The sequence below is a fragment of the Artemia sp. Qi Xiang Cuo genome, chromosome 15 (assembly GCF_049724085.1).
Source record: "Artemia sp. Qi Xiang Cuo chromosome 15, ASM4972408v1, whole genome shotgun sequence".
NCBI classification, from domain to species: domain Eukaryota; kingdom Metazoa; phylum Arthropoda; class Branchiopoda; order Anostraca; family Artemiidae; genus Artemia; species Artemia sp. Qi Xiang Cuo.
In genome coordinates this window covers 30,667,523-30,811,701 of record NC_142808.1, presented here as the reverse complement: position 1 = coordinate 30,811,701, position 144,179 = coordinate 30,667,523, and the positions used below count along the sequence as shown (strand labels likewise).

The 144,179-nt window shown below is 35.4% G+C and overlaps 2 protein-coding genes across 5 annotated transcripts in view; one reads left to right on the top strand and one right to left on the bottom strand.

Annotated features, from left to right (window-relative positions):
- The window catches only part of Zir (dedicator of cytokinesis), a 233,248-nt gene extending 190,170 nt beyond the window's left edge, over positions 1–43,078 (top strand). For both annotated transcript variants that reach the window (XM_089101690.1, XM_089101688.1), the window contains 7 exons: positions 5,464–5,635; positions 10,032–10,212; positions 12,960–13,105; positions 14,291–14,417; positions 21,627–21,753; positions 38,198–38,407; positions 42,661–43,078. In XM_089101690.1, the coding sequence (XP_088957816.1) occupies positions 5,464–5,635; positions 10,032–10,212; positions 12,960–13,105; positions 14,291–14,417; positions 21,627–21,753; positions 38,198–38,407; positions 42,661–42,673 (976 nt within the window). In that variant the 3' untranslated portion in view covers positions 42,674–43,078. The remainder of the gene's footprint in view (positions 1–5,463; positions 5,636–10,031; positions 10,213–12,959; positions 13,106–14,290; positions 14,418–21,626; positions 21,754–38,197; positions 38,408–42,660) is intronic.
- A 9,277-nt stretch (positions 43,079–52,355) lies between these two features.
- LOC148943543 (uncharacterized) lies at positions 52,356–132,593 on the bottom strand. 3 transcript variants are annotated; one of them, XM_089101519.1, is made up of 5 exons: positions 132,467–132,591; positions 96,708–96,824; positions 68,849–69,033; positions 63,160–63,261; positions 52,356–58,383 (listed from the first exon to the last, which is right to left on the bottom strand). In XM_089101519.1, exons 1-4 carry the CDS (start codon positions 132,503–132,505, stop codon positions 63,258–63,260), a joined length of 345 nt encoding a protein of 114 aa, XP_088957645.1. In that variant the 5' UTR covers positions 132,506–132,591; the 3' UTR covers positions 52,356–58,383; positions 63,160–63,257. The 3 variants fall into 3 exon arrangements, with proteins under 3 accessions (XP_088957645.1, XP_088957644.1, XP_088957643.1); XM_089101518.1 differs by lacking the exon at positions 63,160–63,261 and having other exon boundaries at positions 132,463–132,593; XM_089101517.1 differs by lacking the exon at positions 63,160–63,261.
- Positions 132,594–144,179: the final 11,586 nt, after the last annotated feature.

The window sequence follows — 144,179 nt, the reverse complement described above, 5'->3', positions numbered from 1 at the left end:
ATTTTAAACTGATTACGTGTCAAAGCTGCTCTAGGATACTATTTTCATTTGCAAGTTTATGGAAGTCGGAGTCTTCTATTCAACATCAACCGCTAAACCATTTTGGTTATCTGTACAACCACGATCGTCATCATGGACTTGACTTCCTACTCGTAATTTCATTTAAAATGAACCCCTAAATAGCTCTCTATGATGTTCCAGTGCCCTGCTAGAAGTGAAAAAACGAAAAAAAGAGGATTCATCAATAGCCAGGGGGCTATAAGTTTATTCAGTAGGATTTCGGCCATGGCAGTTCCAATGGTCTTCTTTTTGTTTCGATCCGATGCCATGTTTAGAGGTTTCATGCTATTTCTTGCAATTCCCGTAAACAAATTTCGACATAACATTTTCCTATTAAGACTAATCGAGATACAAATAGCAATTATTTTTCACTGGCCATTTTTGTAACGCGTTTTTGAATTTCCGGTTACTATAGGCCGTGGCTAATCCTTTACTAGGTTGCAACTGCTGCTGCAACCATGAATTGTTGCATTTTTATCCATAATACTATTTTTTCTGACATAGCTCTTAACCCAGGAAAGAGCTAATAACTATTTAAACTAGGAATTTAGTATAATGTAATGACGTTATATAGATAGTAATATGTAAAGGATTCCAAAAAGTGCATTTTTTGAGAAAAATTGCATCTTAATTCAATCTAATTACTTTCGAGTCTTAAAAGAAACAAGAATTTTTAATTTCCAATGAAAAAGTCCCCTTCCAATTTTTTATGATCAGCCGTATCACAGGCAGTGCAATAGCGTGGCTTAAGCAAAGAGCGATGTGAGCACAATGTATTGTTTTTTGTTTTTTGTTTTGTTTTTTCACCAGGACACTGTATGAAATGAGTTGTCGTACAAACTTTGAAAAGGGACTATTCGATTGGAAATTGAGATCCTAGTGCCCTCTCTAATAGTCGAAAGTGATTGGAGGGCAACCAGCCCCCCCCCCCCACGCCCATCATTTCCCCAGATACAGCCAATCCAAATTTTGAGATGCCCATTTTGTTCAGCGTAGTTGAAAGGTCCAGTTATTATGTCTTTGAGAATGACACCCCCCCCCAGGCCCTCAGGATAATGGTTGTAAGTTATGCCCCGGGGGTATACAATGTTTTTATGGAAAGAGTGGTTGCATAAACTTCGGAGGGGCTCATTGGAAATTGAAATTTCTAGTTCCCTTTTAAGAGTCAAAAGTAATGGAGGGCAATTATCCCCCCCCCCGGCCATGATTTCCCCAAACACATCCAATAAAAATTTTGAGATTGTATTTTTTTTCAGCGTAGTGGAAAGGTCCAGTAATTACGTCTTTGAGGCTGACATCCCCCAGAGTCCAGGGGCAAGGGTTGTAAGTTATGCACCGTGGCCATATAAGGTTTTTTATGGAAAGGGTAGTCGCATAAACTTTAAAAGGGGCTAAGTGGATTGGTAATAAGAAGTTTTAATGCCCTTTTTAAGATTTAGAAGGATCATAGAGTGGATTCCCCCACCTCCCACCTCGTATTTTCCCGAAATAAATATGATAAAAATTTTGAGATGGTCATTTGTTGTCGTAGAAACCTCAGAAAAGACTCATTTGATTGGAAATTGAAAGGGCTAGTGCACTTTTTATTTGTTAAAAGTGATTGGAGGGTAACAAGTCCCCCCCCCAGACCCATCACTTCCCAAAACACATCTAGTAAAAATTTTGAAATGGCCATTTTGTTCAGCGTAATTTAAAGGTCTAAAAGACTGCTGACTGAACAAGATTCAACTGACACAAATTGTTGACTATTGACAAGATAGTGCAAAAGCTGTTTGCTTTCTCGCATCATTACAAATGATAATTTCACGAAAGAGAATGGTATCCTAACTTACCATGCGGGTAAGCGAAACGGATATTTACTTATCCTAATAACTGAATGATTGTGTGATAATACTAAACGATCGGAATGCGAAAGAATGTCGATACTTATGTCAATATAATTAAATAGGAAACAGTAAAATTTTCACAGGAGAAAAATAGATTACTGAGAAAATGTTTAACTTATTCATTATTCAAAAGCGTAATATAACTCTAATGAAAATTCACAAACGAAACAAAAATGTTACGTTTTTTGAAACTAGCGTAGATAGTAACCTTTTACTTACAACGTACCAAAAATGGTACGAAAGTAATCTTGGTGGTAACTACTAATACTACTACTAACAATTCACCGCAGCACCAAGCCACCTGAAGCCAACACAGCTACGCACACTCCTCCTCTATCCCAATCTATTCAAAGCCTCCCTCTGTACATCCTCCCAGGAAGTTTTCATTTCCTTTAAATCTTTCTTTATGACATTCTCCCACCCCACCTGCTATCCGTTTAGTCCTAGACCGTGGGCCGAAAACAATAATCTTTGGCAATTTGTAATCCTTCATCTGCAGAACGTGCCCTAGCCATCTCAACATTTCTCCCATTACAGCCCTAGAAAGCGGGATTGAACCACACTTTTCGTACAGCCTGCTGTTTGAAATACGGTCTGTCAGCCGGGTACCCAAAACAACCCGTAGGCAATTTCTCTGGAAAACATCGAGCAAATCTTCATCCGTTTTTCGAAGTGCCCATGCTTCAGAGCCATATTTGACCACTGTCATTACTATAGCTTCCAGTATTCTAATCTTAGTTTGCAGACTTATCTTCCTATTCTTCCGATCTTGTTTTAACTGTGAAAAAACACTCTGAGCCTTGGCTATTCTACTTTTAACATCTTCACTGCTCCCACCATCTTTACTAGCAAGAATTATGTGGGTGATAGATCATATGAAAATAAAAAGAATGTAAGGAAAGTAGAGAAAGCGGTGAATTAAGGAGGTCTGAATTGGAGGCCATGAATAGAATAGCTTATGATCTCGAAAATGCAGTTAGATAATAGTAAATACTGTATTTACATGTTCAGAACTGAGAGGCTATAGTCAATCTCGGTTAAAGATAAAGATGGAAATAGTGATTGTCCTAGTTAAAGAATGGAATTAGTGATAAGTAATAAGAAGAGAGTTAAAGCGAGATGGGCCGGACATTTTGAGAATTTGTTAAACCGTGATAAATTTACAGGAAATAATATAGAAAATAATGAAAGAGTTTGAGACACTTTGGAAGTGAAGGGAGATTTATTTTGCGAAGAAGAATTAGAGAGAGAGTACTAATAGGACTAAAAGATAATAAGGTTTCATGTGCTGATAATTTGGTAAATGAGATTTTTTTTTCAGAATGGGGGTTGTGGAGTTAGAGATAACAACTAAAGATTATTTAATTTTTGAAAAGGGGAAATTGCTTAGCCATTCTAGGAAAACTTTAATCAAAACCCTCTATAAGGAAGGTGATAGAATGAGTATGGTAATTGTAGAGGCATTAACTTGGTTTCTGTAGGAATCAAATTAATTAGTATGATATGATGATACTTTTTAAAATTAGAGATGCTATAGATAAAAGTTTAAGAGAAGAGCAGTGGGGTTTAAGGAAGTGGGATAGTAACTGGTTTCATATTGAATCAAGAGTTAAGCAGGATCGTGTTCTATCCCCAGTTATATTGATTATTTTGGTGGACTTTATCCTAAGGAACACGGCGTAGGCTATGGGAGATTATGGAATCAAATGTGAAAGTAAAACTTTCTTAGACTTAGATTATGCTGATGACTTGAATTTCCTAGGTGAAAACGTTATAAAATTGAATGGGGTCTTGTAGGTTAAGTAGAATAGCCAAGGTCCAGGGTATTTTTTCACAATTGAACCAAAGTTTGGAAAAATAGGCATATAAATCTGCGAACCATGGTTAGAATATTGGAAGCTACAGCGATAACAGTGGTCAAGTATCGTTCTGAAACGAGGGGCTCCGAAAAATGGTGGAGGATTTATTTTATGCTTTCCAGATGAATTATCTGCGGTTTGTTTAAGATACCCGTCTGACCGAGCGTATTTCCAAACAGTAAGCTCTGCGAAAAATCTGGTCGTATAATGAGAGAAAGTTAAAGATAACCAGGACACGCTTTGCGGATGAAGGATGACAGATTTCCAAATATCGTCCTTTTCGGCCAACCATCTGGGGCTAAACGAAAAGCGGGTCGTCCCCGAATTGGGTGGGATGAGGTCGTAAGGAAGGATTGAAGATAATTTGAAACTTTGGGAGTCTGTGAAGTTGAGGCTTTGAATAGGGTGGGATGGAAGAGTGTGTAAAGTCGTATTGGCGTCAGGTGGCTTGTTTTTGGAGTCAGTTATTACTGGTAATAGTAGTAGTATTTATTCGGATTTGATGCAAAATATATGTAGACGAAGGCTCTGCCTTGTTCAACACTGATTGGTTGGTGGTATAGTTTACTTTGATTTGCTGTACCATTATTGGTCCAGAGCTGAATGTGGGAAATCAAAATTCACCCACTTGAATTAGATCGGGTCTTATTTTACTGCAATGATTTTACCGTCCTATGTCTACCATTCATTCTGGGCCTTTATCATGTTTCCGAAGGGATTGCTCATCATTAAGTTGTACAGCACTTACAGTACCCAAAGCTCCATTTGAGCGATTCCAAAGCTATATGTTCATCGTTCTTTATTGTTCGAGCACTGGAAATATCCAATGCGGTTTGTTCTGTCAATTTGAATTCCCGCCTCTTCTCATCTTTCAATTTCGATCTTTCTTTGGGCTTTGATAAAATTTTGAACTACAAGAAGACTAAAAATATCAATTTAAACTACTTGGCTGATTAATTGGTTTGAAACTGGTTGAAAATGAACTGAACTTGACTCCACATTTTGTGCTGTTAACATAGCAAACTTAGCTATTAACTTGTTCAAGGGTTTTTACTCATCAATTGTGTAAGTAATAAGACCCCGAGGCCAGGTTCTCCAAAGATTTTGAAGATTTTTTCGTACTCTTTGTGTGATTTGTCTGTTTTTTATTTTCTGTTTGAACGAATCAGGATTAGGCGAAAATTTGCGGAAACTGGTTTTGCCAGAATATCTTAGAGAGCGTTTTTAGACAATTTTTTAACACAGATCTCGAAATTATATTTGATCAAATTCTTCGTGTGACATGGTTAAAAAGACCTGTTGAGGATTTTGCACCATTCATTGATATTGAATGTTTTGAGGGTACTTCTTAATTATTCAGAACAAACTCAAGAATTTTGATCTGTAGATCTGTAAAAACTGGTTTCATATTTCATAGCCGCAAGACTTATTTAGTTTGACAGAATGTATTGGATTTATATAATTTGGGCTAAATATTTGCACATTAGGGGTGGGGGTAATGTATTTGGATGTTGTTATAAAAAAAATGCTCTGCTTGTTTGAGAAATACTTTTACTACGAAAACGCGTAAGACATTCTAGATTTTATGTTGTTTAAAAGTAGCTTAAACAAAAGAATAAGTGAAACAATTCATTCGGTAATTCTATTCCTGTTTTCAGTAAATTAATGGAAGCTTTTACGAGAATAGAGCAGCAACAAGGCCGTCGAGTTTTTGGGTCTTATTTTCGAGTTGGATTCTATGGTATCAAGTTCGGTGATTTGGATGGAGAAGAATATATTTACAAAGAGCCTACGTTGACGAAACTCCCGGAAATCTCTCACCGATTAGAAGTAAATTTTTTACGAACATTGACTTCTTTCTAATTTTTCTTCTTAACATATTATAGGTGGATATAGCCGTTTTACTGTTGGTTGATTCGACCATACTATGATAGATTCATGGAAAGGGCTGGGGTTGTAGTAACAAGCTTCATAATAATAACATGCTTTTTTATACCGAATAAGACAATACAAAACAGTATTCTAAATTACTCATCGCCATTTCACACATTAAAAATAATCATCTCTTCCCTTTCCAAAAATCAACTTCACTGGAAAAAAGAAATCTTGAATTGCTCTCATTTCTTTATCAATTCCTTAATATATCTATAAACCGCAAAGAGTGTCCTTTTTAGAGTTGTTTGCAGGATCCCCGAAAACACCATAGTTTCACCCTAAACAAAATTACTTCTTAAACGAAGAAATTGCTGGCACCCTGCTAGAATATGTGCTACATCATCCACTCCTGACTTATATCTGGGGTAGGAATAATTGTGTTTGAGGCCAGTATTTTTCTATCAAACGTTTTATTTCTATTTTTCAAATGTTGACAATTTGGTCGAATACGAAGCTAGGTCCCTATCATCTCGGACAGTAAACCTAATTTAAATAATACTCAAAACTAAAAACCTCTTTAACCTAGGCATAAAACTTCGACGTTCTAGAATTCCTTACTGCCTGGCTCCAGATCTGGATTTCCTGATCTGTTATTCTACTCCTAAGCTGAGACATAAGCGATCCATCCTTATCTGGTGGTCCTAGTCCCTCATTTCCAAAAGAAGAATGTCCCGCTCCATCCAATAAAGCTTTTGTTGTGTACGGCCATGATCTTTTCCTTTTTGAAAGTAGCATCTCCAATTAAGCGGCATTTGCTGATTTATCTTTCGGCAGGCTACCAGCGTTTAGCCAGTACAGTATCATTTGCGCTAGTCTACTTCATCTAAGCAAAAATACACCATGTCTCCTATTATAGCCTGACTAAGCGTTACTATATGGGCACCATTGATTATTACTGTACTGCTTGGTCATAACCCCAGCGATCAGCGCCATAATGAATTTTAGGACGGACTTCAGAATTAAAAACACACCTATACATATTTAAATCTTTTTTACTTTAAATGTTTGAATTGCGCAGAATTGATGATTAAACCATTTTCTCTCTTAATTATTTCTTTTACGTGCTCTTTCCAACAACCTTTACCTGATAATATTGCTCCAAAATATTCAAATGTTTCATTTTGGATGCATAATAATGGATGCTCCATATTATGGACGCATCTGAAAACCATTTCTTTATTTTTAATAGTAAACACCAGTTTCTTTTTAGCTAAAGAATCTTCAAGTATACTCAACAGAATCTTGGGCTCCTCTAGCATCATCAACAAAACAACAGCTATAAATTAGGATTTCCGGGTGTGACTTTTGGGATCCATTCCTTCCTAAAATGATCAACCATATCTTTAATATACAGTGTAAACAACCATTACGAAATAAGGTTACCCTGTTTTACCCTCTTTCTGATTTCAAACGGCGATGATAGGCTTTTCCTTGCGATCGTTACTATACCTATTGTCTTCCCATACATATCAGCCAATATCTTGACGAAAAGCCTTTGCAGGCCTACCTTCAGGAATTCTATTTATGAGAAACTCAGGCCTACTAAGAATCTATCAATGTTCTTCAAAATCTGTCAAGTTTCTATCAAGTATCAAGCCTCTCAAGTATCAAGTCGCTATCAAGTATTAAATCAAACTCTATCAAGAATCTATCAATGTTCTTCAAAATCTGCCAAGTTTCTATCAAGTATCAAGTCGCTATTAAGTATTAAATCAAACTCTATCAAGAATCTATCAAAAGTTCTTTATAAATATAAAGGTGCTACGTACAGTCTACCCTTCCCTTTGCATATTTTTCATTATTTTTTTTATTTTATTTGTTTTGTTCTTTACAAACGGGTTACAATAAATAAATAAACATCTCATTTAAAAGACACTATCCAATGCATTATTGCATGCTGGACAAAAAGCTCGAAAAAAAAAACACTCGAAGAAAAAAAATTATATATAATAACTATTTTCCTTTTATTTCCTTTTATTTTCTTGGACCCTAACAAAACCCAACCAAAAAAAGAATAAATATCTTCTCTCGCTTCACTCTTCCACCCCTTCAATAAACAAAATAAAAAGCAAAAGCTGGGAACTCAAGAATCATCTACACAAACAACCCAACACACCTCACAACATTCACAAAAAAAACAACATTCAGCCAAGTATTCTCTACACACAACCACTAAAATCTTACATATTGAGAAAAAAAACTAACCCTGAGGGAATTTCGAAATTCAACCAGATCTGTCCCCGGGAAGGGGAGGTAAAAGGTCCAAGTCCTCAAGGACTCGGACCCTATCTTTAGCACTATAACCTTATCGAAACCCTGCCTATTTCTCCTTCCAAAACAAGTATTTTACTAACCAATCAAAGATGTTTTCCAGAACGGTGGCAATCTTCTCCAGATCAGGGCAAGTTAAAGATTTTAAGGAAAGTCGGCACAAATAAGTTAAAATTGTTTTTAAAGTTTTTGATGGGTCCCTCAATACCTGGCACAGTTTATGCCTTCCAAAAGTTTCCTTCTGGTAGAAAGTGTTGATTATCGTCTAAAACGCGCTTCATTTTACGCGAAAAAGTATACTATGCTGTGAAGACTGTACGTCTGAAAACGCAGTCCCGCTATCTCTGATAAGGCTCGAAATAAAAGGTTCAAATAAAGAAGGTCTGAAAAACGTGATAAATATATAATTTCTTGGGTATAGACCAGTTTTTAAACTCTCTCACCCCTCCCCCTTCATGTAAATTACGTCCCACCTTTTAATCTATGCACTAGAAAGAATATGTGATTTATGGTTCAAATGATCGATGGATTCCGAGTAGGGGCAAGAACCCCGTGGAATATTAAAAATATATAAAAAATAACACATCTTGAAATATTTGTTCTAGAAACAGTTCTAGAGAATAGGAAAATTGTAAAACCTTTTGGAGACTTGCTCCTCTGGTTGCCCTTGGTATTTACTATATTTCACTTAAAGAAAAGGCACATGGTCCTTTGTTCTATTTATACATGCCCAACACACTTCAATGCAATAGTGGATGCTTTCTACCATTTTTTAGCAGTTGGGGCCAATTTTATTAGTCCTGTTGATTTTATAATTTGGTTTCTCTTCTAGTTCAGAAAAACGTAAACCGTATAATTCTGAATGAGAGTAGGTCAAAGTTTTGCTGTGAATGAATGTCTGATATTTGTATGAGTGATGAAGACCTGAGACCTGAGCGGAGCAAGGCCACATTCGAGAGGATGCGACCTGACGAGCTAAACAAGCGAAGGGAGAGGATAAAAAGTCAACGAAGTGGGTTATTTGCGAAAAAGAAACCTGGCAAAGCACGATCTTTTCTTTCATTACCCGAGTGATATGAGTGAAGAAAGACGACCTGGAAAAAAACATAAAAAAACCAAGTTTAAGTCAAATTTCCAAACTTTCGAAAACACTTCTAAGTTCCCTGAAAGAAAAGTAGAAGTGTTGCACATAATTTGTTAAGTTACTAGTAATTTTTTTTTTTTTTGCTAGATTTTATCGGTGAACGAAATTTGGGTGAAAGGGTGAACTTCACCCACCTCTACCCCCCGTACTGCAAACAGCTGTTGGATAAATAGGGTACGAAAGAGTCAGACGCTGAGGAAAGGGATAAAAATTCCTTTCATAAGGTTTTCTTTAAAAAATATTAAAATCAAAACCTGTTATATACTAAATTCATACGATTTTGGCTAGGGTAGGGATTTCGTGAAGTTTTAAAAGGGATTTTGGCAAGGTTGTTGTTGGTCCAAAAACGCAAGCTGTCGTGAAATTGCTAGGAAAGAAAAAAAAATCACTAAGCATGCAAAAAATGCAAGAGACTCGTTTTCATTTGGACTTTTCCTTTAAAGTCATCACACGATTATGAGCTGTTGGCATGATTTGCCATAGAGAGCTTTGATAGTAGATTTTGAAGCTATTCTAAACGTAAATTTTTCGCCTTTTGAAAGTAACACAAGCGGATAAAAATCGGAAATTCAAGGAAAAGTCTAGATAGACGGTAAAGATGAAACTTGTGCAAAAATAACCAAAATTGTTACCATTACAAACAAAAAACTTTTAGCCGAAAATTCAATCCCTAAACCTAGACATAAATATCTATGTTTGGCAATCATGGATCAAAGTATTGTTTAGAGCTTAATCTCACCTGTGGCTATTTATCTTGTCAATAAAACTTCCAGGTGGTCTTGGTGTTTATTCTCAAAAAGTGTTAGTACTACCCACGGAAACAAAGATGTTTCTTTATTGTGTCTAATGTCTATTTTTTCTTCTTTTGTTTTTCAGTCGTTTTACAGCGAACGATTTGGTAATGAAAATGTTGTCATAATTAAAGACTCCAACGTTGTTGAAACTGCTAAGTTAGATTCAAGTAAAGCTTATCTACAAATTACTTATGTTGAGCCCTACTTTGAAATCCATGAACTTCGACACAGAGTTACCGTTTTTGAAAAGAATTGTGGACTAAGTAAGTAACAATATTTGTTTTTACTCTATTTAACAACCATTAGTACATTAATATATTTTAATATATGAAATTTATATTTATTTGCTTTAATAATTTTAATTTTTTATTTTTACTGTATTTAACAACCATTAATACATTAATATATTTTAATATATCAAATTTATATTTATATGCTGTAGTGATATATATATATTATTTTTGATATGAATTTAGTATATTTTATGTATTAAATATTTAACTTATATCGTACTACTGTATTTAATATTCAACTACAAAATATTTGTTTACATAAGTAATTAAAAAATAAATAACATAAAGACTAGTTAGTTTACCAGACAACTACCGTTACCCCATAATCTCTTCTCTCAAACCTGTTGTCAATGTACCCTCAACGTGTGAGTGTTTGAGCCTTCTTAAGACAGGACAAATGGATTTCGTTTGAAAAATTAAATATTGAAAAGGGGATCGGGAGCTTAGGATTCAACCTCTCACCTAAATATGCCACCTTTCTAACCTCTATTCCTGACTAAATTTCTAACGCTGATCAAGTCCAACTTGCCATGTTTCATTCATTTTTAGGTTTTTTGTTTGTTTTTTTTATTTAAAAAAATACAATTGTGTATTGTTTACACAGGGATACCACTGGTGGCAAGAAACGATTGTCTAAGTTCTGGAAAAAATCCCTCCCACATAACAATAATTAAAAACTCTTTTTCGCTTATGGGATGATTATATATAAGGTGGTTAGGGTTGACAAATCATTTTCAAGCTTTTTGAATGCATTGAAATCAAAGTAATTGCCAGAAGCTGGACTAAAATATAATTACCAGCTTTGGCTGGCAAGAGTTATACCTCGTGAACAGTTTTTGTAAAAAAATTAAAAAAACTAAAAATGCTGATGTCAAATGCATTCATCAGCTCTTCAAGAAGTATTGAACAGCGTTAAAAAGGATAGTTTAGTTCGAAGTTTCATTTTCTTGCGATGGGACAGCTTTCTAATATCGTAACTAAGAACAGAGTAAAGAGAAACCACCCAATTTCTTCAGCTATGAAAGGACTGTTAAAGCTTAGGAGGCGCTTGTGACACCATTTGAAATTCATAACCACAAGAAAGTAAAATAGCAAACTTAAACAAAACCAAAGGCAGAAATATCATGTGAGAGAACATGGTATTGCTTTCTGACGCATGGGAAAATTCTCCTTTTTAACCGTGAATTATATTTAAGATTCTAAGAAAACATTTTGGGATGGGCTAGGGAATCGTTGCACATCTTGAGCACTTTTGTCAGATCGTACCCCAACTTCAGCTTGAAGATACTGTCTGCTATTTGTCGTACTTGAACGAATCTTTACACTTGAAAGCGTAAAGTGGGTCGAAGAAACGGAAGCAGAAGGACTTCAGAGAGTCCTCTTTGACACATGCTTCAAAACTCTTCTTCAGATCTTACTCTTTAGGGTCTGGCCTACAGATAAGCAAAAAAAATCCCCCTTTATGGCCCCAGGTAAGAATCATGTGCAGCTTTCCAACTTCTCAAGTTATCTATTTTTCCAACCAGTTGTCAAAACTCTGTAAAAACCACGGAGGCTGGACCCTACCACTCTCTGGCGATAACTACTAATAAACACCGAATAGAGAATACGCAAGTAGCCTAGCTGACGTCAGGAGTCTCAAACAACTTTTACCATATAGAAACCAAAAGACGTAAAAGTGTGGCGCATACTAGTGGCGCCGCGTCACGCAAGGAACAACTTGTTGCTGGATGGAGAGGAATGTACGTTTACAAATGAAAGTCGGCATGTATTTCTGTAGCACTAATACAGTGATGTATTCTATGAAAACAACCTCGTAGTGTATCATTAAGCGTGATTTAAAATTACCTACACAATACATAGCATGACTACAGTTATGAAATATACTAATTATATGAATGAGAGGAATATTTTCAACCTCAGCTGACCAGTTATGGACTGGCGGATATTCAGATTTTTTTAATATATTCTAGCCTCAAAGTATAATAAATATCATCAATCATGGGCTATACTAAATATATTCAAAGTAGTGGAGTGTCTTTTCAAATACAGGTCATTACCGTATTATCTAACAGACTAGATAATTGTAGCTAAGAATGCGTGAACAAAAGACTCACTTAGTCTTTGCAGAGTTATGCTGATTATCGTGATCAGCAGAAAACTCACAAATCTTGAATAAATTGTTAAGTATTAGCAGGATAAGTGGCCATTGCAGCCAGTCCATCAGCATCGCATTAAAAGAACAAATAAGGTTAATTTTTTTTTTAAGTTTTTTAATTTTGTTTTTCACTAATATGTTGACAAACATGATGCCTTTCCATACTCATAGATTAAAAAAAAAGATAAGTCATTTATGAAAAAGGGGATTTTCCGGAAATTGGATATTATTAAATAAAACAGATTCTGGAAATGGAATATCCCGCTATATTTCTCAACGGCCAACATTATTAAAAGAAAAAAGAAGACTTAAAAACTACAAAATTTCAAGTGCCTCGTAGCTTTCTTTAATAAAATCAGGCTCAAAACCATTCAGACATGTTCTTATAACGTTACATCGTTGGTTAATAACTAAAATTAAATATATAGTCAGATTGTCCAGTTTTTCTTCTTTTTTTGTTTTTTTTCTGTGTTTATCTCTGTCCGCCGGAATTCAATTCTCAGAACATGCTCCTTTTCTTGTATGTATTTCCAAGCTGAGAATAGAATTTTATTTGCAGAACGATTTATGTATGCTACTCCATTCACACCAGACGGACGACCTCACGGGGAGCTTCATGAGCAGTACAAAAGGAAAACAATTCTTACAACTAGTCATCATTTTCCATACATCAAAACACGCATCCAAGTGGTAGATAGAAAGCAGGTAAATGAGCCTCAATTTAGTGATTTGCTGGCAAAATATGTGCTGACCTAAAGATTTATTTGAAAAGTTTATAAAAATAACTGAAGTAGAGGGGAAACTACTAATGGCAGAAACTTGCTAATGAGCTTTTTTGGGTTTTGCTTTTTATTATTTGAATTTCCTTTTTTAAAAATATAGAGTATTTGAGAAAATACCGAAAATTTTAAAAGAATGTCAAGTACTCCAGGAAATTTTTGGTTTTTCTGTTTGAAGTCATTCCAAACGCAGCTTTTTTTACTTTATGGCCGAAAAATTACGTTTAAATATTAATATTATTCTATATTAATATAGATTACAGATTAATAAAAATATTAATTTTCTAGACCGCTAATAGGCTATGTAACAGTTTTTGAAAAGTGTTGTAAAGGAGGAACAAAAACTATTAAAAATATTGACAATTCTCTCAAAGCAGCAACACTGTTTTCCATAAATAATAAATCTTGTCGAAAAAAGCCAGTTTAATTTTTTTTTTATCATTCTCGACATTTTTATGTTATTTTTTAACAGTTTAAATGCTGAAATTTTACCATCAAATGCAAGTCATGAAAATAATATTTTGAAATAAAGGTAACGCCAGTCTTTCTAACAGATGGCACCGTTTAGGGGAGAAACAGGGGCAGTTGCAGAAAGAAAGTTATCATCTGCATGTTGTTCGTGTCAATATGACGGTTTTAAGACACTGTTGCGCGAGTCTGTTGCCCCACACTTTTTTCTGTGTTTATTTTGTATGTCCCATAACGTAAGTTACTGCCTAACCTTTTACTACTGCTGGTATTTAGGTCTGTGTTTCTCACCCTAGTAATAGACAAAGAATTCCTGTCAGTTTTATAAAATTATCTAAGCCTGGTTAAAAGATAATTTTCCATGATTTGTAATTTCTACTTTAGAGTTTGAAATCACATTTTGACATCGAAATTAGTTTATGAAGAACAGACATTTTAAACGAAAAAACAAAAAATAATAAGTTACATAGAAGGGAAAGTGTAGTAAATAATCATATGCAGTAGCCACTTGTATTTGCCTTCTTGTATAAGAAGTCTTAACTAATTGAAAATAAAAATCTATTTGGATTTAAGCGGCATTATAGCCAATATTTGAATTTTATTCAAACGTTAAACTTTTATTTGTTTTATTGTTTATTTTTAGGTTGTTCTAACTCCAATTGAAGTAGCGATTGAAGACATTCAGAAACGAACCGCTGAGTTATCTTTAGTTGTGCATCAAGAGCCTCCAGACCACAAAATACTTCAAATGGTCCTACAAGGCTGTATCGGTAAGTTGTTTAGACTGGTAATAATTCTATGTCTGAGACAAAAAAAAGAGTATTTGTCACTTATTAGGTTAAATCTGGTACCGGAACAATATTCAAACTAGGCTAAGGGTAAAAAACTTAGGAGTGAAGCAAGTTTTACAATTAACTTATCTCGATAAAAAAAATCGTAATATATGCTAAAATGTTCAGGATTTATGTCGACTTTATTTTATAATTTGATTTAAGCAACGAAAACTGCCCTTAACTATGATATGCGGTGCCTTGTCTCACCTATGATAATAATTGGTTCTGAACCTGAAGGAAAAGGGGTCATAAAAGAATGCTTTACATCACAAAAAGTCTCAAGCTTTTCTTTTTTGGCTATTCCTCCTGTGCTTCGGGACTACAAAAGGACTTCCTTCGAAATTTTTTTTACAAGCTTGAAAACTCTTCAAGTAAGGGGCACTAGGAAAAGATTGGCCCAAGCTCAGTGGCATTTTCTAGCCGGCATTTTACTCCTCTGCGTTTATGTTTTTCTATTGCGTTTTACTTTACAATTTATTCCGGTCTTTCGACATTTATTAAATCTGGAAGAATCCATGCATTTAAAACCAAGAATGTTGATGTATTCTATCTGATGCCCGAAAAAAGATTGTTGCTTATCTGCTAAGATTTTTACTTCAGGAAAATGTGTATCAGAACATGCTGCCAGTCATTAAATCTTCATTTAGTCTGAGGTTTCAGTAATACGTGTATTAAAGTAATGTCCCATCCCAATAAATTCTTAGTTGTAATCCAACTGTATGAGCTGTAATTCTTGCCTGAGTTTCAACCAATCACAGTGAAGATGGATGCGGCTGTCTCTTGCCTCCGAACGTTTTAAGTCACTAAATTACGTTTAGAAAAATAAACAATTATCAATCAATTTTGTAAGTACGAATATATTGTGCTTTAGTGATTCTTGATGCAACGGACAAAGTGGTTGGATGGATCCAAAAATCTGACGATGGTGCCAACTGGGGGCTTTTGAAACGAATTCGCTCCGATAGCTTGCCGGCATTTCGTACCTCGATTGTGCATCAAATAACCTGCTACTAACCTTGCTAAATTACCCTTTAACCATCATCCATGTGATCCGACTCTAGGCGCTTTGATGGTTTAAATACGTCCAGTCAATATCCCCAGCCCGACCACCTAAAATAGCCTTTGAAGGAAGAAAAGATGCCTCTCAGGAAATCGTTTTGCAGTACTTCTGAAAACTCTGAGGAACAAAGAGCCATAACGAAAATACTGCCATAATTTTATCGAAGAAGGAGCCCTGAATCAGCCAACCCGGCCTAGGTAAAGTAATTAAATATGTATGAAAACGCATTTGATGCTGTTTTTCGGACGTATGTTGAATCTAGCGTATTTGTAACCCAGGCTTAATTTGGAATTGTAATGAAACTACTTACCTTAGACCTTAGATCCTCCAGAGCCAGGAATGGCTCATAGGGCGTCCATGAAGCCTCGCCAGACATCTCGGAACTGAGCTGCAGCCGTGACATCCTCCCACTGTGGTTGAATAGACAGCTCCGCACTTCTCAGGTCCCGGTCGTACTGCCGTCGTAGGGTGTGTCTCTGTCGACCTCTTTCCGCCTCCCCTCGGGGCGCCACTCATACATTTTTTTTGGGAGTTGCTCCTCTGGCATACGAAGGATGTGACCAAGTACGTCCATCTCTTACGCATCAAGAGGTCAGTTACTAATGGCTGACCGGTTCGCCAACGGACTTCTATGTTGGTGACCTTTTCCTGTCACGATATGTTCAGGATTCTTCTAAGGCACATGTTCTCTAAGGCTAGGACACGTTTCTCCAGTTGGACGTTTAATTTCCAACATTCGCTAGCATAGAAGAGGATGGACAGCACATTGCTATTTAGGAGTCTGAGCTTTAAGCGCAGAGAGCATTTACTACTGCGCCAAACTGGTTTCAATTTATTAAAAGTCGATGTCGCCTGTCCAATTCTCCTCTTAATTTCATTAGCTATTTCACCATCATTTTCAATCCAGCTCCCAAGATACTTAAATTCTTTGACCTGGTCAATTGCTTTACCTGCATTTAGTATCAGCGGCCAGTCAGATGTGGCCATGCTCTTTGTCTTACTGACATTCACTGCAAGTCCCACTTTCTCGGCCTTTTCATCTATGGCGTCGAGTAGCAGCTGCAGTCGCTGTTTTGCTTCTTCGAGAAGAACAACGTCATCTGCAAAGTCCAGAATCTAGTTGAATCTAGTCAAAATGAAAATCTAATTAGTTTGAACTTATGTAACTAGTAGGATCAGCTAAATTAAATAGTCTAATAAAATGAAAATGATTTAATAATCCTAATTTTCGAATTTGAAAAAATAGAATAGGTAGATCAGATAAAATATAACAGATGTCCGATACATTCTGATGAGCGTCAACTTCCCGGACATCATACTAGATGTGGGATAAGAAATTGACGTAAAATTCCAAAATTGTAGTTAAGAGAAATACTATTTTAAAAATACCAATTTAAAATTGGGCCTATTGAAGTTTATTGTTTAAACGGTACCACTTCACTACTAGTCAGAGCGCCAGATTCTCTATCTCGCTTATTTCGATTAGTACCCATGCCGGAAGGTACAAAAATGTTAAGGGTGGATCCCAGGGTAGTCGGCCATGCTGAAAACGAATATCATAGGGCGCATGTTCGCCGTTGGGAAGTTTCTGAGATATAGACCAAAAACACCAAATTTGGCCTATAATGGGGTTCGACGATTCTATTTTTTTTTTTTTTTTTTTACAGATAAGATTGGTCAAATCCAGCGTATTCTTACATCAGTCGAAAGAAGAGATTTGGGGCTACACGAATATTATTTTTTTTTTGTAAAAAAAAAAAAAATAAATAATAGTACACTTTTTACTGCAGTTCTAAAAAAAATCAGATTTTTGTCAACAAATTTTAACAGAAAAACTAAAAAATCGACATTTTTTCAAGATAAAGTAATTTTTTTATATTAAAAAAGAAAGCCTGTTTAATTCCAAACACATTGAGCTAAGAAAGAAAGATTAAATTATTGTGTCTGAGGGGTCTGAAACTTTTTTAGAGAGTGTACCTGATAATAGGAATTTTGTTTAGTAACCTGCTATCTAGCGGGAAGTATTTTTTTTTTTTCATCACATGACAGCAGGTAGAATTAATCATTCCTGGACAGATGACGTGTTTTACATGCCTTTCCTTCATGAAGCACCAAACAACCATGCAACAGTCGAAACATCTACTCCGAAGCACAAGAAGACTTATCCCGTCTGGACCAGCTGGGTAGTGCCTTTGAATTATTCAGGACTTCATTGGCAAACAATGCTGACGCTCGAACTGCACTTCAGGAGGCAAGCGATACCCTGATCACTTTAGCTCCTATAATGAATGCCTTCGACAACCTGTGAAATACGGCACCCACGTTTGCCTTTTGGCGCCAGATCTTGGAAACACTTGAAATAGCGATGCAATTCATTCATGCTGAACGAGACTGTGACTGGGAGTCTCATTTGACTACAACTGCTTAGATGTTGTCATACTTGGCGGCGGCTGACCATCCTCAGTACACAAGATGATTCACACAGTACCTATCAGACATGCAAAGTTTACCACAAACCTTTCCTGATGTACACAGGAAGTTCATGAAAGGATACTTCGCAGCAAAGAGAACGCTCACCATGTTCACAGCCACCTGGTCCGATCAATTACTGGAATGTACAGTGAACAAGGATGCAAAGACGACGGCCGGAGTAATAGGAGAACAAATGGATGAAAGACAGACTGAAGCTTGGATTCTTACCTTACCGATTTCATTTGCAATCAGCAATTGTATACTTCAAGTAGTTAATGTATCAACAGATATGTTGAAATATCATAAAGACAATTAGTCGAAGACGGCACGTTTACAACTTTCATCAGATCGAGTTCGAGACATTTTCACTACATGTGGCAATCCGTTCAGCAGAACGGACTTCGACCTAATGAATATTGTGACGTCAAAAGTTGTGGACGATGAGAAGATTGTTTGTGATATTACTTGCGTAGCCGCAAGAGGAAAAGAGGTGGTTGGGGACTTTCTGTGCAACAGGAAATAAGAAGTGAAAAAGGTTGCACTCCAAACTTTCCCTTCAGAGAGAAAAACTCAGAAAGTGAAGGGTGTCCCTAGAACCAATCTCCTGAGCTCTGAAGTAACAGCCTTAAAGAGAATCATTACTGCTCAGTTGAGCTACGGCGAAGAAAAGGAGAAAGCAGTTGCAAAAGATACTCACAAAAGAGATTCTTTCTTTCCCTCCATCCATTTTTGAACATCTTCCTCAACAATCAACCAAGACATCCCTTGGCCGGAAAATGAGGATGGGGAACAAATCTGTGCTGTTGAACTGGCTAAGAAAAAAAGGAGGACTTGCAGCTTGGCCGGCGACTTTGAAATCCAAAGAAACAACATCAGCTACAGTACACATCATTGACTTAATGTCCAAGATAAGGTCATATTGGCCTTCCAGGTTTGAAACAGTCAAATCCTTTGCGGAGAGATTGCTTCTATCGTTGCTGAATGATCTTCCAGTGGGTATTCCTGAAGTCCACATTGTCGCAGATCGGTACGATGGGCTGTTTGGGAAGCTCACGGACACGGAGAGTCGATCCCCTTGAAATCAGCAAGCAGGCTCCAACGAGGGAAAGGGAAAAACCTCCAGATTTCCGCTCTTAGCACAATTGAAGAATGGGATGCCGTACTTGCAAGCTCAGCGTCTAAAAGCCGGCTCCTCGAAATTTCTTATGAAACCTGGGAGCAGATGGGTGATCAGCTTCCGAACGCACTCAACCTTTTTCTCTCAGGTGGGTTCAAGGACTTATTACGAGGAATGCTTGTCCTCCAGCCACGAAGATACTGACCAAGGCCTTATGACACATGCCAAGTACGCTAGCCGTTACGCTTGTAGCATCGTTGTGCATGCCAACGACACAAACGTGGCAGAAGCCTGTGTTTATTTTTTTTTAAAAGCTTCAAGCTGAGGGACTGAACGAACTTTTCTCGAAGTTCCCGACTTACATTATCCCAGTACACGAGCTTGTGGATGGAGTGCACTTGTCCAAAGAGGAGCAGGTTATGTTACCGTTTGTGCACTGTCTCTCAGGGTGTGACACAACGAACTTTTTATTCGGCGTCGGGAAAGCTTCTTTCTTAAACACCGTGGCGTCTCCAACTTTTGCCTCAAAAATGGTGTCTGTGACGGAGCGGATCAATGATGCAGAAGGGAAGCTTTCAGTCGACGCGTTTAGAGAAGTTTCCGACCTTGCAAAATCCCTGGTCATTGAAATGTACGGTAAACAGGCCGGATTCAATTCACTGGCCAGTGTAATGGCTTGCATTTGGTGCCAGAAACAAGATGTGAGGACTGCCACCTTCGAGCCATGCATACGAAGAGCCATATTCACTACATGGAAAATCTAGTCGTAAGTACAGGCTCGGCCAAGCATTCCAGATCCACTCCTCCATGGATGGAAGATGGCTGAAGGGGGAGTAGATGCGGTCGTCTCAATCTGTAAAGAAGCATCAAGCTTACTGCAGATGCAAAAGTGGAAGATATAGGAAGGACTAACTGCTCAAAAATGAAAGGATGCTGCAGCTTATGCTCCTGCCGTGGAATGAGTTGGGCATGCAGGGAGTCTGACCTTGCCCCATCTGAATTATCGGAAGAAGAAAATGAGGAATATTTTTGAAAGCTTTATTTGATGCCTTTTACTTTTAATTACAACAGGTCCCTAATCAGTTACTTACGGGCAGGCCGAGTAAGACAGTTCCAGTGGGCCGACTGAATCCATCTATGAAGTAGAATTATTTCATGTAGTAAATAGCTCAGTCGTATCAGTGGCAAATCAGGTCCCAAAAAGGTAATTGCAGGCCCCTTAGTACACCAGGAAACATATTCGTCCATTCCAAAATAAACACTTTTTTTAGTCAACATTTTTTTTAAACCTATTTTTATTTTTAAGTAAAAGTTAAAAATTTTAAACAGTTAGAAAGTTTGAAGTATTCCTACCCTTTGAAGAAAAAATAAACTATGTCCATTTTCACGATATGGCTAGTGATCATTTCAGTGACACTACAAAAAAAATTCGCAGACCTTTTAATAATAATAATAATTTATATTTTTTTTAGCTCAAATTGTAGGGAATTGAATGAACTTTCTTTTCTAATATGAAATAAAAAGTTCGTTAGCTTGAAGAAATTTCGAGTTCTTAGCCTTTCTTTGAGATATTAGTCGAATTTTACAGCACTTATTTTGAAACTGCAGTAAATAGAGAAAAAATTGTGTTTTTTTTTCTATTTAAAAATAATATTCTTGTAGATGTTGATCTCCTCTTTCGACTGATATAATACAACGTCAGATTCCTCAGCACTATTACTCGAAAAAAATCCTGAATCGTCATACATAGTTATAGGCTAAATTCGGTTTATTTGGCCTATATCTCAGAAACGCCCAAACGACGGACATGCGCCTTACAATGTTCGTTTTCAGTATGGTCTACTACGATAAGATCCGCCCTCAGTATTTGTGTACCTTCCGGGGTGGATGGGTGCACGATACAGAATCTGGCGCCCTGACTATACGGTGTTTTTGAGAAGGACCAGTTTGCATTGATTGTAAGTATTGTTTATTTCAGAGTGTTTTTTCTGTAAATCATATTAGAGTCACTTTCATATTGCATTATTTGTGTAATACATATAATCAAGAGATAACCTAGATTCTTCTCGTTCAGGACTCAGTAAAACTTTTGCCAAATCGCAACTATCGTAGTTTACCCCTTGCTAGTCGGGTTTTCGAAATCAGCAAGCTATGAGCACTAGATCTGGTCAGTCGAGAGAATTTGAATATACCGTGACCGATATACGTAGTACCAGTTCGATACACATCCAGTCAGACCGATAGCTTCTGAGAAAGAAGGTGACGCAGCTAAAGTGGGGTCAATAGGATCGCCCTTAAAAAACGTGGGTACTAAGGAATCATAATATTCTGCGGTAAAGATTTGCATTTTTAAAATGTTTTCCAGAAAATTTTAGTTGGCTAGCTTTAATTCGCCTAAAAATTTACACAATTATCTGAAAAGAGGCTTTAAATAGCAGCTGTGCCAAAAGGTAAAGCTATGGAAGCTGTATAAACCCCCAATATATATTGATTTCAGGCACTACAGTGAATCAAGGACCTATGGAAGTAGCACATGTTTTCTTGGGTGATTGTTTTGATGGAAATCGATCACCAACTAAACACCAGACAAAACTTCGTCTCTGCTTTAAGGAGTTTACAAGAAAGTAAGTTTTTGCTCATACACCCAGCATTATTAAATATTTGGTTCCTAGTATCCTTATCATACGTAAATAGTTTGGGGAAAGTGAGCATTTTATGAGTGTTCAAGGGCATAAAGCTCTTCAGAAAAGTGGTTATAATAGGATACATATAGATCATTATTTAAAACAGATGGGAAGCACCGTCAAGAAAAATAAAACTCATAAAATCCTTAAAACCATGACAATAGTAAAGTCCTAGAGCTATCTAATGCTAGAAGAAGCATTTTTTTTTCCCAGGTGCATAAACAGAATGATTTACCATTCTAGTCCTTGCTAAGTGAGTAATTCGCCTAGTATCACATTCACCTGCAGATATGATAAGGAGCTGGCAGAGGAGCCTGTTGGCCGATCGGGAAAAACACTGATAGTACGACAAGAAATGCTTGCTTCGCATCATGTTTCAATTCCCTGTTTTATGACATCATATTATATCATATTATCATCTTACATCATATCACATGACATCTTCAGATTAGTGAATGGTTGGAAATTACGAATACTTTCCAGCCATATAAAGTGACACTTTGATCTAGTTTGCATTACCTGGTAGAAAATTCGCTCCCTTTTCAACGTCCGACTAAACATTCCAAGTTATGTTGTCATCCATGCCGGAGTGTTTCAGTCAAAATGCCCAGCCATGCTAAATAATACAAATAACATTTCTATTTTTGTAAAGCTGACCGTAAGGGCCAGTAATACATTATTAGACCGTAAAGGATTAACCGTAAGGAGAAAGGTTGCTGGGGAGCGTACACAACTTTTTGGGGCGCATAGGCCACCTTGAGTGGACGGTGGAGCAACTTTGAAATAGTGGACGGTAACTCTCATTTGATTTAACATGTCGTCACATTCAATCTTGGATGATGCCAGATATTCCACTCAAATAAATAATACAAATTCCACTGTATTTATTCAGTTTTGAATTTTATGCCAATTAATAGTATATTTCCCCTTGATTTTTCTGTATATTAATTTAAAAAAAACTTTCCGAAAAAGAAGTTTTTCAAAGAAAAGCAAAGGCCAAATTAAACTTAAGAAGATATAAAACCTATAATGACTGAAACTCAAAACGACCAGAAATTATTATTAAAGAATAAATGAAACCTAAAACAAACCAAATTAAATAAACAATCATAGCAAAAAAATTCTTTACTTTATTTCCTTAAAGTAAAGAACTTCCCTGAAGTGATGATGCTAGGGATATTTTGAAAATATTTTAGTTTTAAAGAAATGAACTTCCCTGAAGTAATGATGCTAGGGCTGTTTTGAAAATATTTTAGTTTTAAAGATGGTATTTTAATATGAGTACTTTTATATCCGTTTTTTCTTCATTTGTTTTGCTAAGGACGGCCCTTGGATATAGTGTCGAAATATTCATTTAAAGTTACTTTCCACTGTCTTATATAAAAAAAATCCCTAATTCAAGCAAATTTATGGTCCTATGTCAATTTTAAATTCTTGGTCAGCCTTCTTAAGACCAAAGGCGGGTGTGCCTTGTTTGCCTCTCATTACTGGCAATCTAACGGTCTTATGTAAATTTTTGAATTCTTGATCAGCATGCCTTTCCAAAAACTAACCTGACATATATGTGTCAAGTATGAGAGTCATGCATACTCCTGCCATTTATCCATGCCCCTGCCAGTTAAACATTTGCCTCTCAATTACTTGGACTATCTGTCTTGGCTTTTCTCTGTCTTCAATTACCCAGCGTCTTGATGCAACCTAAACAACCTATTGCAAAATACTTGATAACTTCAATTCAAAATCAACGGATGTTGATTTTGAATTCAAATCAAATCAATTCAAATAAAGGGGGCATGGAGGGAGCGCCAGGGGCCAGCTCCCAAGAGTTTTGGAATAAAATATCGTTGACAAGTTTTTTTTTTTGGGGGGGGGGAGGTTGGGCCATGGAGGGAGGACCAGGGTCAGCTCCCATGATTTCTTACTAATTAGTTTTTTGGGAGGATCGTGCCATTGCGGGCCAGGGGTCAGCTCCCATAAGTTTTGGAATAAAATATCGTTAATAATTTTTCGCTTTGGGGGGGGAGTATGTTCAAGCCATGGAGGGCCTGGGGTGAACTGCTATGATTTTGGAATAAAATATCGTCAATAGGCTGTTTCTTTTTTTGGGGGGGGGGGAGTCAGGTCAGGGGTCAGCTCCTTTAAGCTTTGGAATAAAATATCGCTAATAAGTTACTTTCATTGGAGGTGAGGGTCGGGCCTGTCTGATTTTTGAACTATTTTAAAAACCCTCGGATAAAAACTTTATTTGCCCCCAGGGCACAACTTACAACACTTGCCCCGGGGCTCTTGGGGGTTGTTTCGACTCTGGAGTTTTTGTTATATTATTTTAACAAAATGGCTATCTAAAAAATACGATTGGATAGATTAGGAGAAAAGAGGGCAAGGGGGGGGGCTAGTTGCCCTCCAGTCCCTTTTGACTCTTAAAAAGTGAACTTTCAATTTCCAATAGAATGATCCCCCTGCAAAGTTTATACGACCTCCCCTTCGATGAAAACCTTGTATGCCCGCGGGGAATAATTTACAACACTTGCCCCGGGGCTCTTGGGGGTTGTGTAAACCCAGAGTTTTTGTGTGTTTTGGGCAAAATAAGTATCTCAAAAATTCGACCGGACGCATTTGGGAAAACAGGGTTGGGGGGGGGGGGGTCTTGTTGCCATCCGATTACTGTTGAATCTTAAAAAGGGAACTAAAGCTTTCAGTCTCTAATCATTTGGGTCCCCTTCGAAGTTGAAATGACCACCTTTTCCATAAAAGCCTTATATGTCTCCAGGGCATAAGTTACAACCCTTCCCCTGGGCTCTGGGGGATCATATTGATCCCGAAGTCTTTGTTATCTGATCGTTGTACTATTTCGAACAAAATGACTATCTCAAAATTTTGACCAAAAGTATTTGGGGAACGAGGGCGTGTGTTGTGTTGACCCTGGAGTTTTCGTTACTTCATCTTTGAACTATTTTGAACAAAGGGCTATCTCAGAATTTTGATCGGATGCATTTGGGAAAAAGGGCCTTGGGGGGGGGGGGGTGATTACCCTTCAATCACTTTTGACTCATAAAAGGCACTAGAAATTCTGATTTTCAATCGGATGAGCCCCATCTAAAGTTTATACGATCATCTCGTCCATAAAAACTATATATGCCCCCAGGGCATAACTTACAACACTTGTCCCTGGGCTCTGGGGGGTTTTGTCGACCCTGGAGTTTTTGTTATCTGATCTGTGAACTTTTTTAACAAAATGGCTATCTCAACATTTTTATCAGGTATATTTGGCGAAAAGGACGAGGGGGGGGGTAGTTGTCCTCTGATCACTTTTGACTCTTAAAAAGGGGACTAGAACTTCCAATTTCCAACTGAATGAGTCCTCTCTGAAGTTTACACAACCACCCCTTCCATAGGATGTGCCTCTAAGGAAAATAAGTAAATAAATTAGAAATTATTGGAGCCTTATGGTCTTTACTATAGGCAACGCTATAGCGTTGCCTCTGATAGCTAGTGTAAGTGCACAGGTATTGTAAGACGATAAAAAAAAACCATGCAAGGACTATAGGAAAAGTACTAGGGTGCCCCACCCGGCACCCTAGTACCAGTTTCAAACTCTAATCTTTCCTCACTCATGCCATGCCCCCCCCCCCCCCTTCCCGACAAAAAGAAATCTGAAAAGTTCAACTCGATTCCAAGGCTTGAGACAAAACAGGGTTGACGAACCAAAATTCCGTATAATATTCATCATCGTTTTATTCAGGTAAGGTTTGGTGGTCTTTTTAAAAACAGAACATTTTGTGTGCTAATTTACGTATAGGTTCTAAGGCGATAAAGAAACTTCTTTTTTTTTCTTAAAAATTGTTTTGTAGGGTTCTGTTTTCTGTTACGAAACGTCGAATTGCTAGGCTGGTTTTTTATTCGTAGTACCCAAATTTTTAGTTGGCGAGACCTTTAGAAATCAAGCTGGAAACGAACAAAAATCACTACAAACAAGAGTTTGGGTATCGCCTCCTTCTCTCACTGTAAAAGTCTAAAACCTATGCGTCACTGGCGCTATACTGAAAACTAATTTTAATACAAATATTTTCTTTTGTACTTAATATTAAAAATAAACATTAAAATTATAGTAAAATTTTGAACTGATGAGCTTTCAGCAGTTAATATCATTATACATCAAATGTTCAGTTAAATTTATTAGTTCTTTCTAAAATTGGGTACTGCCCCCTTCCTTAACTGTAACAGCCAAAAGTCTACTGCGTCATTGCCGCTTCACTGAAAACGAACTATATTACAAATATTTTCTTTTCCAGTTCCTACAGCATTGAAAATAAAAATAAGATTACAGTGAAGAACTGATGAATTTTTCCACAATTAAGATCATTATATATCAAATATTCAATTTAATATTGTTTATACTTTCCAAGACTGTTCAAGACACATATAGTTTTCAGTAAAGCGCCAATGACGCAGTAGGTTTTACACTTTTACAGTGAGAGAAGGAGGCGATACCCAAACTCTTGTTTGCAGTGATTTTGTTCGTTTCAAGCTTGATTTGTATATTCAATTTTCGTTTTAAGATTTATTTATTCATTTACATTAATATATATTGTATGTTTGTTTGCATTGATTGTTTATTTAATTTCTGCTCGTTTCGAGTTTCATTTATGCTTCAATGACAAAGTTTTTTTTTGTTTGTTTTTTCGTTTTAAATTTGATTTTCGTGTTCAATCTAAGCATTACTCGCTTTAAGATCTATTTATTCAATTATATTTTACTTGTTGTATGTTTTTTGCTATGATTGTTTATTTAATTTCTTTTCGTTTTGTGTTTCATTTATTTTTAATAGTAATTTCTAGTCGTTTTGAGTTTGAATTTTAACCGGTATTTGTATCTGCTGATCTTAAGTTTAAAATTGCCTTTACTTTTCTTTGAAAAACTTATTTTTCAGAATGTTTTTTTAATTAATTTTTGTTCGTTTTTGATTGCAAAAAGTTTCAAGTTTTTAAAAATTCCTTATTTCAAAATCATTTTTTTTTTAATCAAATGTTCATCAAAGTATCAAAACTGGTATCAAAGTAACAATGTCATAGTGAAAAAATAGGCTTGTGTCAACCTCGAACTTTTTATTATCTGATCTTTGAACTATATTTAACAGAATGGCTATCTCAAAGTTTTTATCAGATGTGTTTGGGGAAAAAAGGGCGTTGGGGGGGGGGCTAATTGCCCATCGATCTCTTTTGACTCTTAAAAAATGAACCAAGAACTTTCAATTTTCAATCAAATGAGCCCTCTCTGAAGTTTATACGAGCATCCCTTCTATAAGAGCATATATACCCCCAGGCACTTACAGCATATATACCTGCCAGGCACTTACAGAGCCCAGGGACAGGCACTGTAAGTGCCTGTCCCTGTGCTCTGGGGGGTTTTCTCGACCCCGGAGTTGTAATATCTGATGTTTGAACTATTTTTAACAAAATGGTCACGTCAAATTTTTTATTAGATGGGTTTGGGGAAGAAAAGGGCGTGGAGGGGGGAGGGGCTAGTTGCCCTCCCATCTTTTTTTACTCTGAGAAAATGAACTAATACTTTTAATTTTCATTCAAATGAGCCCTCTCTAAACTTTATATGAGCATCTCTTACATAAGGCCCATATACGGCCCCAAGACATATCTTACAATGCCTGACTAGTCCAGTAAATCCACGGAAAAAATCGACAATCTGGGACAAAATGGTAATATAAATGATTTTTACACTGTTTTATTGAGAAAAAAAATTCTGCACAACACACCAAAAGTCCCCAAGAATCTCCTTGGTGGAACATGGGCAAAAACGGGGGGGGAAGGGGAAAATCCAGTGGAAAACTCGAAAATCTACAATCGGTAGTTTTTGATGCTGAGAATGGCATTCTTGATGCTCTTGGGTCCAAGAAGTTTGAATATGCGTTTTTTATTGCTGTGGAATAAGTCGTTCCCCATTTTCCCACTTACAGGGGGAAAAGAGGGGGTAAATAAAGATTCTATACAACAGTCTGCAAGACTGTTTCTGGGGTTTACAAGTGCGAGATGAATGAATATGTTACTTTGATTTCGCTGTCATTAGCCTTTCCCCCCGTTTCCCAGTTACTATGTAAAAAAGGGGGGGAATCAAGATATCCTCTAAAGAGAAAAGATAGTCAGACGGCTCTACAGAATTTGGAGAGGAGACAAAAGTCTGTCAACTCGGTTTTAAAATCCTCTAACACCGCTTTGAAGAAAGTTTAATATTCTATATTATTATCCCTGGTGCTTCTCTTTTCCTCTTTGCTGGAGATTCACTACGTACTGGTAGGTTCAATCGGTCAAGCAATAATGCAGGCTTGCCGTCCCCAATCTTTGCTTGCTCCTTTGCAAGTATACCTTGAAGTCGAGCAACACCAGCAATCTGGTTCACGTTTTCTCATCGACCAGCTGAACAGGCTAAGTTTTTCTACTTCTTACTCTGAAGTGTTTATATTCGAGCGTTCTGCCGCAGTAACTCATGGTACAGAATGTCCAGGGATAGTTGCCCTCTGAAATGCCCCCATATCAGACTGATCTGCAAGTTATGCCCCCAGGACGTAACTAGCAACTCCTGTTCATGGGCCTGGGGGGTTATGTCAACACCGGAGTTTTGTTATCTGACATTTGAAAATTTTTTAACTTAATGGCTATCTCAAAATTTTTATCGGATTTTTATGGATTTATTTTCGGATTTAAAATTTTATCTGACCTTTGAACTATTTTTAACAAAATGGTTATCTCAAAATTTTTATCGGATGCATTTGGGGGAAAGAGGAGTGGGAGGATAGTTGCCCTCTGCTCTCTTTTTATTCTTAAAAACTGGACTAAAACTTTCAATTTTCAATCAAATGAGCCCTCTCTGAAGTTTATACGAGCATTCCTTCCATAAAAGAAAATATTCCATCCGAAAATAAATCCATAAAATCCATAAATCCATAAAAATCTGATAACAATTTTGAGATAGCCATTAAGTTAAAAAAAATTCAAATGTCAGATAACAAAACTCCGGTATCGACACAACCCCCCAGGCCCAGGAGCAGGCGTTGCAAGTTATGCCCTGGGGGCATAACTTGCAGATCAGTCTGATATGGGGGCATTTCAGAGGACAACTATCCCCCCACACCTCTTTTCCCCCAAATGCATCCGATATAAAAGCCGAGATAATTATTTCGTTAAAAATAGTTCAAAGATCAGATAACAAAAGCTCCGTTGTCGACACAACCCTCCAGGGCCCGGGGTCTAGTCCAATAAACCTACGAAACTCTGGTTGCAATATAAAAGATTTTTACACCATCTTGTAGACAAAAAAAATTCTGTACAACATCTCAAAAGTCCCCAAAAATCCCCTTAGTGGAATAGGGTAAAAAACAAGGGGAAAGAGGGGAAAATGAAAAAATTCAGGGGCAGATTTATTGTGTGCTCGAATTTCACGCCTGCTCTTTTTCTGCGCGGAGAAATCGAAAAAAAAGCTATATTGTTTTATCACTTGACTTGGTTCGATTTCCCTCTTTAGCGGGGAAGGGGGAAAACAGTATCCTCGAGTTGTGCGATACGGCTGGTCAAAATGTTGCCCCCAAGTTTTTGTGACTCGACGATTTAAAAAAACATGCCATTAGATTCGTATCTTACTTTCCTGCAGTGTTTTCACCGTAGGGGAGACAATGCATCGGACCTTCGGAGTATGTGGGCGGATTTACTTCGACTGTATAATAGAAACATAAAACAAAACTAAATGTAAAAAATGAAACAAATCGAGTAACTTCGGTAATCAAAGCAAAAGATAAACGCGGTTTTGATTGAACTAAAAAGGATAAGATCAAGGATTTGTAATAAACATCGTCTTCTTCATCGTTATCAACAAAAACGTCTCTATTAGAACACGCAATCCCTTGGCAGTCTTTGCAATCAAGTGTGCAAAACAATCCATTTTGTTAGCAACTACAGCGTGAGCTATCACAGTTGGATCGCGTGCAGCTGCAACGAATCACATTTAGCAGGTGAGACAGAGTAGGTCCGATGTCATTCATGATCGGAGTGAGGCGTCCGTCACGTAATCGCCAACCTCAGTTTTTTGGGTCGAGGTCTGACGCAGTATTACGCCATTCCATTACCTGATAGAAGACTCAATAAGAAAGAAATTTCACAGCCGATTGAGTTGGTGGAAGTCTCTCTGGGTTCACAAAATTTCATGTCTTTGAGCTGTTCAGTTTTTTAAGAAAAACCCTGTACCTAGCTTTGCTATGAGCCTTCTCTGAAGTCTTTACGAGCATTCCTTCCATAAGAACCATATATTCCCCCAGGACATACCTTACAACGCCTGCCCTCGGGCCCTGGGGGGTTGTGTCGACCCCAGAGTTTTCGCTATACGATCTTTGAACTATTTTTTCAAAATGGTTATCTCATAGTTCTTATCGGATGGGTTTGAGGAAAGTAAGGCGTGGAGGGGGGGGGGGGGTAGTTGCCCTCTGACGTCTTTTGACTCTTAAAAAGTGAACTACAATTTTCTTGGGGGGGGGTGTCGACACTGGAGTTTTTGCTCTTTGATTTTTGAAGTATTTTTAACAAAATGGCTATCTCAAAATTTTTATCGGATGCGTTTGGGGAAAAAAGGGCACGGGGGGGGGCTGTTTACCCTTCGATCTGTTTTGACTCTTAAAAAGTGAACTAGAACTTTCAATGTCCAATCAAATGAGCCCTCTATGTAGTTTATACGAGCATCCTTTCCATAAGAACCGTATATGCCCCCGGGGCATAACTTACACCGCCTGCCCCCGGGCCTTGGGGGGTTGTGTTGACACCAGAGTTTTGTTGTATGACCTTTTAACTATTTTTAACAAAATCGTTATTTCAAAACTTTTGTTGGATGCATTTGAGAAAAGAAGGGCATGGGGGTTGGGCTAATTGCCCTCCGATCACTTTGGACTCTAAAAGGGGCACTAGAAGTATACAACTCTCGATTTCCAATCGAATGACTCTTTGAAGTTTATGCGACAACTCCTTCCATATGAAGTGCCTCTGGAAAAAAATACATTAAATAAATAAATAGTAATAAAACATTGGAGCCGTGCGGCCTTTACTATAGGCCGTGCGGCCTTTAGCGTTGCCTCTGATTTGTTGGAAAACCCTGGAACATCATTTGAGACAAGACCAATACGGGCAGTTAAAGGAAAGTTCATTGATAAATTATCTGAAATAATAATAATCCAGAAGGATGAAAAAAGATAGTTTACCCCTGCAATATCTAAATTATTCTTTGGCGTAGTTTATAACCAACGACCATGACGTCATTCATCCCCTTGTACACAAAAAAGAGGTCTTTCATTTAAAAATTGCTTATTTATTGAAGGCACTATTTGTAGCACTTTCACTTTAAATGATCCATTAAACGTCTTGCTAAGATATTCTGGTAGCCCATTAGCCATGGTAGGAAAAAGGAGACAATCAGTGCCAAAAAGTGAACATCCTTGCGGTTCAATGTGGAAAATTGTAATCCTCTTACAGAAGACTTTCGACCATGGTGATTCCAATAAAATACTTTTCCTTCTGATCAGATGGCATTTATGAGGTGTTTCAGGTGTTTAATCACCATAAATTTGATTTCGCAATAAATTTTTGTTTTTAATATTAACGCGAAATAATAGTTACCGTTTCTGAATCAGTGTCTGGTGGCAATTTTTGTTCATTGGGTAGCTTTTAACAAACTTATTTTCAACTTTTAGTTACTATGGGCTATGGGTCGCCTCATAGCTATTCCTTCGTTGTTTGTTGGTGTGCTTGTATACATATTGATTTAACTGTTACGTAATTCCTCCGTAAGTCTTCAATATTAAGCATATCGAAATTCGAAAACGCAAAATACCAAAAATATTTCCGTTAGGCCACTTATGGAAATCCAGTATTTAATTTAAGCTGTTTGGAATACGTTTTTTTTTTATTCTATTGAGTAAAATCCAGAATATTCATGAGACGTGGTTCGTCAGACATATCCTTTATTCGACGTGAGGTTTCAATTAAATATGATTAGATCATTATTAAACGCTATAAAAAAATCTTTTATTTGAGGATTAAAAAATTGAAAAAAAGGAAAATAAAAGAAAGTCTTAAAAAAGACACAAGACAAAGAAACAATGTAAGAAGAAAAAAATTGACAAAAATCAGGTCGTCAATATTAGGGCTCCTGGTGGCGTCAGTGTCAGTGTCAGCAATGGCTGCAGCTTCTTTTGTTATAACAAAATAAGTGCAAATATACAATTGGGTGTCAACAATATATACATACAGTAGCATATAACTCCTAAAAATAGGGTCAGACCAAATCTGGGTTGCAGAGGTAGCTAGCAACCTAGTAAGAGAGGATCTTGTCTAATACTAAGAAATACAAAAGCCCATAACTCCTAAAAAATAGTGTCAGATTAAAACAAGAAGTTTACTATTAAAACCGCCTTGTCCGAATAACGAATATCTTTGGCTTGAATAACGAGGAAAATCTACTTGCTGGAAAATCGGGGTTGCAGCGGTAGCAGCAGCCTAGTAAGAGACGATCACGTCCAATACTAAGAAATATAATAACCCGTAACTTCTAAAAATAGATTCAGATCAAAACAAGAAGTACACTATTAGAACCGCCTTGTCCGAAACCTCTATATAGGAAACTTATCGTCCCTTGGCTTGAACTACAAGGGAAATATATTGGTTTGAAAATCAAGAAAAGTGGATGAAACCACGATATTCTGCATATACGGCTCTTTTTCTTTCTTGTTTCTTTTCCTCCTCAGAAAGCTTAAATAATTTCGGAGACCACACTGTTCGGATATAAACTATTGTTTTAAATTGTTTACGTTTTGTTTTACTATTGATGACGGTCACTGCATATGTGAAATATCTGGTATTTTTTGTGAATTTGTATCACTGTTTGTGAAACAATGTCTATTAAAAGGATTTTATCCCTATTTGAACTTTTATTTATCCTCAGAAAGCTTGGCACTGGAACATCGTAGAGAGTTATATAATGGCTCATTTTAAAGGAAATTTATGGGGTTAAAAACCTTTTGTAATTAAAAAAATTAATTCAAGTTCCTATCTGCAAAAATATGGAATTTTGTATTTTTTGCCAGAAGAAAGATCACGGGTGCTGTTTATTTGTTGTTTTTTGTTTTTTGTTGTTTTTTTTGTTCAGCAGGGGTGATCGTATCGACCCAGTAGTCCAAGAATGTTGCAAGAGGACTAGTTCGAACGGAAATTAAAAGTTCTTGTGCGCTTTAGTAATAAAAAAATTAAAATAGAATCACTTTACAAAAAAAAACTGCTTTTGTTTGCCTTTATTTGTTTGCCTTTTTTGTTTTTTACCAGGAGTGATCGTATCGACCCAGAGGCCCTAGAATTTTGCGAGAGGGCTTATTTGAACAGAAATTAAAAGTGCTAGTGCCTTTTTTAATCAAAAAACTAAAAAAATTAGAGCTAGAATCACTACAAAAAAAACTGCATTTTTGATGTCTTTTCATACTGCAGTCTTTTCAAAAATATTTATTTTTTAAGCAATCATAACCATATATGAAGTTACAAGTGACGTAACGTAAGATCTAACACCGATTGTGTACTAATAACCATATATGGCCTAATGAGTGACGTTACGTAAAAATAGAAAAAATCAATTTTTATTTTATTTTAGTTTTCAGTTCACAATCGCTAAAGTTATAAACTGCTAAAATATTTTACATAAAGGATCGATATAGTTCATCATAAATGGTGTCAGTCGAATACTTATTAATAGAAGTATAGTATAGAAGTATAGTACGTGATCGTCTCTTATTTGGCTGCTCGCTACCATTGCTAGTCCTAATTTTGTGAAAACGATGAAAAATGTTAAATTTTCATATATCGAAGAGCTTATTTCGAAGGGTTTATAAATGGAAAATCTGCCAACTGCAAAACTATTTCCATATATTTTAATAACGGTTTACAACAATTCAAAAAAAAAAGATTAAATATGAAAAGTTTGAGCCTTAGTTGAATTTTAGGTGTTATTTGTGATTTGATACACTAGTTTGTTACCACGAACTGTTTGAATTGGGTTGTATTACAATTTTATTTATTTTTTAATCTGAAATAGATTCAGTAATGTATTTGAAAGATTTAATTGAAAGATTTGATTTCAAAAGATTTGATTCTGATGGGTATTTTGATCTGTATGATCTACCTTACATTGAAAATTTTATCAAGTGCTTTAATAAAATGTTTGGGTTGAAACTGGATGTTGCAAGTGGAACTGTCTCTGATAAAAGAAAGTTGCAATATCTGAGAGATAAAATTTATTTCTCTATTGGCAACTTTCAAAGCTTATGGCAGCTAAGTCAAAGCTTTCCGTTGCCGTTTCAAGATTTTGAAACTCTTCTGATGAGTGGTAAAGAGGGTCGTCTTGATCAAAATACAGTGTCTTATTTACTTTTTATTAATTCCAGAAGGTATGAAAAATATTGGAATTCGGTTGTGATTCATGCTGGTACAGCAAGTGTTTTATTGAGAACTTTCGAATCAAAAAATTTACGGGACTCAGAATTAAGGGGTCTTAAAGCAATCTTAACAGAAATGCCTGAAGAAACCGACTTAATTTTTCTCCCTCTACTTTATCATGAACATTTTCTTTTAATAATATGTGATTTAAGAGAATGCAAGATATTTTTGTTAAATAGCTTGCCAAATATGACAATCAATGCATGCTATAAAGCGCTTTTCACTTTAATGCAGCTCTTGTCGTCAATTAAGAAGACTTTGTTAGATCTTTCAGATATAAAGACACAGCCACAAGAAGATCCTAGCAGCTGTGGGATCTTTGTTATTCGATATGCAGAGGACTATATGCAGCAAAAAAATGAATTAGGAATGACTCTTACTTCTGATACTGGATTACGAAGTTATAGAATCAGATTAGCCCGTAGGACACTCAGATATGCCCTGAATTGTAATGAAAAGAAAAATTGTTGTTTTTTCTGCAGTGAAGAGCCTGTTGTTATTTGTAGAAACTGTAGACTAGCTTTCTGTAGTCAACATCCGGACTCTATTCTACCTCAAAGAACGTGTATAGTATGTCATCCATGTCATCGGTTGTGTGGATGTGTAATCAACGTAAATGACATAACTCGAGATTTAAGCCTCATTTAGATGGCTATTTTATAGCCCAAGGAAAGGTTATTTAGCTGTTGGCCCATGAAACTTTCTCAGATTGTTGTGTGTTTTCTAGCCATAAAATCAGATTTTATGTATGGATTTGAGGCTTTTGTATTTTGAAACCTTGGATCGAGACTATCTGTACTAAAGGTAAATGTAATATTCATACCCGGGCTAAACGAAAAAAATTATTTTTTTTTATTTATAGAGATTTTACCTATATTTATGCTATTAATTGGGCAAAGGGAGATTTAACTATGTGTTTCAACACGCTATGCTCCTGTTGGCTACTTTAATGACGGAAAGAAGCCACGTGACATAATATAGATATTACATTGAATAATTGTTTCCTAAATTTTTTATATTGAAAGCATGGATCCAGCGAGAATCACAATGAATCGCAAAAAATTTGATGCCCATTAAAATCTGCGGTTGGAAAACAAATCGAAAATACAATGGGGTTAAGGAACGGGTTATTTTAGCACCGCTCAAAAAAGAAGTAAATAAAATTAATACTAAGATTGTCGATCTCGGGGGAAAAAATGGAAAAGAAGTTGTCTTGGTATCTATGACACAATGCAAAATTATGCAAGATGATCATCGAATCTGAACAGTGAAAGCAAAAGGCATGGTAATGATAAACAAAATGAACCACAAATAATATTCGGCTAGAATACATGTGAAATCGAGCATCACAACGAATGACAAAAGAAATTGATATGAAATCTGCGGTTACAAGAAAAGCGACTGCGAAAATAACATCTATTTTTAAGCGAAAATAACGCACAGTAGAATTTACGGTTAACAGGCAAGCGAGAGTAAGAATCCAACTGAATTGCAAACGAAAATAATGTACAGCAAAACTTGCTTTTGGAAGACAGGCGACAACAAGCAACGCAACAAATCACAAAAGAAAATGCTATACAACCAAATATATCGTTAGGAGACAAGCGGCAGCAAGAATCACGAAACGAATAGCCTATGGAAGTGATGCACAACAAAATATGCAATTAGAAGACATATGACAACGAGCATCATCAATCGAACAACCATTCAGAAAATAATCAATACTACACTGGAATGAAGGAAGGTGCTATTTTAATGCCGCTCAAAAACAAATTATCTGAAATTAATGCAGAGTTCGTCGATTGCCTCCCAGGTGTACAAATTTTATTAAAGCTTTCGGATAAACAAGGAAGAAGGACCTGAATTCATGCCAAAATTTCTCAATTTGGTTGAAACTTCTTATTTGCCACCCCATGACTTAAAACTACAGAATAACAAAACAATTATGATATCCCATTAAGAATAGTTAAGAATAAAGTAATTTAGATGGTGTTTGTAATGGAACGTGCCTGGCTGTTACTGTGTTGTGTAACGACGTAACTAAATAAAAAACAACTGCTGAGGGAAAACATGCAAAAGAATGGTTTTGGGTATCTATAAGGTCTTGTGATATTATAAAAGAATATGAATGAATCCGAACAGCTAAAGCACCAGGTATAGAAAAAATTTCTGAGGTAAGAATGAACGAAAATGAAGCACAATGGAGTCTGCGATTAGAAAACTTGCGACAACAAGCATCATAACGAATCTTACATGAATATACATATGCTACTACTACTGACAACAACTCTCTGCTGCATCAGGCTGCTTGAGGTTAGCACAGTTACGTGTGCTCCGCCTTCATTCCAATCTATTAAAATCCTCCCCTTAAAATATTCCCTTAATAGGAGTTTTCTGTGGAAGGTAAGATAAGATAAGATATTTATTTCAAAAAATGACTATCACAAGCCCCGAAGGGCCGAATTCGCATTTCGGGGTCATATAATAAAAAAAAACAATATAGAAATAGCACAACAACTAAAAAAACTGGCTAAACAATGCCAAAAACAACAATATCAGAAAGGCAAAGCCGATTAGTCTAAAAACCAAAAAGTGCCAAATGTAAGACAGTTAAAAAGGCACAAACTAAAACAAAACCCCCCAAAAAAATTGAGATAAAAATAGGGTTAAAAAGGTATAAAAGAGAGTATATAAAAAGGGGAGGGAACGGAAGAACCAAACAGACACAAGCATGGGTATCACCAGTACAAAAAAAAAACTAGTGGTTTATTTGATCAGTAATGAAGGGGACAAAAGTTTTTTTCATATCTAGAGGTTAAACAACGGATGGAGGACAAGATAGGGACGGGTTCAGAAACAGTACGTGGCAGGCGGTGTCTGGATGCGGAGTGTCTTTTGGGGAAAATGTTTTCCGTGCGAGGGTTTATTATTGCATTTTTTGCAAAACGAAGGGGGGGGGGTATATTTTCTACGAGGAGAAAAGCTTTCGAGTAAAACTCCATGGAAATGTTACACGGAGGGAGGAGGGGGATTTCTTGGAATGATTAGAAAAACGGTCAGAAATTATAAAAAAAAAATGTATTTTCGGCTGAAAGTAAGAAACAACATAAAAACTTTAAACGAAAAGATATTATTCCGTATATAAAGGGGACTACCCCTTCCTTGACCATCACTTTTTACGCTCATGTTAGACTTTTTGCTCAATCCTTCAAGAAAGACTGACTAAACACAAAGGCTGTTGAACTTGAATGAGAAATGTTTATGAAGAACTTCAAGATTTTAGCATAAAAAATGAGGGTATTCCCTCATATACGGAACAATATCTGTTCATTCCAAGTTTTAATGTTGCTCCTTATTTTCAATAAAAAAAAAAAAAAAAAAATATTAATCTCATGACAAGACTGCTTAAAGTTTATGCAACTCCATGACATTGCCTAAGCCTTTTTGAACTAGGAAAAAGGAAGAAGCACGAAGACGAAGCAACACAGGAGGGAAGCATCATTAGCAATTACAGGCAACAGGTATCACAAAAGACATCGTGATCTTCCACATTTTACTTTGAGCAATTTATAATGACACGAATATTTGTTTGACATATCAAAAAGAGATATAGGTGTATTATCCTTTTGAATTATATTTATAATATATTATTAATTATAATTAATAAATTATTATGATTTATAATGGCAAGAACATTCATTGGAAATATTTTGAAGAGAAGTTGAATTATAGGTGATTATACCTTGCAACGGCCTTGCCATTATAAACCACTATGAAAATTCGAAAGCAGAAAATCAGATTCTCAGCTCGTGCTTATATAATATTCATTTTTGTTTTAGATAGATCTTATGTTTTAGTTGTGCAGAAGCATTACGGAAGAATAAGAACCTAATTGGGCAAGACCAACGTGATTATCAGAGAGAATTGGAGAGAAACTATCAGAGATTCCTAGAACAGATTACAACTGTTATTAATCCAAAGCTAAAATCGCCTTCAGATTCACTTTCGTTATCGACTTCATCTAGCTTTAGAAGCGATGCAAGCTCTGTTAGATCCAGAGGAAGAAGGTAGTATTTTACTTTATATTGAATGGAGCTAGAACTTTTAATTTCCATTTGAATGAGCCCTCTCGCAAAATTCTAGGACCTCTGGGTCAATACGATCACCCTGGTAAAAAAAAATAAACAAATAAACACGCATCCGTGATCTTTCTTCTTGCGAAAAACACCAAATTCCACATTTTTGCAGATAGGAGCTTGAAACCTCTACAGTTAGGTTTTCTGATACGCTAAAACTCATGTTGTGATTTTCATTAAGATTCTATGACTTATAAGGGGTGTTTTTCCCTTTTGTTGAAAATAGTGCAAATTTTATCAGGCACGTAACTTTTGATGGATATGAGTAAACATTGATGAAACTTATATATTTAAAATCAGCATAAAAATCCAATTCTTTTTATGTATCTATTGATATTAAAATTCCGTTTTTTTAGAGTTTCGGCTACTATTGAAAACCACGAACTGTTTGATTTTATTAATATTTAATTTTCTGTTGTTGTTCAAACTCCAGGATCTTTGGCCCACACATACTTATCTGTAAAAAAAAAAATACAAAACAGAGTTAGCTCTTTTTTGATAATGGCGGGGGGGGGCAGGTTTTTTGGCCAAAATTATTTTATTATTCTTAATGTTTGGAAATTTAGTACTCCATTTCTTTCTCTTGAAAGGGGGAAGAAGTGCTTATCAGGCCTAAAGACAGAGAGAGATTTAGGCTACTATACAAAAATTAATATGAGCACTAGCAGTTACTCCGAGAAGTAAAAAATATGTCTGAGGGGGTGGCAAAAATACACTAAAATAATGCATGACAAAATAAATAATGAAACAGCTAATACAAATCGCACATCCTAATCGGCACCACATACCATACAACTAAACAATTTCGGCTTTAAATATAACCATACCCTAAGAGGCCATAATAACTTACTCAATTATTAATATACCCCCCCCCCCAACAAAAAATAAACTAAAATTTATGCTTACTTAAACTAAAATTTATACCAATATTTATAATAGCCTACTCTAATCAAGATGGTTCAACTTATAATCCCCCTGTGAAGCACAGAAAACGTTGACCGGATGGAAACGATCAATGAAGTAATTAACTCTGTAGAAGATCGAGTGTCATAATCGTATACAAAGGATCTCAAATTTGATAAGCTATCAGAATACGAAAGGTTTGTACCAGTTTGTCGCCTAAAAATTAACAAAAGTGTATGTAACTCTCGTAGACCAGAAGCTGTTAGTATCTTTATTCGCTCACAGAAGTTTCGTACCGAACACCGGGGTTGTAGGCCAACCAACGGTCGAACAGCGTTATTTTGTAGAACTCTTCCAGGCCGGACAATGGAAGCAAATGTACTGAGCAAAACGCTGCTTCAAAATAGTATATATGGATGGACAAGGGAAAATAAAGGAGGCGTATTACAAATGTTGGGGAAAATTCTCAAGGAAGTGTATTATTATGCTTAAAGTGCAACGAGGGCAACAAATTTTACAGAATAATTTTTAAATGGTACTTGTGTGATATAGCCCCGACCTAATGTTCTTCATTTAAGTAGAACCTGTTTCTCTGACGCTCAATCCCAATCCGGAAAGGCATAAGGCTTTTTTCAAGATTGTATAAAAATGAATATCATTTGATTTTTTAATTAAAGTCAATTTTGGTTAGCATAGGTATTATATTTCCATAATTTTGTTAATAAAGTATTATATTTTCTTCATATTTTGTGATATTTCATTAGGATTGGGTGTCAGAGAAACATGGTTCTACTTAGATGAAGAATATCAGGTCGGGGCTATATCATACCAGTACCTTTGATATTAAAGACCGTAATTCAAATAATGTTAATTAGCTGATGTAAGGAGTTTAATTACTAAACGATTCCACAGTACTAATGGTTTCTGGAGTAGGAATTGGATATGCTAAGCAGGTTAACTGTTTTGTTTTTTTCTTAAGATTGGAAACGTCAGTCGTTCAAAACAAATCAGTCGCTCAGAAATTATAATTGTAAGAAAACACTTCCAAACATCACATCGTCAAGGTCTCTTTGTATAAAATTAATTTATTCCTCTTCAGCATCTTGAACTTAGTCAAAAGTGCCTGTTCTTTTTCCCTTTTCTCTTTATCCTGAGGTTTTGAGGAGACACAAGTACCATGGTCGCAGATCTGCTTCTTAGCACAGATCAAGGAGTAAGCGGTCTCAACCGCAAAGTGATTTCAAAACTTCGTTTTGACAACTGAGACTGCGCAAAAAATGGGTTCGACACAAGCGGGTGAATTTGGAAATGAAACATGATGGAGAACATGAATGCGCAAGGCTCTGAATATTTCACGGAGCCAAGACCATTTTGAAGCTCTTTCAGTTTCCCCCGAAAAAGCTTTGGACTATTTAAGTAATGAGATGGCAAATTCATTGATTCAGCAGGGATTGATCACCACTGAGAGATTAATTGTTCTTAAGAATGTCGATTGACTAGGTTAGGAAACTTGACTAGTACAGGTACCAATTCTTCTTTGCCAGAGGCAGCCACAACCGAGTCTATAACATTCATTTTCTGAAAAACTTTAAAGATTGAACTACAGTTGAAGCGAGCATCAAACTCCTTTGCTAAGTTCACATCAAACTACAAACACACGACCAAACGCATGCACTTTTTGGCAGGAATATTGTTTATCAGTCCCATCAGCTTCCACGTTTGCTCCAACATAGATTCTTTTGAGAGGCTAAAAGTATTAAGCTTGGACGGGTCATACGTACCTAACGTAAATATAGGCTGTGTCGTACCTTTCAAATATAATTCTGTCTAGAAAAGGTGAGTACACTAAAATAAGACATAAATAACTTCAAACGAATGTTATGTTCGAGATAAACAAAATAAAACTAATTTTAAAATTTTCAGGTATTTTTTTAGTTTTAATTGAAGTTTCCTATTTAGGGGTATTGGACAAGGCGGTTCTAACAGTGTACTTCTTTTTTTGATCTGACTCTAGTTCCAGGAGTTATGGGCTATTTTGTTTTTTACTATGGGACGTGATCGTCTCTTACTAGGTTGCTAGCTACTGCTGCAACCCAGATTTTCAAGCAAGTAGATTTTAGTGCATCAAAGCTCAATAGGCCCACAAGTAATAAATTCCTATTTATAATTTACATGAACCTTATCTTATTCACGCAAAACCTGTAATCTTGCTAACCTGAATACAGGTGTTAATTAACTCCTATATCCTTATTTAACTCCTATATCCTCGGATCTCTGTCACTGCTGTACAGTCTTACATAATAGAGACAGATTGGTGATCAAACCATAATTTGAGCTCAAATATAGAATTTACAACTTCCTCTCTCTTTATGGAAAGCTCACATTTTGGTCTAATAGCTAAACTGACAAATCTACCTGCATAATTTTAATGAACTGTTTAAGGTTGCATTGCCATAGTTGGAATTGTTTCCCATAGGCCTACCTTACATATGACATAATCCTGATGACATCCGTATTTTACAACGATGAACGGTGAGAGTCTTAATTTTAATCCCTGCTATCGAAAAATTTGGCTGAATTTTGGAACAAACGTACTCAGTTTATGCCTGTTTGGGAAAATTGTACTGAATTTCCGACTTAAAGAAAATGCTCTACAGATCTATAGGTCGGAGGAAAATGTACTGAATCTGGCACAATTGTACTACCCATCGCAACAGTGATTGCAAGGCAAAAATTGGCTATTGCCTTTTTTCCATTACGTGTTGAAAATTGGCCAATTTTCATTAAGCTAGCCCTACCAGAAGACGGTAAATTTAATCAAGCAATTTTTGCCGAATTTTGCTTTGAAAATTTCTTTAAACAAAAGACTCCCTGGAGCATTTATCAAAAATAATACATTTATATTATTTTAACATAATAATGTAAAGCTTATATTTGAAGCCCTTTGTTGCTGGCGGGGGGAATGAATTTCTTAACTTCGACTGGAAACTAAAGCGAACCGAATGTTTGGTTACCTGAACGCACACTATTTCCCATCGGGTAACTTGAAGCATTGCTGGTGATGTGAAGCTAACTACTGTCTGAGCCTAGCTTTATGCAGATAGTTTCAAGCTAGAATCCATGAAGCACTCTTTTTTCATAAATTTGACAGTCTTAAATTATAATGTTTTACGGTGCATGCCAAGCGAAAATATTGGTGCCACGTTTTGAACACTTCTCAGGCCTGTTATTGGGATTACTTCAGACATGCATTTAGTGTTTCTTATTTTATATTCTTCTAGGACAGATTCGTGAGCACTGCCAAGCTTCAGAAGTTGGTCGTTAATCTAGAAACATGCAAGAGAAACTGTAACGTAGTTACATAGATGTGGATTATTGAATCTCTGCTTATCATTTTCTTTTATTTTGATTCATTTTGTAGTATTGTTTTTTTCGTCTTTATAGGCTGTTTACTAATTTTTTCAAAGAGCGTTTCATCTTCCATCATTTCACTCAATGTAAATATATTTTTTGTTTCCCCATTTTCTTTTTTGCTTTTTTTTAGTTTGTTTTCTTTTACGAGCCTCGTGCCGAACTTTTGGAAGCAGTATTATCTTCCCCTGTAACGCTTTCTTTGTTATATATCCATTTTATTTGTGTCTCTATTTTTCGATTTGTGTCTTTTTAAATCTTGAATGCTGAACTTATTAAAACATAAGACAGTAATTAAAGTCTTAGCGTGAATATTAGTCAGAAGGTTTTGCGGGGACAAGTTATGTTGGTTATACAGAATTTTTAAGCTAGAAATGCATGGAATTACGTTTAGGCCCTCTTTGAGGAAGGGAGATTAGAAGATTTTATTGGGGGGAGGGGATCAAAGACTCGGCAAAACATAACTAGGATTCAATTATTTGGGTAGAAGGATGAACTCTTCTGAACAATCTGAGGATAGGCTCCCACAGGGAGCCGGTGTTCCCCCGGAAAATCCCCGCCCCATGGAAATCTCCTCTGTATAAAATTCCCCCATACGCAAAACTGAGAAGCCCAAGAAATTACAAGATAGGTACCCCAAAATATCGATCAGTCACCCATTAAGTGCTACGAGCCTGAGAAAAATTTCCTGATTTACGAAAAATCCTAAAAGAGTATGATTTTGCGCCAAAGAATACCAAGTTGCCATCAATTGAAAACTTGGAAAATGCCAATTGATTTAAAAGTATCGAAAAACTAGGTATTGACCTTTCAGCTGCAGAGGAAGTAATGTCACATGGTGGTGTTCGTCAGTGAATAGTCACGTAGTCCGTACAAGACAAATTGCTGATATAGATATTTATCTTAAGCAAGATTGAACTCAGTTGATTTAAATGATTTTTTCATGATATTATGTTTGGTTTTGTATAATTGTACATGAGGTACTATAAAGAAGGAACTTTGGGTCATTTGTAAAGGCTGGTAGGGGGACCAGATGTCTAGAAGAGCACATTTCAATGTCCTAACTGTCTAATTCTCCTTGCTACTACTACTAACAGCTCACCGTAGCACCAAGCCGCCTGAGGCCTACCCAGCTACGCACGCTCCTCCTCCATCCCAATCAATTCAAAGCCCCCCTCTTTACGTCATCCCAGGAAGTTCCCATCTCCCTTATATCTTTCTTTATGACATCCTCCCACCCCAACCGTGGACGACCTACTTTCTGTTTAGCCCTAGACGGTTGGCCAAAAAGAACAATTTTTTGCAATCTATCAGCGTTCATCCACAGAACGTTCCCTAGCCATCTCCACCTTTCTCTCATCTAGCGTTATGCAAAAACCGTCTAAGTCACATTTTCCAAATTTTACAGGAGAGCGATTTTTCTGGTTGAAACCGTCTCCTGAATCCGATTATGAACGAAAACTGCTGGGGAAAAATGATATATGTAAAAAAAAAACATCGAGGAATTAAAATTTTCCATTAGATTTCGCTAAAATGGAGTATATTTTGAGATAACGGACTTAATCGGTTTTTGCAAATTGAATTTTCTCAAAATCTTTAAAAGAACAAATTGCAAATTCAAGATAAGTCAACTTCGTTTATGTAAGAAATGGTAAAAAAAATTGTAAAACATGAGAATATTAGCTCATTCCTCTACATTTTCATTTTCGAGGTAATCCAACACTGTATTTTCATAAAGGAAATTTTTGTAGAAGGCATGATAGTCCTCAGACACAAACGGCAGAAATGACATCAAGTCGTCGTATTTCGCTTTGGAAATCGTCTTCCCATTGGGATACTTTGTCTTCATACCTGCAAATGAGATTTTGTTGGATCCTCTCTTTATAAAATTCATTATTCTGAACGGTGCATCTTCATCTAGACAAGTTTTGAACTTGACGATGCCAAATTCTTTTTCGTACCTCAACCAACGGACAGCTAACCAAGAGAATGGCTGATTTTCGCTGTCCACTGTCCTTTTGACACATCTTTTCCTGAAAAATTCGTTTAAGTCAAACATTTCTGACATCGGCATCTCAATGGCGGTCATGGGAATTTTTCCCCTCGCAAGACGTATTAAGTTCGTCCAGTCAGCTGGAACTCGGATTTCAAAGTCTGTATACTTTTTGGCCTTCTCAATCCTGGCATGATCGCTGTCGCACTCGAGGTGAGTATATCCGGGTTCGAGAAACTTTTGATCTATCAATTCAAAATTCTCCGAAGCAATTTTAGAAATGTAATACGAAAACATTCTGGTCACATACATATTTCAATTCTGAGAACCACATGTGTCCGAGTACAAGACTAGCTGTGTTATTCTTGACAGCAGTGCCTTCAGATGTTTGAACAGACAAGAGGCTACCTCAGAGGCTCCCTTGTCACCCATTCCTTCGTGCCAAAGTAATTGTATGACTTTCCCTCTTTCAAATTGCTTATTACGTGAATGGTAAGGTTGTAGGTCCACAGTTGCCTTTTGTAGAAAACTATTTTAGTCTGTACAAAGGGCGTAGGAAGACTGCTGAAGATCAAAAACCCACAACAGAGTGGAATGGTCGTTCTTTACAACCTCTTTGTATTTCTGTTTAGACTCGTACGCCGATCTATAGGTTGTCTTATGGGCCTCAAGCTGAGCTTGTAAGACTCTATTGGAATCTTCAGGATCAGCACAATTAATCTGTTGCTTAAGCTTCTCACACGTTCCACAGGAGTCCCTGACAGGAGGTTTAAATCCAAGATTGTATTCTTGATAGAAAACTTTCTTATACATTGCAATCGATTTTGCTGGCAACCCCTTTTCTGCAGCAAAATCTTTGTAAAGATCGTACATCTTCTGAAGGCAAAGATAAGAAGAAAGAAATTTCCTGGAAGTTTGTGACCTTTCATAGTGGGATTTATAAGCAGGAAATGATTCAATGTGCTGCTTTATGAGCTTAATGTCAGCCGGGACTGATCTGTTGAAAGCTTGGCGTCTCTCAGGAGTGCTAATAATAGAAAACTTCCCATGTTTTCCTTCAAACGTTGCGAGCTCTGCTTTGGTTAGAGCAAAGACATACATAAAACAGGACATGCATATTTTAACTTTCTCCGATTCAACAGTCACATAATAATACCAGGCATAGTGCTCCTTGTTACTATCATCTTTTGTCTTCCTGGTTCGTTTCGGTCGAGTTCTGTTCATGCAGTTGAGAAGAAATTGCTGCTACTGTTTCTTTTCACATATAGCCCAGTACGATTCAAACAGACTGGCTTTCGATTCACTACCAAGTTTTTTCAGAACAGCTCAGCCTGCAACTTCTAAAAGCTTCATTCTGTTTTCTAGCAGGGTGAAGAATATTTTTGGCACTCATATATTCTTCGCCTTTGTATTTTCTTTCAGTCCGTTCTCTCCGTCTCATGTACTTCGCACTTCGGCCACGCTTTCGTCCGGAATGCGCTTCTTCCGAAGTAACTTCACTGTCTTGGTCAGGCAAAGAATCTGCCACCGGGTCTTCAACAATATTCCCTGACCCATGGGATGGGACATTCTGTTCTTGTTGGCTTGTATTCTTATTAATTTCACTAGGACTCTCTTCTGTTTGTTAAACACTTACTGACTGAGTTGTCTCGCCATCATAGTCCACTTCCTCAGCTGGCTGAAGGCTTTTCTGTACCTTTGGGGGATTAAGAACAAGAGCAACGGAGTCTTCTTCGTCACTGCTACTACTGGAAGGAAAAAACTCAGAAATAATCGATTTTGCAGAAGAAAGATCCTCCTCTGGGTCACTCTCCATCAGAATTTCGTCAATTGTATTTAGATCAGAAGGTTTCGAAAGATCAAGTTTTCGCCTGGTTCTGCGATTCATATTGCCTGGAAAAAAGATAGTATTGAAAACTAGTTTAAAGCCCTTTAGGAGTATCAACCATCTTTCAGTTCTGTCACAACACTCTCCTAACCAAATGAGCTTAAATGTACACTTTTACATCCGTGAAATCAGTTCTCCAATTTGTCCAATGAGCCCACAAATACTTAAATAAATGTAAAACTAGCTTTTTCTCCTGTTGTTGTAGAAAGAATACGCTATTTTTTTGTTTTCTATTTGGGTGGATAATGTGAATTGCGGATGCATTGCCCGGCAAAAGACAAAACATATGTATTTGTAGCTGCAATTCTGGTTTTATTAATTCTAAAAAATAATCTTTTTCTGTAGATGAACAGTAACTGGAATAACATTTCCTTGCCTCTTTTTGAGATCAGAAAGAACACTTTTAGAATCACAGAAGATAGAAAAGGAACCTGATCCAGCTTCCAGCATAGCATCCAGAGCTTTCTGGACAGCAAGGCATTCCGCATTGAAAATAGAGAATCCATCTGAAACTCTATTCCCAATTGATGAACCATTCCATTCAGAAAAAATGCCTATGGAAGCCTTCCTATCTTTGGAAACTGATCCATCAGTAAATACCTTTTTCCAATTGCAAAATTCTGCCATTTTAGCTAATGTTAGTTGACGAAGGATTTAAGTGTTCATCATATTCTTAGGGCAATCCATGCCAGGGATATTTGTGTCTATGACATTATCAATACTATTTGGAGGGTTGGAGGAGGTCTGAGTCTTGCAACACAATATTAGATTTTCAGGAACACCAATACTATCCAGTAAGGAGCTCAACTTGACAATGGCTGGGCTACTATATGTCTTCCAATTTTCACATGAGAATGATAAATTTGCAAAAAAGTACTTGAAAAACGGGGTGGTTATGATTTTGTTAACTTTCATAAAGTAATTAGAGGATAATTTCAAGAACCTTTCTTCTAAAGAAGGGATATTCACCTTCTTATACAGTGCTGCAGTGGGTGTACTTTTAAGAGCACAGTGATAAGTCTCAGACTCTAATGTACTAATAATTCTATTTTAGAAAGTATTTTCTTGAAGCTGAGAAGTACACAGGAAGACAATATTCAATCTTTCCATATATTATGGAAATGAGTAGTTTTCGGAGTCCATCTTGGCTAGCATCCCACATTTGGCCTACAGCAGCACGCATAAATTTCCGCCATTTTTCCAGGGCTTAAGCCAGATATGAAATCTGGATATTCCAATTTGACTTCTTATCAAGCCAGTCTCCAAGTAACTTCGCATTACTATCAAAGTGAACGAAGTGGTTATACAGAGTCAAACAGGTTGAGGGACAATATTGCCTATGGTTACTTTTCTTATAGAAAACTATGCCAGTAGTTTTTGGGATAGAAAAAATCAGACCTTTTGGATTTAGCCATATTGACAGTTTATCAATAGCTCCCTGAAGCTTGGGTTTGCAAGTTTCAGGACAAGTGCCCTCGGTCCAAATGGCTAAGTCATCTGCGTACAAGACAAATTTTACTGAGGGCATATTATCAAAAAAGACAAGCCCCTCAGGCATGCAGCCCTTGGAGGGATTTTCCTGCAATCCTTGTGAACTTGGGACAGGATAATCCTTATCACAGGAAAATGTTAACATTAGATCATCAGCCAAATCTAGCTTCCCTATCTCCAGAACCTTATTGGACATATATTGATTCTTGATCTTCAAACAGATAACACCATTAATTGATCTTGCCAATATTGAGTCCTTTTGGAACTCTCTAGTCTGATTTCTTAACACCATAATTGCTCTCATGCTTATCCCCAGTGGGGGATTGAGGGGACCAGGCTGACTGTTGCTTGTTAGCCAGACTCTTATGATTTTTACTCATAGTAATAACATTGGTCCGAGATAACAGAAGATGTAGCTGAACATCCTTAGTCAGGAAGGTCGGACATTCCTAATGGCTAGCCAAGCACTATAGAAAACACCAAAAAAATAGCAAATCATCACTATCAGACTCAAGATGAAAAGAAGAAAAGGAATAATGGCTTGAATACCTTAATATTAACCTATAAACTAATAAACACAAGAAAATCAAAATTTAGCAAAATGCTTTATTAGTTTAATCGTGTCACCTTTTTCTCCTTCCAGAAATTCCATTTGGTTTGTAAACACTGATGATGGTGATGAATCAAAACAGAACAAGTCAAATCTTGCGGCCACAGACAAAAAGCAAAAACATGCAAGGTCCAGTTACCGCCGGATCCAAGGACTTGGCTTGTTTTTTGCGATTTACAAATTGTTGTAAAGGGACTTAAACTGAAAATTCAAATTTTAACTGTGACCTTATTTGAAGATGTAGATCGATTCTGATCATACCAAACGACTTGTCGTGAAATTTTAGATAAGGTGGAGCCCATAACTCAATTTCGTAAAAAATGTGACTTAGAAGGTTTTTGCATAACGCTAGTGCATTACAGCTCTAGAAAGCATTATTGAACCGTACTTTTCGTTCAGCTTACTGTTTGAAATACAGTCAGTCAGACGGGTATCCCAAACAATCTGTATGCAGTTTCTCTGGAAAACATCTAGCAAACCTTCATCCGCTTTTCGAAGCGCCCATGCTTCATATCCATATTTGATCACTGTAGCTTCCGATATTCAAATCTTGGTTTGATGACTTATTTTCCTATTCTTCCAAACCTCTCCATGCGTCTTCAGATAAATACAGGAAGAGGTCTGGGGGGGGGGGTAGTAGTTAATCTATCATCTCCCTTCATTTAGACTAAGCCTGGGTAAGGTCGTTGCTGGGAGATTCCTTCCTTTTTATTACACAACACTTTTCTTTTATTTATTTTAAAGCTTCATTTAACTAAATTGATTTGCCTCATTTTTTAAAAAAATTATATCAAGTGATATTTAAGTACACATCAGCTATATGAAGGAGTGGCGAGGGGCATGTACTTCAAAGAATGGATTTTAATGCCCAAATTTTCCAACTCTCTTTGAACCTTCATATAACTATAGAATGAATTTTGGGTAAGAAAGGAAGGGGGGGGGGGTAAAAAATTGATATCTAATCTATCCTGATTCCCGGGAATATTTTTGGTCTACACCTTTATTGTTGGTACTGGGGGGGGGGGGGCGGGGGGTCATGGCATCAATCATTGCTACAATCTTTTTCCTATGTAGTGTAAATATTATATTCACATGCCTACCGGCACAGAGGGGGAAAAGGCGATGTAGGGCATCATAGACCTTGCCCAGAAATTTTTGGTGGATGAAGGGGAGGGTGTCAAGTATTACCAGGAGCTTCGTTTTACCGATTTTAAGTTGTAATTTTCCTCTTTTCCTATATTAATGTTTAAATCTCTTTAAACATATGTATACAATATATTTCAACATCAGAGAACATTATTGCGAAGGTCGTGATGACTTCAGCTATTTAGGAGACCAAATCACGCAGAACTTCCATCCCCGTGAACAATAATAAACGTCTCCGTCCACCCGAATGTCTTTAGTAAAATTATTATTAAGAACCTATTCAACAAAACTGCTGTTCATCGAAAATTATGACTAAATAATCAAATCTTCTCTAAAATTTTACTTAAAATCGAAATTTGAATTCTCAAGCAGAAACTGAAAATTGGGAAGTTACCAACCAATTTACAATTATTGGTACATATACTTTAAGAGCAATAAATCTTGTATTTATTGGGCTGGTAGCCCTCATCATATCTTGGTTAAGCATGGGTATGATATGAAAGACAATCAGAAATTAAATTTTTTTTAAAAGGTTTTTCAGTCGAAAGTCAGGAGTAACATTGAAAACTAAAACAAACAGAAATTATTCCGTATATGAGGGGTGCTACTCCCTCCTCGAAACCTCACTCTTCATAATATAATTGGGCTTTTTGTCATAAGTCTTTCAAAACGACTGCTGAAATACAAGGTCCGTCGAAGTGGATTAAGAAACTTTTTTAAAACACTGCAGTCGTTAGCGACTCATTCGGTAGTTACTGGTTGAAAAGCAGGCTATATCTTCAAAAGGGCACTGGAACTTTCGATTTCTAATTGAATGAGGAAACTCCAAATCTTACTCGACCACCTTTGCCATAAAAACCTTATATCTTAACAATGGACAGCTTTCATGGCTTACAGTCCTTGCCTGGAAGGGGGTTGTCAAACCTGGAGGCATGGTATGCGATTTTTGAACGATTTTGAACAAAATCTTAAATTCTGATTGGATGTATTTGAGGAAAAAATGGTATGGGAGGTAGTTTGTGGCATCTTCAATCACTTTTGACTCTTAAAAAGGGCATTAGAACTTTTAATCTGCAATCGAATGAGCCCCTTCTGAAGTTTGTAAGACCACCCCTTCCATATGAAGTGCCTTTGGGAAAAAATAAATATTTATACATTGAACCCTAACGGCTCTTTATGGCAACGCTATAGTATTGCCTTTGACTTAAACATATGAGTAAAACTTTCAATTTTCCTTCTATTGAACATCCGGAATTATCCAGGGGGAATATGGTGGGGAGAATTTTCCAGGGGAGCTGCCTAGACACACTCTGACAAACCCTCCATGTGCTAATGTAATGGGTTTAATGTCCCTCCACCCTCATCATTGTTCAATGTCCAAAGGGTGAACATCACATTTTCATGGTTTTACAGGAAATAAGAAATAACCAGTTGTTTTTGCGTTTCTACTTCTTCTATTTCTCCCTGTTTTCGCCCTGAGGATGTTTTGCTGATTATAGTGGCTAAATTTCTACAGTATATTTTTCTTCTGTGAATGCAACTGGCCTAAATAGCAATTTCTTGGTTGGTTTTTCTTGCGTTTTGCCACCATACTCTGACTACTGCATGCAGGGTATAATGCTTTCCCACTGGTTCATTAGAGCAATATAAGTTGAAAAACCTTTGAAATTTTTGTCTTCTTGGGGACTGAAACCCTCCTCCTTCAGCGGGCAAACTTTTCTGAAGCTATGCGTCAATTTATCGGTTAGGTAACTACACTCGCAACAAAAGAACTAAAACTGAAATCTCTTTGACTGGATTTAAAATCGTCTCTTTTCCGACAAGTCAGTTTTTTACTTATAATTTTTTCTACTGTCAAATATCGCTCAGCAAGAAGTTGTGAAGAAAAGTTTTTAGGATAATTTTTTCAGAAATTATGAATTCAAATAAAGGCTGATGGTCCTTTATTGACTTGAATCTAAAATCCTCTTTTTTTACGACATGAAAAATATTTACTTTTGTTTTTTCTATTTTCGAGAATTACTTCAGGGGAAGTTTCTTCTTAATTGAAGGTTTTTCAGCAGAAACACTGGGATACTTACAGTTATCAATTTTGAAAGATTCGCTTTCATGAAGGTCAAATATATAGGCGTTCACTTTTTTTATAGGCTACATAGTTACAAGATTCGGTCATAATTGTGTCATAACTATGTCAGGCAAAGTACAAATTATGTTCTGGTGGTTAGAAGACAGAGGACGTAAATCCTACTCCTCTATGCGGTTTTGTGTGACGTGGGTATTTATTGTAATTAATGCTCATTTTTGGATTTCATTTATGTATTGGTGGTGATTTACGATAGTTTTCTGCTTGAAAAATTATCTAACTATATTTCTGATCATCTTTGTGTTAATATAGCTCTTTACTTTTCTTTGACATCATCATCAATTATTTTATTAATGCTGAAACACTATTACAAACGTAAAATGTTCACTCGGCCCAAGAACCTTAGCTTGTTGTGGGCCACATAATACAATAATAAAACATTTAAAGAACCATAAACAATACGCTAAATCCCACAATACATATAAAATAAAGATAAAAAACAATAAACACTAGCATACAATGTAAAAAAAAACAGGTAGTAATAATGATATGATAGCCATAAGCATAAACTAAGAAAGTAGAGAAAACAGGAGAGACCAACTTGGCATTGGAACATGAACAAAAAAGAAAAAAGACGGGGACTTTAACAGCTAGGGAGGTTCCTGAAAATAAATTTAAGAGAAGAGGAGAGATATATTATCTGCCGTACATCATACACAGCATAAGGGGTCCTCGAATGTGCAATGGCACTCTTTCGGCTGTTAAGAGCCACACCATTTGACCAGCACCAATTCTTCATTTTATTAAGAAGACCTTGAGCTGTGAAAGTGGCAGATAGCAAGTCCACTGTAGCAATGAAGAAGTTACTGTCCTCAGAAAAAGGGATAGGGTGCGCATGGGGATGAAGACCATCAACAAGGTCGTTGATATAAATTAAAAACAAAAGTGGTCCAAGCACAGAGCCCTATGGGACACCTTTCAATGTAGGCCAAGTAGAGGAAGAAGAACTATTAACCGAAACATACAGAGATCTCCCTGAAAGGTAAGGCCTTAACCATTCTAGTGGTACTCCATGCACTCCAAATAAAAATAGCTTAGACAGAAGAACAGAGTGGTCGACCTTAGTAAATGCCTTTGAAAAGTCACGAAATAGACCAAATACACACAACCCCTTGTCTAGATTAACTCGTACCAACTCTGTGGCATCCGAGAGCACATGTGAAGTACAGAAAGATGGACGAAAACCATGCTGATGCTTAGTTATGAGAGAGTTTCTTGCAGTCCTGTTACTACTGAATACAACTGAAGAGAGTCAATGATACACTAGTTTTTCAACGACCATAAAGAATATTTTTAAGGAAATTGTTACTCATGCCAAAGCCATCACCGAACGACTACTTGGAAGCTGAGAAATAATATTAGAAATTACAGTGTTACTGCATGGGGAAAGGAAAAAAGACTTTTGCGAAAGGAATACAATTTATTCCACTCTGCGGTGGAATGAAAACCGAAGAAAGTGTGGTGAAGTACGAATTGAAGGCGTTCGCTGTAGAGTTTTTGTCCATAATGGATCCATCAGCTTTCCTCTAAAGACATGATGAAGACTGATTGAGTTTCTTGCAGGAAAGACCTTCACTAACTACAGTCGAAACTTTACGTAAATTCCCCTTACACTCGTCACTTAGACGCGAAAAATGCAGCTTTTTTACTTAATTTAAAAAAAAAAAACATATAAGGATTCTTATTGTCACTTTTCTTTTAGCCACAGACAATTTGAGACAATTTGTTGCCTTTTCGTACTGCAATGTTTTCAAAGATATTTGATCATTAAAGCAAGTCCGATTTCTAAAAAGATATCTGCTAAGCTTCCAACTTTTGGTTTTTCTTTTTTAAGGTTTTTGAATTGTTGCAATCCCTTGTTAAAATATAAACAAATATTTTCGAAATTATCAATTTTTTGCTAATTAAATGTCTTTTCATATTGGAGTCTATTCAAAGATATTTGATTATTATAGCAGGTCCGATTTCTAACAACGATTTCTCCTAAGCTTCAAACTTGTGGTTTCCCTTTTTGAGGTTTTGGGATTGTTGTAATCCCTTGTCAATATTTGCAAATTATCAATATATGCAAATATTTTTGCAATGACCAGTTTTTTGCTCTTTAAACAATTTAATATAAACTTCTCCATGCATGAAAATCTTCAATTTTTCCATATTGTGACGTTGTCACAATAAGTGCTATGTACATAGCACTTTTCTTCTTTTTAACATCCCTTTCAAAATATGCTGCAAGTTTTTATTTAATATCCTAAGCAGTTCTTGGGACGTTGCTGATACGTTCTTTTGACAACCTGCGAAACACATATTGTGTTTCAATTTAGTTCAACATCTTCTCAAGATCCCTGAAATGTTATCTTAACACCCATAGCTTTAGTAGTAGTAATAGCAGTAGAAGTAATAATAGTAGCCCGTAAATATTGCCTTTTGGTTAGTTAAACATCCCCACTACAAGCCTTGTAAGTTTCAACTTAATTCTCCAAGCCGTTTCTAAGATATTGCTGATATGTCCTTTTGACACCCTATATGTACAGAGCGTGTTTTGATTTTGTTTAACTTATCCCTCAAATTTTCTCCCTCATACACTTTGCTTTAGTAGTAGAAGTAGTAGTAGGAGCATTAGTAGTAGTATTAGTAGGATTAATAGTAGTACTAGCCCTTTTGACAACCTTTTTGCGCGCAATTTGTTTTAATTTAGTTCAATTTCCCCATAAATATTACCTTAAATTTTCACCATAACACCTTTAGCTTTGATAGTAGTTGCCATAGAAGTTGTAGTAGTAGTAATAGCTAATAGTATTACCGTGCACATATTACCTTTCGGTCAATTGATCATCTCCCTCATCATTCCCTGAAAGTTCCAACTAAATGCCTTAAGCTATTTCTGAGATATGCCCTTTTGATTGCCTGCATACACACAGTATGTTTTAATTTAATTCAACTTTCCTCTCAATATTCATTGAAACGTTCACTCCTTTATATCTTTAGCATTAGTTGTAACATTATGCAGCATTGGACGTGCAGACGCTCTTGCGGTTGTTGCTAATGCTCTGCTTCATGCTTCTTTTACAGGTGGTTCACTCGCCAGCTCTTTCTCCTTGGCAAGTCATAATGTTTGCGGTGTCTTTGACTCCCTGATCGCCCCCTCATGCTTTTAAGGGCTGCTAAAAGAGGACTAAATCGGGCTATCATCAGATTCCAAACGGATATGTATGCTGAGCTACGAGTCCGACTAAAAATCCCTCTTAAGAAAGATGAAATGGCAAGGCCATTGGATAGAACTGTAACTTAAGAAAGGAGCCTGGCGAAAATTTCCTGAAACTTTCCAAAACTACAAACAGAATACTTGAAATCTGATCTTTGAATTGAAAAATATTTTGCAGTAGGCATCAAGACATAGCTAATTGTAGGAAAAAAGCTAACACATACAGACAGAGTAATTGAGAGACAAAAATGTTTAAACGGCACGGGTATAATGGTAAGAGTAAGTATGACTCTCTTATTGGACAAGTACTTGTGTGTTAGTTTTTGGAAAGGTACACCTGCCTAGAGAAGGTTGACCAATAATTTAAAATTGACATAGGACCATTATATTGCCTGTAATGAGAGGCAAACAAGGCACTGACACAGGAGCATTAATTTGCTTGGAATAACAGGCAATAACGAAATTTCTGAAACTTTCCAAAAACTACAAACAGAATACTTGAAATCTGGTCTTGAATTCAACGCTGAAGAGTCCGACGTAGTCCTTTTTAAATCGGAAGGCGCACCTCCTGATGAAACTATTTCGAAATTCAAAGATCCGCATGTCTGACCAAATAGTTTATCTTGGTAATCCCATTGAAAATATAATTTTCACTCGTCAACTCCTAACAGAACACGTCAAACGCCGCATATCAGCTTCATATGCTTCCGTAGTCTCTGCTAAGGTTTTATCCTGTACATACTTTAAAAATTCGTACATTTCGATTTTATTATCGAAGCTTTGAAATGGTGAAATTTGTGGTATCTCCTTTTATCTTGCCTTTTTCTCCTCGTTCTTTTTTGTTAGGTCCAGGAGTCTATATCGTTGATAGAGTTAATTTAAAGATCACCAGGAATTTTCTTTAGTACCTGTATTATTCGCATCACAACAATATACAAGCAGATCTGACTTAGAGTGACAGGTTTTGCTGCAGAATTTACTCTCATAGAAGTCTGTTTAATCACGCTTGTTGAAAATTATCCTGTAAAATTAGATATCGTTTCGTATTGCCAATACACTGTCGTACCGTAAATCGTTTTCTTGTTTCTCCCATTTGGTCTTCCATAAAATGAACAAAACTTTCTATAATCACTAACCACTGCGGGAGAGGTATCGAACTCTATTGATGATAGTTCTTACACCCAGTGCCTGCATGACCATCTAACATCCGCACTGATTTTTCTATTTTTCTATAGATAATACGCCGCCAGATGTCAGATGCTACTTCTTTTATAAACTTTTCCTTTAATTTGTGTTACAAAAACGATTGGTTTTGGGCCTAAAAGTTATGGTTCAGTTATACCATTAGGACTGTTAACTGTAGAGTTCATTATTACGGTAGTAAAAACAATCAAATTTGAAAATAAATTAGCAAAACAAATGAAATAAATGACTAAACGATTATATATGTGAGTCCAAGCAAATTCAGTCCCCTCTTTTGCATACAACTCCAGTCGACATTGTCCGTCATGAGTCAACCTAAAAATCTCGGATCATCCCTTAGTTCTATGAATATCTACCTTAGTTCTGCCATAGGATGGATGGGTGGATGATAGACAATCTATCAACAAGTGAAAATGACATCATTTTTATACAATCCTGAAAAGCCAGCTTTGCCTCTCACTCAGACTTAATGTCTTGGCTTTGTCTCCAATTGGCCAGTGGCTTGATAACAGCTTGATTTTAATTCAAAAATCAACGAAAAATTAAAGGCAAACATTTCATAAGTATTATATGATTGGCATCTACAGTGTCTGTCTATCACCTGTTTGAAATCTTTTAAGCTACCAGGAATTTCGAAAAATTGCCTGAGGCCCCTAATAAAGGGGATACGGATGAAATGGAAACAGCAGTATTGGAATCACCGTAGCCGAAACCCCCATAAAGGAGAATCACAGTGCCTCATCTTGAGCAACCAGGAAAATCACTTTTTGCATGGGAAGTACTGAAGTGTCCTTTTTTTCTTCCCCCCTAGTGGACACTGATCCATCATAGAGTGATGTTTAAGGGCCTATTTGAAGGAAAATGGTCACATGTAGTGCTTCTTGTAAGTAGCAAAAGATAAGATGGAAATAAAATCTATTTTTTAACCAAAACTGCATCTTCATGTACAAGATTATATAACACTTCTCTTTTTACAGGAGATGACATAGCACATGTATGCCTTGAAAAGTTTCTTTCCTGGGATATGATGTCATATTTGAATGACTCTGTTACCTGATTCCCTTCAGTTCGCTCTTTACTTGGTTCCAGCTAAAGGAAAGGCCGAAGGCTTTTCCTGCATGTGATATTTTCTGTGCAATAAAATTGTCGCTGAAAAGGCTGGTTGCTGCGTCCCCACTGGGTAAAGGGACCAAACAGTTTTCTCTTTATCTACCAGAGGTGACTCCCTAATGTTGCCACTAGTAAAGAGCCATAAGCCTTCAATATTTTATTTTTTCCCAGGGTCACTTCATAACGAATGAGTGGACGCAGAGACTTCAGAGGCATCTCAATCGATTGGAAATTGAGAGTTATATCGGCTACTTACGAAAAAGCACTAGATATGACAATTTCCCATCCAAATGAGACCTCTCCCAACATTCTAGAACCGCTGGTTTGGTAAAAAAAAAACGGTGGTTTTTTCGCATCCTGGTGAAAAAAAAACATTATAGAAGTGAAACAAAATAACTCGAGTCATGCTGATTCGCTTTCCGTTGAGTAAAATATTAGTCTTTTACAAACGTTGAACCAAATACCAATGTCTTTATATATATTAATCAGGTATATAGAGTCACAGCTTCCATGGCTATCCACACAGGAGACTTACAGAGGCAAAGACACATGAAAACATTTCGAACAAGGTAAAGAATGTGTTGTTCTTGGGAGATTGGGAGCGTAGACAAATCAAGATTTGCCACTGTCTCTGCAAAATTATTGAAGAAGAAAGAGGATTGCCGCCAACTGTTGCTTCGTTGATGATAAACTCTTCCTGGATTTGATTGTATCTCGAAAGCCAGAAGAATGCACGGCTTTCTGAGCAACAATCAAAAGCATTTAGAGTTGTAACTTCGAATTGTCATTAGGATGGTAGAGGACAGCCTGTAAGATTTAAGTCTATTAAACATTTGTTGAAGAAATATTTTTAGGATAAATCACCCATAATTCAATATTATATGCAACATTATAATGAGGCAGAAATCAAGAAACGTAATACATATATTAAAAACATCAGCTATTTTGGCCAAAAAACACGCTTCAACAAATGCAACAGTGGTTTAATCATAGGCCCATGTAGATATCCATGCAAAAATAAGACTCAAAATTTCAGATTCGGTGTTTATTTTGCCTATGAATGTAAATCTAATTTTGTCTATCTTTTATACGGTATGCAAACTCAAATATCTGTTCAACTTATCTCTAATTTCTGTTGAGAATAGGTTAAAAACGAGAAGGCACAAGTCATCTGTCTAATCGAAAACTTTCTTTCGCCTTTCTAATTTAAAAAAAAAAACATCGCGTGGTAAGATTTCTGTTGAGAATAGGTTAAAAACGAAATGGCACAAGTCATCGGTCTAATCGAAAACTTTCTTTCGCCTTTCTAATTTAAAAAAAAACATAGCGTGGTAAGATTATCTAAAAAGGCCAGAAGTGATCAAATATATTTGCTTATGAAAACTTTTAATTTTATACCTATAACTGTCTCGAAAGAGCTAGAGTAAATTTACGCGGTCAGTAATAAAAAAAGTTACTTGATTCCACTTTTGTTGCATATAACGAAATTTCCCTTTTTTTGGCATAAGAAATGAAATGCACGCGTCTAAATAACTTTTTAAGCTGAATTTAAAAATATCAACAGTGCTTTAAGTACTTGCTAATTATTGTATTTGAATGTGTTCTTAATTTAGATGCGCTAAATGAAATACATTTATACATTTTATTTAACACTCACTGTTTTGATTTTTTTTTTTTTTTTTTTTTTTTTTTTTTTTTTATAACTGGAACCTCGATATATTCAAATAATAAAACTCAATATTTGTGACCGAGTTTAATGTCATCCCGGATTCAAATATTCAATCAGATATTTCTAACCGTAAGTTTTTTTCGAAAGTTCTGAAATATTTAGTTAATTGTTTTTCATAAAACGAAAAAATTTAAACCATTTATCAACCAAAAAATTTCTGGCCTCTAAGAAATATTATAAAAGTTCAGAAATTCAATACATCTTTTTTGAGGTAAAGAAAAGAGTCAAAACAGAAGAAAGAATTGGAAATATTACGCACTGTTGGTGCGTAATTTTGATTGGATTTTTGAATTAAACGTGAAAAGATTCATTAGATGCATTAATCAACCTTCTTCGACCGAAATCTTGGTTATTATTCTAATTTTATTGGTACAGAATAGTAAACAAAACTGAATTATAGAAATAGAAGTGGTATCAAGTTAGAAATTTGACATATTTGCTCTTGGACTGCAACGAACAACAAATCACTGCACAGGGGCGGCTCTTGGGGTAAGAGAAGTAAGCGATTGCGTAGGGCACCGAGTGACAGGGAGCGCCCTCTGTGGCAAAGGCTGTCAGAGGCGCACTCTATGTCAGAGGGAGAGACCACCGCCGGGCGCCATGTTTCTTAATCAAGACAGATCATAAGATAATTGCAGAGCCTCCAAAACTGATTTATATTACCTAAAGAATGGTATGATTTTGTAGGCATGAAATTGCCTCAACTTGAACAATCTCTCTTGGTGCAACGCACGTCAGTTGCTAGTGATTTTATGGCACTAATTTCAAATTTCTCAAGGAGAGTCGTGTTTACGTACGGCAAGAAAGTGTAATGATAAATCGAATGAAGCACTTCGATAATGCCGACGACTAAATTTACATTAAGTCCCTCTTACGTGTATTGGTTCTGCTTTGAACCCCGTTCTGATTCGCACAAGCTCACACAATTAATAGATATTATATCCCAGACACAAAATGGATTGGTGACCACATTGCACTCAAGCAGATGGGGGAAGACTAATTTAGATACATTTTCTTGTAAAGCAGGTTTTTATTGTAATTTAACTTTTAGAAAGTTGTTCAATCATACAACACTTGTATTAAAAGTGTTTAATCATAGTGTAAAGAATGCTTTACTCTATGGTTTGATTAAGACTCTTTAAATATGAAATAATTACGTGAGCGCAAAGAGGTCACAGCTTAACTGTTTAGTTATGATTTCTCTGGAAGTGCGAGGGAATACGCTACGGCAGTGTTACGTCACAAATTCCGCCTGGACCCAAATAGATCTCTAACATATAATGCCATTTAATACTTATCAACTTAAATGAGTTTTGACGGTTAATTTAACAGTTTAATATGCCTCATACCTTTAAATACGCGTTTAGACATCGATACATACACACGTTGTGCAGATTATCAGTTTGCACACAGTATGGTGGGAGGGATATAATTTTTTTTTGGGAGGGGGGAAATGGGTATTAACATACGAGAACAGTTGAACATTAAGATAGATTTTCAAGTCAAATACCCTCAACTCCTCTGAAATTGCCTAAATATTGCCTGAAAGTCAGTCAATGGTGCATTATTTTCTTTTTTCCTTTTTGAACGAAGTACACTCAGTTTACAATGTGTCAAAAATATGAGATCTTAAAAATAATGAGTCTAGGAGCGACTTAAACAGTTTTTGCGCTTGAAAAAAAGCATTTTAGTTTGAGGGAATGTGATGGAGTGTGCAAGGTAAATGGAAAGCAAATGCATTTTTATTTATTTATGGTGAGATCCAAGACCACATTTTGGAGCAGCTGCGGCATGCAAAATATTATTCTATAATATTAGACTGCACCCCCGATGTCAGCCACACAGAGAGCAAATGACATTGGTAGCAAGATTCATCAAAATTGCAGCGGATGAGGAAGTGTTCATTAGGAAACATTTCTTAGGATTTATTCCTATTGGCGATTTTTCTGGTGAAGGCCTCACTGAAGTATTACTAAAAGAGTTGCAAACACAAGGCATTCCTTTAAATAACATGAGAGGCCAGGGATATGATAATGGTTCTGCAATGAAAGGAAAGCATGTTGGAGCTCAGAAGAGGATCTGTGAATTTAATCCTCGTGCTTTTTACGTACCGTGTGGAAACCACTCACTGAACTTTGTAATTAACGATGCTGCTCTCTCTTGCAATGCTGCAGTAGACTGTTTCAGCACAATTCAAGAAATCTTCACTTTTTTTCAAGTTCTACTCACAGATGGAGTATTTTTCTTAATAACGTTTCGAATCTTACAGTAAAACCACTTTGTAACACACGGTGGGAGAGCAGAATTGAGGCCTTGTTGCATTTGTGGTACCATATTGAAGAAGTATATGATGCCTCATATGAAGCTTCTCAAGATCAGAAACTCGATGCATTTGGTAGGAACTCCGCCTTGGGACTTGCCAAGAAACTAAAAAGCTTCAAGTTTTTGTGTTATTTAGTAACATGGCACGAGATCCTGCACAAAACAAATATGGTAAATAAGTCATTGCAAAAAGTCACGAATGATTTCCAAAGTTCGATGGAAAAAGTGTGCAATTATTTCTAACCAAGATAAGATCTGATGAAGGAGTAAACAACATGATCACCTATACTGAGGAACTTCCAGAAAAAATCGGTATTGTTCCTGAGTTAGAAAAAGAAACCACAGTCTGCCGAAGGAAAATAAAAAAACAATTTTCTAATGAGGGGGGAGATGAAACTGTAAATTCTGGAGAACATTCATTTAAGGTCAATTTCTTCGTTTTCGTGCTAGCCACTGCAATATCCTCACTAAAGGATAGATTTGAGCTAATGGAAACCACAGTGAAAGTTTTAAATTTCTCCTCGACATATAAAGCTTGCAAAATTTCGTGGATAAAGAAGAATTGAAGAAAGGCTGTAAACATCTTCAAATCGTTGTGAAGGAGAAGACTGTGATGTAAACGGTGACGAGTTGTTTGAGGAGTTACAAATATTCGCAGAAATTATGCCCTCCCCATTTTTAACACACTTTTTACTAGAAAGCCCTGCACACCTTACTTTAAGGGCATATAATTATATTCCGGTCTACGGGGGGGGCACCAAAGAATAGTCCGCTTACCCCAAAAAACTATCTAGAACCGGCCCTGTCACTGCACCAGCAAGCCGCCTGTGGCCAACAATGCTGCGCGCACTCCTCCATCCCAGTCTGCTCAGAACCTTCCTCTACAGCCTTCCAAGAAGTTCCAGTTTTCGTTAGATCCTTCCTTATGACAACCTCCCACCCCAACCAGAGACGACCTATTTTTCGTTTGGTTCTATACGGGTGGCCGAAAAGGACGATCTTTGGCAGTCTGTCATCCTTCATCCGCAGAAAGTATCGTAGCCATCTCAACCTTTCTCGCATTATAGCCCTAAAAAGTGGGATAGAACCAAACTTTTCGCATAGCTTACTGTTTGAAATATGGTCGGTCAGACGAGCACCCAAAAGAACCCGTACACAATTCTTGTGGAAAATATCTAACAAATCTTCCTCCTCCGTCTATTGAAGCGCCCTCTTTTCCGAGCCATGACCACTATCATCCCTGTAGCTTCCAATTTTCTAACCTTGGTTCGCAAATTTATATTCTTATTCTTCCAAGTTTTTCTTCAATTGTGAACCAATACAGTAATTCGTCATAAAATGGCCCATAACTCAAGGATACTGGCATTACAGAAAGACGGCCAACCTAACTGATTTTGTTACTGTGAAGACTTTCAACATCGATACAAAAAATTAGAGCATATAGGAGGGCTGTTATGGATGTTAGAAGTAAAGATTACCCTCTAGTAGTATTTTGGGTTAATCTAAAGCTGAAATTTAGGAACGATACCTACCTCCCGGGAAGTTTTGACGTTGGTAGGCTCCAGGATGAGAATTTGAGAGAAACTTTCCGGGAACAGTTAAACATTTAATTGTTGAATTTAATGGTAGATCATCTGAAAATAAGAGGAGTGTAGTGAAAGGAGAGAAAGCATTAAATGTGAATTAAGGAGATGTGAAGTGGAGGCCATGGATAAGATTGCTGTATTGTTTGTATTATTGTACTGGCATTGATAATATTGTACTAACATGTTAAAAAACTTAGAAGGAATAGTCAATCTGGATTTGTCCCAGTTAAAGAAAGGAACGGGGCCGCAAATAATGAAAAGGAAAGAGTTAAAGAGACATGGGCAGAATAATTTGGCAATGTGCTAAACCGTGATAAAGCTACAGGAAATTATATAGAAAAGCCAGAGACAGTACTAAAAACGGTTTAAAAGATAAAAAGATCCCAGATTCTGATAGTGTGGTAAATTAGTTTCTTAAATGTAAAATCATTTAAATATCAATCAATTTGTCCTATATTTAAACAACAGGTTGTTTGTGCTGTTGTTGCTACTGATTTAGGTCACTTTTTGCCCCTGAAGTCCTTGCGACCCCAACAGAAACAACAGGTTAACAAAAGGAAATAGAGCATCTTAGAACGTAGTTTTGCATGGTTTGTTAGATGGCAGCAAATTTTGAGAAAATAGAGAGTAGTAATGTATACGTTTGGGTGTTCTTGGATTGACGGCTGCTCTTCCAAAATCGTTATTTACAGCTTGAACTTGAACATTGAGTCATTCAATGAGTAACCAAGCCAATAACTGAGCCTTTGGGTTCCTGTCTTCTTAGGTTTTGTGATTTTTACAATTTTCCTCATGATTCCTGATAATTTTCATCAAAGACCGTCCTCATTTGTTCGTTTCAATGAATTTATCCCCATTCCCAAACTCTTGGGTTCCTCCGAGGTAATTGTTTGCGTACGTGCCTCTTACAATAGTATATTGCTGTCATTTATTCATTTACCGATTTCACCATTTGTCTCTAGGCTAGAGAAACCATTCCAATTTTTCTCTCGGGAGGAAGGGTCTATAGAATTCCCACGGATGAATTGGCATGTGAACTCCCATATTATTTAGTTCATGGTTTTAAAAAATGCGCTCTTTTCTAGTAAATTTCCTTATTTTCATCTTATTCGTTGGTTTTTCAAAGATTAGTTACCCGACTAAAAGGTTATCGCGACATAATTAATTTCGTAGAGGTAGGCCTACCCTCCCCCATTGAAAAATCGCCTGCCCATTGTGGGGTATTCTTACATTTAAAATGGTAAAGAAAAGGTTATTCTCCATAAAAATTTAACGAAGGCCACAAATTAGCTTGAGTTTCAAAAAAAAAAAGTAAAAAAACTTTAAGTTGTAAAAAAAAAGAAAACTTATTCGTGGTGGGGATTCGTGTGGGTTCTCCACCATGTAGAGAATCCCAAGTATGCTTATCAAATTTCAATAATGTTAAGCTGTGTTTTGTAACACTTAACAAGCAGTTTGTGTTTAGGCTGAATGTTTTCTATAAATTTTGATGTGCTAATAGCTGTATTGCGGTTCGCATCTATTGAGCACAAGAAGTTTAATAACTAAAATAAAGTTATAAATTTTCTTAGGGCTACAAACAAGATATTTGACCAATTCCCTACAAAGTTATTGCTCAAGAGCAGTCTTTCCAATGTCCTCGAATTCTTCAAGGTTTCCCCAAATTATTTTTATTTAAAAAAAATATCCAGGGCCACTGACAGGGGGGCCAAGGGCATAAAAGAATTTTCCTTAAGTAAACAATCAATTTATATTCATCAATCTTGGGCTCAAACTTGTAAATTCATTTACCGTACTTTGTTTGGAACTTCAAGGACAGAACCTCAAGGAAACATTCTGCGACTAGCCGATGGATATCAATTTTCTATATTCTAGCCAATAGAAGATTATGATTGTGGCAATAATCGAATAAATATTGTAGTCAATAACCTGATTTATGACAAAAGCATAAATAACTAAATTTGAATAACAGTTCACTCATTAGCCTCTTTTTACCTGTTTTCTGCTTATTAATAACTATTACGTAAAAAATATGTATTTAGATACACAAATAAAGTCATGCCAGTGGGTACGTATGTAGAAATCACTTTTTGAGGAGTTTATATTACTTGGAAGGGAGAAAGTTCTGAAAACAGCATAAAATTATTAGAAAATAATGGAAAATTACGCTAAAAGCGTAAGATCCTTGAGATCTTGGGAGACATAAGCCCGATTTACCATCCAAAGAGTTAGATAAAAAAAGAGAAACGAATTAAAGCCAAAAGTCAAGACTGTGGAAAACTATGAGTTAGATTTATATATTCTTTTAAACCAACCATTGACATCTATAATATACCCCCCCCCTTCCTCCCCTGCCTCTGTATTTGTAAGTTGGCTGTTGAGAAAGGCTTCCAATATCCCAATTTTTACGGGGCTCTTCGATATTGCTCTGGCCTTAAAGTTAGAAATAAAGGAAGATAAATATAGGAAGGAATTTGATCTGATGAAAGAGATGAATTACGCAGGATCATTAAAAGAATTTACAAGTTTAAGCATAAGACTGATAAACACCAATTCACTGTTTGCTTAAATGAAAATTTCAAATACATGACTTTTTTATCTTGATTTAACTGGCCTCTTCTTTGGTTGGAGCCTTTTGTAATCGCCCCTCTATAGATATCCCTGCATATTTTCCGCATGAAAATTATTTGCCTTGGAGTATAATCATATTTTTGAATTTTTTTTTTTTAGGTTTATCTAATAACTACCTCCAAACGCGCTTGGACAACATCGTAAATGTGGGTACTTGTTAATACCATGAAAGCAAATACCTATGATAATTAAGGCCCTTTGAAAGTGAACAATTATACAAGTTATTAAAAGAAAATATAAATTAATCTTGTGTATAAATTTTTTGTGGGTAGGGAATTTGATCTGATGAAAAGAGATGAAATATGCAGGATCATTAAACAAAACTTCCCAAACCCATGTTTCATGCTTAGGCTTGACAGCTTCCATTAATATCAGTTTCTCAAAGAATGTCGATGTATCCAAAAAGCTGAAAAGCTACCACTACTCCTTTTTTAAGCTCCTTTCATGATTAGACAAAACTACAACGTCTGTTACTATGCAACCTTAGAATTACTAAGGGTTTTTTTTTTTTTTAAGTGTCTTATTACACTTAGTAGAACCAGGTGCCTATTACCTTATAAGCTAGTATAGACCGAAGGAAAGGAACCCCTTGGCTTATTAAGTCTCAGGGATGTAACCAGATTTTGTTAACTAAACTAAGCGTCAGAATTAACAACCTTATAATTATTTTGTTTTCTAAACTAAACTAAACTAAAAACTAACTAACTAAGATTTTGTTAACTAAACTAAGCGTATGCACTAAAGTGCATCTAGGGCTTGCGCTTCCCCTCATTTAAATCTTTAAATTGTAGTAATTTGTCTTATAGTTGCTTGGGATTTTCTACTTAAATTGAATATATTTTGTATGTTTTTTTCAGGTCGATCTCCCCCCCCCTCCCCCTGAGTTGAATTCTAAGTATCTGCCTGATCGATATTGGGTGACTTATAATGATTGTTTTCTAGGGTTAGTTGCAATTGCCTCTATGAGAGGTCTTAAAAGCTCATATCTGGGCACTCCGTTCTTTCGAGTGATAAACCCTACCACCCCTGCCACCACAGTCAACAGAAACACATACCACATGAATAAGCTGGAATCATTACGCTACATAACAAATCGTTTCAGCAATTAATTCCTTCCTTTTTTACTAGTGTTATTAATCGTATTCAGTGTATATATATATATATATATATATATATATATATATATATATATATATATATATATATATATATATATATATATATATATATATATATATATATATATATATATATATATATATATATATATAAAATAAAAAGTTCAAAATAGGGATAAAATCGTTTTTAATAGACAGTGTATAATAAATTTCACAAAAAATACCAGATATTTCGGTCACATATACAGTGACCGTCATCAGTAGTAAAACTATATATATATATATATATATATATATATATATATATATATATATATATATATATATATACATATATATACATATATATATATATATATATATATATATATATATATATATATATATATATATATATATATATATATATATATATATATATATATATATATATATATATATATATATATATATATATATATATATATATATATATATATATATATATATATATATATATATATATATATATATATATATATATATATATATATATATATATATATATATATATATATATATATATATATATATATATATTTAATTTTTGAACGTTTTGAATTAATGCAGGTTTTGATTTTGGCTCACCGTACATGAATAATTAAAACAAGATTTGCATATTATATTTGGTTAAATGGCTTTCTCGAAACTTGTTTAATTTTATTTACGAACGTTTTTATTAGTAATAAATATACGTAACTTAGAATTAACTTACGTAACGAACTTCTATATTCATAAATTTTTAACACGTATATTAGGGGGTTCGCCCCCTAGTCAATACCCTGCTCTTTAAACTATAGTTCGAATGTTTTTTTCCAGTTCTTTAAAAATGACCTCTTAATCACAATCAGTTGATCAGTTGAAAAACTTGTTTTTTTTTATTTAATTCCTGATCTTTTTCTTTAATAATGCTGGGAAATCCGGCGCCCCCTTCATAGCAATGCCCCTTCCCCCATGAAAACTTCCTTCATGGAAAGATCTTTCCCTATAGCCCCCGACCCGCTCCTTTCCCCACCAACCAGAAAAAATCTCCTCTGAAAACGTCTGTATACTTCCCAATAACCAATCCTATATGTTAACATTGAGTAAAGTTCATAACTTTCATCCCTCCCCCTGGGGAGGTTGGGGGATAAAGTCATCCTAAAAGACATTTTTATCATATATTCGACCACGCTGAACAAAATGGCTCTCTCAAAATTTTGATCAGATGACTTCGGGGAGAAAATAAGCATGGGAGGGGGACTAGTTGCCCTCAATTTTTTTTCGGTCACTTAAAAAGGACACTAGAACTTTTAATTACCATTCCAATGAGCCCTTCCACGAGATTCTAATACCACTGGGTCGATACGATCATCCCTGGGGAAAAAAAAAAAATCAAAAACAATAAATAAACACGCCCCCGTGATCTTTCTTCTGGCAAAAAATGCAAAATTCTACATTTTTGTAGACAGGAGCTTGAAACCTCCACAGTAGGGTTCTCTGATACGCTGAATATGATGGTGTGATTTTCATTAAGGTTCTATAACTTTTAGGGGTCTTTCCCCCTTTTTTCGAAAATCAGCCAAATTTTCTCAGGCACGTAACTTTTGATGGGTAAGATTAAACTTAATGAAACTTATATATTTGAAATCAGAATTAAAATCTGATTCTTTTGATGTATCTATTGGTATCAAAATCCCGTTTTTTAGAGTTTCGGTTACCATTGAGCCGGGTCGCTCCTTACTTACAGTTCGTTACCACGAACTGTTTGAAAATAGTATCCCACAAATTGGATTAATTCGAAGACAGAGAATTATAGCAGTGACGAAAGGGTCTCCTTGCAGTATTCAGATGTAATTCGGTAATACCTGGGTTGAACACTTAAAGTCCGTGTTCTTGTAGTTGTAGTTCCGGATATTTTTGACCGAGCGTTTCTTCTACGCAAGCCCCTCGTTGTCTCACCTATGACCTGGAACATCAAGTAACGATAGGGTTGATCAGAAATTGATGAAATGAGCGAATTCACCGCCCCATCTTCGACAACCACAGCTCCCTACAATAACAAAAAAATAAATGTTTCTTTGTATCAAACTGGGTTTGAAGCATTTTGATTTGTCTAACCATTGATGGTAGTGGACGGTAAGTGGCCCTTGTCAATAAAAATCAAAAATAAAAATTAAATTTTGGTAACAATATACGACTCGACACAATTTCTATCTATCAAATTTGTAGACATACTGTAAAACAATAATAACACAAAGTCATTACACTGTTGAAGAGGCAGTAAGTGAACCGGACTAAGCTAGAAGTCAGTTCAACATATTATGATAGAAAAGTAGTTACTGGGACAGGTATCAGCAGAATTTGTTCTCCTTTTTCTTATGGAGAACCAGAAAATGTTGTATTTGTGTCCTACCGTGTGAAAATGCAACTGCCAAATAATTTATATACATTTCTCCGTATTATTGCAATAGATGACTGTTGCCTTGCAATGTGATCACACTAACTTGTTTTTTTTTTTGGTTTGGGGTGATAATCAAATATTGATTAGTTCCAAAATTTCAGGTTCCGAGTATGGAAACTATAAACTGACTTATAATTTTTCAAACAAGTTAATCATAATTGTAAAATCCCTTGTTCTTTTGGACCCTTCCTCGAATATTAGTCATAGACGACCACGATTTAAGTCTTTAGGTAGGACTTTAGCCAAAATTCGATCTAAGTATTAAGGACACTTTAAATGGTCAATCATTTTGAACAAAAGGTACCGTCAATCAATTGATTAAAGCATGATTGACCATTTAGGCGCCTGTTTGACGCTTGAGTCAAGCGTTGACGGTGATTGATAGAAAGTTTGAATGGCTCAATCGGTTCCTAGACGGTTAATTATGCTTTAATCAATTGATTGATGGAAACTTTTGATTAAAACTATTGACCGTCTAGGCTGTCCTTTAAATAAGAGCAGCTCAAATAATGAATTTAGTGGCTTTACGAGTCCATCAATTTTGTCAGGGGGAAATCTTGAAAGAAGATGCATTTGAGTCAAATATCTAGAATTTTGTGCATTCTAGTACTTTACTGCCTCTGTGTGCATAACTTTTTTTTGTCATTAAGTGCCTTCTTTATTTCTATTAATTAAAAAAAACTTTCCGAAAAAGAAGTTTTTCAAAGAAAAGTAAAGGCCATTTTAAACTTAAGATCAGTAGATAAAAATACCTGTTAAAATTCAAACTAAAAACGACCAGAAATTACTATTAAAGAATAAATGAAATCCAAAACCAACAGAAATCAAATAAAACAATCATTGCAAAAAAAAACATAGGACAAGTAATAATATAAATGAATAAATAAATATTAAAGCGAGTGATGCTTAAATTGAATATTCAAGCTCAAAACGAAAAAAAAATTGCTATTGAAGTATAAATGAAACCCAAAACGAACAGAAATTAAATAAACAATCAATGCAAACAAACATACACTAGGTACTAATGTAAATGAATAAATAAATCTTAAAACGAGTGAAATTTAAATTGAATATGCAAATCAAGCTTGAAACGAACAAAAGTCACTACAAACAAGAGTTTGAGTATTGCCTCCTCTCACTGTAAAAGCCTAAAACCTACTGTGTCATTGGCATAATACTGAAAACGATTTATATTAAAAATATTTTCTTTTGTACATAATATTGAAAATAATTATTAAAATTACAGTAAAATTTTGAACTGAGGAGCTTTCAGCAATTAATATCATTATTTAGATTAATTTATTAGTTCTTATCTTACAAATAAAACGAATTATCTTATAAATATTTGCTTTTCCAGTTCTTACAGCATTGGAAATGAAAACAAATTACAGTGAAATAAAATGTTGAACTGATGGATCTTTCAACTATTAATATATCTTCCTTATATATCAAGTGTTCAATTTGGTTTCGTTTATACTTTCCAAGACTTTTTAAGACACATATTGTTTTCAGTAAAGCGCCAATGACGCAGAAGGTTTTAGGTTTTACAGTGTTCATTTTTGGTTTCATTTATTCTTTAACAGTAACTTCTGGTCGTTTTGATTTTAATTTTAACAGGTATTTGTATCTGCTGATCTTAAGTTTAAAATGGCCATTACTTTTCTTTGAAAACTTCTTTTTCTGAAAGTTTTTTATGTAATTTTTGTTCGTTTTTTATTGCAAAAGTTTCAAGCTTTAAAAAATTCTTTATTTCAAAATCAAGCTTTATTTTCAAAATCAAATGTACATCAGAGTATAAAACCAGTATCAAAGTAACAATATCAAAGCAAAAAAATGGGTTTGTGTCAACCTTGGAGTTTTTATTATCTGATGATTGAACTATTTTGAACAAAATGGCTATCTCAAAATTTTTATCGGATGGGTTTGGGGAAAAAAGGGCGTGATGGGGGGGGGGGCCTAATTGTCCTTCAATCTCTTTTGACTCTTTAAAAGTGAACTAAAACTTTTCATTTTAAATCAAATGAGCCATCTCTGAAGTTTATACGAGCATCCCTTCTATAAGAACCATAATTTGTAGCGGATGGGTTTGGGGAAAAAGGAAGGGGGGATAGGGGATTGTTGCCCTGCGATCTCTTGACTCTTAAAAAGTGAAGTAGAACTTTCAACTCCCAATCAAATGAGCCTTCTATGAAGCTTATACGACCATCCCTTTCATAAGAACTATACATGCCCTCAGGGCATACCTTAGAACACCTGCCCCCGGGCCCTGGGGGGCTGTAACGACACCGGAGTTTTTCTTATCCAATTTTTGAACTATTTTTAACAAAATGGGTACCTCAAAATTTTCCACAGATGGGCTTGAAAAAAAACGTGAGGGGGGGGGGAGGGGGATTATTGCCCTTGTATCTCTTTTGACTCTTAAAAAGTGAACTCGAAATTTCAATTTCCAATCAAATGAACCCTCTCTGAAGTTTATACAAGCATCCCTTTCATAAGAACCATATATGTCCCCCGAGCATAACTCAGAACGCGTGCCCCTGGGCCCTGGGGGGGGGGTCGACACCTGAGTTTTGTTATCTGACTTTTGAACTATTTTTAACAAAATGGCAAGCTCAATAATTTTATCGGATTGATTTTGGGGAAAAGGGGCGTGGGGGGGGGGGGGGCTAGTTGCAGTCCAATTTGTTTTTACTCTCAAAAACTGAACTAAAACTTTCAATGCCCAATCAAATGAGCCCTCTTTGAAGTTTATACGAACATTCTTTCAATAAGCACCATATATGCCCCAAGGGCATAACTTACAACGCCAGCCCCCGGACCCTGGGGGTTTCTGTCAACGCCGGAGTTTTTGTTACATGATGTTTGAACTATTTTTAACAAAATACCCATCTCAAATTTTTTATCTAATGCATTTGGGGGAAAAAGGGCGTGGGGAGGGGGCTGTTTACCCTCCGATCTCTTTTGACTCTTAAAAAGTGAACTAGAACTTTCAATTTCTAATCAAATGAGCCCCTCGGAAGTTTGTACGAGTAATCCTTTCATAAGAACCATATATGCCCCCAGGGCGTAACTTACAACGCCTGCCTCCGGACCTTGGGGAATTGTGTCGATACCGGAGTTTTTGCTATATGATCTATGGACTGTTTTTAACAAAATGGTTATCTAAAATTTTTTTCAGATGCATTTGATAAAAAAGGACGGAGGGGCTAGTTGCCCTCCGATCTATTTTGACTCTTAAAAAAGTGAATTACAACTTTCAATATCCAATCAAATGAGCCCTCATGAAGTTTATAAGAGCATCCCTTCCATAAAAACCATACATGCTCCCAGTGCATAACTAACAACACCTGCCCCCCGAGCCCTGGGGGGCTGTGTCGATACCGGAGTTTTTGTTATATGATCTTTGGACTGTTTTTAACAAAATGGCTATCTAAATTTTTTATCAGATGCATTTGGTATAAAAGGGCGGGGGGGCTAGTTGCCCTCCGATCTATTTTGACTCTTAAAAAAGTGAATTACAACTTTCAATATCCAATCAAATGAGCCCTGTATGAAGTTTATAAGAGCATCCCTTCCATAATAACCATTAATGCTCCCAGGGCATAACTAACAACGCCTGCCCCCCGAGCCCTGGGGGGCTGTGTCGACACTGGAGTTTTTGTTATGTGAACTTCGAACTATTTTTAAAAAATGTCTATTTCAAAATTTTTATCTAATACAATTGGGGAAGGGGATAGCTGCCCTCCGATCACTTTTGACTTATAAAAAGTGAACTAGAACTTTAAATTGCCTATCAAATGTGCCTTCTTTGAAGTTTATACGAGCATCCCTTCCATAAGAACTTTATATGTCTCCAGGGCATAACTTAGAATGCCTGCCCTCGGACCCTCGGGGGAGGGGGGTGGGGGGTGTCGACATCGGAGTTTTGTTACCTGGCTTTTGAATTATTTTTGACAAAATGGCTATCTAAAAATTTGTATCCGATGCAATTGGAGAAAAAGGGCGTGAGGGGGGGGGGGGTTAATTGCCCTCCGATATCTTTTGACTCTAAAAAAGTGAACTAGAACTTTTAATGTTCAATCAAATGAGCCCTCTCTGAAGTTTTTAAGAGCATCTTTTATATAAGAATCATATTTTTCCCCAGGACATAACCTGTAACGTCTGTCCCCGGGCCCTAGGGGCTTTTGTCGACCCCAAAATTTTTGTTATATGATATTTGAACTAGTTTTAACAAAATTGCTACCTCAAAATTTTTACCACATGCATTTGGGGAAAAGGGCGTGAGAAGGGAGCTAGTTGCCCTCCGATCACTTTTGACTCTTGAAAAAGGTACTAGAACTCTCCATTTCCAATCGAATGAGCCCCCTTTGAAGTTTATACAACGACCCGTTCCATATGAAGTGCCTCTGGGAAAAAAAATAATAAACAATAAACAGTAATAAAACATTGGAGCCGTATGGCCTTTACTATAGGCAACGTTATAGCGTTGCCTCTGATATGCTACTTTCATACTTTGAACCAAGGCCGTATCCGGGGGGATGGGTTAGGGGGTTTAGATTCCCCCCCCCGAATGTTTGTCCTACTCGTAAAAACGTAGCAAAAATACATATAAACAAATTTTTGATGTGTTTCTTAAAGTTTTTTATACCCCTCCCCCCCCCCGAAAAAATCCTTTTGTAACCCCCCCCCCCCGGACAGATTCTACCAATTCTCCTCGCTACCTGCTCATAGCTTTGCAAAGCGTAACGTTAAGTTACCTTAGGTCAATAAAGTTGAAAGCACTCACCCATCCCCTCCTATCCTGCTTGAAGTTTCACTTATCTTTGCCTCTCGAAAATCGGGAGAGGTTTCTTTCTTTTTTTCAGCACCTAGTTTTTTTCTCACCTCTTGTGAACTATATAGTCAAGGGCATGGATATGGACATGGTTTTGAGACGTCCAGAAAACATAATCAAGTCATCTAAGTCAACTTCACTATATAATAATTATAATACAATTATGGCCAAAGTGGTGGTGTGCAACTTCAGCTTGACTATCTAGCTTCAACTTTTCTTAGTTTTTGCTTGGGTCCCAGGAAGTCGAAGATTTACGATTGCAGTATCGCACTGAGGTACCAATAATGTCGCCAGCTTTATATACATTTTAAAGTATTTGTATGGAGCTTTTGCAGGCGATAAATGTTCTATTTATATTGCAGCACGCTTGCGCAGAGATAATCTGGCCTTTCAGAAGTCAGTGTTGATGCCAATTCGCCCCTTTAAATTTTTTGAGGCTTCGACCCTTGAACAAATCATTTTCGTTAAAGCCAAGTTGAATTGGCCTCAGAACATTTACAATGTTGAAGCACTCGTCTAAATAACAGAAAAAATCCAGGACTTTCCCATCAGATGACTCTTGCATTAAATTTTTATTTTATGCCTATTTTATGGGCCTGGTTGAATTGGTGTTTGGACAGAAATATAGCTTAGGCTATAGAAGGAATAAACTTGAAAGCAAAACATGCCAAGAGCCCAATATGCAATTTTATCAGATTCAGTGAGAGCTAAGCTCAAGTATATTGTAAAATATCTAGTCATAGTAGCCATAAACAACTGGTCTGAAGTTGGAACAAAACGGGGCTGAAAACACATAAAATTGCGTACATATTTCGGACGAAAGCAGATAAAAAAAAGAAGAAAAAGAAGAAGTAAAAGAACGTACGTGGAAATATTTCGACGAAGGATAGGTAGATGTTGAACTAGTAAAGAACAAAACAAAAAAGAGGCAACTTATATGGAATAATAAGTGCCATGGTGAACTTGAAAAGCCTAGGGATTTCCGAAGTCTTTTTTTAACTTAAAGGCTTGGGAAAATAGTGAAGAAGGTAATATACCAAACTACGAAATTTAGTCTGAAATTATCTAAAGCCATCAACAAAACAAATGTGTATTTAGCAGACAAGGTACCTGCTATATAAGGTATTTGTAAATAAGGTGGTTTTATTTGAATTTTCCTTATTCACAGTTAAATTCATTTTAAGATACGGGATTTACAATTTACACGGCAGCATAGGACAGTTATTTGACCAATCTGAGGCAAAGTTGACCAAGTCCATAAAACCAAGAACAAAGAAACTTTGAAATGAAAATCAATTACTGATATTTAATACTTCAATCAGTCGGTGAAAAAATGTCAATTATGTTTGGTGTTTACTTATTTGTTTAGTAGGGAGATTGGCCTTGAGTGCATTTTTTTAGGACAAAATTCAGGGATCCATGCTACTAAAGCGTTAGGGTCTGACATGCCACAAGTCAACCATTTGGGTTGAGTCTATCAAACTTGCTTTTAACTTACTTACTTAGAACTTAGGTCCTCCTGAGCCATCTGGGGCGCATAGGGCATCGACGAAGCCTCGGTAAACGTTACGTATTGACGCTGCGGCAAGTACATCCTCCCACTGGGGTTGTAGTGATGTTTGAGCACTGCGTAGATCACGATCGTATGTGCATCTGAGCGTGTTTCTCGGTCTTCTCCTCTGTCGACGCCCACACGGCTGCCAATGTTGAACCTGGTTCGGGATTCTTGAGTCCTCCATCCGAAGGACGTGGCCAAGATGGCTCCATCTCTTCTTCTTAATCACTTCAGTAATAAGCGGCTGGCCAGTTCTTCTGCGGACCTCACCATTTTCTCGCCATATCAAACCTCCCTTTCATTTTAAAGGACTTAATCAATTAGGTTTATAAATAGTATTGTTTATTTTAGTGATGTAATACATTTGGTACTAAATGCTAATAGTTAGGGAACGTCCTTACAACTGTTGAAAGCTGAAATTCAATCAAGTACTTGACGCAAAAATCTCCTAACTTTAAAACGCTCCTGGTCAGGTTGGCTCATGACAGCTTCAAATGCAGCTTATACACTACAAACTCATTGTTTATGTAGGAAGTTCAAGTGGCTTTATTTTTCCTTTCCCCAGGAAGGAGTCCTGTCACCTTCAGACAATCTGAATTTCCATTTTTTCCGGAAGTTGAATTCAAACTATTGATTAAAAAGAGTTCTCCCTTTCTAAAGAGTAGCTTGAAAATCGATGAAACAAAAAGAAGTATTTTTTCAAACGGGAATAAATAGTCGAGAATGGGATATTGATTTTGAAACTATGTCGCTGTTTGTTTCATTTTTGCTTTCAAGTCGGATTCCAAACCCTCTGTAGCGTGAAATGATAACAACGTTCTTAAATCGAATCCGTTATTTGTATTATTGGATAGTTCAGTATTTCAGTGAACTAGGTTCAGAAAAAGCCAAGATATGGGTTACCAAATTCAAGTTACCGAGATTGAAGCTATTGATTGCTTTAAGTTATAATCTTGCACGGCCAGTGAAACCTTTCGAAAAGCTAAATGGTCCATTTAGTTAGGTACATAAGCGTCAGGTTTGTGCATTTTATGGTAAAAGCATGAAATTTGGAAGACATGTGCAGAAAAATATGCAGAATCTGACTGGGGGCAGAACCGCATTTTTCGACGCGATTATCGCACCGTTTTGCATTTTTTCGCGCGGGAATAAATAGCTGACTTTCAGAGAGGGAACTTTTCCGATCAGAGGGGTTGTTTCTGACTAATTTGTCTCTCCTGATCACAAAAATGTGCTTACCTTTTTCGTCAGACTCCTTTTTACTGAGTTCTCATTATTTTCATCACTACCCTCCATGTACTTCTGAGTAATTTCCGCTTTCCGACTTTGTATTTTTCATCGTAATCGCATAGAAACTGATGAACATGTTACGGAAAATGTGAAGAACGACTAAATCGCAAATTCAAATTTGTCTCCGCGGCTCCGCGCTACTTTGCGTTTTTTCGCGCGAAGAAAAAAATAACGCGAATTTTAAGAATGAGTGAGGACCGAGTTTAAGATCTCTTTTCTGACTAATTCAAGTCTCTCAATTCCAAAAATGTGGTTATTTTTGCAATCGGATTCTTGGTTCAGTATTTACCAGTTTCATAACCACGTATTCTATGCCATACTCTAACAAGAAATCGTATCCTCCCTATAACATTCCGAAGGAGATCATACGTTTTTGACTGTAAGTAATTAATTACCGTTTCAGATCTTTTCAATAAACTTTCAGTAAAAAAAAAACATTTATTCAACTCAAACAGCTTGACTTAAGGAACTCCGGACGTAAGAAACATACTATTTTGATGATGAAATGTAGAATACTAAACTATTTCAGGTATTTCAAAATTTTTAAACAATCACATGGATCATAGGAATAAAATAGCCGATTTTGTAAAGATGTAAAGATAAAATAGCAATCCTGTAAAGATTGCTAAAAAAGAAAATGAGGTTCTCACGGACAGGATACAGGTCGAACTAGGCTTCTGACAATTAAAGCTACAAAATAGGTTATCATGGTTATCACAACCTTTGCACGAATAGAGATCTGTGCATTTAAGGGAAGCTTTTGCACATTTGCACCTGTTTATGCACTTTGTTTTACAGTCACATTTGAGCAGTTCTTTGCAAATTCTCGCTACCTCAGGAAGATTAGTCCAGAAAGGCTCCCAGCTTCTGTCGTGCTTCGCACAGCCGAATAAGCCTGGATCCAGTGGGAAAAGTTCCGGACAGCACGATGATACCCATATCTGGACGTGCAAGTAAGCGCGTTTGGTATGCTGCTCAAGAGCAGCCGCTGTTGGGGGCAGTATTTCCATTCCGGCTGTTTTTCTTGTGAAAAGCTCCTTCCGCAGACTGTTAACTTCAGACAAGCCGCTTGATTTTTCGTGATGAACGATGACGAATCGCTGGATGTCTGTAAAATGACAATCTAGGAGCAGGGCTCCTGATGTGCTCAGAGTAACGAAAGTCAGAAGAATGGATTCCACAGCTTTCCAGGTCTTCCAAACACCATGCTTTCCATGAAAATCAAAAGTAGAAATCGTATCGCATCCAGAGAAGGCATGCACAAAGAGACGGTTGCGAGACCTGTCAGGTCCTAGACGATAAGTAATATCCTGAATGGGCAGTATTTTCGTCTTTGCTCCATGCCCATAGATGACAAAGAGGTATTCAATCTTAAGCTGCTGGAACAAAGCTGCTCCAATTACAACTACATCATAATCCACAGTTCTGAAGGCTATGAAGTTATAGTCACACTGAGCCTGATGGAAGGCATGGAGCAGCACACGACTGTTGCCTTCTTCGTGGTTGGTAAGTGTGAGGCCTTCGCGAAAAGCGATATCGCTCCTTGAAATAACTGTGTCTCCAAGAGTGGCCACTACAAAGATGTTATGAAATTCCTGGACTACCTATAGTCACCAAAAAACGGAAGAGTCAACTCTTGTTCTCAGTTGATTTCAAAAATTCACGCCAGTTCATCCGAGGAACGGGGGTTCGGTCTGTGATTTTCACGGCATAAGACGAAATTTCTCTGTATTCACGCGCTCCGTTTTTTAGGCTGTCGTTATTGTAGATGTCAAAGACGAGATCAATCCTTTGAGCGTCGGTTTGGGACTTGCATTCTAATGTAGGTAGCGAAGTTCAAGCGAGCGTATTCATCGAAACCAATTCCAGGCTTCGGAACGATGAGGTGTACTAGAACTGACCCTTCTAGTAAAATTATTCGACGGTTGGGAGACTGCTGGGCAGTGGCTCTTCAGGCTCTGCCGTCAAACAGTCAACTATGTCAGATTTTTCTCCAAACCGTAGCTTGCCGTACTCGGGCAGGGAAGGTAGAAAAGGCTGGTTCTCGTGCTTGAAAAAGAGAGGAGAGGAGAGAGAAATAGACAGACAGAGAGACAGAGAGAAAGAAGGAGACTGACAGGCAGAAAGAGTCAGAGAGATAGAAAGAGACTGACAGACAGAAAGAGAGACAGATTTGTGTCGAAAGCTTAGTGTGCTCTGGGAAGTTATTTCTGAATTCATCCCCCCCCCCCCCTGCAACCCAGCGAAAAATGAAGAAATCGCAATTCTAGTTGAATGATTCTAATGATTCATCAAGTGTAATTCAAGCTAGATTAATGAAGACTTCGGGAACAAATTTAGAGCTTAAATTATGTTCTGCGAAGAAATTTCTAAATCCCTCCTAACTCCACCGAAAATTGAGAATGTTCTGGAATTTGTTTGCAGATAAAGTTTATTTGCTAAGGACTGATCGGAATTTAAGGATCTGATTGGCATCATGTTTAAGGGGTTATAAATTGGTCTTTTGTGGAAGTTTTATTCAAAGCTGATAAAATGAAGTTGCAGATAAAAGGAAGTTTTGGTAACTCACTAGCATCGCCGGTTGAAAAATGGCTGCAAAACTTAGTGCCATGCCGTACTTGCAGATGGTGGAATTGATAAAAAGCACGTAGATATGAGCAATAGCTTTTTAATGAGCCATTAAACATCTCTCTGCTATGTTCTGGTAGCCCAGTAGCCCCAACTTTCGAATTGAGATATGGAACCAAAACTGCCATTTTTAGTGCCGTGTGGCATTTGCAGATGGTATAATTTATAGAAAGCACATAGATATAAGCATTAGCTTTTATATGAACTATTATACATATCTCTACAATACTCTGGTGAAAATGGTACAAAAACTGCTGTTTTTAGTGTCATATAGCACTTGCAGATGGCGAAATTTATAAAAAGCCCGTAGATATGAGCAATAGCATTTAAATGAGCAATTAAAAATCTCTCTACGATGGTGTGGCAACATACTAGTCCTGCTAATGTTGCAGTAGCCTGCTGGCGAGGAGACGGTCTATAAAACTTACTAAGGAGGGTGGGAGGGGGAAAATACGAGAGGGGTGGTTTTAAACTTCCTCTGATGGGTTTTGGACCATAACTATTACAATGGTACCCGTTTCATACTTCCATCTTTTCTAATTCAGAAAAAGCAAAACTGCTATTTTTAGTGTCATGTGGCACTTGCAGATGGTGGAATTTATAAAAAGCACGTAGATATTAGAATAGCTTTTATATGAGTCATTAAAAATCTCTCTACGATGGCGTGGCAGCACGCCAATCCTGATAATGTTGCAGTAGCCTGCTGGTGAGGAGACGATTTATGAAACTTACTGAGGGGGGTGGGAGGGAGAGTATACGAGAGAGATGAATTTATAAAAAGAACGAAGATATTAGTAATAGCTTTTATCTGAGCTATTAAAAATCTTTACGATGTTCTGGTAGCCTGCTAGCCCCGGTAAAAAAAAAGAAACAAAAGATGATGTTCCTCTCTATTGTATTTTCTTTCACATCAGCGCTATCCATGCAAAAATGTTATTTTCCTTGTTGTTCAAGGTGAAGGACAGTAATTCTCCTATACATGGTTTTCAACCATACTTATTCCAATGGTGCGCTTTTGATTTCTATCTGACGCCATTTTTAGGTGTTTCAGGTTTTTTTGGTAATCATCAAAAATTCGTTTTTGCAATAAATTTTTACTTTAAGACTAACCAAAATAGTAGTTATCCTCCCTAAACCAGTGTCAGATGGCCATTTTTTCTCATCAGGCAGTTTTTTTCAAAACGCTTTTTTTCAATTTTAGTTACAATGGGCTGTGATTCGCTCTTTATTAGATTGCAGCTTCTCCTGCAAGCATGACAAAAAACTGGCAAGTGAAGAGAATTTCCATTTTAAGCTGATTTAGAAATGGTAACTATTAATTTGATTAATCTTAATGTTAAAAGTTTAATGCGAAAACAAATTTATGGAAATTTTTAAAAATAGCCTCAAACCCCCCAAAAAGGTATCACATCAAAATGACAACAAAACCATTAAAATCTCCACAACCATAAATTCCTTGCAGGAGAATTACAGTCCCTCGTCTTGAGAAAAAAGGTAAAAACACATTTTCCATGGGAAGCATGGACGTGTCTCCTTTATTTATCCTTCTTCCCCTTCTTCTTTTGTGCTAGCAAAATAGCCGGTTTCCCGGCTTCATTTCTAGGCAAAATACGGCTTCGTTAAATTTTCGTCGCGTCATTTCACCTCCAAGGTCGACAGTACGGAAAATGGGAACTCGCAGAGGGCCCGATACTTCAGTCTTCGTAAGTGTGTCTTCGTAATGGAACTTTCATGCTTGTTATTATGTCCTCTTATTTCCAGATCTTTTATTTTTGTCTACATTGTGCATATTTTAAAGTTTATATTCACTAAAATTACTTAGAACCTACTAAAGACTTAAGAAAAATACTGGAAGTGCGAAATTTAGTCGAAACAGTCGATGGAAAAGTACTGAAATGAAAAAGAAAATATGCGGAAGGAGACAAATGAAACGGAGGCCAGTGATAAAAAGTACAAGACCATTTGCTAGTATTCCTACTATTATCCCTCTTACCGTGACGACTGCTTCTGCCACCATACTATTCCAACGAGGACTTTCCTTGCGACTATTTTTCTTCTGATGGCTATTCTCACAATAATTACTCCTACTAAGACCATATCTAGTTCAACTCTACGACGAAACCTGAAACTGCAACAACTCCTAACACAACTAGTTAGTGCGACAGGAATCAGGCGTTTCCACCCTGCCCGGCATCAAGGATCTTCGAGACCTGTTTGGATGATGTAGTGTGGTCTGCTGCCTGCAAGTGGGAGCCATTGGGTTGTCCCTCTGTGACCGAACTTTCTGGACCCCCCCCCCCCAATAGGATTAAGGTCTGATTTAACCAAGTCCCACCAGTTTTTCCGCTGAAAAAATGGTCCAGAAATTTAAGAATCAGTTGCAAGTAATTTTTTTGAACTGCTGGATTGTGAGGAGGTGTGCAAAAAAAAAAACGGCTTGGTTTTCTCCGTTTCTTTTCTCCCTTGCCCCCTTGAAGAGGTTAAGGAGAATAATCCTAAATATTTTTACCATAATGTCAGTTAGACTTATTCCCCGGTAATTTTTGCACTCAATTTTATCAGCTTACTTGTAAAATGGGGGAATAACTGATGTCTTCCAATGAAACTGTAAATTCTCTATATTTCTTCGAGGATACCGTGGAGCTGTTCTCCAATAATCTCGGGACATCGTTTGTATACTTCCGGGGGGAGGCAATCTTGCCCTTGGGCTTTGTTGTTCTTCAGGGCCTTAATCGCTTTGAGTATTTCCGCTCTTGTTGGGGCGGCCAGATCAACATTATAAGGTTCTTTCTCAACACTAGGGAGGAAACTACCAGGATTTGATTATGGGGATGGGCTAAGTAGTGTTTGGAAGTGGTCTTTCCATCCGGTTAAACGCTCCTTTTGACAGCTTATGACTTTCCCTGATCTATCTCTGACAACTTCAGACACAGCAGCTTTCTTACCAGTCGATTCCTTGAGAATCTGGTAGAGTTTGCGGGTGTCATGCGTGTGTGCTGCTTTTTATAATGACAAACCAGCCTCTTCCCACATTTCTTAGCGGTCTAAACGAGCAGAGCGCTTGACCTCTCTTCGAAACTCTTTCATGACCTCTTTAGGGCCGCTCATATTTTTCCTTCGCTCTTCGACTATTGAAAGGGGTCTGGTGGTAATCCAATGCTGTCGTTTTACTTTCGTTCACCCTAGGGTATCTTTGGTAGTCTCCCTCATCACCATTTTGAAGGTCTCCCATCAAAATAGTGATCGCTCAGGGTCGTGGTTTTCCTTCTTATTCAAGTTTAGGGCATCAAAATGGTTTGTTAGCTCCATGTTTAGAGTTTAACGAACTTCTTTATCTTGCAGATAACTTGTGTTGATTAGGGCTTTTGGTTTATTCTTTCTCCAAGATGCAAGACAAAGCAGTATTTTTGCAAGGACTAGCTTGTGACTGGATCCCGATCTTCAGCCTGTGTCTGTCCCGTTATAGAAGTGTGAGTCCATTACTGAGCTTTTTCAGCGTTGGCGGACAAGAATCAGGTCAATTTGGACCTTAGTAACACCGTCATGCTGTTACTATATGGCTTGTTGCAATTCCGCATAGAATTCATCCTTAGCGGTAACAGTGGCGTCACGAGTAGGGGTGTATGTGGAGAGAATAGACACATTTGCGGAGATTCCTTTAAGCCTAATCCTGGCCAGTCGGGGAGAAATAGGTTCTCACTCAAGAATTACATTTCTGGTTCTTTGGTTCATAATGAAACCAACGCCATGGAGTCCCGAGTTATCGTTTACTCCCGTAGAAAAAGTGGTACTGTTGTAACATGTCGGTCGATGTAATTACTGTAGAGCCAGAACCGTAAATTCTGGTCTCAGGAACGTATAAGACGTCAATTTTGTACTTCTCCATCTCATGGAAAGGAGAGCTTGTGTGGCTTCTTGTTTAACAGATCTGAAGTTCCAACAACCAATAGTTATTTTTGACTTTGCTTGTTTTATGACTGTTGTTGGTTTTCCTAAACAATTGGCTTGTTGATTTTTCGACTCCGTCGTCATATTCGAAGTTGCGTTTCTGGTCGAGAACGCCGTAGTGTGGTTGGCATGCTTACTTCTCGACACCCGCACCAAGGGGGTCGCGTCACTGGCCGGGAACGTCGTAGCCGTATTCATAACTTTTCTTGATCTAAGATCCATTGACGTTTCATGGGAATAGAGTTAACCACAAGGTCCTTAGTCTTGCGGGTACCCCGACTGGTTCGAAGCAGCCCTTTGCAGAGGCTGTTCTCCATACTTCTTGATCTTGCCCCCTGCCGCAGTTGTCCTCCTATTGAGGATCCTCCCACGATGTGTTCTGTGTCACCATACAATTTAATCCATTGCTAGAAGAAGTTTTGTAATTCATGGGACGTGTCCACACGCCGTTGGACCCTGCTAAGTGTACATTCGAGGGGCCTTCCTCCACCTCCACGTGTATTTACGGCCCACTGGATAGGATGACCCGAATTATATTATAGACCCACAGGGACTATTTCCCCTCTTGGTCCGTTCCTCCTATGGAGGTACCCTGAATATCTGTAGGTTGTTCCCCTATCGGCAACCTGGGGATGCGCTGAGTGGTCTGGGGGAGGCCCCTACTGAGAATATTATTAACCAGGTAGTCATTGAGGCTCCCTTAATATCATTCCTTATCCAATTAAATAAAAAAAAACAAGTTTTTTAAACTGAAAGTAAGGAGCGACATTAAAACTTAAAACGAACAGAAATTATTCCGTATATGAAGGGGGCTGTCCCCTCCTCAACGCCTCGCTCTTTACGCTAAAGTTTTTTTATTGTTTAGAAAAATAGAGTTGTGAGAAAGTCAAACATTAGCGTAAAGAGCGAGGCGTTGAGGAGGGGACAGCCCCCTTCATATACGGAATAATTTCTGTTCGTTTTAAGTTTTAATGTCGCTCCTTACTTTCAGTTTAAAAAACTTGTTTTTTTAATTTAATTTTTGAACGTTTTTGAATTAATGCAGGTTTTGATTTTGGCTCACCCTACATGAATAATTAAAACAAATTTTGCATATTATATTTGGTTAAATGGCTTTCTCTAAACTTGTTTAATTTTATTTACGAACGTTTTTATTAGTAATAAATATACGTAACTTAGAATTAACTTACGTAACGAACTTCTATATTCATAAAATTTTAACTCGTATATTAGGGGGTTCGCCCCCTAGTCAATACCCTGCTCTTTAAACTATAGTTCAAATTTTTTTTCCAGTTCTTTAAAAATGACCTCTTAATCACAATCAGTTGATCAGTTGAAAAACTTGTTTTTTTTTATTTAATTCCTGATCTTTTTCTTTAATAATGATTGGAAATACGGCGCCCCCTTCATAGCAATGTCCCTTCCACAATGTAAACTTCCTTCATGGAAAGATCCTTCCATATAGCCACAGACCCACTCCTTCCCCCACCGACCAGAAAAAATCTCCTCTGAAAAAGTCTGTATACTTCCCAATAACCAATACTATATGTTAACATTGAGTAAAGTTCATAACTTTCAGCCCTCCCCCTGGGGACTTTGGGGGATCAAGTCATTCTAAAAGACATTTTTATCATATTTTCGACCATGCTGAACAAAATGGCTATCGCAAAATTTTTGCTAGGTGCCTTTGAGAAAAAAAGAAGTGCGGGAAGGGACCTAGTTGCCCTTCATTTTTTTTGGTCACTTAAAAAGGGCACCAGAGATTTCAATTTCCATTCGAACGAGCCGCCCTACGTTTCTCTAGGACCAATTGGTAAATACAAACACCCCTAGGGGGAAAGAAAAAAAAAAAAAATAAATAAACACGCAACCGTGATCTTTCTTCTGACAAAAAATGGAAAATTCCACATTTTTGTAGATAGGAGCTTGAAACCTCTACAGTAGGGTTTTCTGATACGCTGAACATGATGATGTGATTTTCATTAAGGTTCTATATCTTTTAGGGGGTCTTTCCCCTTTTTTCGAAAATCAGCCAAATTTTCTCAGGCACGTAACTTTTGATGGGTAAGCTTAAACTTAATGAAACTTATATATTTGAAATCAGAATTAAAATGTGATTCTTTTGATGTATCTATTGGTATCAAAATCCCGTTTTTTAGAGTTTCGGTTACCATTGAGCCGGGTCGCTCCTTACTTACAGTTCGTTACCACGAACTGTTTGAAAACGAAAAAAAAAAACAAGAAAAAAAAGAGCAGAATGCAAAAATGTCACGTTCGTTGCTGTTTAAGGTAAGATTTATAAGCTTTCTATTAGAGGATTTTGACAGAAGCGATTTCAATGACACAGTTTTCATCTCGATCCAAAACCATTTTTGAGGGTTTTCAGGGTATCTTTCGAAATTCCTATAAATTTGTGTATGTAATAAATTTTTCAAACAGTTTGTGGTAACGAACTGTAAGTAAGGCTTGGCTCGGCCCAATAATAATCAAAATGTAGTTTTTATAATGATAGATGCACCAAAAATCGACTTTTTATTCTGGTTTCAAACATATAAGATTCATTAAGTTTAATGTTACCCATCAAAAGCCTCGAGCCTGAGAAAATTTGCCTAATTTTCGAAAAAGGGGAAACATCCCTAAAAATCTGAAGAATCTTAAAGAACATCTCACCAACAGATTAAGCGTCTCAGAGATACCTATTGTAAAGGGTTCAAGGTCCCATCTGCAAAACTGTGGGATTTTGCATTTTTTGCTAGAAAAAAAAACACGAATGCGTATTAGTTTATCCGTGTGTTTGGTGTAGTTTTTTCCAGGGGTGACCGTATCGAACCAATGGTTCTAGAAGATGGGAGAGGGCTTAATTGGACGAAAACTAATAGTTCTAGTGCCCTTTTTGAGAGATCAAAAGATTGGAGGACAATAAGCCCCTCTCCAACGGCCCCTTTTTCCCCAGAGTCGTCCGATAAAAATTTTGAGATAACATAGCTGTTCAGCATAGTTGAAATACCCATCCCTAGGGGGGTACGACATACCCCCCCCTACCCTCTGGGGAAAGGACTGAAAGTTATGAAATTTGCCCATTGTTTACATAAGTACTTGTTATTGGGAATTACACAGACAGTTTTCGGGGGAAGGGATTTTCCACGGGGGGAATTCTCCGTGGGGAAGGAAGTTTCCGACAGGTGAACTTTCCAGAAATTCTCCATGTGGAATTTTCCACGGGATAAGCTCGGTTGGGGGTTTTCTCCGCAGGGGAAAACTTTCCCTGAAGGGAAACCTCCGCATAATTTGAAAATTGATCAGAAATTAAATAAAACACACTTTTTTTTTCAGATGAAAGTAAGCTAAGCATAATTTCTCAGATGGAATCGTTCGCAAGAAATTTTTTGGGGTGGGGTAATTTTCAGTGAAGATGGAATTGTTAGGAGGGGTAGGATTTTACGCATGAGGAACTTTCATTGGAAAAACTTGTGCTGGGGGGGACAATTTTTCATGGAAGGGGAGGCAGATTTCCCGGCATTACTTTAAAAAAATTTTATTGAAATAAAACCAAAAATCGTAGAAATTAAACAAAAAATATTTTTTTCAAATGAAATTAAAGATTATTCCGTGTGTGAGGTGGACTGCCCTCTCCTCAATTCCCCACTTTTGAAACTAAACTTTGACTTTTTGTCCCAACACTTTAATAATGCTTTCTGAAACACAGGGGACGTATAATCAGAATCAAATCTTTCTTCAAAATGCCAAAAACTTAGCATGAAGAGCGGGGCATTGAGGAGGGGGCAGCCCTCCTTATATACGGAATAATTTCTGTTCTTTTTAAGTCTTAATGTTTGCTCCTTACTTTCAGTTGAAGCGCTTTTTTATATAATACCATCATTAATCGAAATCGTAGTTCCCATTCCTGAATCAGCTTCAAATGGTAATTTTTTATCATTTGACTGTACTTTCAAAAAGAATTTGTAAATTTTAGGTTACTTTGGGCTGAACTCCATTCGCTACTAGGTTGCAGTTATCGCTGCTAATGAAACTCTTAAACTAATTAAAGATAGGATTCATGTCAGATTAGTTTTCACACTAGCAGCCTTCTTTGTAGGCAAAGTATAATCACCTACGTTCCGTAGGTGATTATACTTTGTTTGCAGGATACGTTCCTACCGTCTTGGGAGCTATCACAACCGCCTATTTGCAACCAGTTTACTAATCTACAGTTAATCGAATTGTTTGAGACACGAGAAGGAAAAATTCATCCAATTTATAATCAAAACCTGCCATACTGCATTGTCATACGGAATTAATGACAGTCAGTTAACAAAGTCTGACCCAACTAACGGATAAAAAATAAGGATTGCCGTGACAAGATTTGAAGAAGTGAAGAAAAGCGAAAGCATATTCATAAATAGACGTGACACAGGCAAATGTTTTCACTTCTTAAGAGTAAAGTCATTAAAAATGATTATTTTCGAGACGCCACATTCTACGATACTAGTGCTATTGAATTACTTAGTGCTGCTACTAACAACTCACTGCATCACCGAGCCACCTGAGGCCAACACAGCTACGGATACTCCTCCTCCATCCCTGTCTATTCAAAGTTTCCCAAGAAGTTCGATTTCCCTTAAATCTTTCCTTACGACATCCTCCCAACCCATTCAGGGACGACCTCCTTTTATTTTGGCCCTAGACGGCTGGCCGACAAGGATTATCTTTTTCATTTAGCAGTTACTTCCTATGATCTTCTTACTTAGACTTTGTTGATGTACGGAAAGCGATTACACCATTCACCATTTATCGTGTCCTGCTTCAAAACAATGCAAGTGCTTCCATCTAGTCTGAGTAGGGTTACATTGTGATAGCCACTATAAACTAACCAACCAATAGTTTCTTCTGTGATTAGTGAATTTGCGTGTGTTTTGAGAAAAAAAGAATTTGCGTGTTTTGAGAAAAAAAGAACCTTTCTTGGAACAATGATAAACATATGCCCTCCAACTCCCAAGATCACTTTGGGACACGACCCAACTGAAACCTTTAACAGACTTTTTAAAGCTCAAAGCTTTAACTTTAACGTGACCCAGCTTAAAGCTTTAATGCCAAACTTCAGAAATATATTTAACCATCTTTTCAAAATACATAGAAAAGCAAAATTAAAATGATTGTATATTTCGCAAGAACATCTTTTTTTTCAGACATAAAAAAATAATACCAAAAATATACTATATAGTTGAATAATTTGTCTTCATGAGATTACATCAGGTTTCATTTGAGCTAGAGATACTGAAAACTTTTTTTCTAATCTTGGGAAATTTCTACCATATCCTAAAAAAAAAATATTCCCCCAAAAATATAATCAGCAAGGAAAATTGACAAGGGGAATCTATCTCATAAAATTTTCTCCAAAAATTAAATTGGGCATCAAACAGTTCGTGGTAACAAACTGTACAATTAATACATCAATGAATTGGCTTTTTATACTGACCCTAAACATATACAAAATTTCAAGTTTAATTTTACCCATGAAAGGGTACGAGCCTGAGAAAATTTGCTGGATTTTCGAAAAGGCGGGAAACACCCCCAATAAGTCAAGCGAGCGCTTTTAAAAAGTACCTAAAAAGATTAAAACTCGAATCTGAAGAAAAAGGAAAGAATAAAGATTATAAAAGAAAGAAAGAAAAATATTAGAAAAACCGCAGTAAAAAGAATAGATTTTTTCTACATAATTTGCCTTTTTTTAGACTAAAAACCTCCCAACATGAGGGCCGTATCCGACTAAATACTTTTCAGTGCCCCTTGAAATGATTTTCGGTACATATTCCTACATTTAAGTCAAATAAGTGGTGTCAACTGTGGAGGAGAGGAATATACCAGCATAGGTTTTTTGTATTGCCCCCCCCCCCTAAGAAAATCGGAAATCTTTTTTTAGCATCTTCATCGAAAAATGGCTTTTCTTAGAAATTTCAATAAGAAAACTGAAAAAAATTGCCACCCTCCTGTATGTCGAGAAATATACTTTCCCCCCTCCTAAATTTCCGTGATTCACAGAACAGCTGGAAGAAGAACTTACATCTCCAAAATGTAAAAAAAAATCCATTTAGAGATTTTAATTGGATGACAATATGTTATACAACTTAACATGCCCCATCCCCAATCCTAAGTTTTATCGGTTTTCTGGAAATTTCTTACACCAACTAGTTTCTTTTGCTATTAAATCGAAAAAAATCAGGCGTGCACACCTGGTCAGCTGATATTATTTCTGAAACAGAGTCCTAATTATTTGCTGGTTTTACCTTAAAAATATAACCTGGTTCAATTTTAAATATTAGTTCAAGAATAAAACCCTAAAACCTGTAGTCTTTCCTCTTTTTTTCGATTTACTAAATTTTCTGTACAGCCATCTACATAATTGTAAATTAAAATCACACCGTCAAGTTCACCATGTCAAAGAACTCTACTGTAGAAGTTTCAAGCTTCTATCTACAAAAATGTGGGATTTTGCATTTTTTGCCAGAAGAAACATCACGGATGCGTGCTTATTAGTTTTTGTTCCACCAGGGGTGATCGCATCAAGCCAGTGATCCAAGAAGATTGGGAGGGCTCATTACAACGGAAACTAAAAGTTCTAGTGCCCTTTTTAAGTAACAAAAAGAAATTGAAGAACTACTAGCCCCCCTTCCATGCCCCTTTTTTCCTCAAAGACATCCGATCCAAATGTTGGTATAAACATTTTATTCAAAATAGTTGAAAGCTCCAATAACTGTGCTTCTGGGGATGATATAACCCCTCACAGTCCCTGGAGAAACGGCTGTAAGTTATACAATTTAGCCATTGTTTAAATATAGTATTTATTATTGGGAAATTTATGGATATTTTTCGGGGGAATTTTCTACGGGGAGAGGGGTTCCAAAGGAAGAATTTGTCGTGGGGAGGAAAGTTTCCGAGCGGAGGTTAATTTTCAAAGGCAAATTTTACACGGGAGGGGGGGGGGGTTAATAGGTTAATTACCAGAATTCATACTGAATTCTTGTTTTACTTACATTCTCTATGGCCAGTCAATTTTACATACGGAAAGAATAATTTTCAGCGGAGAGGGATTTATCTGGGGATTTTTCCATGGGGGGCCCTCCTTAGGGGAAGTTTCCACGGGAGGAACTTTCTATTGGAAAGGGGGATTTTTCGGGAAAATAATTTTCCACGAAGGGGGGAAGAGTCGGCATGATTGGAAAATGATCAGAAAAAAAAGAAAGTTTTCTCTAATGAAAGTTAGGAGATTTTCTGGGGGAATTGTCCGCGGGAAATCTCCTCGGGGGAAATTTCAGCGCGGCGGGCGTTGTTTGGGGGGAATTTTCAGGAAAGGTTTTATGGGGGAATTTTCCGGGGGAGGAATTTTCCGTAGGGAAGGGGCAATTTTTCCCGGATTTCGCAGCATTATTTGAAAAACGATCAGAAATTAAGTAAAAAAAAACAAGTTTTTTTAACTGAAAATAAGGTGCAATACTGATACTCGAAACGAACAGAAATTATTCCGTATACGAGAGGGGCTACCACCTCATCAGCCCCTCGCTCTTTAAGCTAAAGTTAAACTTCTGTCCTTATTATTTGAGAACGACTCCTGAAACACAAAGGATAATAAGCCTTTTAACCTACTAAGCAGCTTTAGTGGTAAGAGAGCGGGATTAGGGAGGGGGCGGCCTCCCTCAAATGCGGAATAATTTCTGTTCGTTTAAGTTTTTTTGTTACGCCTTACTTTCTGGGTTTGTTTCAGTCTTAGGTAGAATAAAAACAAAATGCCCAAAAATTGGGTTTTATCCTTAATGTGTTTCACTTTCCACAAATGAGATATCTACAGACACTCTTTTTAATGATCCACGCCAACTTGAATTGTTGGTCTTGGGCAAAGGTTTTTAATCAAACAGTTCGTGGTAACAAACTTGTCTGTAACACGTTGATGGTAACAAGGAGCTTTTGTAAGGGGCGACACGACTCAATAGTAACCGAAACTCTAAAAAACGAATTTTGATTTCAATAAATATATAAAGATAATTGAATTATTATGCTGATTCCAAGTATATAAGATTCACTAAGCTTAGTGCTACCTATGAAACGCTAAAAGCCTGAGAAAATATGTCTGATTTTTAAAAAAGGGGAGAACATCCCTTAAAAGTCAAAGAATCTTAATCAAAATCAAACCATCAGAATCAGAGTATCAAAGAACTCTGCTGTATAGGTTTCTAGCTCCTATCTGCAAAAATTTGGAATTTTGTGTTTTTTGCCAGAAGAAAGATCACGGATGCGTAGTGATCTTTTTTATATAATATCTTTTTTTTTTCAGAGTGATCGTATTGAACCGTAGTCCTAGAAGATCGGGAGAACGAAAAGCTGAAATTGAAATATGAACGAAAACTGAAATATCTAGTGTCCTTTTTAAGTGACCAAAAAGATTGGAGGGCAACAAGCCCGCCTCCCACGCCCCTTTTCCCCCCCAATTCGTCCGATCAAAATTTTGAGATAACCATTTTGTTCAGCATAGTTAAAAGTCCGAAAACTACGTCTTTGAAGATAACATGACACCCCCCCCCCAACCCTGGGGATAGGTCTTTATTAAGTTCTGAAATTGGCCCATTGTTTGCGTACAGTATTTTTTATTGGGAAGTATAGAGGCATTTTTCGGGGGAGGGTATTTTGTGCTTAGGATGGGTTTCCGTGGGGATGATTTTCCGTGTGGAGGGGAATTTCCGGGGGTTAACTTTCCAGGTGAAATTTCACACTGGTGAGATTTGTTAAGTGGTGATAATTTCCTCGGAGGGGAGATTTCCGGAGTGATTGGAAAAACGAGTAGGCTGAATTTTCTAGAAGAAATCTTACGGGGGGGGGGGGGGGTATTTTCAGCTAGGATGGAATTTTCCAGAGGGAATTTTACGGGGTTGAAGTATTTTACGTGGGAGGAACTTTCCACATAGGATTTTCCCCTGAGGGGAGGAAATTTTTCAAGGAGGGTGAGTCAGATTTACCGGCATTATTTGAAAAACGATCACAAATTAGACAGAAAAAACAAGTTTTTTAACTGAAACTAAGGAGCATCATTAAAACTCAAAACGAACAGAAAATACTCCGTATATGAAGGGGTTGCCTTTCTTCTCAATACCTTGCTCTTTACACTTAAGTTTGACTGTTTGTCTCAATTTTTTAAGAACGACTCCTGAAACACAAGAGCCGTTTGATTGGAATAGGAAGCTTTTTTAAAATGCTAAAAATCTTAGCGTGAAGAGCAAGGTATTGAGGAGGGGGAACCCTTTTATACATGAGCGCCCATAAGGGGGTGCAGGGGGGTGTCCGCCCCCCCTGGCTGAATGATGCTGCCTTATTTTTATATTTTTTTCTGAGATTCCTATTATATAGCATTAAAAGTGCCAATTAGACGAGGTTTGCCCCCCCCCCCTGGAATTCAGCTTATGGACCCCCATGCTTTTATATACAGAATAATTACTATTCGTTTTGTGTTTTAATGTTGTTCCTTACTTGCAGTTGAAAATACGTGTTTTTTTAATTTAATAAACAAGACAGGCCAACTCGAACTGCACTATGAGTTCTGTTAATTCTCAGTCTTGTCACCGGAAAACGAAAACAGAACAAAAAACAGCATATTTTATAATTACCCGTATAACTGTATAGATATACTCCCAAGCCTTCAATGAGTGAGTCACAATCAAAAACCTCATTTTAATAAATTTCACACCATAGGGCTCCATAATAATTTACAATTTAGACGTATCACCTTGGTTAATGTCACGGTGTGAAAAAAGTCGTTGTGGTTAGGTTTTTAAAGTTATTGCCTAACTATAGAAATAAACTAACCACAATCTTGGTAATTGCCATTCTAGGTAGCTAAAGATTTGATAGATAGAATAAAAATGACGAGAAAAATAAGATGGCAAACAGAGATCATTGTGGGGAACTATCGTCAATATGCTCTATATGTCAGTGGGATGCTTTTCCGGTAAGCAATATTACTTGACTATGTTGTTTCTTAATCCACGGAATAGCAGCGTTAATCCACACAATTTGAGAGGGGGAGGGGAATCAAAATGTATTTATTTTTAATCTAAGGGAACAAATTTGTCGTTATTTTCAATGAAAATATAAAAAAAGATGCATTTTAAATGAAAATACCCCCAAAGGTATTTTTAAAATATAGGTAGACCAAGAGGGGTGTTCCCCCCTCTCATTGCCACACCATCCATTCAGATCGATCTTCAAGAATATCCAGATCCTGTTTAAAAAGTAGCGCATTTTCTATTCTTAAATATTTATTACACGGATCAGGCATCATATGTACCAAGGACCTGAATGAAAATTTTTGTATAGAAAATCGAGAGACCGGTCTACTATATAGGCAGTACGGACACATTGATGAAAGTTCATAGAAAATATGATGACATATCTTTTAAACATACTTTATGACGATTAGAAGAACTGAATATTACTTTTTGACATATCTTTTAATTTCTATTTTACTATTGAATATGATTATTATGTACTAGAGGCTCACGACGACACAAAGCCAAAAAAGGTAATACCACATCCAAAGCACAGTATAAAGATATAGTTTATATACTGTGATATCCTATAATTTATATACTGTGATCCAAAGATTGTATTACCGCCTCCAAAGATGTGTTAAAAATAGAAACTAATAAAATGCAATAAATTATACTAGAATAGTCGAATTTCGCAAGAATTCATCCTTATTTTCATTAATCTATGGCTGAGACCCTTTTGGGGGTTTGCGGAAATGAGAAGATATCTGGAATAGGCGGCTAATATTAAATTAATTTTTAGGTTTATCACTCAGTCTTGCACGCATAAAAAGTCCGAAAATATTAGTGCCTGTTAGAATATAATATTATCACCTTTTATTGTCTGGCTGAGTTCTTTTCTAATGACGAGTGCAGTTGGTTCTATGCATTTTTTTCTCTCTCTCAGCACCAAGGCACTTCGCTTCGAGGGAGTTGTCGTAAAAACTTCGGAAGCAAGCAACCCCCAACGCTTCTTATTCACCAAAACCCATCCGATAAAAATTTTGAGATATCGTTTTTGTTCAGCATAATTGAAAGGTCCAATAACTGTGCCTCTGGGGATGACAACCCCCCCCCCCCCATTGGCTCTTGGGACAAGACCTGTATATTATGCACTTCAGTCATTGTTTACGTACACTGTTTGTTATTGGGAAAAGGATGGGGGTGATTTTTTTGTCTTTGGGGTCCAAAAAGCCTAAGAGTATTAAGAAGAAGATTTTAGGGAATGTTGAGGGGGGAGTATTGGACGAAATAAAGACCAACTATGATTGTGTAGATTGTCAAAAGGGCGTATCTCAGAAACAGATTAGGGTATTAAGTTGGAACTTTCGGGGAATGATGAGCAGAATGATCAATTGACCAATAGGCAACAGACAAAATGTATTTTAAACGTCTTCTCTTTTATAACTTTATTAAATCCAAAATTATTTTCCTTACTTTTCTTTGAAAAATTTCATTTGTTGATTTTTTTTCCCTAAATCGTTCTAATAAGACTCAGATTGTAGTGCATAGAAATGTTTGTTGTTTTTTTTTGTTTTTTTTGTTTTTTTTTTGTTTTTTAAGCAAGCTTCAAATGTGAAAATTAATCCACGATCTCTAAAAGAACATGCAAAAGCTATAAAAAAAATAGTAATAATATTTCTTTATTATTTTTTTCATATTTCAAGAGGTATTTTTCACTATTAGTTTTTGAGTTGTAAATACAGAACTTACATTCAATCGAAGGTACAGTTTCAAGTCTTTTCTATTTAGACTTTTTCTAAATAGAAAAAAAATTTGTTTCAACTGAAAGTAAGGAGCAACATTAAAACTTAAAATGAACAGAAATTATTATGTATATGAGGGGGTTCACCCCCTAATCAATACCCCGCTCTTTACGCTAAAATTCGAATTTTGTTCCAATTCTTTAAGAATGGCCCTGAATAACAAAGACCGTTTAATTAGAATAGATAGCTCTTTTGAAAGTACCAAAACAAACTTTAGAGTAAAAAGCGAGGTAATGACTTGGGGGCGAACCCCCTCATCTACGTAATAATTTCTGTTCGTTTAAGTTTTAATGTTGCTTCTTACTTTCAATTGAAAAAACTTGTTTTTTTTTGTTTAATTTCTGATCGTCTTTTAAGTAATGCTGGGAAATCAGGTGCCCCCTTCATAGAAAAGTCCCTTCCCCCACGAAAACATCCTCCATGGAAAGATCCTCCCACGTAACATCCTCCCTCTACTCCCCCCTCTCTACCAAAAAAAATCCCTCCTGAAAACGTCTGTATACTTCCCAGTAACCATAGCTTGCAGCCCTTTCCCCGGGGACCGTGGGAGATTAAGTCATCCTCAAAGACATAGTTATTAAATTTTCGACTATGCTGAACAAAATAGCTGTCTCAAAATTTGGATCGGGTGTCTTTGGGGAAAAATGAGCGTGTGAGGGGGCCTAGTTGCCCTCCAATTTTTTTGGTCACTTATGAAGGGTATTAGAACTTTTATTTTCCATTCGAATGAGCCCTCGTGCGATATTCTAGGACAACTGGATCGATACGATCACCCTTGAAAAAAAAACACGCATCCGTGATCTTTCTTCTGGCAAAAAATGCAAAATTCCACATTTTTGCAGATAGGAGCTTGAACCTCTACAATAGGGTTTTCTGATACGCTGAATCTGATGGTCTGATTTTCATTAAGATTATTTTACTTTTAGGTGGTGTCTCCCCCCTTTCAAAAATAAGGCAAATGTTTTGAGGCTCTTAACTTTTGATGGGTAAAACTAAAGTTGATGAAACTTATATATTTGAAATCAACATAAAAATTCGATCTTTTTGATGTATCTATTGGTATCAAAATTCCGTTTTTTAGAGTTTCGGTCCCAGTTGAGCCGGGTCGCTCCTTACTTGCAGTTCGTTATCCACGAACTGTTAGATTCCAGTTTAAGAAGTTACTATTGTACCTTTTCGGAATCGATCCTGGTGCTTATATATTGCAAATCTAAGTATCGAAGACAAGAGGCGCCAATAAATATTCCGATTTCAAGATTGACAAACTTGGGTATCCATCCACAGCGGCCCTGGAAATTAAAGTATAGTTAGAGAACAAGCTATATGGCGCTGTTTTTTTTCTTTTTTAACAATTTTCCCGTCTCTAAGTCTGAGATTTCTTGTGTAATAAAAAAATTAACATTTTACAGAAACATAATTTCTCACTTGAAGGGTTTCATATTAAATACAACCCCTACCCCTACCATTAACACATTGCTCCTTTTGATGCCTCCTTGACAACATTTTCTGCTGAGTTTTAGAATTCCTGGCAGTTCAGAAAAAATGGATAAAACAGAACAGAACATGTTGAACGAAAAAAAGGACGAAATTGGCTCCTTGTTGACAATAATTATAAAACAGTGTTATGTTTAACTAATGATTCACATTTTATAAATATGAATGAGTTCCACTTACCGCTAGCAATTTTCATATACGCCCTGCTAGGTTACTAAATGTCCAAAGTAGTACTTGTATATATCGTGACCAGGGTTGCCACTACTAGCGATTTATCACTATTTCTAGTGATTTTTTATGTTGCCTAGTGATTTTCTTCTAGCTAGTGATTTATAGAGATTTTTTTCTAAAACTAGTGATTTTTATCCCAAATCTATTGATTTTTCACAATATAGCGCGTACATTCATTATTCAATCGAATAAATCATACAAGAAGCTAATTAATAAAAAAAAACGCAAAATAGTTACTCACTATTGTTCCTAATATATTCCAGTTTTCTCCTGTTAAAACCTTTGAAAAAGAGTAAATGATAGAAGTGAATTCACCATATACATCTGTAAATAGAACGGGAACGAATTAACTGACGAAAGAAGGTAGGTAGATATAGACGAAATATTATTTTTGATTGAAAAAAGAAATCGCTAAAAATGGAAATATGACTTAGTATTTTTTATACTAGGATTTGTAATATAACTAGATAGACTAAATCGATTGTAGTTTGAAGATTGAAGCCGGTTGGTAGTAAGGGGGGTATCTACTCTGGAAATTGTCTAATGGTTTTAATCTTTACTTTTAATATATAATTGTACTCCAATAATTCTCTAAATTCTCTTATTTGTAATTGAAACACGTAATAAGCGAAGTTAACGTCCTATTCTTAAATTTAAATTTATGTTTTATTAAATTTTAGTTTTTAAATTTATGTGCTAAAATATCAAACAGTTTGTGGTAACGAACTATAAGAATGGAGCGACAATAGTAACCGAAATTCTAGAAACAGAATTTTGATATCAATCGATATATCATCGGCTTATTATGTTGATTCCAAATATATAAGATTCATTAACCTTAGTTTTATCCATAAAATGCTCAGAAACTGCGAAATTTGCCTGATTCACGAAATAGGGAGGAAACACCCACTAAAAGTAAAAGAATTTAATTACAATCAAACCATTGAAGTCGGCGTATCAGAGAATCCTACTGTAGAAGTTTCAAGCCCCTATGTGCAAAAGTATTAAATTTTGTATTATTTGCCAGAAGAAAAATTGCAGATGCGTGTTAATTTTTTTCCCCGGGCGATCGTATCGAACCAACGGTCCTAGAACATCGAGAGAGGGCTCATTTAAACGGAAATTAAACTTTCTGGTTTCTCTCTTATTTGAACAAAAAGATCAAACGGGTACTAGCCCCTCTCCCACCTCCCTTTTTTCTCCAAAAATTGTTCGATCAAAAGCTTGAGATAGCCATTTTGTTTAGCATAGTTGAAAGGTTCCAAAATAACACCTTTAGATTTAACACGGCCCACGCAGCCCCTGAGGATAGGTCTGGCGATGAAAGTATGCTAAGGATAATGTACGATCTATGACAACCAGTTTCACAGTAAAAAAGACAAATAACGGGTGACAGAATGCATTGGACTTGTATAACTTGGGATATATGTATATTAGGAGGGGGAGGGAAGGGGTTAGGTTAAGTTAGATTACTTTATCCCCACACCCCCTAATGTGCAAATATATAGCCCAAATTATATTATTATATAAACTTAAGTATTATATTTTCATCTTATTTTGGCATATTTCATAGGGATTAACATAACTTTACTTCTTGGGTGTGTTCCGTATAATTAACAAGTACCACTTTTCAAACAGTACGTGGTAACGAACTGTAGGTAAGGACCGACCCGGCTCAATAGATACATAAAAAAAAATCATATTTTTATGCTGACTTAAAATATGTAAGTTTCATCTACTTTAGTCTTACCCGTCAAAAGTTACGAGCCTGAGAAAATTTGCTTTATTTTCGAAAAAGGAGGAAATACACCCTAAAAGTAATAAAATCTTAATGAAAATCACACCATCACATTCAGCGAATCAGAGAACTCTTTTATAGAGGTTTCAAGCTATTATCTGCAAAAATGTGGAATTTTGTATTTTTTGTCAGAAGAAAGATCATGTATGCGTGTTTATTTGTATTTTATTTTCCGGGGGTGGTCGTATCGATCTAGTGGTCCTAGAATATCGCGAGAAGGCTCATTCGAACGAAAATTAAAAGTTCTAGTGCCCTTTTTGAGTGACCAAAAAAATTGGAGGGCAACTAGACCCCCTCCAACGCTTATTTTTTCCAAAGTCATCGATCAAAATTTTGAGATAACCATTTTGTTCAGCATAGTCAAAAATGTCTTTGAGGGTGACTTAATCCCCCACACTCCCCGGGGAAAGGGCTTCAAGCTACGAACTTTGCCCATTGTTTACATATAGTATTGGTTATTGGGAAGTATACAGACTTTTTCAGAAGGGATTTTTCTGGCGGGGGGAATCGGGTGAGGGGTTTACGCGAGAGGATCTTTCCATGGAGGAATATTTCATGGGAGAAGAGAATTTTCTATGAAGGGGAGCCGGATTTCCCATCAATATTTAAAAAAATGATCAGAAATTAAAAAAACATGCTTTTTCACCTGAAAGTAAGAAGCAACATTAAAACTTTAAACGATCAGAAATTATTACGTATACGAGGGGGTTCGCCCCCTACTCAATACACCACTCTTTACGCTAAAGTAATTTTTACTACTTTCAAAAGAGCTATTTATTCTAGTTAAACGGCCTTTGTCATTCAGAGGTCATTCTTAAAGAATTATAACAAAACTCGAACTTTAGCGTAAAGAGTGAGGTATTGGCGAGGGGGGCGAACCCCCTTCATATGTAACAATTTCTGTTCGTTTTAGTTTTGATGTTGCTCCTAACTTTCAGTTGAAAAAACTTGTTTTTTTTATTTAATTTTTTATTAATGAAGCAATAAGACGGATGCTTATCCAAATTTGTGAAGGGTGGGACAATTTTTTTCCATGAAAATATAAAAAGGTCATTTTCAAATTGTCGCTGGTGTCCCAGTAATTATACTAGCTCAACTAGAGTAAAAAGAAAATCGTTTCTATATTTTTTTGGGACAAAAACTGGGGTTTTGAATCAACAAGGAAAAAAAGAAAAAGAAAAAGCAATTATTTCGATTAGATCACTGATAACCAATTTTCAGCATCAGCCAATGGTACCAATTCTGGAAAATATAGGGAGGAAGTAAAGATTTTGTTCTATTCTCTGCATAGAGATGCAAAGAGGCGTTTTTCAAAATTTCAAGGGTAATTTTCGCTTGAGAAAAAACAAAACTTCAGATTAAAGGCATTATTCTACATCTAGGGGGGGGCAATTTTACCCCTTCCTTGAGGTACGCCTGTATCGGACATGGTAAAGAAACAAAACAATTAATTACAATGATAAAGATTATTATAATTCTAGTGATTTCTATTCAGTAATCTAGTGATTTATGTTCTGATTTAGTGAATTTTTTTTAAGAATCTAGTGATTTTTTTCACCCTATGGCAACCCTTATCGTGACTGTTTCACTGAAAGGTCAAATCTGACATTTCGACACGTCGAAGTTAATTGACGAAAGTGTTTCTTAAGCTGGTCTCAAAGGGAGGATTAAAAAGATAATATAGATTAGGAGGATCAAAAAGGATTGAAAATACTTTGCCCTGCTTATCACTCCCTGTAAATGCAGGTCAGTAAACGGTTCTTGGCAATTATTTCAAAAGTTTGAAAATATCAGATAGGATCTTTGGCGTAACAGCGATGATATGTTGAAAGTAACTGGGATAGATGCATAGAATAAAATTATTTAAACCTCCCTTTAAGCAACAAACATAAAAACAGGATCCGAGAAAGAAAACTGATCTTAAAGGGCTGGGCACACATAGCTGATTTCGGGAACTAATTTCCAAATCAGCGCCGATTTTAAAAGAAATTGGCGTCGATTTGAGCTTAAAAATTTTACTAGTTTTTGGCACCGATTTACAAAATCACAGCCGATTTTCACCAAGGTAAAAAAAAAGAAAAAAAAAGAAAAAAAAAAAAAAACGAAACAGGGATACAAATAAATAGTCAGCTAGAGAGGTCTGTGGTGAAAGACCTCGCTACTGAGCTGAGAACTAAGCTGAGATCAATCATGCAACTATTATTAAACTCCAGTTGACTATTTGTGTCCATGATTCTTTGTTTTGAAAATTTCGCGCAATAAATTTTTCTTTCAACAATTTTTTCTTACCGCTATCGTTTGTCCACTGATGCTGAAATCGGTTCCCGAAATCAGCTACGTGTGCCGAGCCCTTAAGAAAAGAAGAATGTCAGCTACTTACTGGTTAGGGGTATTTGGATTAGTATGATGGGTGAAATAAGTAATTCGAATTAAGACTGTAAGATAAGACTGTAGAAACAAGTAATTAAAACAAACACTAGTAAGTAAATAAAACAAAAATAATAAAATACTTGAAAAGACAAAGTAAAATGAAAGTTCTTAATTTTTTAATAATAACATAAAATAATAAACTATATAATATTTGTGACAGTCGATTTCGCTTTTACTGACAGCAAAAGATTTTGGTGATCAACAAAGAGTGATCGTTTCTTTCATTGATAGGCAAATATCCTCTGACGTCAGAAACGACGAAACCGAGTCTCCATACTCTGCAGGCTCGCTAATGAGGACCAAAACCAACACTGTAAATTCAAATGCTACGAAAAGTATTTAAGTTGGGTTTTTAAGGATTATCTCAGAGATTACAAGCGGTGTAGTGGATACAAGGGCAATCGTAGCCTTACATTGCCTAGGGAAAGCATGAGGGGTAAATATAGAAGGTGACTAGTGTTTTGCCGTGTCTGAACTTGAGCAATAGTGCTAAAAACACTTAGGAAATAACTTGAATGAAGACTGATTTATAACAATCATTGATAAAGGTGCATACCCAAACACCCATTGTCTGAAAACAGGGTATTTTAAGTTGACATTGCAGTTAGGCTTCAAATAGACAAAGAGCTGAATAGTTTATTTAGCATAAGTATGTTGTCAAGTAAGTAAACAGTGACGCAAAATGGATTTTTCCTTAAATGCTGCGTCTAAACTTGGGAGTTCAAATGTTTACTTTGTGATTCGGCAATGTGAGTTGATTGTCATGCAATAATGTAAAACCAGAGCTTTCATTGCTTAACGGATAGAAGGAATTTCGAGCTCATTTCCTATTCTTAAGCTGACAAATCTGGTTAATAGAACATTAAAGAAAATAAGGGCTGACATTAAAACTTAAAGTAAACGTAAATGAATCTCGGCCACGACAGTTGAAAAGATGTTACGTGGCAATTGTAGTCAGAGGAACATTAATGATAATCCGTAGTATTTAGTACCAATAGAATTTAGGATTTGCTAAAAACAAATGCGTCTGAAAATCTACGAATTTTATTTATTAAAAAAATTCTTAATTTGTTGTGACTCATTGAATATCTTGTAAAAGGGCTATGCTATAAACGTGAAGCAACTATGTGAATCCCTTAAGAACAAGGCGCCAAGGAAAAGATAGAGGGATAAAACAAATCGTGACAAAATTTTTCAAGTTGATATCCAATGTCAGAGATTATTTCTTAATCTACTAAGTTGTCTTGCGACGGAGTTTAGCATATTTCTTGAATAGTTTTTTTCTGAACTGACGAGATCAATTGGCATATAATTACTATTTTTCTATTATACTATAATTTACTATTATAATTACTATTTCTGCATTACTACCATCGCGTTCAAAAGTAATAAGGCAAGGGTTCACTTAAAGCGGACTAAGCTCATATTTTGCATTTTGAAACTCAAGGTCTTTCTTTACATCCATAAGTTATGGTCTGATTCTTTTATTGGCTAAGATATTGCAACGTTTAATGAAAGACCCCGAAAATATATTATTTATTTTCAAAATTACTCACTAAATGAAATCCACTTGGCTCTGTTTGTTTTTTAGCATATTGGAAAGTTTTCTTATATGTAATTGCAAATTGGCCTTGCAGCTAATTAATGAGCTTACAAAAAAAACAAAAAAAAAACAAGAGTTACACGAGGGTACCCACAGGGGAAAGGTGTAATATTAGGAGAAAAAAAAAATCAAAATGTTCTTTTTGAAATTCTTCCCCCCTAAAATTAAATTTTGAAGCCATCCCCCCTTACCATGAGAAAATCTATGAGGAGCACTTTTGAAGTGAAAGATTCGATTTCGGTCACATAACATCGGGATCATGTATATCTTGTGACTTGGTCTTATTCAATTTTGGTACTGGATTTTAAATACTAAGTTTTCCAGTTAAATGTCTCTGTTTCCATAATAAGAGGGGATGTGTCACCCGCCTAGCAGCCATATGATTCACATAGTCGAAACATTTTCCTCTAAATGAAGGGAACTCCAAAGTCAGCAGTTACATCCCTCCGCAACATCTACTTGAAGTACCTCTCATATCAAGTTATAAAATTTCGGCCGGAAAATGAATACTTTTCAGGCCTTGGTCCCCCTCTCACAAACAGACACAAAATCCACTGAATCACCTCCCCCCCCACTAGGGTTTGGTGGAAAACTATGCAATACCGCGTGAGCATTACTTGGACTAAGTCAACCGTCTGCATTAGCAGTTCAATTTATGTTTAGGGATGAATGTGTGCCAGTATGGCTTATACCATAGGGAAGCTATTTATATAGCCTTTCGGCAGTTCTAAGCCAATTAACTCTCTCGTAATTTTTGCCACATAACAACTTTAGCCTTAATCAGAACAAAATTGTGGTTTTGTATGATCAAGTGTCGGATTAGCATTTTGCTGTGGTGTGGAAACTTTTTTACTTAAAAAAGGCACTAGAACTTCGAATTTTCGTGGGAAAGAGCCTCCTTCTAATACTCTACGACATCTAGTTATATTTGACCACCCCTCGAAAAAACTTATCATTGGCCGTCGCTTTCGAGAAAAAGACGAGCTTTCAGATACGTTGAATTGTACATCAAATTTTCCTCAAAATCGCAAGATTAGTTTTCCTCACGCTCAGGGGGTTAAAAAAGTAACCCCTATTTTGAATTAATGGAAATTGTCTATGCTAATAGCTTGTTTGTTTTGATTTTTTGTTAAATTTATATTTATATTATATTTAGTTTTACAAATTTATGTATATCACCTATATTACCATGACAATTTTTGTTTTTCAGATTTTTGGTTTCTAGTGGAAATAGTCATTCCTTACTGACAGTTTATTGTCAATAACCTGTATGATTTATTATCACAAACTGTCCTATCTAGGTCTCATTTGAATCTAGGGGGCTTCCAGCCCCCCATCCACGCTGTTTACGTTCAGGTTCAATTTCTGTACAACAAAGCCTCATGAATCATAAAGTTCATCTTCGAAAAGCTTTACCCCTTATAATATTTATAAAAGAGTGGCCTGAAATTGAAAAATAGATTTTAGACATTTTCGCACTTTTTAAATGATGTTCTTCCGGCAAATAGTGTTTTTATTGGGCAATCTCCCTCTTTTGTGCAGGTGAGCCATCTTCTCTTGAGCACGAATGCCATCTTCTACTTTACATTAAAAATATTTAGAAATAAAAGTGGAGCTTTTCAGTTGCCTTCAATCATCTGGCAGTGTAATAATTTTCACTGAATCGTAGGTTTGCTCTCTTGGATCCAAAACTTTCGTTTTGTGACCAAAAAGCCAGAAATTTTCATTTTACTGTGGCGCAATCTCTTTTTCAACTTAATAAGGACTCTAGAGCTTCTCTTTCTGTCCAAATAAACCATTTCTTATATTCCACTGACCACTAACTCGATAGCTCCACCCCCGAAAAAAAAACTTTGCTCGTAACCATGTTTCTCGGGAAAAATACAAAATTACACCTTTTTGCCTGTAGAGGCTTAAATCTATCCTCCCCAGGGTATCGAACATGGTACATGTGATGGTGTCATTATCCCCACGATACTTTTTGAGGCTTTTTCTTCTTTTTTCCTCTTCATGGTTCTTTCCCTCTATTTTGTTGTACTAGTAACAGCTGACAAACAACTTTACACTGACTGAATTTTATAACTTTTACATATTAGAACTTTAAAGAATTTTACATATTACATATTTAACAAAAATTATTTTGATGAATAAATTGTTATCAAATAATTTTGACTAGGCCCATTGGTAGGCTACGGGCCATTATTTACTTTCACGAGCTATTTGATAATACTAGTATATTATGGAAGGCCATTATTCCTTCTTGATTGATAGTCGTATACCACCATCTAGCACGCCAAGAAAAAAAAACCTTAACTGCCGCACAAATATAAGAAAGAATTTTGATTCACGTCTTATAATCGCAATAAATAAAAGATCAAATATACCCATCAGACAGGTAATTTTACGTTAGGTAGTTATGAGGTGTTCCAAAGCTGGTATATAAGGCGGTTTTCGCACTCTAAATATGGCTATTAACTAAGGATCGGAAGAAGAAGGTGTGAATCAGCGTACCTTCTTGTCCAAATGTTATAAGTTGATTGAAATATATACCCCCAATTAGAAAAATCTTCGATTAGCAAGAGACTAACTTTTTCACCCTTTCCCTTCCTAGGCTTGAGTAAAGTAGACTACTGCTCTACAGAACAAAAATTAGAATGATTACATTATAAAATAATAATTTAGTAAAAAACAATATTTCATTATAAAATTTTTGTTCATTTTTGTTCTAAGCATAACAATATTAATTATTATTATTTTACTTGATTAAAAAAAAAAAGTTCTTTAATGAAATTTTATCTCACTCTACTCAAGCCGTCATGTTAAGATAGATTTTGGAAATGACTTGGCCTCCCAAAGACACAAAGAACCATTCCAAACAATAGGTTTACCTTTCCCCAAACTTTCCTAGCGACTTTGGAATTTTGATTCAGAGCTTCTGACTTTATTTTGTGTTTCGAATTTGCACATTTAAATTTTGAATCTGAGGCTGGATTTCATGGACTAGAATTATATATGAACTAGATATCTATGACATATGAGCTGAACTAGAAGGTGTGAATTGGCGTACTCTCTTGTCCAAAAGTTATAAGTTGATTGAAATATATACCCTCCAATTAGAAAAATCTTTGATTGACAAGAGATTAGCTTTTTTAGGTAATTGAACTTGTAATATTTTCCCATACGACATTTCCCCAAAGTACTTTGGAGGGGCTTAGTCTTTCTCTAAACTGAAATATAAAAATATCACAAGCATATGCAACATTAAAAATAATTTTAAGAGTAGGGTTGCTGATACATCCCTCACGGAATGTATCAGCAACGGTCAGGAGTATTACGTGGAAGCTTAAAGGCACCTTGAGGGGGATATTAAGCTGAATAAAAAACTATTATGTGTCACCTGTTTGTTTTTTTTCCTTTCAAAAGGCGTATCTGCTACATTTCATGAACAGATAAGGGTATTGACTTGAAACTTTCAGACAACTTTGGGAAGAATATTGAGCTAAATGAGAAAACATTAGGGCCGTTTTTTAGCACTAAGATCTTACATCTAAGATCTTGCATCTTTCTGCAAAGATTATCGTTTTTTAAATCATCTGTGTTCAAAGATCTTACAGCTCACTGATGTCAGCAAAAAATGTGAAGAACGCCAATGTTCTGCCATATAAAACAATGATGAGAGAAATTTGATGATATACTCATCATTGTTCTCAGACTGCTGATCGGAGCAGAATGATGAAAGACGTCTGCATAAAAACGACAAAAGATGCAAGATCTTAGTTCAAAAATTTCAATTTTAAGCGTTTTCTGACAAAAGATGTAAGATCTTAGCACATTCATGAGGGAAAAAACGACCCTAGTATCTCCATCCAGGTTGAAAAAATGTGTTTTTGCAATATTTCAGGAACGGAAAGGGTATCTAATTGTTATCATGGATGCAGAGATAGCTGGAACTTAGCAAAGTTACAATACAGATCAGGTTATACGAGTGATTTATAAAAAAAACCAGGCTTTGTGTTAATTATATGCTTTAAAGAAGGGCTCGGGTAAAAGCGATGACAACGTGGTTTGTTTTTTAATAGGAGGAAAAAGCCGAAAAATCGGCTAAGAAAAAGCCGAATGCTTTTTGCTGCGTGTGATTTGTATTTTTATTAGCAGTAAAGTAAGAAGCAATTCTTCACAAAAGAACAGCATTTTTGGTGTATTTTACATATATGTGTGATCTCATGGCATCATGCTAAATTCCTAGTAAAAATAGTTGTTCGCTCTTTACAAGGATTGGAAATTACATCCAATCAAAATTTTAATCGGATGTCTTTGGGAAGAGGGCAGCATCATAATAAAGGGTTGATCAGTATACGTCTATATTCAAGTCTGAATTTACAGAATGTGGATCAGTGGTGCTTCAGTCCCATAGAAAATAAAACATTAAGAATATATTCAACCCGAATCAAACAGTTCGTGGTAACGAACTGTAAGTAAGGAGCGACCGGGCTCAATGGTAACCGAAACTCAAGAAAACGGAATTTTGATACCAATAGATACATCAAAAGAATCAGATTTTAATGTTGATTTCAAATATATAAGTTTCATCAAGTTTAGTCCTGCCCATCAGAAGTTACGTGCCTGAGAATATTTGGCTGATTTTCGAAAAAAGGGGGAAAGACCGCCTAAAAGTTATAGGACCTTAATGAAAATCACGCCATCATATTCAGCGTATCAGAGAACCCTATTGCAGAGGTTTGAAGCGCCTATCTACGAAAATGTGGAATTTTGCATTTTTTGCCAGAAGAAAGATCACGGATGCGTGTTTGTTTTTTTGTTTTTTTTTTCTCAGGGGTGATCGTATCGACCCAGTGGTCCTGGAATATCGTGGGAAGGCTCATTGGAACGGAAATTAAAAGTTCTAGTGCTCTTTTTATGTGACCAAAAAAATGGAGGGCCCCCTCCCACGCTCATTTTTTTCCCAACGTCACCCGATCAAAATTTTGAGATAGCCATTTTGTTCAGCACGGTCGAAAATATGATAACTATGTCTTTTAGGATGACTTAATCCCCCGAAGTCTCCGGGGGAGGGCTGAAAGTTATGAACTTTACCCAATGTTAACATATAGTATTGGTTATTGGGAAGTATACAGACGTTTTCGGGGGGATTTCTTATGGTAGGGGGGGGGGGTCGGGGGTTATGTGGGAGGATCTTTCCCTGAAGGAAGTTTTCATGGGGGAAGGTACATTGCTATGAATGGGGTGCCGGATTTCCCAGCATTATTTAAAAAAAAAATCAGAAATTATATAAAAAAACAAGTTTTTCAACTGAAAGTAAGGAGCAACATCAAAACTTAAAACGACAGAAGACATTACGCATATGATTGGGTTCACCCCCTAGTCAATTCCTCGCTCTTTAAGCCAAAGATTTTTTAGTACTTTCATAAGAGATATTTATTCTAATTAACGGCATTTGTGATTAAGGGGTCATTTTTAAAGAATTGGAACAAAATTTGAACTTTAGCTTAAAGAGAAAGGTATTGACTAGGGGGCGAACCCTCTAATATACGTATTAAAAATATATGAATATAGAAATTCGTTACGTGAGTTAATTCGTAAGTTACGTATATTTATTACTAATAAAAACGTTCGTAAATAAAATTAAACAAGTTTCGAGAAAGCCATTTAACCAAATAAAAGTAAAATTAATATTCAAATTTGTTTTAATTATTCATGTACGGTGAGCCAAAATCAAAACCTGCATTAATTCAAAAAAGTTCTAAAATTAATTAAAAAAACAACTTTTTTTTAACTGAAAGTAAGGAACGACGTTAAAAATTTAAACGAACAGAAATTATTCTGTATATGAAAGGGGCTGTCCCCTCCTCAACACCTCGCTCTTTACGCTAAAGTTTGACTTTCTCACAACTCTATTTTTTTAAACAATAAAAAACTTTAGCGTAAAGAGCGAGGCATTGAGGAGGGGACAACCCCTTTCATAAACGGAATAATTTCTGTTCGTTTCAAGTTTTAACGTTGTTCCTTACTTTTAGTTAAAAAAACATGTTTTTTTTTAATTTAATCACTTAAAAGAACTGTCTTTGAAGCGTCATTTTTCACGGGCTAAAAGCCGTCAAAATTCAACCCAAGAAGAACTCAACCTCAAAACTGTTATCACGTGCGCCAAGCTACATTTTTCTACATTCATTCAGTCATATTGCCTTTGTGTTTAGTTTTAAAAAACTTTTTAAATTTTCGGTTACTACGGGCCGTGGTTCAATTTTTATTAGATTGTCCCTTCTGGGGCTACCGTGACGGTTTAAAAAGTCATCTTTATGATTTTATTGATACTGCTCCTTAATATACGATGATTATACTTTTAATATACGATAATTTAACTTATATTCTGATGTCATTTATGTTTATAATTTACCATATGGCTTCAGCAGAATCAATTAATTATGATATTATATCCCTTGTCAATAGATACTTGTATTATATTATCTTGTATCTGAAGATGCATTTTTTTTTCAAAAATTGCATTTTATTACGGTATTCTCTTCTCTCGTACAAAGGGCACTAGGTATTGCAACTTTCATTCGAATGATCTCTTAAACAGCTCCCTATGATGTTCCAGTTCCCCGCTACTGTTGACAAAAAAATATATAGGAATAGGGATGTGATACCTTTTTCGTACTGAAATTCTTTGAAGATTTTCAATATGTATGATTGAAGGCAAAAATAAAAATGAGGGAGCTCCATCCACCCGCTAAATTTCAGCTGAAAAGCAGGCAGGTTCTTTTTTCACCAATTGGCAATAACCTTGGGTCAATGGGGCATAAAACAATGATCTTTAGAGGCCACACCTACTCTCTGAATTTTTAACGAAAGTGCTAGGGTGCGCTGGAAACTTACAGCCAAGTGCCTACGGCCAAGCAGACAAAGGAGACGAAATTTTAGAGAAGTGTGTCACTTCCGAGTTTAATCAGCCTTTCGCTTCTCCCAAAAACTTTTAGACCCCTATCTTACGGTCCACTCGGGAACTGGCTTCGAAGCTTCAAAAAAGGGACTCTCCGGACTCTAAAATTTCAAAGCCTGCTAGTGTCTGGACCGTTTGGGTCGTCTGTCCAAAGTTTTTTGTAAAAATATTTTTGGCTGTACATGACATTCTATAAAGTTTTAAACGAGTCCAGGTGATATCGTGCAGAATGTAGTTTCACTTAGAAGTGGTAGCGTCTCTGAAAATCCGTTGCTTCTTAACTCCTCCTTGGAAAGTTCCTTCCGCGTAAAAAAACCCTCCTTCACTGTCAAATTTCCGTCATACAATTCCATCGTTGCTGAAAAATATTGCGCGTAAATAATTGATAATTTTTATAATTTACAGCCCTTTCCCCAGGAGCTGTGAGAAGTCAAATAATCCCCAAAGGGATAGCTATTGAACTTTTCAACTATGCGGAACAAAATGGCTATCTCAGAACTTTGATCAGACGACTTTGAAGAAAAAAGGGGTGTAGGAGGGTGGCTAGCTGCCCACCAATGTTTTTGATCTCTTAAAAAGGGCACTAAAATTTTGATTTCCGATCTAATGAGTCCTCTCATGATATTCTAGGATCATTGGTTCAATACGATCACCCCTGCAAAAAAAAAATTATAACTAATAAATAAACACGCATTCGTGATCTTTCTTCTGGCAAAAAATGCGAAATTCCATATTTTTGTGAACAGGAGGTTGAAGCACCTAGAGTAGGGTATTCTACTACGCTGAATTTGATGATGTGATTTTCATTAAGACTCTTTGACTTTTAGGAGGTGTTTCCCCTTTCTCAAAAATGTTTCCCCTTTCTCAGACTCGAAACTTCATGAATTTTATTATGTATATCTATCACACACTATTTCTTTAGATGTGTCTACTGATATAAACATTCTGTTTTTTAGAGTTTCGGCTACTATTGAGCCGCGTTGCTCCTAACTTACAGTTTGTTGCCACGAACAGTTTGATTATTCAAAGTTTCTATATCTATATTCTGGGAGCAATAGAGTTTTTTTGGATTCTGGCATTTAAGTAGTTTGTTTTGTCCATTGGCAGAGAGGCAACCTATACCAAAAATTTGTGGATCTATGAAACGCCAAGCTTTCATTCTACGGAAATCCTGACACCGCATTGAAAATAACAAACTAATTGAAGAAAAGGGTTAAAAAAAGCATGTTTTTTTACCTTACGCATAAATACGCCTGTCTATCTTTCGTCCTTAAAAAAGGAAAATGGCTAAATTTATAGTCAAAATTAGCGTATCTACGACAAGCCAAGCTGTTGTTCTATATAAACACTGACACCTATTAGAAACTATAAAGTAATTGAAGAGAAATGTAAGAAAAAGTATGTTTATTACCAAAAAAATTTAAATTTGATGGGATCGTTGGCTCTAATGCTGGCACGTTTGGCACAGTTTCTAAAATCCTTACAGGGTGCAAGCGCACTGGTCAAAAATACCAGGACTGGAACGTTACTTTGTTATAATGACAGTGACACGTGTGGACCACATTCGCCACCCTTAATATAAGCAATACTTCTACACATCAATTTCAACCCTTATAAGTTTGTCCGCTATTCATCATCCCTCCATTTCTTTAGAACTTAAAGGTTTACTTTACCGCACATATTACTTTTGGAAATAAATCCACACAAACTGTTCTTTTGGCAAGTCTGTAATACTGTTGAGTGCAAGAATTCTAAATTTCGCTGGCACATTTTAAGGAAAATAGGGATAAAGATAAATGTTTTTAAAATAAGGATAAGGTGTGACCTGGTGCGTTTTAAAACATCATTTGGAAATGATTTCCTCTCTTTGTCCTCAGCGCTTCCTTCAGTCTCCCTTTGTCCTCAGCGCCTCTTTAAGTCTCCCTTTGTCAGTATCCGAAATTTTTCGAACCTGAGAATACTGATATACCAGCCTTTACTCCAAATTTCGTGGATTTCTTGCAAATTATCTTTGGGTATTGTATTTAATTTATTTTTTTTTTACTTGCAATGATGTTCGTGCGATATTCAAGATTCATCTATTGCAATCAATTATAATATTTTTATTATAGTTAATTATTTATCTATTATAATTTGTCAATTCTTTATTATAATATTTTGCTGTCAATTTCCTTTTCTTTAATTTTTGTTTTTTTTAAAAGTACCATTTTAAATTTCAGTAATCGTAAATGAAAGGAAAAAAACAGTAAAATCTATGCGATTAAATGCACAATTAGTCAAACCAGGTACGGGAAGGGATTGAAACGAAAAATCACCCTAAGTTTTGACTTAAAAAACTTCACTCGGTGAAGGTTAATTCCTGCCTGGAGTTGGCCTATACATCGTCTATTGTCTTAAAAAAAAAAAAAAAAAAAAAAAAAAAAAAAAAAATCTCTCGAAATTATAAGTGATCTTCTCCCTAAAAAATGATTAAAGTTCGTGTGATTTAAGAAGGGAAAATTAGGTGGTGATAACCATCATTGAGCGCAATTCTTTTTTTATGATCTTTTCTTGACTATGTCTCGTAGCAAAAAGATAATAATAAAAACGAACGGTAAATTTTGACAATTAATCCCCAGCCCCCCTTTAATGGCCTCATATAATCTTAGGCTATGCAAAATAAAATTCACACAATAACTGATAAAAACTGATTCAAAAACAGATAAAAGGGGGGGATAACAAGGAAATGTCATACATTGATACTTGCTGCATATTATAAAGTAAGAATTCCGTCATTTTTTGGCTAATTCCTTTATATAGCCTAAGGCTACATAAGACCACTAGAGGAGGTCTGGAGATGAATTGTCAAAAACAGGAGTCAAACTATGAAAATAAGCATAAATTAGCAACCTAAAAACGTGTCTTTAGTCACTACTCAAAAGATGTAATTTTTTCTTCTTTTTGTTCCAGTATTTTGGATTTTTTTTTTCTTGTTTGCAACTGTTTAATTCATGGTCTAGGTCCTAGACGAAAATCACCTAGCCTCTAGGTGATCTTTAAGTCGTATATGATAATTTGCTATGTTTTTTTTACGCAACTCGCATCACTATGCTATAATATAATTGACATTTGTCGAAGTCAGTTTCATGTTGGATTCTTTTTTTTTCCATCTTGGAAGGATCATTTATCTCATAACGACCTCGTTGTTGTTGTATATGCTCTTAATTTTAAAAATTTTACTCTTGGTTTGACTGAAACGATTTGAGCCTTCTAAAAATCTTCTAGATAACTTTTTTCTCTGTTTATTCTTTTCTTTTTCCTGATTCTTAAAAATCAAGAGATATCCATGGCCGCTGGATCTTTCCGTGACTACCTTTTTCCAAAGCTGCATGGAAGCAGAAGAGAATCACATTGTCATTGCTAACCGTGAATTAAACAAAACAAACCACGTTTTTTTTTCAAATGAAAGCAGGGAGCAATATTGAAACTTAAAACGAACAGAAATTATTCCGTATATGAGTCTCGTCAATACCTCACTCTTTAAGTTAAAATTTGAATTTTGTCCCAATCCTTTAAGAATGACTCCTTCATCACAAACGCCGTTTAATTAGAATAAATAACTCTTTTAAAAGTATTAAAAAAAACTTTAGCGTAAAGAGTGAGGTATTGATGAGGGGGCGACCCCCCTCGTACTAGTAATAATTTCTGCTGGTTTTAAGTTTTAAAATTGCTCTTTACTTCCAGTTGAAAAAACTTTTTTTATTTAATTTCTGATTGTTTTTTTTTAAATAATTCTGGGAAATCTGGCTCCCCCTCCAAGAATAATTCCTCTATGGAAAGATCATCCCACGTAAATATGAGCGTGGGGGGACTAGCTGCCCTCCAATATTATTGATTGCGCAGAAATGGCACTAGAACTTTTGATTTCAGATCAAATGAGCCCTCTCCCGAAGTATATACCATCTTTTGAATTCTACGAGGCCCCCGTACCAAACAGTTTTTTCTGCTAGGTAAACAGGTCATTACACTCTTTGCCAAGAGATTAAACCAGTATTGTCTATAACTTAATTTACGTTGGTTAAACTTCCGATGGTTAAGAAAGCGTAACAGGTAATTAAAGTATGAGAAATGGGAGGCTCTAATTAGACTGATTTTAAGTTGAAACATTGTGACGTAAAAATAACTCAGGTATTTGCTTGCGTGTATAGGAATTCCCATGTTATTTGCTTGCTTGTATTTTGTGTTAAAATAAGTATTTTTTATATCTTTTAAAAGAGATTTAAGGTGTTTGAGAGACTCAGTTGCCTAATTCCGTGTTATGTTAAACTTCCGCTGGTTAAGAAATCGTAACAGTTAATTAAAGTATGAGAAATGGGATGCTATAATTAGAATGATTTTAAGTTGAAACATTGTGACGTAAAAATAACTCACTTATTTGCTTGCGTGTATAGGAATTCCCATGTTATTTGCTTGCTTGTATTTTGTGTTAAAATAAGTAGTTTTTATATCTTTTAAAAGAGCTTTAAGGGGTTTGAGAGACTCAGTTGCCTAATTCCGTGTGATTTTTCTTTACTTGATGGTCATTAAAAACGAAATTTTTGTGTTAAATAAGTAGTTTTTGTATCTTTTAAAAGAGCTTTAAGGGGTTTGAGAGACTCAGTTGCCTAATTCCGTGTGTTTTTCCTTTAATTGGTGGTCATTAAAAACGAAATTTTTTTGTTAAATAAGTAGTTTTTGTATCTTTTAAAAGAGCTTAAAGGGGTTTGAGAGACTCAGTCTCCTAATTCCGTGTGTTTTTACTTTACTTGATGGTCATTAAAAACTAAATTTTTGTGTTAAATAATTAGTTTTTGTATCTTTTAAAAGAGCTTTACAGGGTTTGAGAGACTCAGTGGCCTAATTCCGTGTGATTAATCTTTACTTGATGGTCATTAAAAAAGAAATTTTTGTTTTAAATAAGTAGTTTTTGTATCTTTTAAAAGAGCTTTACAGGGATTGAGAGTCTCATTTACCTATGTTGATGGGGTTTTTGTTTACTTGTTGTTCATTAAAAACGAAATTTTTGTGTTAAAAAAGTAGTTTTTGTATCTTTTATAATATCTTTACTGGGATTGAGAGCCTCAGTCGCCTGAATCCGTGTGGTTTTTCTTTACTTTGTGCTCACTTTATTATTAATTTACTTTTTCTATACATTGTTTTTGATACTAAGTTGCATAATTCATTTTGGTTTTTATTTTATTGTTGTTCATTAAAGTATAATTTTTTGTTTTATTTAATTATTTTTTGTATCTTTTAAAAGAGCTTTAAGGTGTTTGAGAGACTCAGTTGCCTAATTCCGTGTGATTTTTCATTACTTGGTGGTCATTAAAAACGAAATTTTTGTGTTAAATAAGTAGTTTTTGTATATTTTAATAGATCTGTAAGGGGTTTGAGAGACTCAGTTGCCTGAATCCTTGTGGTTTTTCTTTACTTGGTGGTCATTAAAAACGAAATTTTTGTGTTAACAAAGCATTTTTCGTATCTTTAAAAAGAGCTTTAAGGGGATTGAGAGACTCAGTTGCCTGATTCCATGTGGTTTTTCTTTACTTGATGGTCATTAAAAACGAAATTTTTGTGTTAATTAAGTATTTTTTGTATCTTTTACAATAGCTTTACGGGGATTGAGAGACTCAGTTGCCTAAATACGTATTGTTTTTCTTTACTTGATTGTCATTAAAAACGAAATTATTGTGTTAAATAAGTAGTTTTTGTATCTTTTAAAAGAGCTTTACAGGGTTTGAGAGACTCAGTTGCCTGATTCCGTGTGGTTTTTCTTTACTTGGTGGTCATTAAAAACTAAATATTTGTGTTAAATAAGTAGATTTAGTATCTATTAAAACATCTGTAAAGTGTTGGAGAGACTCTGTTGCCTGATTCAGTGTGATTTTTCTTTACTTGGTGTTCATTAAAAACTGAATTTTTGTGTTAAATAAGTAGTTTTTGTATCTTTTAAAGGAGCTTTACGGGGTTTGAGAGACTCAGTTACCTGATTACGTGTTTTTTTCCTGTAATTTGTTGTAAATAAAAACTTAATTAGTTTTTTTTAATATTTTTATTTGTATCTTTTAAAAGATCTTTACGGGTATTGAGAGACTCAGTTGCCTGATTTTGTGTGGTTTTTCTTTACTTTATTGTAATTAAAGAATAAAATTGTGTGTTTAATCAGTGGGTTTTGTGTATTTTAAATGAGCTTTATGGGGTTTGAGAGACTCAGTTGCCTGATTCCGTGTGGTTTTTCTTTACTTGATGGTCATTAAAAACGAAATTTTTTTGTTAAATAAGTAGTTTTTGTATATTTTAAAAGATCTTTAAGGGGGTTGAGAGACTCATTTGCCTGATTCCGTGTGGGTTTTTCTTTACTTGGTGGTCATTAAAAACGAAATTTGTTGTGTTAAATAAGTAGTTTTTGTATCTTTTAAATGAGCTTTACGGGGATTGAGAGACTCAGTTTTACCTTGTCACAGTTACATTTTCATGATTTTGCAAAGTTCATTTTGAATTTCTTTCGTTGAAATGCAAGAGTTGGAATATTTCAGTAGTGTTTGGTAGTGGTTTACCTTGTCACAGTTACATTTTCTTGATTTTTCAAAGTTCATTTTGAATTTCATTCGCTGAAATGCAAGAGTTGGAATATTTCAGGAGTGTTTGGTTGTGGTTTACCTTGTTACACTTACATTTTCTTGATTTTTCAAAGCTCATTTTGAATTTCTTTCGATGAAATGCAAGAGTTGGAATAGTTCAGTAGTGTTTGTTTGTGGTTTACATTGTCAAATTTACATTTTCTTGATTTTTCATAGTTCATTTTGAATTTCTTTTGTTGAAATGCAAGAGTTGTAATAGTTGAATAGTGTTTGTGGTTTACCTTGTAACAGTTTCATTTTCTTGATTGTTCAATATTCATTTTGTATTTCTTTCGTTTAAATGAAATAGTTGGAATATTTCACAAGCTTTTGGTTCTGGTTTACCTTGTCACAGTTACATTTTATAGATTTTTCAAAGTTCATTATTAAATTCTTTCGATGAAATGAAATAGGTTGAATATATAAGAAGTGGTTGGTCGTTGTTTAAATTGTCAAAGTTAAATTTTCTTGATTTTTCAAAGTTCATTTTGAATTTCTTTCGCTGAAATGCAAGAGTTGGAATATTTCAGTAGTGTTTGGTTGTGGTATACCTTGTCACAGTTGCATTTTCTTGATTTTTAAAAGTTCATTTTGATTTGCTTTCGTTGAAATGCAAGAGTTGGAATATTTCAGTAGTGTGTGATTGTGGTTTAAAATGTCAAAGTTAAATTTTCTTGATTTTTAAAATTTCATTTTGAATTTCTTTATTTGAAATGCAATAGTTTGAATATTTCATTAGTGTTTTGTTGTTGTTTAAATTGTCAAAGTTAAATTTTATTGATTTTTAAAAGTTAATTTTGAATTTCTTTCATTGAAATGCAAGACTTGGAATATTTAAGTAGTGTTTTGTTATGGTTTACCTTTTCACAGTTTTATTTTCTTTTTTTTTTATATGTAATTTCTTAATTAATTTATTTTATATGAAATTTATTTAATTTTAAATTATTTATGGGTTTTTTTTTAAATTGAAAAATTCAAATTTTGTTGATTTTTAAAAGTTAACTTTGAATTTCTTTAGTTGTAATGCATGAGTTTGAATATTTCAGTTGTGTTTGGCTGTGTTTTACCTTGTCACAGTTAAATGCTCTTTATTTTTCAAAGTTCATTTTGAATTTCTTTAGTTGAAATGCAAGAGTTGGAATATTTCAGTAATGTTTGGTTGTGTTTTACCTTGTCACAATTAAATATTCTTGATTTTTTAAAGTTCATTTTGAATTTCTTTCGTTTAAATGAAAGAGTTGGAATATTTAAGTAGTGTTTGGTAGTGTTATACCTTGTCACATTTACATTGTCTTGATTTTTCAAATTTCTTTTTTTTTTTGTGTTGTTTAAATTCAAGTGTATTTAATTGTGATGAGGTTGTTGGTGTTGTGGTCCGTGTCTCTGTGTCATTTTCTTGATTCTACATTTTCTAGTTTTTTATTTTTTCTTTGATTTGAAAATACGTTTAAAATCACTAGTTTTTCGATGGATGCAGTGTTTTCGTGTTTGCTTAACTGTAACAGTTACTGTTTCTTTATTTTTTCAAAGTTAATTTTGATTTTCTTTCTCTGAAATGAAAGAGTTGGAATAGTTCAGTAGTGTTTGGTTGTGGTTTACCTTGTCACAGTTACATTTTCTTGATTTTTCAAAGTTCATTTTGATTTTCATTCATTGAAGTGTTATATGTCGAGTTTTCAAATTGTTTTTGGTGGTGCTTTACATTGTCTCAGTTACATTTTCTTGATTCTTCAAAGTTTATATCGAATTTATTAAATTAAAATTTAAGAGCGAGATTAGTTTAATAGTGTTTGATTGTGGTTTACCTTGTCACAGTTACATTCTCTTGATTTTTCAAATTTCATTTTTAATTTCAGTAGTGTTTGGTAGTGTTTTACCATGTCAAAGTTACATTTTCTTGATTTTTCAAAGTTCATTTTTAATTTCTTTCGATGAAATGTAAGAGTTGTAATATTTCAGTAGTGTTTGGTTGTGGTTTACATTGTCGCAGTTACATTTTCTTGATTTTTCAAAGTTCATTTTGAATTTCTTTCGCTGAAATGCAAGAGTTGTAATACTTCAGTGTCACAGTTACATTTTCTTGATATTTCAAACTTCATTGTTAATTTCTGAATTTGAAATTCAAGATTTTTAATATTTCAGTTGTGTTTGTTTGTGTTTTAACATTTAAAAGTTAAATTTTAATAATTTTTCAAAATTTATTTTTGAATTTTTTTTGTTTAATAGCAATATTTGGAATATTTCAGGTGTGTTTGGTCGTGGTTTAAATCGATACATTTTAAGTCTATGCATTTTTTCATAGCCCATTTTGAATTGTAATCATTTAAAAGCAAGAGTTGGACTATTTCAGTGGTGGACGAATATTATATAAATTGTCTAAGCTACATATTAAACAAAGTCATAAGCTCATTTTGAATTTTTTTCGCTGCTATTCGATTTTTGTTCTAAATCTTTTTATGGTCGTTGATTAAGTAAAATAATCATTTTAATATTATATAAAAAAAAATTAAAAATTTTTTTATATTTAATTTAAATTCTCGTTTTGTACTATATAATTAATTTGTAGATATGTTTTTACTTTTCACAGTTAAATTTTATTTATTTTTCAAAGTTCATTTTGAATTTCTTTCGATGAAATGCAAGAGTTGGAATAGTTCAGTAGTGTTTGGTTTTGGTTTACCTTTTCACAGTTAAATTTTATTGATTTTTATTTGTTCATTTTGAATTTATTTCTTTGAAATGCAAGAGTTGGAATATTTCATTAGTTTTTGGTTGTGGTTTACCTTGTCACAGTTACATTTTCCTGATTTTTCAAAGTTCATTTTTAATTTCTTTCGCTGAAATGCAAGAGTTGGAATACTTCAGTAGTGTTTTGTTATGGTTTACCTTGTCACAGTTACATTTTCTTGATTTTTCAAAGTTCATATTGAATTTCAGTAGTGTTTAGTTGTGGTTTACCATGTCTCAGTTATATTTTCTTGATTTTTCAAAGTTCATTTTGAATTTCTTTCGTTGAAATGCAAGAGTTGGAATATTTCAGTAGTGTTTGGTTGTTGTTTACCTTGTCACATTTACATTTTCTTGATTTTTTCAAAGTTCATTTTGAATTTCTTTCGCTGAAATGCAAGAGTTGGAATAGTTCAGTAGTGTTTGGTTGTGGTTTACCTTGTCACAGTTACATTTTCATGATTTTTAAAAGTTCATTTTGAATTTCTTTCGTTGAAATGCAAGAGTTGGAATATTTCAGTAGTGTTTTGTTGTGGTTTACCTTGTCACAGTTACTTAGAGTGGCGCGCCCCTCTAAGTGAACCTAGATCAACCCAACTTTTTGGATATCTCTCTCACTATGACTCTGTTTGTGTGTCGTGTCTGTGTATGTGTCGTTTCTATGTGTGTGTGTGTCATCTCTGTGTGTTTTTTTTCTAAAAAACCAGTCTGGTTGAGAATGTGTAGTTTTCGTACAGCTCACTTTTTTTGCAATGTATAGGAACCAGCTGGGACTCCCCGCTTGTCTGGAAAGGTGTCCGGGACATGTACGCACATAGCATGTAGTTTAAAAACGTGTTTAATCACGTTTCTTGAATGATTCAAAATGAAATTTGAAAAATCAATAAAATGTAACTGTGACAGGTTAAACCACAAGCAAACACTACTGAAATATTCCAACTTTTCCATTTCATGGATAGACATTCAAAATTATCATTGAAAAATCAAGATAATGTAACTGTGAAAAGGTAAACCACTACCAAACACTACTGAAATATTCAATCTCGTGAATTTCAACTAAAGAAATTCAAAATGAACTTTGAAAAATCAAGAAAATGTAACTGTGACAAGGTAAACCACAACCAAACACTACTGAAATATTACAACTCTTTCATTTAAAAAAAAGAAAATCAAAATAAACTTTGAGAAATCTATATATTTTAACTGTTACAAGGTAAACCACAACCAAACACTACTGAAATATTCAAACTATTGCATTTAAACGAAATAAATTCAAAATGAACTTTGAAAAATAAGTAAAATATAACTGTGACAAGTAAAACCAGGGCCAAACACTACTTAAAGAGTCCAACTCTTTAATATAATTTAATTAAATTAACAATTAACATTTAGAAATAACTAAATTTACAATTTTACTAGTACTTCACCAGCCAAAAAAACCAGATAAATACCAAAGCGAGAAATTAAACTACAGAAATTAGCAATTAACTTTGAAAAAAATTGAGAATGTAACTGTGAGTACGTAATCCATAAGCAAACACAACTGAAATATTCCGACTCTTACATTTCAAATAATTAAATTAAGTTATATAAAATTAATATATATAATATGGTTGTTCGACAAGTTTACAAATAGCCAAAAACATAAGCAATTATCCAAATACTTATCTTAAACGAAAGAATTTCAAATGAACATTGAGAAATCAAGTGATAGTAGCGGTGAAAAGTTATAACATAACCATACACTTCTGAAATATTCCAACTCTTGAATTTCATAGAAAGAAATTCAAAATGAACTTTGTAAAATCAAGAAAATGTAACTGTGACACTGAAGTATTCCAACTCTTTCATTTTATCTAAAGAAATTAAAAATGAACTTTGAAAAATCAAGAAAATGTAACTGCGACAAGGTAAACCACAACCAAACACTACTGAAATATTCCAACTATTTCATTTCATTGAAAGAAATTCAAAATGAACTTTGAAAAATCAAGAAAATGTAACTGTGACAAGTTAAACCATAACCAAACAGTACTGAAATTAACAATGAACTTTGTAAAATCAAGGAAATGGATCTGTGACAAGCTAAACCACAACAAAACACTGCTGAAATATTCCAACTCTTGCATTTCAGCGAAAGAAATTTAAAATGAACTTTGAAAAATCAAGAAAATGTAACTGTGACAAGGTAAACCACAACCAAACTCTACTGAAATATTCCAACTCTTGCATTTCAACGAAAGAAATTCAAAATGAACTTTGAAAAATCAAGAAAATGTAACTGTGACAAGGTAAACCACAACCAAACACTACTGAACTATTCCAACTCTTGCATTTCAGAGAAATAAATTAAAAATTAACATTGAAATAATCAAGAAAATGTAACTGTGACAAGGTAAACCACAACCAAACACTACTTAAATATTCCAACTATTCCATTTCAACGAAAGAAATTCAAAATTAAATTTGAAAAATCAAGAAAATGTAAAATCAAGAAAATGTAACTGTGACAAGGTAAACCACAATCAAACACTACTGAAATATTCCAACTATTGCATTCCAACGAAAGAAATTAAAAATGAACTTTTAAAAATAAAGAAAATGTAACTGTGACAAGGTAAACCACAACCAAACACTACTGAAATATTCCAACTCTTGCATTTCAAAGAAACAAATTCAAAATTAACTTTTAAAAATCAATAATATTTAATTGTGACAAGGTAAAACACAACCAAACATTACTGAAATATTCCAACTCTTGCATTTAATCTAAAGAAATTCAAAATGAACATTGAAAATTCAAGAGAATGTAATTGTGACAAGGTAAAACATAGACAAACACTACTGAAATATTCCAACTCTTGCATTTCAACAAAATAAATACAAAGAGAACTTTGAAAAAATCAATAAAATTTGAAATTGTAAATTAAAAAAAAAAAAAATAAAACAATAAAAAATAAAAAAAAATAAATTAAAATAAATAAAATATAAAAGTAAATTTAAAAAATCAAGAAAATTTAACTGTGACAAGTTAAACCACAACAAAACACTACTGAAATATTCCAACTCTTTAATTTCAACGAAATAAATTCAAAATTAAATTTTAAAAATCAAGAAAATTTAAATATGACGATGTAAACAACAACAAAACACTACTGAAATATTATAACTCTTTCATTTCAAATAAAGAAATCCAAAATGAACTTTTAAAAATCAATAAAATTTAAATTTTTAAATTTAACCGACGACCGATCACTAATTAAATATTACAACTAGTGCATTTCATAGAAAGAAATTCAAAATGAACTTTTAAAAATAAAGAAAATGCAACTGTGACAAGGTAAACCACAACCAAACACTACTGAAATATTCCAAATCTTGCATTTCATCGACAGAAATTCAATATTAACTTTTAATAATAAATAAAATGTTAATCTGAAACTTTTAACAATTAAGTAACTCTTCTTATCTATTAATACTATTGAATTTAATAGAAAGAAATAAAAATTGAACATTTTAATTTAAATTTACTTGAACATAGACTAGTTAAATTGCTGCAAAAAACTAGTGATAAAATCCATATATATCAATGACACGTAAGAAATTTAAAATGAAGTTTATAAATTAAAGAAAATGTAGAAGTTAAAATTTCATCACCAACACGAAAAACCATTCAACTTAATCCTATAGCTTTTCAACAAAAGAAATTCTACATGAACTTTGAAAAATCAAGAAAATGTAACTGTGACAAGGTAAACCACAAACAAACACTACTGAAATATTCCAACTCTTGCATTTCAACGAAAGAAATTAAAAATGATCTTTGAAAAATCATGAAAATGTAAGTGTAACAAGGTAAACCACAACCAAACACTACTGAAATATTCCAACTCTTGCATTTCAGCGAATGAAATTCAAAATGAACTTTGAAAAATCAAGAAAATGTAACTGTGACAAGGTAAACCACAACCAAACACTACTGAAATATTACAACTCTTGCGTTTCATCGAAAGAAATTCAAAATGAACTTTGCAAAATCATGAAAATGTAACTGTGACAAGGTAAAACTGAGTCTCTCAATCCCCGTAAAGCTCTTTTAAAAGATACAAAAACTACTTATTTAACACAACAAATTTCGTTTTTAATGACCACCAAGTAAAGAAAAAACCACACGGAATCAGTAAAATGAGTCTATCAAACCCCTTAAAGCTCTTTTAAAATATAAAAAAAATAATTATTTAACACAAAAATTTTGTTTTTAATGACCACCAAGTAAAGAAAAACTACTCGGAATTCGGCAACTGAGTCTCTCAAACCCCTTAAAGCTCTTTTAAAAGATACAAAAACTACTTATTTAACACAAAAATTTCGTTTTTAATGACCATCAAGTAAATAAAAACCACACGGAATCCGGCAACTGAGTCTCTCAATACCCTTAAAGCTCTTTTAAAAGATACAAAAACTACTTATTTAACACAAAAATTTAGTTTTTAATGACCACCAAGTAAAGTAAAACCACACGGAATCCGGAAACTGAGTCTCTCAATCCCCTTAAAGCTCTTTTAAAAGATACAAAAACTACTTATTTAACCCACATAATTTGTTTTTAATGCCCATCACGTAAAGAAAAATCACACAGAATCCGGCAACTGAGTCTCTCAATCCCTTTAAAGCTCTTTAAAATGATACAATAACTACTAATTTAACACACTAATGTCGTTTTTAATGACCAGCAAGAAAAGAAAAAACACACGGACTTAGGCAACTGAGTCTCTCAAACCATGTAAAGATCTTTTAAAAGATACAAAAACTACTTATTTAACAAAAAAATTTCGTTTTTAATGACCATCAAGTATATAAAAACCATACGGAATTAGGCAACTGAGTCTCTCAATCCCCTTAAAGCTCTTTTAAAAGATACAAAAACTACTTATTTAACACAGAAATTTCGTTTTTAATCACCATCAATTAAAGAAAAACCACATGGAATCAGGCAACTGAGTCTCTCAATCCCCGTAAAGCTCTTTTTAAAGATACAAAAACTGCATAGTTAACACAAAAACTTCGTTTTTAATGACCACCAAGTAAAGAAAAACCACAAGGATTCAGGCACCTGAGTCTCTCAAACCCCTTAACGCTCTTTTAAAATATACAAAAACTGCCACAAAAATTTCTTTTTTAATTACAATCAATTAAATAAAAACCACACGGAATCAGGCAACAGAGTCTCTCAAACCCCTTAAAGCTATTTTAAAAGATACAAAAAACTACTTATTTAACATAAAAAATTCATTTTTAATCACCACCAAGTGAAGGAAAATCACACGGAATTAGGCATGTTAGTCTCTCAAACCCTGTAAAACTCTTTTAAAAGATACAAAAAAAGAACAACAAGTTCAGAAATTTAAAATGTAATCAAGATAAAGAGACTCTCAATAAACGAAAAGATCTTTTAAAAGATACAAAAACTACTTATTTAACATAAAAATTTCGTTTTTAATGACCATCAAGTAAAAAAAAAACACACGGAATTATGCGACTGAGTCTCTCCATCCCCTTCATGATCATTAAAAAGATAAAAAATCTACTTATTTAACAAAAAAATTTCGATTTTAATGACCATCAAGTAAAGAATAATCACACGGAATTAGGCAACTGAGTCTCTCAAACCCTGTAAAGCTCTTTTAAAAGATACAAAAACTACTTATTTAACACAAAAATTTAGTTTTTAATTAACATCAAGTAAAGAAAAAACACACGGAATTAGGAAACTGAGTCTCTCAAACCCCTTAAAGCTCTTTTAAAAGATAAAAAAACTACTTATTTAACACAAAAATTTCGTTTTTAATGACCATCAAGTAAAGGAAAAACACACGGAATTAGGCAACTGAGTCTCTCAAACCCCTTAAAGCTCTTTTAAAAGATAAAAAAACTACTTATTTAAAAAAAAAATTTCGTTTTTAATGACCATCAAGTAAAGAAAAATCACACGGAATTAGGCAACTGAGTCTCTCAACCCCCTTAAATCTCTTTTAAAAGATATAAAAACTACTTATTTTAACACAAAATACAAGCAAGCAAATAACATGGGAATTCCTATACACGCAAGCAAATAAATGAGTTATTTTTACGTCACAATGTTTCAACTTAAATTCATTCTAATTATAGCATCCCATTTCTCATACTTTAATTACCTGTTACTATTTCTTAACAATAGGAAGTTTAACATCACACGGAATTAGGCAACTGAGTCTCTCAAACCACTTAAAACTCTTTTAAAAGATATAAAAACTACTTATTTTAACACAAAATAAAAGCAAGCAAATAACATGGGAATTCCCATACACGCAAGCAAATAACTGAGTTATTTTTACGTCACAATGTTTCAACTTAAAATCATTCTAATTATATCATCCCATTTCTCATACTTTAATTACCTGTTACGCTTTCTTAACCATCGGAAGTTTAACCAACGTAAATTAAGTTATAGACAATACTGGTTTAATCTCTTGGCAAAGAGTGTAATGACCTGTTTACCTAACAGAAAAACCTGTTTGGTACGGGGGCCTCGTAGAATTCAAAAGATGGTATATACTTCCCGATCTTCTACGATCACTGGTTGGATATGATCACCCTTGGGAAAAAAATAAACAAAAAAAGAAATAAATAAACACGAATCCGTGATCTTTTTTCCGGTAAAAAATGCAAAATTCCACATTTTTGTGCATAGGAGCTTAAAACCACTATAGTAGGGTTCTCTGGTATTCCGAATCTGATGGAGTGATTTTCATTAAGATCACTTGATATTTTGGGGTTTTTACCCCTTTTTCAAAAATCAGCCCTTTTTAAATTTTTCCAGGCTCGTAGCTTTCGATCGATAGCATTAAATTGGAGGAATTTTACATATTTCGAATAAGCATCAAAATTGGATTCTTTTGATGGATCTATTGCATCAAGACTCTGTCTCTTAGAGTTTCGGTTACTATTGAGCTGCATCGCTCCTTACTTACAGTTCGTTACCATGAACTGTTTGGAAATTGTGAAAAAGAGCTTAAATATCTACAGTTTATAAATAGAAGGTACATTGGCTTAGAAGGTAAATTGCTATCGAATAAAAATTCCAGAGATTAAGTTTTCTGCTCTTCTCAGCAATCCTTCTTAAAATTGTATATCTTTAAGTTAGCAAATTTTAAAAGTGTCACGCACGGGATAGGGGCCTGTTCTTTTTTTAGATAACCTGAAAAACATCTCCCTGAAAAATTGAAATATAGTGGACTAAACATGGAACTTTTTCGTACTTTCTTCCACCCCTTCCCACTAAAGTTCAGACCCCTGTGCAAGGCCGTATCCAGGGGGGCTACTAGTTTTGAACCCTCCCCCAAAACTTTTGTCCGACTCGTAAGAAAGTAACGAAAATGCATATAAACAGATTTTTGTTTTTTTTTCAAAATTTATTTTGTACTCCCCCTCCCTCTAAGGAAAAAATTCTTTGCTCATGTGCACCCATGTTGCTTAATGTAGGAGCTTCTGAAGATTAAAGCCTTTATTCCACCCTCCAAACGAAAACTGTTAGCTAAGAATTATGTTTCTGCTGTCTAAGCAAAAATTGTGTATCAGAAAATTTCACTAACAAATGGAACCATTGACGGAGAAAATTGTTGGAGAATTTGAAGTGTAATGTTCAAAAACCTGATAATATAAAAAAAGTAGAATGACTAGTTTCCATGCTTACATCATTGACAAGGAGTTCTGGACAAATCGAAGACGAAACTTTATCCAAAAAATCGGAGATAAAAACTTTTTCGGTTATTCTCACTTGACAGCTGTACTCATCCATTAGTTTTGGCTTCCCTCTTGGCCCACCAAACATCCCCTAAATTTTCAAGCCTCAGTTCCAAACTTGTATTTTTTTTAATTTTCTGCCCATCCATTACCAATATTAGCAACCAATTCTGTTTCCGCATCCTGACAAAAACTTTTAGCTAACAATTAGATGGGGTAAAAAACCTTAAATTTACTTATTTAAGAGTTGCAAGATACGAATGAAGCTCATTCGCTTTTGTTTGTTTTATGATGGTGTTATGGTGTTATATGGTGATAAAGCACCATAGAAAATTAGTCTAGAATAAAACTATTTAAACTGATTTTGTGAAGTTTTGTGGCAAGACTTGGGCTCCCTTTAGTTCTGTTTTAATAAATAAATAATCTATGTCTTTGCTGCTTCTATTGTCCAGTCAAATTCTAAAGACTCGTATCTCAACTATTTTTTAAACGGTTCATTTTTTTTATAATTCTGCTATCTAAAAGAGTAAATACCTGGGTGACTCAGGTGCCCAGTCGATTTACTCCGAAAGAACGAGTAGATGTGGCCAAAGCGATACGTTGCTGGCTTTGATTATAACGTGCCGATTTAAATATCCATTCTGCTCGAAATGTTAAAAAGGGTAAATAAATATGCCTTGTAAGGAGGGGAAAAACCTGTGCAGCCCCAGGGGAAAGAGTTGAAAATAATTCAAATATTTATTCTTCACTGATGCATTAGTAGAAAAAAAGTGGATGTCCTGCGAGTTGTTGAACCCCGAATCATTCACGGACTTAAAATCTGTAAGACTCGAGATGCAAATTGTGGCTCTACCTTCATCACCGAACTGCTTTCAGCCGCAAAATGACCAAAATGCTCCTTGTTTACACCAGAGTAATACAACGGACGTTCTAGGCTTAGAGCAAAAACGAGCTAAGTCCTAATTCCGTGCAAAAACATACAAGTCCGGTGGACATTGTCCGTCACGCGTCAACCCAAAACCAATCCAATCTTTCATCCCTTAATTATATGACTATCTACCTTAGTTCTGCCCTAGCAATGACTTATGGACGGATGATAGATAAGCTTATCTATCAACAAATGAAATGACATCATTTTTATACAATCCCCAAAAGGGCTTGTCCCAGATTTGCCTCTCACTCACTCACTTGGACTATTGTCCCAATCCTTTAAGAATGACTCCTTCATCACAAACGCCGTTTAATTAGAATAAATAACTCTTTTAAAAGTATTAAAAAAAACTTTAGCGTAAAGAGTGAGGTATTGATGAGGGGGCGACCCCCCTCGTACTAGTAATAATTTCTGCTGGTTTTAAGTTTTAAAGCTGCTCTTTACTTCCAGTTGAAAAAACTTTTTTTATTTAATTTCTGATTGTTTTTTTTTAAATAATTCTGGGAAATCTGGCTCCCCCTCCAAGAATAATTCCTCTATGGAAAGATCATCCCACGTAAATATGAGCGTGGGGGGACTAGCTGCCCTCCAATATTATTGATTGCGCAGAAATGGCACTATAACTTTTGATTTCAGTTCAAATGAGCCCTCTCCCGATCTTCTACGATCACTGGTTGGGTATTATCACCTTTGGGAAAAAAATAAACAAAAAAAGAAATAAATAAACACGAATCCGTGATCTTTTTTCCGGCAAAAAATGCAAAATTCCACATTTTTGTGCATAGGAGCTTAAAACCTCTACAGTAGGGTTCTCTGGTATTCCGAATCTGATGGAGTGATTTTCATTAAGATCACTTGATATTTTGGGGTTTTTACCCCTTTTTCAAAAATCAGCCCTTTTTAAATTTTTCCAGGCTCGTAGCTTTCGATCGATAGCATTAAATTGGAGGAATTTTACATATTTCGAATAAGCATCAAAATTGGATTCTTTTGATGGATCTATTGCATCAAGACTCTGTCTCTTAGAGTTTCGGTTACTATTGAGCTGCATCGCTCCTTACTTACAGTTCGTTACCATGAACTGTTTGGAAATTGTGAAAAAGAGCTTAAATATCTACAGTTTATAAATAGAAGGTACATTGGCTTAGAAGGTAAATTGCTATCGAATAAAAATTCCAGAGATTAAGTTTTCTGCTCTTCTCAGCAATCCTTCTTAAAATTGTATATCTTTAAGTTAGCAAATTTTAAAAGTGTCACGCACGGGATAGGGGCCTGTTCTTTTTTGAGATAACCTGAAAAACATCTCCCTGAAAAATTGAAATATAGTGGACTAAACATGGAACTTTTTCGTACTTTCTTCCACCCCTTCCCACTAAAGTTCAGACCCCTGTGCAAGGCCGTATCCAGGGGGGCTACTAGTTTTGAACCCTCCCCCAAAACTTTTGTCCGACTCGTAAGAAAGTAACGAAAATGCATATAAACAGATTTTTGTTTTTTTTTCAAAATTTATTTTGTACTCCCCCTCCCTCTAAGGAAAAAATTCTTTGCTCATGTGCACCCATGTTGCTTAATGTAGGAGCTTCTGAAGATTAAAGCCTTTATTCCACCCTCCAAACGAAAACTGTTAGCTAAGAATTATGTTTCTGCTGTCTAAGCAAAAATTGTGTATCAGAAAATTTCACTAACAAATGGAACCATTGACGGAGAAAATTGTTGGAGAATTTGAAGTGTAATGTTCAAAAACCTGATAATATAAAAAAAGCAGAATGACTAGTTTCCATGCTTACATCATTGACAAGGAGTTCTGGACAAATCGAAGACGAAACTTTATCCAAAAAATCGGAGATAAAAACTTTTTCGGTTATTCTCACTTGACAGCTGTACTCATCCATTAGTTTTGGCTTCCCTCTTGGCCCACCAAACATCCCCTAAATTTTCAAGCCTCAGTTCCAAACTTGTATTTTTTTTAATTTTCTGCCCATTCATTACCAATATTAGCAACCAATTCTGTTTCCGCATCCTGACAAAAACTTTTAGCTAACAATTAGATGGGGTAAAAAACCTTAAATTTACTTATTTAAGAGTTGCAAGATACGAATGAAGCTCATTCGCTTTTGTTTGTTTTATGATGGTGTTATGGTGTTTTATGGTGATAAAGCACAATAGAAAATTAGTCTAGAATAAAACTATTTAAACTGATTTTGTGAAGTTTTGTGGCAAGACTTGGGCTCCCTTTAGTTCTGTTTTAATAAATAAATAATCTATGTCTTTGCTGCTTCTATTGTCCAGTCAAATTCTAAAGACTCGTATCTCAACTATTTTTTAAACGGTTCATTTTTTTTATAATTCTGCTATCTAAAAGAGTAAATACCTGGGTGACTCAGGTGCCCAGTCGATTTACTCCGAAAGAACGAGTAGATGTGGCCAAAGCGATACGTTGCTGGCTTTGATTATAACGTGCCGATTTAAATATCCATTCTGCTCGAAATGTTAAAAAGGGTAAATAAATATGCCTTGTAAGGAGGGGAAAAACCTGTGCAGCCCCAGGGGAAAGAGTTGAAAATAATTCAAATATTTATTCTTCACTGATGCATTAGTAGAAAAAAAGTGGATGTCCTGCGAGTTGTTGAACCCCGAATCATTCACGGACTTAAAATCTGTAAGACTCGAGATGCAAATTGTGGCTCTACCTTCATCACCGAACTGCTTTCAGCCGCAAAATGACCAAAATGCTGATTGTTTACACCAGAGTAATACAACGGACGTTCTAGGCTTAGAGCAAAAACGAGCTAAGTCCTAATTCCGTGCAAAAACATACAAGTCCGGTGGACATTGTCCGTCACGCGTCAACCCAAAACCAATCCAATCTTTCATCCCTTAATTATATGACTATCTACCTTAGTTCTGCCCTAGCAATGACTTATGGACGGATGATAGATAAGCTTATCTATCAACAAATGAAATGACATCATTTTTATACAATCCCCAAAAGGGCTTGTCCCAGATTTGCCTCTCACTCACTCACTTGGACTATCTGTCTTGGCTTTTTCTACAATTAGCCATGGCTTGATGCATGCCCGAAACTGCTTGATTTTAATTCCTGAATCGGAGCAAAAATAAGCCAAATTGACCCGAAACAAAAATGGGCTAACTTCTGACTCGGTGCAAAATCAAACTAAATCTAAGCTGTGGGTGACGAGGTGCACAAACGACTTACATCCTGACCAAGTAAAAAAATGGTGTATTTCTAATTCAGTAAAAACGAGTCAAGTCCAGATTCAGTGCAAAACGAACCGTCCTGAATCGGTGTAGAGATGGGCTTAGTCCTACCCCGCTATTAACTTTATTAGCATGTAGATGGGTAGGCAGCTTCCTTATAAGTGTTCCGTAAGCGCTTCTAATCTGACAACTTAAACGTTCAAGAGGCACGGAACGAGTAATTTTCAGGTCTACCAAAATCGGCAAGCCTAGATAACGCATAGAAGACAAGAATTCTATAAAACTATTACCTAGCACAAGACTTTGTGGGCTATCACAACGATTTCCAGAAATCTCGCTACTTCGCTCTTTCTCGCATTGAACTTAAGGCCTATATTAGCATATTTTTTATATATGCCATTATTTTAATATATACTAATTTATTTTTTTATAAGCATATTTTTTACTCAAAATTTATATTTTTCTTCAATTAGGGATAACGACCTACTCAAATTTAGAATGTCATCCACATAGTTTAATAACGATAATCCAAACAGCGGAAAATAAAATTGTCAAGAGCTTCACTTGTGCAGATACAAAGCTATTATTATAAAGGGGTAGCAAATAAATCACTCCCTGACAAATACCCCTTTTCACCAAAGCATTTACTTTTGAAATAAAAGTTCCATTAGCAAAACTGAAACTTATTAGACAAGTACCTTGGGTCATTAAGACACATACAAATAAATAATTTGCTGATATATGAGTAATTCTACTAATCTTTGTAGAAAAGTACTCAGGTCCGCTTAAAACTTATGGTGCAAAGCTTTGTGCCAGGGGCAGAGTAGAGCTGAATTTTCAGAGGCAAGAAACTTCTTGCAAATTCCAGCCTATTTATTTTTGCCCAGAAATTACCTCTAGGTATTAAAATCTTTACAGATTTTTTTTTGAACGTGGAAGAATAAAATAAAAACAAATAATGTTCCATTGTCCAATGCAATTAATTACTAAATGTGATAAAAACACATATATTTCCTGCTTGACTTGCAGGGGAAAGGAAGGGAACGTGAATTATAAAACACAATTCTGTTAGGAAAAGGACCACAAATTTAGCTTAAAATAATGGATACTTACTAACATTTCCAAAAGTTTTGTTGGAAATATCCACAAAATCCATCAAATCATAATGAAAGGAAATAGAAACGAGGCGAAGGTGATAAGGACTGACGTTGTGTTGTTAAAAACAAACCCCTGGTCAAAAATCCTTCGAAATAACTTTCACTGTGAATAATAAAGAAATTGAATGCAAAACAGATATAAAATAATACTGTCTTCTCATTAGCCTTGGCAAGACTGCGTCACTGCGCGTGTCCTGCCACCGGTATGACGTCACTGGTTTCCTTAAACGCCATACCAAGTAGTCGGGGCTACAAGTTTTGCTCCGCCTACATCTCTTCTTGCTAACCAATAGGATGTGCAATTACAAACTTAGTTAAGGAAGCATAATTTTCACAATCGATTTCACAAGTTCCTGTATAGACAAGGTCTAAATTGGGCCTATAGCTAAAGAGTTGCTTTTGCAGAAATTTCGTCTGTTTTAATCGATTTTGATGGAGTTGCGTCCGACTATATTTTGGTGGTTTAATTTATTTTTTTTAGTCAGCATAAGATCTCTCAGAATTACAATATTCGAACAAACTCTGAAAAAGAGAGAGTTATTTTCTCCAGTTATAACCTCAGTTGCTGTTGACCGGTTCAATTATTTTTTTTATTTCTTTGACGTTTCTTATTGTTACCATGCTAGATTTGAAACGGTACTTACGTGGTATATCCACACACCAAAGAAGTGAAGTTCGGTTAATACTATTGAAATATACGAAGATATGATGAAAATATAATACTTTAGAAACAAAAATATGGAAACTACAACAGAGAATTATGGAAAGCAGGCCGCCCAGAACGCGTATTAAATACCTAACCACCTCTATGTATTAAATATTTAATTAAAATATACCTGCACAGTACTTTATCTCGTTCGGGCTAAGCTGATCATCTCCAAGTGGACAGAGAAAACCACTAGCAGATCCAGTGGGGCCAGGGGGACCACTGGATCCACTATATATATATATATATATATATATATATATATATATATATATATATATATATATATATATATATATATATATATATATATATATATATATATATATATATATATATATGTATATATATTACTGCGAGTCCCCCCATGGACCCGTAACACATATCTGATGAGGAAATAGAATTTGTCTGATCCATGTGCTAAGCTATGTGAGCTTTATGATTAAATGTCCAATAAGCAAACTGGCCATGAATGGTAAAATATCAATTTTTAATATCTAGGACTAATGTTTGTTATTGCTTTTGAGTGTCGATTTTCCTTTCTTTTCTTTGTTTTAATTGTACTCCATCATTTTCCTTTTTGTACGAGGGGTTATAGATATACACATACATACACACATAAAAATCAAAATGCAATTTAAGTTTTCAGGAAAATAATTCCTCGATCTAAGGAAATTGTGAGCTAAGGAAATTTGTGATACATAATTTATATTACAATTTTTAAAAAGACTCTTATTTTTGCCATTCTTTTGTATTTTAAGAATAGATTCGCTGCGTATGTATAAAAAAAAATCAATTAGCTAAACACAATTATAAATTTTAGATATTTACTTAGTTTAAAGTAAATGTTCGTTCTCGTTTTTGTTTTTAAAAAGTTTAAAGTGTTCGTTATTTGACTTAGTTGTTTGCTGTATTTTAAGTTCGTTTTATGTTCTGTTTCTACATTCATAAGTAATTTACGGTTTGATTTAATGTTTGATGTATTATAAAAGCTAATTTATGCATGATTTGATTTTCAAGATTGGTCTTTAGTTACGTGAGAAACAGTTTTTTTTTTAAATATTAATGCAGGACAAAGGCTGTATACTAAATTGTCCTTGAATTCAGGCTAAACTTTTATTTAGACTTAACTACTATGATTATTATATTACTGCCAGAAGAACTTTTTTCGATATTTTTTAAAATCAATTGAAAAAAGCTAATTACCCTTAACTTGAAGGACGCGAAGAAGGAAAAAGAGAAAAATCTTTAGAAGCAAGCAGGGGTTACATCCAATGAACACCGAATAGAAGGGAGGGGACAGAGCATCACACGATCCTCCAGGAAAAACAGGGGCATAAGCACCTGCCCTAATCTATCAAGGCGGGGGAAGACTGAAAAAAAGGGATTTAAAATCAGCTTGTTTAGCCATACTTTTTTATTACGTGAACTATTGCAATTTGTTGCTTTGAAAGTATTTCTTGTGAAAATGTCTATTAGTTTATAACACAAATTAATCTGAGTCAAACACAAACATTACCCTTCGATTTCCCCCTGAAAGTCTCTGTATTTCACCATTGCACCTACCTCTAGTATTTAGCCTCTTCCTTTCTACGTCCTTTTGTTGTTTTTTTAGGGGGGGGGGGCTAAAAGTATATTCACCTTTCTTTAATTTGTTGTTATGACCAACAACACACGTAGGTAGCTAAATTTCTACTTTAAAAAAGTAGCACGATTCACGACAATGTAGGGGGAGGAGTTTTATCGAGTTTTTTTTAATGAAAATACAAAATAGAAAGGTGTTTTTCAAAATCTAGGAGGCAGCTTCCTACTACCTCTCTCAATTGGTGACCCTTCTCTGCTAGAAAACCAAATAAGTAATGAATTTAATATTTCATAGAAAAACCTTTCACCCAAAATGTTGTAAGCAGTTTTTCTAAACCCCGGGAGAAGGGCAAGTTCCGAATCTTTTCGTTTAAGGTACCCTTGCTGGAAAATTTTTTGACTTAGAATATGTAAGTTATATTAATCTACGAAAAATTAACTTATATATAAGTTTTAAAGGTATAGTTTTGTTAAAAGTAGTTGCACTAGGAGTAGCTGTAGCAGGAGTAGCAGTCGTATGTATCGCCGTGGCAGGAATACTCCTGGTCCGAATAGTCGGCGCAGAAATATTTTTTATAGAGAATAGTCGGAGTCAAAAAGTTTTGAATCTGGTTTTCGATTTACCAACAACAATATGTATTCTGGAAAGTTTGTTTTTTATTTGGTAAAGCACCGTTAAAAAAAGAAAAGAAAATCACCATAATAATCAAGATTACTGGAAATCACTAATGAAATTAGATTCAGTGTTAAATGTATAATAATATTTATTCCTGGACTCTCAGCATTTTTTTTTTTCAATGTTATAATCATAAGAGTTATCATCATTTTAATATCTGTTCTGTTTGGGATTAATTTGTTCATCTACAGCACTATTTGTTTTCTTTTTGGTTGATGCTGTTCTTTGTTTTTTATTCTATATTGATTTGGGTTTCATTTATTTACTGATATTAATTTCTATTCTTTGTCAAACCTGAATTATTATGTAATTTAATATCTGCTTGTCTTAGGTTTTAATATGCCTCTTTACTTTTTTCGAAAAACTTCTTTTGGAAAATTTTTTATTTAATTTATGTTCTTTTTTAATTGACACAGTTTTATTATTTTTATTTTTCCCAGTACTGCTTAAGACTTAAAAATTTTTGATTTTTCTTTAAATTTTTGGCACAATTTTAATATTCAAATAATCGATCAATCATTTTATTCGTAGTAAAAAGATCTTCTGCAAGAACTAAATGGTTATTTGATCTATGAAGCTTCACTTGTTCAGTCAAAAATTCTGATTAGAAGTAGTTTTGTGCCATAATTTTTTAATAATAGTTTGTTATGGAACTTCAGGTGGATTGGGATGGGGATTATTATTCATATAAATTACAAATATTCGTAATTTTGGTCTTCTATAGGGCTGAAGCATAACTGGACCCCACCCTATAGACATCATTGAATGTCTTAACTCACGTGTCTTAACACGTTTCTTAACTCGTTTGTTAAGATTGATAAGCGAAAAAAAGACGTAACGAATGAACACCAGATTTGTTTCTTTAATTTGTTGGTTAAATTTGTTCCGAAATTTTAATTGAGGTATTATAAGCAGATTACAAAAAAAAAATCGGAAAATCCGTCAAGGAATTGATATAATCATGTCTTTCTTCAATTTCTTGTCCTCACTAATATAAGGTTTCTTGGTCCAGTCTTACTTTAAAATTTCGCACTGAGCAGAGAAAAACCATGTTTGGCTTAGCCTATTTTGGAGTTTCAAGAATCGATAAGCCCATTTCTTTTAAATTTATATTTGTTTCTGGTTGGTTTGGCCCATTATACATGTTCAGTAAGCAACTGGCCGATAAAAGAAAAGAACAAATTGGGCTTATTTTCGGTTGTCATAAATCAGTGCAGTTTTTTTCATATAATTATTGTCTTCATGGAGGTATCTTTGTATCTGTTTACAAATCCGACAAGTCTAAACCTGTCCAAAATACTTACGAATGTTATTTCAGCCGCGTTATTTGAAATTGAATGTTTTTGATCATTCCAGGCGAAAGGACAGAGAGATTCACCGCGTACAAAAACGAGCTGTAAATTTTATCTCTTTAATCGGCATTTACCCGTGCAGCCATTTAAACATTTGCGTCTCAATTACTTGGAACAATCTGTCTTGTCTTGGCTTTTCTCTTTCTATCTACAATTAGCCATGTCTAGATGCAACCTACTGAGAAATACTTGATAACTTCAACTTCAAGCCGATTAGAGAGATAAAATTTACAGCTCGTTTTTGTACGTGGTGAATCTGTCTGTCCTTTCGCCTGGAAGGATAAAAAACATTCAATTTCAAATAACGCGGCTGAAAAAAACAAAACAATTACAGGTCCTAGCTGATTGGATAAAAAGTATTTGGTCCATTTTCAGGTGACACAACTATTCTACAAGTTTTTCTTTGTATGAGGGCCCTCTTGAACAAATAGCTTGCGAACGTAAGTTCTAAAATTAAAAAAGAAAAAAGAGTTGTTGGTGCTTTTTTTTGAGGAGCCAGTATAGGCTACAGGAGACGAAAATGTTTTTGCATTCTTATCTCTTTCCCTAAACATAATTTTGAATTTTGACCTGGGTTGACAGAGTCTTTCAACCTACATCTCCTTCTCCCCTTTACAAGTCAAAATCTGAAGTCTAATACGCTCCCCAACTCCCTCTGGAAGTTTCGAAACTTCCAAGCCTTTTTTGAGATATTGTTGTTACTCCATTTTCATAATCTGGGTACATATAGTTAGTTTCAATCTAGATAGTTGCTTCACCGTGAACAGATTTTAGTCCCACATGGGCTCAAAGTGCCAAAACCTTTAGGTAAATATGAGACAGCACAGCACCAGCGCTTCTCTGCTTTTTCCTCCAAGCCAACATTGAAGGTCCTTCCCAATAAAAAAACCTTAAAATTTTAGAACTGATCTCCCAGGCCGTTCCCAAGATATTACTGATATGGTATTTTCATAACGTGTCAAAACATAGTGTCTTTTGATTTGGCTTTCTGTTTACACGTAAATGTACTGCCATGGGAGCTTAATGTCCAACTATATTTAGGTAGATCAGTGGCATAACATTTTTAGACACCCTCCCCTACCCCAACAACAAAATTTTAATTCTCTCTGCCCCTCCCATTTGCCACTCCTCCACTACTTGGAGTCTTTTGATCCATCCCCCCAGCCGTTCCCAAGATATTGCAGATATGGTTTTTTGATAATATGGAGGCACATAGTGTCTTTTGATTTAGTTCTACACTCTCCAGCTAATGCATAGTTCAACATACACTTGACCACCTCATAATCATTTGAAAGTTTCAACTTGATTCAACAAGTCCCTCTTAAGATATTACACATACCCGATTTTCATAGCCTGGAAACACATAGTGTCCTTTGATTTACCTCGTTGCTTAAACGTGAGTAAATTTTGATTCTCATAGGGGTTTATAGCGAAAAAACATTTGGTGGATCAGAGACACAAATTGTTTAGACCCTTCCTCCCTTCTTAAGACTGAATGTGAAGATCCACCCCCCCCCCCTCCCCTCTTCCTTTCATTAATAGTACCAAAGAGTTTCAGCTTCATCCCTCTTGGCGTTCCCGATATATTGCAAAAATTCTATTTCAACGAACTGGATACCCACAGTGTCTTTCAATATACCCCCTTCCTTCTCATTAAATTCAAGATTTAAGAACCCCATTTGACTCTCCCTCAACACGCTGAAAGTTTCAATTCGATCCTCCAAGTCATTCTCAATTCATTGAAGACAGTCTGTCTTGGCTTTACTCTAATTAGGTTTTCAAGTCTTTTCCACTTTGACTAAATTTTTCATTTTGACCGGACTAGGTATCTTGGCCTAGTGAACGCTCCTAAAGGAATCCTAGCTGGTCGGACAAACATGAAAATATGTGGCTGCCTTTTCTACTAACAAATATATCTGTCAATAATGGTTAATTTGTATAATTTAAGGCTGTTGCCCTGGGAGTGTTGTTGACCCTTGAGGCTTACTACGCCTTTTGGTAATGTTAAAAAATGGATATCTCAAAATTTTGATCCCACATCAATGGAGTAATGGTGAGGGCTGGGTAGTCAAAAAAGGCACAGGAGGGAGGCTGATTTCTGATAACCCCTTTCAGCCCTCAAAAAGGGCACTAAACCTTTCAATTTCAAATCCAATGAGCCATCTCCCAAGTGTCTACTTCCATTCAGAGTGGCCAGGAATAATTATTTGTGGGCCATGTTTAGGCTCTTTGTTGGAGACCAATTTTTAAAGAAACCGATTTTTGTCTATTTTTCCTTCTCCATTGAACCTAAGCAAAAGGACTTAAGGATATAAGTTTCGAGCCAATCTTCTGGGCTCTAAGTTTTTGTTGTTTTTGTTGGGGGCGGGGCGTGCCCTGGAACATTTCTTTTTACATTATATTCCTCTTTGCAGCATTTTAGTATGGGTAGCATAGCTGTTGTGTCTCCTTTTTTCTTTTCTTTTTCAGGGGTATCGTATCAAACCTTATTTGGATGGGAACTAATGTAGTGCTTTTTCAAGTCATTAAAACAGATTGGGTCTCAACAAATTGCCATTTCCTGCCACATAACAACACTTTTGGCTAAACAGTTTGCAAAAAGACATGGCTAAATAGTTGGCAAGTACTTGGCAATAGTTGGAGGAGACATTATCCAGAACTTGCCGAATCAAAGACGATCTACTTCAACCTATTCCAAAACACAGGGCCAGGAAAAAAAGCGATAGCGAAGAAAATATTAGAGAAGGGTATTAGATTAGGATTAGATTAGATATTAGGGTATTAGAGAAAGATTGAAGGAATGTACACTGGTTCTTTCGAGAATCCCATGACTAAAGACGAAGTCTGTCACTATTTCAAGGATCTAAGGACAAATCTTGACATTATTCCAAAAAGAGATGGGAGAAACTATAGAAACTAAATAGTTTATTTGTAAACAAAAATATGAATTGATAACTTGTTTTATGCAACATCAATTAGGTTAAAAGCCATATTTAGAGCATATCTTTAGATTAATTATCATTAGCTCTGACTTTTCGTCGGACAGGCACAACCACCGGCATCGCTGGCCATGGTTTAATATAGTCCTGATAAAAATGCCAGTGGTATATATTCTTAGCTCGTATATATTATCATGGTTGGAATGCTATATAAGAAAAAATACATATAAAAAAAAGAAGAAAAGATATTTCTCTTGATCATGTGAGTTGAAATTTCGCTATGAAAAGAACTTTCACCTTTAAATGTAATTAAAGAATAGTCTTGACTCCTCTTTTTTGTCTTAATTGTAGGTTTAGAAAAATCACGTGCAAGTGTAAGTGTTACTTCTCATACAAGTTCAGGATGAAATACTAAAGCATAAAATGTCAAACAGTTCGTGGTAACGAACTGTAAGTAAGGAGCGACCCGGCTCAATGGTAACCGAAACTCTAGAAAACGGTATTTTGATACAAATAGATACATCAAAAGAATCAGATTTTAATACTGATTTCAAATATATAAGTTTCATCAAGTTAAAGCCTACCTATCAAAAGTTAGGCGCATGAGAAAATTTGGCTGATTTTCGAAAAAAGGAGGAAAACCCCCCTAAATTTTATACAACCTTAATAAAAATCACACCATCATATTCAGCGTATCAGAGAACCCTATTGTAGAGGTTTCAAGCTCCTATCTACAAAAAATTGGAATTTTGTATTTTTTGCCAGAAGAAAGATCACGGATGCGTGGGTATTTGTTTTTTTTTGTTTTTTTTCCCCAGGGGTAATCGTATCGACCCAGTGGTCCTAGAATATCGTGGGAGGGCTCATTGGAACAGAAATGAAAAGTTCTAGTGCCCTTTTTAAGTGACCAAAAAAATGGAGGGCAACTAGGCCCCCTCCCACGCTCATTTTTTCCCAAAGTCACCTGATCAAAATTTTGAGATAGCCATTTTGTTCAGCATTTTCGAAAATATAATAAGTGTGTCTTTTAGGATGACTTAATCCCCCGACGTCCCCGGGGGGAGGGCTGAAAGTTATGAACTTTACCAAATGTTAACATATAATATTGGTTATTTGGAAGTATACAGACGTTTTCAGGGGAGATTTTTCCTGGTAGTGGGGGGGGGGGGGTCGGGGGGTATGTGGGAGGATCTTTCCACGAAGGAAGTTTTCATGGGGGAAGGGACATTGCTATGAAGGGGACGCCGGACTTCCCAGTATTATTTAAAAAAAGATCAGAAATTTAATATAAAAAACAAGTATTTCAACTGCAACAGCAGCAACATTGAAAATTTAAATGAACAGAAAATATTACATATATGATTGGGTTCGCCCCCTAGTCGAGGTCTTACTCTTTAAGCCAAAGATTTTTTAGTGCTTGCATAAGAGCTATTTATTCTAATTAACGGCCTTTGTGATTAAGTGGTCATTTTTAAAGAATTGGAAGAAAATTTGAAATTTAGCTTAAAGAGCAAGGAATTAACTGGGGGCGAACCCCCTAATATACGTATTAAAAATATATGAATATAGAAGTTCGTTACGTAAGTTAATTCGTAAGTTACGTATATTTATTACTAATAAAAACGTTCGTAAATAAGATTAAACAAGTTTCGAGAAAGCCATTTAACTAAACAAAAATAAATTAATATGAAAATTTTGTTTTAATTATTCATGTACGGTGAGCCAAGATCAGAACCTGCATTTATTCAAAAACGTTCAAAAATTAAATGAAAAAAAAACAAGTTTTTTATACTGAAAGTAAGGAGTGACATTAAAACTTAAAACGAACAGAAATTATTCCGTATATGAAAGGGACTGTCCCCTCCTCAACGCCTCGCTCTTTACGCTAAAGCTTGACTCTGTCTCACAGCTTTATTTTTTAAAACAATAAAAAACTTTAGCGTAAAGAGCGAGGCGTTGAAGAGGGGACAGTCCCTTTCATATACGGAATAATTTTTGTTCGTTTTAAGTTTTAATGTCGCTCCTTACTTTCAGTTTTAAAAACTTGTTTTTTTTATTTAATAACACAATAAAGATACACTGTCGTCTGGCTTGTGCAAAACCTTCATAGTTGAACATAGTCGAAGAATCTAATGTAACTTTGAAAAATTGGGACCCAGGCCGTACCCAGTTTTTGGTTAGAGACGTTGGGGGGATAATTTTGGCAACCCTTTTTATTGGCTGTTTTGTATATATGGTCCTTGTATATATAATTTAGGGCTAGAGATTTTATTTGTTTTAGATTTTTGGACAAGGGCACTTGAAAGTAGGGCCAGAAAATGGGCCTTTCCGATCGACTTGAAACTTTAAAGAGTAGTTCTTTGGCTGAAAAAGCTCTAATGCTGTGACCCAATATTCATCTTCCAAAAATAAGACCTGAAAAATGACCAAAATACCTTTTTCTCCGAAGGATCTGAAACACAAAAAAACATATAATTTAGCGTCAGTTGAAACACAAAATAACATATTGCGCTACACTTGTAGAATTTTGAAAACTAGCATTTTACTGAAAACACAAAATAACGCACTATTTTGTAGAGTAGAAACATAAAGTGCATTAAGATGCCTTTCACGGCAGAAGAATAAATGGTACTTGTTTAGAATCTGGGTACACACGAAAGAAAGACCGCATCAAAATCTCAAAGCAGCTATTGATAAACAGGCTGGTGAGGTGTTGCTCACCCCGTGACAAAGATTTAAACTTTAGTTTTTTTGGGGTTTAGGGGGACTAAAAGGTAGCTAGGTTAGGTTAAGTCATGTTAGGTTAGATAAGGTTACGTATTTAATATATGCTATGCTTTACCCCCATCACCCTAATGTGCAAATATATAGCCCAAGTTTATTTCTAAACTATTATATTTTCATCCTATTTTGTTTTATTTCTTTAGCATTAACGAAACTTCACTTCTCGCGTGTGTACCCAGATTCTAGACAAGTACCGACTAAATTATATTAGGAGGTTCGTACGTGATTTCAATTTGATTAATTTGGTTGGGGTTATATCTGTTTGGGAGGGGAGTATCTTTCTTCGAGGCGGGGGCTTACAAGAAATTTGTTTATTTGCATTTTTGTCACGTTTTACGAGTCGGACAGAAATTTCAGGAACGAGGGGGGAGGGTCACCCCACCCCCGTCTTTGAATATGGCCTTGTCCCAACAAAGAGAATTTTCTCGAGGAATAGACCCTTTGCCCCCACCCCTGGATACCTTATCCATTTCCCTTGAAAGTTTTAATCTATACACTTCTGGTATCATTCTATTTGATATAACATACGGAGCTACGATCTATTATTTGTGTAGTTGACATCAATCTATCTAAGACCCTCAATAAAATATTCCATCAATCAATAGCGAGTCGCGTTTCTCAGCTCAAAGCTTTTATTCAAAATCAACGTTTTCAAAAATCACTAATAATGTAAAAAGCCATTTTCTCTGTGATATTGGCTGTCTCATTTATGATGGATCATCGAGTCTATTGTTCACTGTTTCTTTAGAAATATATGACGAAAATTCATTTTTAAAGAAAATTCTGGGAATATTAAGAGTAATTATCCAAAATCGATCCGATTTTGTGAAAGAGACAAAGGTGAATGAGAAAAGAAAGAAATGCTAAATTATAGTGTTTTTCCTGACAAGTCGGTTCTTAACGGCAAAAGGGTGCCAATCGTGAATATTTAAAGGAAGGGAAGCTGGACTTTAAGACCGGTTATTGAGAATTTTCACGAATACTGACTGAAAAAAAAAAATGTCAGTACACCAGCCCATGAATAATGAACTTTAAATTTTAAGTTAAATGATATAGCAATCAAGGTTGTTCGAATTTAAGCTTGGGACCCTGGAGCTCTGGGACCCTCTTCCTCACTCAAAATTAAAAATAAACATTCCTACGTGGTCATTCTTCTTGGAAAAAAAAACATAACATCTCTTTGAGAGATCTTGCACTCAATCTTTGGGAGATTTCCTAATATTTCGGATAGGTGCTTGGAATCTCTGCTTTAGAGCCTTCACAAATTTTTGATTTGAGGAGTTAACCGAAAGGTAGATTAAATGCAAATTAAGAGTGACCATTGTAAAAAAGAAGCGAAACTCTGAAAATACAATTTGACTACAATATATATATATATATATATATATATATATATATATATATATATATATATATATATATATATATATATATATATATATATATATATATATATATATATATATATATATATATATATATATATATCCAAACATCTTACTTAATCATCTTACTTCGAACATCTTACTTCTTACAAAAATGTAAAATACAATAGCTTTCAATTTACCAATCAAAGTGATTAGCGCAAGAAAACATGTACAGTTTTAGTAAAAAAAAAAAAAAAATGTAAGA

What these genes read in the sequence shown, in the direction of transcription:
- LOC148943543 (XM_089101517.1), bottom strand. Translation starts at nt 132,505, where the DNA reads ATGGATTTTGTGGATATTTCCAACAAAACTTTTGGAAAT. An exon ending in CCAACAAAACTTTTGGAAAT is followed by an intron (nt 96,825 to 132,466) that starts GTTAGTAAGTAT and finishes TTTAATTTCCAG; the next exon opens with GGCCGCTGTGGATGGATACC. An exon ending in ACTTTAAGTGTTCAACCCAG is followed by an intron (nt 58,384 to 68,848) that starts GTATTACCGAAT and finishes TAAATCTTACAG; the next exon opens with GCTGTCCTCTACCATCCTAA.